Source organism: Peromyscus eremicus, chromosome 23 (genome assembly GCF_949786415.1).
Source record: "Peromyscus eremicus chromosome 23, PerEre_H2_v1, whole genome shotgun sequence".
Taxonomy (NCBI): Eukaryota; Metazoa; Chordata; class Mammalia; order Rodentia; family Cricetidae; genus Peromyscus; species Peromyscus eremicus.
Genome location: NC_081438.1, coordinates 13,266,716 through 13,410,027, shown reverse-complemented (window position 1 = coordinate 13,410,027; position 143,312 = coordinate 13,266,716). Strand labels below are relative to the sequence as shown.

Below are 143,312 nucleotides of genomic sequence, written 5' to 3'. Positions count from 1 at the left end.
AAGCCTAAGCAAACCTTTCCTCTTTCAAACTGCAGCATCTCAAGCATTTTGTTATAGTGACAGAAACCGAATCATCTCCCACCAAAACTTCAGGCTGGAATGTCTACAGTGGCTCTCCTCGTAGGGATGGGGCAACCGGGAAGGGGATAAGAGAGGCCTGTCGGGACAGGTGATGCACATCCTGTGCTTTGGACTGGGCTGGCTATGAGGCGTGCGCATTTTATGGACATTTCAACGGAGCCATAGGACTGTGATTTGAGCCTTTCCTCTCAATAAGGTGAGACAGACAGACAGACAGACAGACAAGGTGAAGACAGGAGACTGGCTACATCATGGCCCCAGCCTCACCCTGATGGATAGGACGAACACACATCACAACTTCTAAAATCAGACAGCCAAGGAAGTTAGGCTGTCAAGAGAGGGCAGTGCCCGGGTTCCTACGGTGACCACGATCTACTCAGAAACCCATTCTGGAGTTTCCCAAGAGCAAAGCAAAAATGGAGAGTGGGAAATACAGTCGTGGGTCTGGCACATCACACACACACCCCCCTCCCAAATCTTCCTGGGTGGGCAGGGCTGCTGGGATCGTCTGTGAGACTGTGCCCCTGGGTGAGGGAAGGGTGTGATTTCTGTTTCTGTTTTGTTTCTTGGCTAGGTATGCCCGGGAAAGAAATGTCTCCTCTGAAGAGCTCCTCCTTGGCACGGAGGCCTGGCAGTCTCGCCCAGCCCTCCTACCCTTTGCCTGGAATGTGAACAAACCAGTTAGAGAAACAAAATCACAACTCAGGGCTTCCTGAGGCCCGGGCATGGAAGCCCGCTGTGGTGGGGCTCACCGTGCATGTCCATCATCCCTGGTGACGAGCTGTCCTCTGGAGTAGTCACCTCTGAACCACACTTCTCATCCTTGCCCTTCTTCTTATTCTTGTTTTTCTAGAGGAGAAACATGGAGCAGAAACCCAGTCAGTCAATCACGTACGTGTATGTGCGTGTGTGCGTGTGTGTATGTGTGCACGCGCAAGTACACAAGAAGCCCCGGGGAGTGGCATGAATATTTAATTCCATCCGTCAGAGGCCCCAAGCCCTGGCAGGTTGTCTTGGCCTGCATTTGAATGAGGCCCACAAGGTGTTCTGCGCCCACCTTGGCATCAGAGCGTCTCACCAAGGGAAGGATTCTGAGACATCGTCTCACGTGTCTGTGGGGCTGTCACCTGCAGGCAGGCCAACACCCTGGCTAGTGAGAACGTCTTCTTCTGGAGGGAGAAACTATGGGCAAGGTCGTGGTGACTGTCATGCTGGCCAGGGCCGGTATGGCCATGGCAAAGACATGCGTCACTCTTGAGCCCCTTAGGGGCTGCCGTTCTCAAAGTGCTGGGAAGGATGGAAAATTCAAAGAGGCAGTGGGGAATGGAGAAGATGCTTTTGGGGTGCTGGGGATCAACCCCAGAGCCTCATACATACCAGATGAGTGCTCTGAGGGTGAGCCACACCCACAGTTCTCAAGGAATCATTTTGGTTCCTATAAGTGATGGTAAAACACTCCTAAAGTAAATCACAGACGGTCTGATGGTTCGATGCAACCATTACAGAGACTAAGGCGGCTCTCTCTGGATTTTAATCAGAAAGATCTGTGAGGCATGAACATGTTAAAATACCTCAATATTCCCAAGACAAAGAGGGGCAGAGCGTGCAGCAGCCAGCACTGGTGGGGTGTGTTGAGGGGACTGCCCCTATGTGCACACTAGTGAGCATGGACACTGTGGAAGGGTAAAAGCAGATGTACTGTTACCTACAGGGAGGTAAACTCAAGAGGGGGTGTGTGTGTATACAGGTGGCAGATTTAGGAAGAGGTAAGCAGCAAAATTAATACTTAAATAGGTCTGGAGAGATGGCCCCGCTGTTAAGGACACTGGCTGCTCCTGCAGAGGACCCAAGTTCAGTTCCCAGCACCCATATAGTGGCTCACAACCGTCTGTAACTCTAGTTCCAGGAGATCCAATGCCCTCTTCTGGTCTCTGAGGGAACTGCATGCATGGGGTGCACATACATGCATGTAGACAAAACATTCATACACGTTAAGAAATAAGCCATTTTCTTTTAAACTAACATTTAAAGAAAATACAAATGAACAGAGGCAGAACATACATATGATTACTGGTGGCATGGGGAGTAACTGCTAACGGGTACTGATGAAAATGGTATAGAATTACTAATTTTTTTTTTTCTCCGAGACAGGGTGTCTCCGTGTAGCTTTGGAGCCTGTCCTGGAACTCACTTTGTAGACCAGGCTGGCCTCAAACTCACAGAAATCCACCTGCCTCTGCCTCCTGAGTACTGGGATTAAAGGCGTGCGCCACCAATGGCCCGCAAGAACTACTGATTTTTACATTATATTTATTTTACTTGTATGTGTGTGCAGGGGGTGGGGTAGGGGAGGTTGCCCAGTGCATAGGCAAAGGTCAGAGGCAACTTTCCAGAATTGGTTCTCTCGTTCTACCATGGGACTTCCAGGGATCGAACTCAGGTTATCAGGTGTGGTGGCAACGGCCTTTACTACTGGGCCATTATAGACACTTCCAATCCCAGCATCGTGTAGTTTGAAGAACACAGAGCACACACACACTAGGCAAACATTCTACCACGGAGCTGCACCCTCCAAACAAAATTCACCCTTTCAAAGAATGTGCTTTGGTCTGCAATCCTAGCATGACTGAGACAGAGGAGAGTGAATTCGAGACCAGTCTGGGCTGTATAGCAAGAACCTGTCTCAGAAAACATAAAATAAAACGAAACAATGACCGCGCACTTCAGAGTTAGCAGGGCCATAGTCATTCAAATTTCTCAGCTAGAATTCTGGAACAGGAGCCCGTGAGCGGGCTCAGCAGGAAAGGCACGTGACTGTCACGCCCGAAGACCTAAGCTGCATCCCTGGAACCCACAGGGTAGAGAGAACAGAGCCCCACAGATTGTCCTCACTTCCACTCACATGCCATGGTACATGTATGCATGACACACACACAAAAAAAACAAATAAGGCCGGGCGGTGGTGGCGCACGCCTTTAATCCCAGCACTCGGGAGGCAGAGCCAGGCGGATCTCTGTGAGTTCGAGGCCAGCCTGGGTTACCAAGTGAGTTCCAGGAAAAGGCGCAAAGCTACACAGAGAAACCCTGTCTCGAAAAACCAAAAGGAAAAAAGAAAGTAACATCCGAATTTTGACAACTGTTCTGCTTATTAGAAAGAACGAAAACTTCAAAAATATTGTTTATTAAAAAAAAAAAGATGGTATAACTGTGTCCTTATTGAGTATTTTCTTTTCTTTTCCTGTTTTTACTTTTTGAGACAGGAGTTCTCTGTTTAGCCCTGGCTGTCCTGGAACTAGCTGTGTAGACCAGTCTGGCCTGGAACTCACAGAGATCCCCCTGCCTCTGCCTTCCAAGTGCCGGGATTAAAATTGTGCGCCACCACTGCCCAGCTCCTAATTGAGAATTTTTTAAAACCATAAAGCTGACCCCCACCCCCACCCCCGAGACCCCATGCAGATTCCTGGCTGTCTGGAGATTCTAACATAGCTGTCTGGGGTAGGGCCCAGGAATCAGCATCCTACCCAGATGCTCAGCCCTGGAGAAAGAGGGATTAGGCAGCACCCGGCTGTCATGGCTCAGAGGTGAAAGGGACTCAGCATTTCTGGAACCCTATGCTAGGCCAGGTATTCTCCAGGGAACACAGTGCACATCCTGGGTACAGAAACCACAAGTCAGGCATGGCTCCTCTACACAGGGAAGAGGGCAGGGGGCCCCACGGTGAGGTGATGCATCCAGCCTCACAGGTAGGCCAGGGCTTGTCTGACTCCGTCGACAGCCAGTGTGCTTTGCCCAGCCGGAGCTGTCCCCTCCTTCCCATACATTACACGTTCCCCTCGATCATACTCCACTTGGCACCTCCCTGATGTCTGCTTCCTGCTAGTCTATAATTACCTTCCCCCAACGAGATCAGAAATTCCTTGAGAGCAGGGACCACGTCTCCTCAGACACAGCCAGCATTTCTACATCACCTAATGATGTGCAAGGCCCAGGCAGGGGCCGGAGCCAGGAACTGCCTCCGAGGACTAGGGACACCCTGCTCTTTGTCCAGTTACAGGTGGACAGGCCAAGCCTTGGTCCCTTATGGTAAGAGGGGTCTTGGTGGTTTCAGAAACCCTGGTCAAAATGAGAAGGATTGCCAGTTACCTAAGTTCCCAGCCTGGTATCAATTGTGTGTGTGTGTGTGTGTGTGTGTGTGTGTGTGTGTGTGTGTGTGTCCATCTGTGTCCGTCCGTTCGTTCCTGTGCCGCCACCCCCACCACCACTGCCTCTCTCCCCAAGAGCTCAAGGAGCAGGTTATTTATTGAAGATGGGTCAGAGAGGCAAGTCCTTTGGAAGGGAAGCTTAGCCTCCGTCTTTACCGAGGAAGCTGCTGCTGCCCCATAACAAAACTTATCAACCATGGCCATGTTGCTCTCAGAAGCAGTTGGGGCCAAGCTCTCGTCCTCCCAGAGGAGGGCACCAAGTATGGGTAACCCAGGCAGGGGCAGGCATGGAAAAGACCAGTAGTACAAAGGCCTTTTGGCGGGAAGTGGGTTGGTTGCTTGTAAACACCCTTCTCCAGGACACAGCATGGCCACCACCATCAGCACCGTCCCATCTGTCTCGCCCGGTGGTCCCTCTAGGAAGTGGTACAGGCATCCCTATACTAAGCTCTCTCCTTCCTGGTCTACCAACGGCCCCAACTATTAGAAGGCTCTCCAGCAACAGAGAACACATACATCTCAAAACCAGAGAGACTTGAGGTGGAGTCTCCACGTTGACATAACTATGACTCTGGGGAAGTGGCTATACCTCTTAGAGATCATGTCTTCCCCTTGTGAAAGGATCTAAAAAGATAGTTAAGTAAGACGATGGTATGAAGCATGAGCGCAGGGCCTGCCAGATGGATGGGTGTTCAGGAACGGGGCCACAGCGAAGGCGGAGGTTTGGTATCCTGGGTACCACACCGCCTGTTTCTACACATAGTGCCCAGGGTTCTAGGGGGAAGTGAGCCCTGTATAAAAGTGTGTCTCCACGGACCGACTGTGGGGCTCTTAATACAGAGGACAACTTTCTAGGGACATTCCCCCTGTCAATGAGGGCCAGATTCTAGGGTAGGACTGTAGGAGGCTGATGACCCAGGCCCAGTGGGCTTTCTAGGCCTAGGCTGGGTTCTGTGCCTTCCAAGTAGTTTGGTTCTAGGTCCCCAGGCCATGGACAGAGCCCATCAGCCTCTCTTCCCTGCACTGTAGAGGCCACCCCAGGTAGGGGATGAAGACATGACAACCCTGTGTACTCACGTCGTCAACCTTCGGCTCCGTCACAGGAACCCACTTGTAGATCCGTAGGGAGGTGTCGCCAACAGTCACCCATTTCTTCTCCCTGCAGGAAATGAGGAAGAGCCCATAACCAGGGGGCTTTGGACAGGACGAGAGGACTGCTTATGGGTGGAGGTGGCAGAGGTCACAGCTACAAAGAGATGTCTGTGTAGCCCAGGGGCTAAGACAGCAAGCTTTGATCACACAGATATGGCTGGAATCCCAGCTCCGTCCTTGATGGCTGGGGCCCATGGGAATGCCCTTGGCTTTATGTAAGCCTCATCCGGCCTACCCTCCTGGAACCGAAAAAGCAAGCAACAGCCCTACCCTCCTGGCCTGCTTCCCTTCACAACAGCACAGGGGCGTAGAAGAGGGTGGGGTGGCCTTGAGAGGTGAGCCGGGCCTTGTGGGGACGGATCCTTTCAGCTGAGGCTCCACATGGACCCCTGATCACCTGGGTTCTAAATTCCCACAGGACAGAACCCAAGTGCCCCGCTGGGAGAGATGGGGATACAGATGAGAAGGAGAAAATGACAGACTGCAGGAAGGGGAAGGAGTGACCGGCTTCATCAGGGATAATAATGGCGCCCTCTCCCAGTCACTACCATCTGCCAGACTATTACTGTTAGACAGTGTCACCTCTTAATATTCAGAGGCCCTGTACCTAGGCGGGGGGTAGGCACAACTTGGGGAGTCACCAGAGGCAGAGGTGGAGTTTAAACCCCAACAGTCTGGGGTCCAGCTTGGCCATCTCAGGGAGGTAGCCTGAAGTTTCACGGAGTTCAGAAAGGAACCCAGCGGATCCGAGGGACCCACAGGGAAACGAGAGATCAGAGGAAGAGGCATGACTGCAGTTCCAACCGTAACAGTCCCGCTGCTACCTAGGCAACGTGAGGACCTTGGCAGAATCTCCACCCCGACTTTACCTGTGGTCCTTCCCCTCACAGGCTACTGGGACACACACACCACTACTGAGGCTCTGGGTAGTGCTGGGGGAGGGGTGCTAACCAAACCCTACACCTCCATCCACAAACTCTGCCCCGTCAGGTCTCCAAGTTCCCGGCTGTCATTGTTCAAGGGGACCATTTCTGGTTGCTCCCACGTGCTAATACTCTGATGTTTACATGGTGTCACCTTCCCACTCGACAGACAGATCGAGGAAGTGAGAGACTTGAGGAGGTGAACTCATAACCCCATAGTGAGAATCCAAACCCTCGGCAGCACCGGATGGACGGACGGACGCACTTTCCAGAGCATCTGCCAGGCCCCGCCCATGCTCCTTTTAGCAGGGGAAGCATGAAGTGGAGACAGAGGTCTACCTCCATCTCTCTCCTGCCTCCTGGAGGCTGAGTGCACAAGCCACAGGTACCACCTTTCACTCTCTACTCAGGAGGTACCTGGAGGGAGAGGGCCATTCCCAGGAACAACCTCACTGACAAGTAGAGATACAAGCCTGATGGCCACTGTGTACTAGAGGCCAAGCTCTACGACCCTTCTCTTCTCTCTCCTTTCTCTGAGATTACTAAAAGGTAGGAACACATCTTACGGATGAGGAAACAAGCGTTCCGGAAACTTTTACCACGGTCGTGGTCGCACAGACAAAACACGGTAAAATAAAGATTGGATATAGGTTTTGATGCCAGAGTCCACCTTCCGCTATTTTCTGCTGCCCATGGACAGGAAAAGTCCATTCTAGAGACCACCTGGGGACAGAAGTTTCTAGAATCAAAAGTCCAAAGTCACTCCATCAGTACTCACAAGCCCTTGACTAGCTTTCTTGGTCTGAGTCTTAGTAAATCAATCAATTCAAAGTCGGAGAGTGTTCATTTAATTTAATTTTTTTTTAAATAATTAATGTGTAACACAAAGGCCATAGTTTGGGTTGGAAAGTATGCCAGAGTTCTGGATCTCTCAAGATGACAGGAACCAGGGTGCATGTCTGAAGTTAGCAGGCATTATAGGCCACCAGCTGCACACTGGTTCCTTCTTCCCGAGCTGATGACCTTCTTCACTGGAGTACCGAGGTCACCCCAGAGAGAAAACAGTTTGTAGACTATTGCTAGGTGTGGAAAGTGAGGGGGCTTTGGGACAGAGGCAAGAGTTATGAACTTGACCTTGGGAGCTGGGCATGATGATGCACAATTTTAGCAACCTTAAATCCCAGCACTTGGGAGGCTGAGGCAAGATGATTGCTAACTCTAGGTCCCAGGTGGCTCTAAGCTACATGGTGAGAGTAATAATAATAATAATAATAATAATAATAATAATAATAACAGGGGCTGGTGAGATGGCTCAGAAGGTCACAGATGAAGGTGCTTGATGATCTGAGTCAGATCTCAGAACCGACATGGTGGAAGGAGATGACCTACTCCCACAAGCTGTCCTCAGACCTCCATAAGAGGTGCATCATAGAATCTGTGAGGGCTCTCTCCTCCCCCTTATATGAGAGCACAGACAGAAATAAGTAAAATATAAAAGAATTAAAAACAAAAAACAAAAACCCAGCACTCTGGAGGCAAGTTCCAGGACAGCCAGGACTACACAGAGAAACCCCATCTCAGGAAAATAAATAAATAAATAACAACAACAAACCAAAAGAAGATGACACTGACCTTGGGATTGACATTTGACCTCTGACCTGGGACTTAGCTCTTGGCCTCCTGGGAAGCGGGACAGAGTCCTCGCAAAGGCGCTGGCTGGCTCGAGGGAGCAGCTGAGATCTCCTTAAGTGCCCCATGCCTGTCAATGGGGGACACACAGCTGGCTGCTCCCATGATGAGGGAACAGGACAGTTCCCATTACCTTACAGCCAGGGCGGCAAACGAATGACCCACAGGCCTGTCTTGTTGGACCTTCCTAGGACTTTTCAAAAGCTGACTCCACTGCCAAAGTAGAAGAAAGAACTAAAGAAAGAGGGAGCCATAAAAACCAGATTTTTGGCCACTCTCAAAACATGATCTGGGGCTCACATGGCCCCTGGAAGCCACAGCTTGCTCCAGATGACACACACTGGCTCCCCTCCCAGCCCCCACCTCTCACCACCTGGAGGCATTCACACGGACCACCAGGCTGCCGCTCAACCTAGTCATGAAACTAACTCCGCACAGAGCCCGAGTCCTCTCGCCTCCATGGCCCCCGAAACCAGCTTCCCTCCCCTGTCTACCAGAATCGTGTTCCTGAGATAAAAGGATGAAAGGAAGCCCCAGATGTGGGAATAAAGCTCCCAAGTTCTTCCCCAGCTCAGGCTCTTATATAAACTACAAGAGTCCATTTTCAGATTCTCAAGGCCAAGGGAAATTTCCAGGGTTCTACTGGATCTAGGTCCAGTGTGCTCCAGGAGTCCCTGCTGACTCCAAAGAGCTCTAAATCCATCCTTTGACATTCACTACAGGGCTAGTCTTCGTCACCTTGGGAGACTTGTCCTCATCCTAATCAGGAGGGTCTGGGTGTCCCTCAGATGGCCCCTCTCTGGGATGGGTGGAAAGCCTCCAACAAACTGCCCACTGTCTTTATGGCAAGTTGCTAAGGGACCCCTTGAACCAAGAGCAGAAAGGCTCTGGACCAACGTCTACTATGCAGCTCTGATGCCCCCTTTGTCTTTTCCACTCATATACGGGGCCTCCTAAGTCTGGCCCAGTTTCCCAAAAAGGGACCAACCATTTTGTTCTCCTACAGCCATCTTCTGGCCCACCTCACACCCCACCAACCTGCTCTGCTGGGACACCAGGCAGAAAGGGGACGAGAAACAGCTTCCAACTGCGGCTAGGGAGGCCATAGCTCACACAGGCTTCCTCTGCAGGGCAAAGGAAGGGAAAGGCTGGCCAAGAGGGTATGAGGAGAAATACCACCCTAGGCTTTCGGACCGAATAGAATGCCAGGCACCTCAGCTCCCCTCTGGGTAAAATACAGAATGACTCGTTGATTTTGATTTTTTCAGATAAATGGATAACTTTCGATATGTGTCGGTATGTGTATTTCATGGAATATACTTAACATAAAGGTGTGAGTGTGTGTGAGTGTGTGTGTGTGTGTGTACAGGCCGAAGACAAAACCCAGAGCCCTGCTCATATTAAGTCCAAATTCTACCACTAAAGCATTAATCTCAGCAGAAAACTGCATTTATGTTTGCTTTTTTTGAGAGAAACTTGAATGTAGCCCAGGCTAGCCTTGAAATCACTAGGTAGCTGAGGCTGGCCTTGAACTCCTGATTCTCCTGCCTCTACCTCACAAGTACTGAGATGATAGGCATGCACCACCATACCCAGGGAGAAAGGTTTATTTTTAAAAATCATTTTGCTATTTATCTGAAATTCAAATTTAGTTGGGTGCTGTGTATTTTCATTTGCTAATTCTGGCAACCCCATGTCTCAGCCAGTGGTGAAATGCATGGTTGGTGGCCACAGTTAATAAACAGCCCCGAAGCCTTCAGGGTGGATTGCAAGACTGTTCTACAGACAGGGAAAGACCAGATTTTCTGCACCTCAAGGAAGCCCCCTCCATTTTTGTTTAAAACGGGGAGTGAAGCAAAACCAAAATTTCTACAGTGTCCACCTCACATAAGGACATTTACAAGGGTTCCTGTGTACTCCGGTGACTCCTCCTGACTGGTCCGTCAGTCCTCAACAGTTCCAGAAGGCGAGGGGGCACTGATTCCCCGGGGTTGCCAGGGTGAGAGAAGTGAGTTTCTTACTCTGCTCAAGGTCACAGCAAGGAACTGAAGTAGAAACTTAACCAGGAGAGGTCTTTGGAGGTCATGATGTGCTTATTTCCCCCAAAAGACATAGGAAAGTAGGCAGCCACATCCCCCACTCCAATCCCAGGCTTGGCAGGCTGTGAACCGGGCGGATGGAAGCCTCCAGGCCTGCTGCTCTGGGGCCCGCAGGGTGGAAAGCCCCATCCCTCCATCTGCCCGCCCTGAGGAGCAGCTGGCAGACTCAGCCGCAGCTGTCACAGTTCCAGGACCAGAAAGGCAGCTTACACCGGGCCCTTTCTACCCTCCAGGCGGGTGACAGACAGAAGGGACTCACGCCCTCACATCAGCTCTTTCTTTGCACCGGGACTGAGGCAGGGGAGGGGGGCCACCCCAGCCTTCCCTGGAGAGTCCCACAGGAGAGAGGGTACCGTGTGTTTTCCTCTGTGTTTTGGCCCGCAGCTGTTTCTGCCATTTTTAAATGGCTCCAGTTGGGCACTGGGCGCCTAGCTCAGCAGGGGAGCTCCCGGCACCCAGGACTTGGATCTCAACTTTGGAAAGCCTCCCCTTCTCACGGTTGTGAAAATTCTTTGTCCCACTGGAGCCAAACCCAGCCCACGGCGGGCATCCGGCCATCCGCAGACAGCCCTTTCCATAGGAGGCCCGGGAGCACGTGGACTTTATTGATTTTTCTCCTTGCCTTTTTTTTGTTGTTGTTTGTTGGGTTTCACTCTGAAAGGACAGCTAACTTGTGACACCACCAGACCTGAGACATGCCCCCGAGTAGTGTTTTTAAAAAAAAAAAAAAAAGACAACCACCACCGAGACGTTACTCAAGAAACGACACCCCCAAAAGAAACAGCCTGCAGTGGGGCCTGGCCAGTTCCTATAAAGGACAGGACCAGCCCGCGGCCGCTGACACTTGGGGACACCCTCGCGGCTGCTCGTCTCCCTCTCGGACCCCGATGCAGCCGTGAGAAAAAAAAAAAAAAAACATAATAAAGTTGAAATCAGGGAGCAGGGAGTTTTCAACAAGTCTGACCCAACCTGGTGGTGGACTACTGGCGCCTCAGGCCTGGCCTCTGGGGCCGCCTCGGAGTCACGATCCCGACGAGGCCCGTGAAAATGTTCCATCCTACTAATGATAACGAGGCCACGCCGGGCACGATCTAATTTGAGCTTGAAAAAAACACGCACGGCCCACACCGAACCTCGCGGTCCCCTCCTCCTCCCCCAGTGCAGAGAACAAAAACAACGGTCGCTCGCTCGCTCCGCAAAACAAACACCAGCTCCAAGCTTGGGAGAAGGCAGACGCGGCCCAGGACTGGGCTTCTGGCAGCCAACCTCGCGTCCCCCGCGAGCTCCCGGCACCCGCGCGGAGCGGGTGGGAGCCATGGGTGGCCCGCTGCCCAGCCGCGCCGCCGCCGCCGCCGCCGCCGCCACCTTCCCAGCGCTCGCCCCCATCTTCCTTCCTCGCCCGGAGCCCTCGCTCCAGGCTGCCCAAAGCGCTAAATTTAAACGGCTCGCGCTCTGCAAACTCCGCAGACTCGAGGGCGCCGAGGCCTGGGAGGCGGGGAGCTGCGGACGGGTCGGGGCGTGGGGTGTGTGTGTGTGTGTGTGTTGCAGAGGGGGGGGGGTGGACACCGGCGCCGCGTCGCCCCGGGAGGAGACCGCGGCCCGCTCCGCGCTGCACAATGGAGCTCGCGCTCTGCCCGCCGCCGCCGGCGGCATCACGGCCCCGGCGCGCGGGAAGCCGCTTTCATGTGACTTGCACAAAAAAACGAAATGGCTTCTGGGGCCGGCTGCGAACCCCCCTCTCCCGAGCTCCGAGCTCCGGGTTGCAGCCGCCTTCGCCGCCGCTGCCACCACCGCCGCCGCCGCCGCCGCCGCGCCAGGTGGGCGACCCCGCGCCAAGCACACCTGGGCAGCGGACGCAGCCCCCGCGGGGCGCAGGTGACCCGGGCCGCGCGTCCTCGCCAACTCCGGGCCCGGGGTCGCTGCGCCCCGCGGCTCTGGGTGCTGGGTCCCGGCTTGCCGGCGGCCGCGACGCGGTGCAGCGAGCCGGGGCGAGCGAGCGAGCGAGCCGGCGCCTCGGCTTACCATTTGCGCACTTTCTCGATAGCCGCCATGACCCTCTTGATATCATCTTTGGCCCGGCTCCTGGTCTCGGCTCGAACCGACCTGCCCGACATGGTTCTGGCGGGGAGGGAGAGAGAGAGAGAGAGGAGAGAGAGAGAGAGAGGCTGGGGGAGCGCGCCCGCCGGGTCCTGCTCGCCACACTCGCCCGCTCTCTCACTCGCGCACAGACACACACTCACACACATACGCGCACACACAAAGCCTGGTGCCGCCGCGCGCCCGGGGCCCAGTGCGCAAGCGCCGGGCGGGCAGCTGCACAGAGCGAGGGGGAGCGGCGCGGCCGCCAGGAGTGCGGCCTCCGGGCGCCGCCGCCCTCCCCCGGGGAGCCTCGGGGACCTCGCCCGGGGGGTGGAGGGGAAACGATCAGGGGTGACCCCGACCTCCCAGCACGCGGGACTGGCCCCGCGCGCCGACTCCCCGACTCGGAGGCCGCAGGTGCGGTGGGGACCCCTCCCCCCCCCCCCCCCCCCGCTCCAAGACACACACCCTGGGGATGGCAGACTGGAGGCCGTGGGTGCTCCTGGCCTTGGGTTGGTGGCCGCGGGCGCGATCGCGCAAGTTTCTTGTCGGGCGCTTGACTTCTCAGAGTTGGAGGCGGCGGTTCCGGACTCGTGATCTTGGAAAGAGTTGAGGCGCCGGGCTCTGGCCAGCTAGCTAGCTGCCTTGTTGAAATGTGCGAGCTAAGACGTCTGCCTCAACCATGCTTAAACTAGAGTGCTCGTTTAAGGTGCCCGAGCCCGGTGGCAATTGGCATTGTCGCAAGGCTTCCTTTCCCTTGGAGATAAGTTGCCCCAGTCACGGATAGACCTCCCCGGGGTATGTCAGAGGACCACAAATTAATCTTAAATGGCTCCTGCTGGGGGAGCAGTGTACTGACCGGGAGCAGTAGGTAAACTGGACTGGTCCAGCCCAGAAAGACTTTTCGAGAGGCTGACCCCCGATCCCAGGACAGAGCTGGGTGGCAGAATCTACCGCGGTCAATCAGGATAGGGACAGGTGGGTTGGCTAAACCCGGCTGGACCAGAGCGAATGCTTGCCCAGGTGGATGCTGGGAAAAGAGATGACCTAATGTGGGCAAGCTAGTGCCTGGAGAGGAACTAGCCCAACACCAGTCATTTCACAGATGGGAAACTGAGTCAAGGAAGTACTTCCAGGTTGCAGCCAGGAATTTCATTGATTGTGTTACCAAGCAAATCCCCTGAAGTTCGGGGGCTTTTTTTTTGGGGGGGGGGGTTGGTGGAGACAGCTAGTGGGGAAATGAGAGTGAGAAATTTGTGGGCTTTTCCCCAGGCGTATCATTTTACACACACGGTCCTGGTGTGAAAAACAAAAATAACAATAGTCGGGCGTGGTGGAGCACTCCTTTAATCCCAGCACTTGGGAGACAGAAGCAGGAAGATCTCTGTGAGTTCAAGGCCAGCCTCCAACTCCAGTAAGGCGTTCCAGCCTCTTCAGGACTATATAGTGAGACCCTGTTTCAAAAACAAAAATCAGGGGCTGGAGAGACGGCGCAGCAGTTAAGAGAACTGACTGTTCTTCCAGAGGACCCAGGTTCAATTCCCAGCACCCAATGTGGCATCTCACAACTGTCTGTAACCCCAAGATCTGACCCCCTCACACAGACATACATGCAGGCAAAACACCAACAACGTACATAAAATAAGAATAAAGAAATTATTTAAAAGAAACAACAACAAAAAAAAAATCAAACACCCAGGTTGTGGTGGTGTACCCCTTTAATCCCAGCACTCAAGACAGAGGCAGGTGAACCTCTGTGAGTTCGAGGCCAGCTAGGTCTACAGACTGAGTTCCAGAACAGAGAAACCCTGTCTCGAAAAACAAAACAAACAAAAAATTAGAACAATTTATGTCAGAGAACCATTCTGAGGGCTGGATTGGAAAATACACCATAAATCAGAAGTCTCATACTTTTGGCCCTCTGTGCCTCACCATCAGATATGTGCCTGGGCCCCAGGGAATTAATTTTTGTTTAGTGCTAGGCATTGCGCTAGACAAGTGCTATACCACAGTTAATATGGGTATAATTTAAAAATAAGATATATTAAAAATTCCACGTATCAGGTCAGCAAGACAGCTTAGTAAATGCACTTGCAGGTAGGTCTGAAGGCAAGAGTTCGATTCCTAGAATCCACGTTGTAGAAAAGAGAGAACTGAGCCAGCGGTGGTGGCGCACACCTTTAATCCCAGCACTCGGGAGGCAGAGGCAGGTGGATCTCTGTGAGTTCGAGGCCAGCCTGGGCTACAAAGTGAGATCCAGGAAAGGCGCAAAGCTACACAGAGAAACCCTGTGTCAAAAAAACAAAAAAATAAAAAAGAAAAAGAAAAAAAAGATAAGAAAAAGAAAAGAACTGACTCCTGAAAATTGTTCTAATTGCCACGTTACACACACACACACACTGAAATGTAAAAAAAATTTTAACTCCAAATACCAATTGATGAGTGGATGTCTTTACACGCAGTGGGGTTATTTACCCATGAATAATAAAAGGAATACAAATGGAAAGCTCTGGGATTGATTGAGAGAGCCTGCCTCAATAAATAAAGTAGCTAGAGGATGATTCCCAGCTTCAGCTTCTGGCCTCCATGCGTGTGCACCCATACCGTGCATGTAAACGTGCACACACAAACACAGATGCTGACCACACAGACTCATAAAAATGGAAAAAAGGAGAAAAGTGGTCATAACGGTCAGTGCGATGTTACCTGAATTGGACTATCATAAAAAGAAATCCAGATTCATTAGAGCCAGCCCAAGTTCTGCAAACTGGGCCCCCAGGTCACGCAGCAGCTGCTGGCGCTGAGCAGTGCTTGCCCTCCAAACGGCTCAGGTGACCATTTGCTCACCCAGCCACCTGACTGACTCACGTCTGTTTGCTGTCTAGACCCTGCAGGTATTTGTGGTTTTGATCCCTGATTAAACCGTAAAGCTTTCTACAAATGTTCTTCTTAAATCTAGTATGTCATTTTTTTTTTTATAGTTTCCTGTCCCTGCGGATATTTTTAAGCTTCTTTCTTTCAACAAAACCTGGTTGTTTTATAGTAAGTGTCTGAGACTCTAATGTTTCCGCTAGGTCTTGCTCATGGTGTTCCAATTCTTTGTTGTATGCCTAGCCCTCTTTGACTAGGTCAGACAATGTTTTATTTCCTCTCCTTCCTTCTCCCTCCCACCCCATAATCCTCCTCTTCCTCCTCCTTCTCCCTACAGGGTCTCATATAGCCCAGGCTAGCCTTGAACTCACTAAGTAGCTGAGGATGGCCCTGAACTCCTGACCCCTGTACCTTTGCCTCCTATGCCCAGTAGGGCTTAGATTTAATTTTTTTGTCTCTTGGCCCACAAAATCATTCACAGTCAAGTTCAAATGTACCAAAGCTACCATGATAGTAGCAAAACTGATGTTTCCTGGGAATTTTTGCTTTTTTTTTTTTTTAATGGAGTGGGCTGGGTGTCTCTACAATTTTGTTCGTATGACTGCAGATCCCAGAAGAGCTGTTGCTGCTGGTGATGCCTAACATACTGCTATCATTGATCTTTTTATACAAACATAAATACATGTGCTTGCACACACACAAATATATATATTGAATTCTTGGAAACTTTTAGCTGTCAGCTTTGGAAAAAAGCATCCCGATTTACCTGTTGAGTTGGCATTACAGACATGAACAGCCATATTGGTGTAGAAACATTAATTTTTTTCCCATTTGCACAGGTAACACGGTATTAAAAATGTAAGGTCTTATCTATGTGGGCTTGATTGCAGAAATGAATAGTTTGTAAACAAAAAAGAAAAATGTAAAGCTAACAGGTGTAACAAGTTCGATTCCCTGCTGGAACAGCATCATCCCAGTCTCGGTCTACCTTGTCTTGGCCTTAAGATGGCTCCAAATACTTTCTTTTTAAATTTTAATTGACTATTTTATTTAGAAGGGGATATACACATACCATGTTGGTTCTCTCCTGCCACTATATGGGTTCTGGGGATCAAACTCAGGTTGCCGGGCTTGTTGACAAGTGGCTTTACTTGCTGAGCCGACTTGCTGACTCTCAAATACTTGCTTAGTTTTTCTTTTTCTTTCTTTTTTGTTTTGTTTTGTTTTTTGAGACAGGGTTTCTCTGTGTAGCTTTGCGCCTTTCCTGGAACTTACTCTGTAGCCCAGGCTGGCCTCGAACTCACAGAGATCCTCCTGGCTCTGCCTCCCAAGTGCTGGAATGAAAGGCGTGCACCACCACTGCCCAGCTTCTTTTTCTTTTTAGAAACAGGGACTTACTCTATAGCTCAGGCTGGCCTCAAACTTGTGATCTTCCTGTCTTAGTCTACTGAGTATTGGGATGACGAATACCGCCGTGGCTGGATCCTCTTCTTGGCACTTTTGAAGCTTTCAATTCAAGGGTCAACCTAACTATGGACCAGAAACTACCAGTCAAATTCTCCACAAACATTAGCCTCCCAGACAGGTTGAGAGCACAAGATGATCTCAGGGTAACAGAAGTTTGTCACCTCTGGTGTCAACTGTCTTCCCAGCTCTGAACCTGTCTTTAAAATGAAGATACACTAACAGTTCTCACCTCACGCGGTTCTTATGAGGAGGAAACAGTTTGGTTTTATTTGTTTGTTTGTTTGGTTGGTTGGTTTTTCGAGACAGGGTTTCTCTGTGAAACAGTCCTGGCTGTCCTGAAATTCACTCTGTAGACCAGGCTGGCCTTGAACTCACAGAGATCCTCCTGGCTCTGCCTCCCGAGTGCTAGGATTAAAGGCGTGTGCCACCACCGCCGGACTAACAGCTTTGTTTTGTGTAAGTGCTTGTGTGTATCAGAAAGCATTTGCTAAATCCGGGGACCCATAAGATCGCTGGCATCATGAAGCCCCACCCAGGAGCCTGAAGGCCAACGCTCCTCTTTCCTGGGTTGCTAAATTCAACTCTCCATGCCTGCTGTTAGGCATACCTCCAGGGTGGAGGCTGGTTCACCACTGCAGGGTGGAGGAGGTTTCCATCTCTGGAACGGAGATGTGTAATTGGGAGGGAACTGCAGGCCTCTCGCTTCTGCTCTTTCTGCAGCTTAGCAACTCACCAGGGTGGCGGTCACAGACAGAGGTGCTCTGTGGTTTGGGGAACAGGACATCAGCCAGGCCCAGAAAATGTGTGTGTGTAGGGATGTGTGAGGTGGCGGGGTGAGCGGGTGAGGAGAAAGTTCCAGCCACATACTGCAATATTGTCCCTTCCTCTGAAACAGGAACAGAAAGGACACACCGCTGATGAAGCTGACCCAGCTGAGACAATCTCTCTTTCACAGAAAACTAACACCTAAGCTCTGTGTATAGGCGCTCTCTCTCTCTCTCTCTCTCTCTCTCTCTCTCTCTCTCTCTCTCTCTCTCTCTCGTTGTTGTTTTGGGTTTTTCTTTTGTTTTGTTTTTCGAGACAGGGTTTCTCTGTGTAGTTTTGGTGCCTGTCCTGGATCTCGCTCTGTAGACCAGGCTGGCCTCGAACTCACAGAAATCTACCTGGCTCTGCCTCCCGAGTGCTGGGATTAAAGGTGTGTGCCGCCACCGCCTGGCTCCCATTAGCACTTACAACTTAATTTAACCAGTTTCTCTTCATCTACCTTTTGCCTCAGGGATTTTTTGCTGTTCTTTCATTCTGTGTGAATTACTTTGTGTCTGTCTGGCTGTCTGGCAGCTGCCTGACCCCGGGCATCTTCTTCACTTTCTCCCTGTTCTCTCCATCCTAGACTCCTCCTCCTACTTATTCTCTCTGCCCACCAGCCCCACCCATCCCTCTCCTGCCTAGCTATTGGCCATTAAGCTTTTTATTAGACCAATCAAGTGCCTTAGGCAGGCAAGGTGAAACAGATGCAACACATCTTCACATAGTTAAACAAATACAGCATAAACAAACATAACACATGGGGTGGTGGCGCACGCCTTTAATCCCAGCACTCGGGAGGCAGAGGCAGACAGATCTCTGTGAGTTTGAGGCCAGCCTGGGCTACAGAGTGAGTTCCAGGACAGGCTCCAAAGATACACAGAGAAACCCTGTCTTGAAAAACAAAACAAACAAACAAACAAACAGACAAAAATGTAACACATCTTTACACAGTTAAAGTAATATTCCACAACAAAGCTGGGCCTGCTTCTACAGGCCTGTAATTCTAGTGCTTGGAATGGAGGTAAAAGGATCAGAAGTTCAAAGTTATCCTTGACTGTATAATGTGTTAGAGGCTAGCCTGGGCTACATGACGTCCTGTCAAAGGCGGCGGGGAGGGAAGAAAGGAAGATTAATGTGTTCAAAGTGAGATAATATCTCCTCTAATATTAAAGTATTAAACTCGGGCAGTCTGGTTATGACCTAGTGACCTGGATTAAAGTTGGAACCCTTCCACAAACAGACGCTGTTGCCAGGCATGGTGAACCTTGAATCCCCATACTCAAGTGGATCTCTATGAGTCTGAGACCAGCCTGGTCTATGTGGTGAGTTTTGTATTGTTTCACAGGATTATAGACTAAACCAAGAGCTTCTCACACACTAGGCAAGTACTCTCCCACTCAGCTATACTAGGATCAGTTCTAAGATCACGAATTTCAAAAACCGCCCAAAATCCTTCTAGCGTCTTGTGTGTGGCTTTCCCAAATCTGAACATCCTCCCTAGTTCTGGGTGGGAGCCCTTGGGTTTGAAGACAGAACCCACCAAAGGGGCCCATCTCCCTGCAGCTGGGATTTCAGTCCTTGGCATGGCACCTAGCCTTGTTCATGAGTTGATGTCTGAAGTCTGGAGAGCAAACCTTTAACACTCAGTCTGTGGGGCACAGTCCAGATTCAAACTGTAGCACGTATGTTTCACAAAAGTAGAATACTACAATGTGTGCCGTGTGTGTGTGTGTGTGTGTGTGTGTGAGAGAGAGAGAGAGAGAGAGAGAGAGAGAGAGAGAGAGAGAGAGAGAGAAAGAGAGAGAGATTTTGCATGTATGTTTCACAAAAGTAGAATACTACAATGTGTGCCGTGTGCGAGTGATTTCAATTAGCATGTGCTCAAGGCTCATCCATGTTGTAGCATGTACGATTTCTTTTTATAGCTGAAATGAAAAGATTGAAAGTACGTCTAAACAATATTGATTATGTAGCTGTGCCCGAGTGTGTCCTCTCATTTGATTATGAATGATGCTGCTGTGAATGTTAGTGTGGGGGTTTTGTGTGGATAACTCCCTTTTGTTTGGCAGTATGCCTAAGAATAGAATGGCTCGGTCAGACGGAGAGTCTATGCTAAATATTTTTCAGGAACTTCCAAACCACGTTCCAAAGCAGGACCTTTTTATATCCCATCAGCAAAGAGTCCAACTTCGCCAGCTCCTTGCCAACACTTGTTATTGGCAGTCTTTTTTTATTTAGCCAACTTGGTTGATGAAGTGGTATTACACTGGGGTTTTGATTTGTCTTGATTTATTTACTTATTTTTGAGACAGGATCTTGTTATTGTAGCCCTGGCTAGCCTCACACTTGAGGCCATTTTGCTGCCTGACTTCTAGGTGCTAGGATTATAGGCATGTACCATGATACCCAGCACTTCTTTTCATTGTTGTTTTAAACATTCTCTCTCTCTCTCTCTCTCTCTCTCTCTCTCTCTCTCTCTCTCTCTCTCTCTCTCTGTGTGTGTGTGTGTGTGTGTGTGTGTGTGTGTGTGTGTACATGTGTCTTGTGCCTTGGCGTATGTGTAGAAGTCAGAAGATGGTGTTCGAGGAGCGTTCTTCACCATGCGGGTCACAGGGCTCCGACTCGGGTCCTCAGCCTTGTCAGCAAGCCCCTTTACCTGCTGAGCCGTCTTGCTGGCCCACACTAGCTTTTGATTTTCACTTTAGAAGATAGAGAGGCAGAAGAGAAAGGCATGTGGGAGACATGGCCTTTGGAGAGCCTGTGGGGACTGGAAGGTGGCGTGCACAGTGGTGGTCCTGCCCATGTTGATCTTGCCTCTCTCCAGATTCTCTCAATTACCTGATGTCCTTCCAATAAAGCCCCTTTCCACTCAAGCTAACCAGAGCCACCTTCTATTACCACAAACTAGAGGTCGTGATCAATACACACTCAGCTGCGCCTTCATCTTATTAAGCCTCATTTATTCTTCCTGAGAACTACTTCCAACAGAATCCTTCGCTTTTCTGAACTACGCAAGAAAATTCTTCGCTTTCCCCTTTCCCGTGTATCCTTCTGCCTCCAAGATACAAATTTGATCCTCCTCTCCCTTCCTTTTTAATCCAACCTAGCCTTTTTGTTTGGTTGGTTTTGGGTTTTTGTTTTTGTTTTTTGTTTTTTTTTTTTCTGGAGCTGAGGACCGAACCCAGGGCTTTGCGCTTGCTAGGCAAGCGCTCTACCACTGAGCTAAATCCCCAACCCCGTTTTGGGTTTTGATTTTGTTTTTCGAGACAGTTTCTCTATGTAGCCCTGGCTGTCCTGGAACTTGCTTCTCTAGACCAGGCTGGAACTCAGAGATCCGCCTGCCTCTGCTTCCCAAGTGCTGGGATAAAAGACGTGTGCCACCACTACCACCTCCACAACCTATACCTCCACTCCCATCCCCCACTCCTGGCTTAGCCTTCTTGATTCAGTACCCCAGACCTGTACTGTAACCCACTGCCTCCTCTGGACTGATCTTCTGCCCTTATCCCCATCCCTGGCACCCTTGGGATCCGTCAGTGGTCTCTTGCTATTCCGACGCGCTCACCGCCTGGGATAGCTTGCTTCATTTCTGTAATTTCTCCTTCTCCTCTGATCCCTTCCTCCTCTGCACTGCCCCTGCCCTGACCCGGGGTCTCTCACAGGCCTTTTCTCTGTCATGTAACCTTCTTAAGGCAAGGACCAGGCTTTCCGACACAATGTAGCACGGAGTAGCATGTATGGCTGACACTGGGCCATTGTTAGCTCGGGCATCTGAGGGTGGCAAACTGCCCTGGTTCTATCCCCAGCATGGTACCCAACACAGAGCAAACAAAACAGAATTAAAAACCAAAAGTTTTCAACTAGGGGTGTGGCTCAGGGGTCTAGCATGTGCTTAGCATGTTCAAGGCCCTAGGCTCAATCCCCAGCATCCCCTTCAATGTTGGTATCCCTGGAAACCTTGAAAGGATGAATAGGCACCCCTCAAGGACTCCAGACCTATGGGACTGAAATACCCTTGGAGTTTTGACGTCAGTTTAGTTTCATGATTAGCTTCAGGGTTGGAACTACTTGCAGCTGTGTGTGTGTGTGTGTGTGTGTGTGTGTGTGTGTACGCACACACACACATATATATAGTTTCTAGATCCTCAGAGAAACACCTTGTCCCACATGAAGACTTTTTGCTTGTGAAGAAATAATGGGACCCGAAAGATGGCTCCAGTGAGTAAAGATGTTCTCTGCCAAACCCGATGACCTGCTTTTGATCCCCAAAACCCACAGGGCGGAAGGTGAGAGCCAAGCTCCTGCAAGCTGACCTCTGACCTCCACACATATACCTTAGCATGCACGTGTCTCTCCTTTCACAAAATGAGAACATAAATGCAGTAAGATTGAGAGAAAGGGGGGGGGGGAGAGAGAGAGAGAGAGAGAGAGAGAGAGAGAGAGAGAGAGAGAGAGAGAAAGCGAGCTTCCACTTATATCGTTGGCTGGTCTCTGTCTCCCTGCCCCTTCCATGTATGAAAACATTCTTGTTCAGACACAGGAGGATCACATGTGAAATGATAAGGCACCAAGGAAGGAACTTGGAGCTCACCATGCCCACAGTATCCTGGGGATACACACACACACACACACATACACACGCACACGCACACGCACACGCGCGCACGCCCTTCCTAAGCTCCCGGCTCTGGGACACACTGGCTGGAACGCTCTGCACCGTTCACCCTGTTTCCCCAGAATACAGTCCTCTCTGATGTCAGTCTCCTGGGGCCCAGGCCTTCCCTCCAGTCTCCCAGCACAGTGGGACTATTTGTTTGGCACATGCCCCTAGGAGGTGAGAGCCACACCTGTCTTATTCACGGAGGACAGGCACTTGTCAGGGGACAGCTAACTCTGGCTTACTAGTCTCTAGTGTGTAGTAAAACTCGCACGGAACCCGGGATTGGGTAAACAAGTGAAGTTCTTTGTTCTTGGCTTGTGAATGAAGACATGAGGGGCTGGTGGTGCTGTTAAGCTGTAAGGAGCCTGCTTAGCATGCGTAAGAGCCCTAGGTTTGGGCTGAGGAGATGGCTCAGTGGTTAAGAGCACTGGCTGCTGCTCATCCAGAAGACCAGGGTTCGATTCCCAGACCCCACATGGTGGCTCACAACCATCTGTAGCTCCAGTTCTAGGCAAATCTGAGCCCCCTTCTCACCACGAAGGGTGGTTCATACACGTTCTGCCCTTGTGGCAATCAATCTCACATGTGGTGCGCTTGTGCCGATATTACCTCAGCCTCCTGACTGCTGGGATTACAGGTGTGTACCCGAATGCCGGTTCCCTGACCCTTTCTTTCTCCTTCGTATTCCTGCAAGCAGAGACAGCAGAGGGTAGTTAAATGACATGAACACAGGGTGGTAACTAGATACCGGTTCCCAAGGCCTCTGTTTACTGCAGTCAGCTGTCTACCGGGACCTGCCGGCCAAACCCTTAGAGACCGTGCTCACCTGCTCACCACGAAAGCACCTGTGACTCCAGGAGCGACAGCCCCAGGATGCAAAGGTCTCCCAGAAAACCTTTTGGTTTGCACCACCTCTCAGCCTGCTCAGGATGGGTTAGGCCAGTCGGAGAACAGGGGTGTCGGGTGTGGTGGGGGGCGGTGGTCTCGGGAATGTTCCCTGGAGGAAGACCCGGGACAGGGCAGCAAAGGCAGGCCGTGATGTAGACCCCGCCTTCTAAAAGGCGGCTTTTGTAGAGGCTGGGGGCGTGGCTCAGCGGCAAAGCATTTGCTTGGCATGGGCAAGACCCCGAGCATAGTTCCCAGCACAGCAAAAATAAAATACCGCACAAAGCTACACAGAGAAACCCTGTCTTGAAAAACAAAAACAAAAAAAATAAAAATAAAAATAAAAATAAAAATAAAATAAAATAAAATAAAATACCGCCCCTGCCCCCATTTTTAAATCATTTTCGATTTAGAGGGATTGGAGGACAGTGTAGAGGGTCCCCACAGACCCTTCACCAGCTTCCCTAACGTGAATGTCTTACAGAGAGGACCATGGTAGGTGAGCAAAAGCCGCGGAATGACCACTGGTTCGGCACTATTAACTAAGCACTGAGCTTCTTTCAGTCACCTGGGTTCTCCAAGCTACGTCAGCAGACAGATCCAGGGGGCCATGCGACATCTGGCCTTTGTCTTTTGTTTGTTACAACCTTAACATCTTTTGTAGGATATGGGCATGTATTGCTTTTATGTTATTATTATTATTATTATTATTATTATTATTATTATTATTTTAAAGACAGGGTCTTGTGTAGCCCAGGCTGGCCTCAAACTCACTATGTAGCCAAGGATGACCTTGGACTCCTGATTCTCCGGCCTCCACCTCCTAAGTGCTATGATTACAGGCCTGCACCACCACACCAGGCTGTCGGGTATTTTGTATAGATTCAGTATCGTTGTGATGATCTCTTAGGCTGAGTGACTTGGCCTATGAAGCAAGGCAGAAGCGGGAAGACTCCAGCCTGTGGGCAAACCAAGGCTACTGTCGGCTCTTGTCCAGTCTGAAAGCTAAGAGATGTTCATTTTCGTTTTCAAAATGGTTGAACAACACTAAGAGAAGAATGCTGTCACATGCGGGGGTCATAGATTCCAAATTCTCGTGACTGTCGCTAAAGCTGGGTTGGTTCCCTGGCACGGGCACTCTTTTCTACAATGTCCACACTTATGCTTGCCCTACAACCTAAGGTCTGGGGAACTGAGGTAGAGACCATGGGCCTGAAGGGATCCCCTTGAAGAATTTGCCAACTCTGATGTGGAGGGTTGGGAGGACCCAACATTCACTTCAAGTCAAAAGCTATTAAAGGGACATGGAAGAACTGGCTGTGGATGGTGGCACATGACTGTCATCCAGCACTTGTGAGTGCTGTGTAGCAATTTTCTCTGACATAAAACCTTCCATCTTAGGCCGGGCGGTGATGGCGCACGCCTTTATTCCCAACACTTGGGAAGCAGAGCCAGGCGGATCCCTGTGAGTTCCAGGACAGCCTGGTCCACAGAGCAAGCTCCAGGATAGGCACCAAAACTACACAGAGAAACCCCGTCTCGAAAAACAAAAACAAAAACAAACAAAAAACCCTTCCATCTTGGAAAGTTCACTAAGACACAGATGTTCCAAGGGGAGGTGAGACTTTCCATCAGTCCTGCAGGGAAGCTCCATAGGCACAGGAAGAAAACAACTCAAAAGTTTTAGCTAGTCCCTGAAACTGAGCAGATTCACTAGGCTCCTCCCTCCCCCAGATTACAGGAACAGTAAGGCCTGCTGAGAGAAAGCTGGCTCAGACAGGCTTAGACCAACTTACATGCCTCAGAGAGACACTGCAGCTTGTTGAGCCGCCCGCAGGCTGTGCAGTGGGCTCCCGGTCCCCAGCTTTGGTGAGCTGTCACCCGTGCTGGGGTGGGCTTTGGTGGTGCAGCTGTCCTTAAGTCATTTCTGTCCCTGTAAGTGACCCCGGGAAAACTCGTCGGCTCTCCACATTGGACTGTGGTGCTCTCCTGACTTTGGTCCCTGTTTGAGTTGAGTAGATGTTTATTCACATCTCCCCAGTAGTGTCACATGACATACAGACAGCAGGACCGGGAGTTCAAGGTCATCCTCAGCTACACAAGTTAGAAGCCATCCTCATCTACACCAACGTCTGCCTAAAAGCATCAATAAATAAGCAGTTGCCAGGCCGTAGTGGCGCACGCCTTTAAATCCCAGCACTCGGGAGGCAGAGCCAGGTGGATCTCTGTGAGTTCGAGGCCAGCCTGGTTTACAGAGTGAGATCCAGGACAGACACCAAAACTACACAGAGAAACCCTGTTTCGGAAAACAAACAAACAAACAAAGCAAACGAACAAGCAGTAAAGCATACTGAGGTTTCTGGTGCACTCAGTCGCTCTACAAATATTGCAGACCCAGGCTCTAACCTAAGAGAGACCCCCTTCGGGGTGGGAATGTTATGATGCTCAAACCGTAGTCCCAGGAGAAGTTAAGTCTGGTCGGGCAACTTCTCAGTTCTCCGGTACAGTCTCTGCCTGCGGTAATAATAGCTGCTGTCGGATTGGGAGCGGTACCCCGTGCCAGGAATGCTTTACTTGTTCCGTCTCTTTCAATCCTCACAACCTCCCTGGAGCTATTCCAGGACAGAACTGAGGTTTAAGGGCTTAACCACACCCGAGGGAGCACCGGTAGCTACAAAGTATCAGAAGCGGAGCTACAAAGTTTCAGAAGCAGACCAGGGACCCAGTCCCTGGGTTTCCAGTGCAAATGCTGCATGCACTAGGCGCTCACAGTTCTCAGAGCTGGCTGGGGATGGGTGGTGGGATGAAGAGGTGGGGTGGGCATTGGGGAGGACGGATGGTTCTGGAAGATCACTCACTACGGGTCTGTGAGTTCACAATCTTATAGTAACATACAGCCTAATAGGCAGAAGCCTCGTCTTTCAAAGGAACATTCCGGTAAGGTTTTCAATGTTCAAATTTCTGTCCTTTTGATCTCAACAGACAAGCTCTATGACCTCTGAGCCTCTCTGCACTGTCCCCATCCCCAGGACCAGCGGGCCAGGGTGATGGTGCTGGCCTGTCCCTTCCTTTACTCAAGTGCCCAGAAGCTGCTGACTGACTTTGCCTCGGTCAAATATACCAAGAGACAACTACATCAAGTCACCTGCCGGAAGTGTCCCAGGTTGAAGGGTCCCCCTGGCACACTGGGAGGGAGAGAGTGGGAAGCTGCAACCAGTTCTGCTGTCCCTGGCTGTTTTGGCCTTCCTGGAGGAATGTCCATAACCAGGACCTTGGCCTTCCTTCTCTATGGCTGGATGAACACAGAGAGATCATCCCAACTTGCCTCTGATGGTGACACTAGCCCGGTAGGTTCAAAGGCACTGACAATTTTGCTCATGACAACCACTGCAATAGATATAGTCAGGAACTGCAAGATTAAAAGGTGCCAGATTGGATAAAGCGAAGTCCTGCCTGGTCTCCAGGCTGACTCAGTTCCAGGTTTTTTGTTGTTGTTGTTTTTAAGAGAACAAGTTATTTGCCAGTTTCCTGTTCCCTAAAATGTCCCCAGGAACTTTTTAACCAGCTTGGTAATATATCTCCTAGGCCCTTAGCCGCTACAAAATCGATTCATAAAGCTTGTGTTTCTTTTCCATGATTTTTTTTTTTTTAAAGAACAAAATATAAACCAGGTTGCAAAGTCCTAGTGACATGCTCCGACAAGCAGGTGCCTGCAGAACCGTGCCTCCTGCCCCCTGCCCCAAGGTCGCCGTGACACAGCATGGTGTGGGGTAGATGGTTCTGTTCCTTATTCCAGACTACTGCAAAGACTCTCACTGAGATAGACGTGCAACGGCACACCCATGAGGAGAAGGGGGGCTTGGTGCCCGCGTGGAGGTGCAAATGCAGCGCTATCTCTCTAGTGCTCTACAGGAAAAGGGCTCTTTAAAGGATCAGAAGTGTTTCCCTAGGGCTGGAGAGATGGCTCAGTGGTTAAGAGCACTATCTGCTCTTCCAGAGGACCCGGGTTCAGTCCCAGCACCCATATGGCAGCTCCCAACTGCCTGTAGCTCCAGTTGTAGGGGGTCTGACAACCTCACATAGACATACATGCAGGAAAAACACTAATGCACATAAAATAAGAATAAGTAATTTTTAAAAATGTTTACCCCACTCCTCAAAAGAGAAATATTTCCTTAATGCTGTCTAAGGAAAAGGCCCTGGTAGGGGTGGGCAGGTACACTGGACTGAATGTGATATGGGGGGGGGGGGGAGATACTGGAGACACTTGCTAGAACTGGACCTTAGAACCGAGGGCAAACTCTAGAAGCAGACCATAGCTCTCCCTTGTTGTGCCAGAGAGCAGGAACAAAACATCACTGTAAACTGAAAGATGTCCCGCAATGTCCCTGGTTTTGTCCGCTGAGCGCACGGCGGCGGTCCAGCGGAGGGTGGGGTGGTGAGGCAGGGCTCGTCAGTTGCATCACGAAGAAGCGGGGCTCTGTGGCTTCTGGCCCAGGTGCAGTTCGGGGAGACTCAGATTGCTTCTCATTTTCTTTGGCAGTTGCCACCAGAGTTCAGCATGGCCAGTGATGCTCGTTAGAACGACCGCACACAACGGCTTGGGTGTTTTGCTGAGAAAGAAAAATAGGCTGGCACTCCCAGGAGCCCAGAACACCCCCCTCCCGGGGCCAGCAGTACAGACAGCACTCCAGAGGAAGGGTATGACTGTGACTTCCATGAAGCATACATGTCATGAGAAGGCCTGCCACTGGCGGAGCGCTGCCCCCACCCCCCATCAGACCTGGGGATCCAGCTGCCAGGCCTGTTCTCTCCTTCACCCACTCTTTTCTTTCACAGACAGTACAATGTCCAACTTTGTAAGATCCATCGCCTAAGAGGAATCTGCTTTTAATGTCTAAAGGCTCTAAAAAGGATGGGGGGGGGCAGGCATGTACAGAACAAAGGAACACCTCCTGGAAAACGCGCACACACATGTGCAAGCACCCACAAAGTCCTTTGGGCTGCCAACATTCTCAGTGACATCACTGATCCAACTGTCCGGAACCGTCAGAAATGGTTAAGCCAAGAATTTCAGTCGCGAATATTTCTGCAGTGATTTCGTCTGGAAGTTCTTCTTCGAGGCAGATTTCTGGATCTAGACAGGCAAGAAGAAGAAAACCAAATGCCTTTCCGGTGATGAAGCCCCTAATAAGAGGGAGTTCTCAAAAACCCAAGGGAATGGCACTGAGCGGAAGTAGCGGGTAGGCTGGAGAGATGGCTCAGTGGTTAAGAGTACTGGCTGCTCTTCCAGAGGACCCGGGCTCGATTCCCAGCATCCACACAGTGGCTCAAGCCCATCTGTAACTTCAGTTCCATGGGATCCCATGCTCTTTCCTGGCCTCCCTGGGCACCAGGCATGCACATGGTACACGGTACACAGACATACACACAGGCAAAACACCCATGCACATAAGGCAAAAAAGCCTCGAAAGAAAAAGGGGGGGAAAGGGTTTGGGGATTTAGCTCAGTGGTAGAGCGCTTGCCTAGCAAGTGCAAGGCCCTGGGTTCGGTCCTCAGCTCTTAAGAAAAAAAAAAGGTGGGGGTAGGCAGTACTTTGTGCTAAGGGTCACCTTTGACCCTTCAAACTAGTTCATTATGGAGTAGAGCCTTGCTAACCAAGGTCCTGGCAAACCTGGTTAGGCCATAAAAGGAAGAGATGGCAGGGAACCAGGCCAGGAATCTTCGCTTCTGTAGTCTCAGGAGCTGGGGGCCTGACCACCAACTACCCTGGGCTTGTGGGTGGAGATTTTCCAGCCCAAGGAGGCCCGGAGGAGCTGTGAGAATCGGCTCCTCCTGAGATTAAACTCACCACGGTCACACCTGTTAGTGACAGCTGGCTGGGAAGAGACAGAGGTGGGACATTCTTGGGGTACAGCAAGAAGAGGAAGAGGAGTTTTTGTTCATTTGGTGCTGGGGATAGAATCCAGGGCTTCTTCGGGCATGTGAGGAAAGTCCTCTACCATAGAACACACCCCAAGGCTGGGATGACCTTGGAGACCTTGAAACTGACGGGGAGATGTCGTGGAGGATAAAGCTCTCACCATACAATTTCAGTCACCCTTACACAGACAGACATGCAGGCAAAATACCAATGCATACAAAATAAAAATAATACCAATTTTTTTTTTTTTTAAAGAAAGAGAAATAGAGCTTTAAAGTCCTGCAGTTTGGAGCGGAGTTTGTACACCTACCCAGATGTCACCTCTCTCCACAGCTACCTCCAGGAGTGGCTTAATGTTCATCCACCAGAGCCAGAAAGATGAACCCATTGTAACAAAGAAAGGAAAAAGGGCCGGGTGGTGGTGACCCCACCTCCTTTAATCTCAGCACTCAGGAGTCAGAGGTACGTGGGTCTCTGTGAGTTCAAGGCCAGCCTGGTCTACATAGTGAGTTTAGGACAGCCAGGGCTTCACAGGGAAACCCTGTCTCAAAACTGCCCCCCCTCCCCCGCAAAAAAAAAAAGAAAGGAAGGGAAGGAGGGAGGGAGGGAGGGAGGGAGGAGGTCAGAAGATGCCACAGGACCGGCAGAGTGGGAAGGAATGCTCCATCTGGCAGACACAGGCACGGCTCACTGGCTCTGTGGTCACCTATTCACGGGATTCCCGGAAGACTGACTCTTGTGGGCAGGGTCTTAAGGACAGTGGCTCGCACCGGTCAGAGGGAACAAATGCACTTAAGTCTGTAACAAATTAGTGAGCCGGGGCCACAAGACCAGACAAAGGCCAGGTACCTTTGACGGAGGTGGATGCAGGCTCCAATTTCCACCCCTCAGGTTTCAGGCCGAACAGCGTGGCAAAGCAGTCATACATCTCCTCCTCTGTCATGTGCTCGCCTGGGCACGGGGGATAAAAGGAGTCTGGTTGACTCTGGGGCTCCGTCTCACACTTCTGTTTTGTTTGTTTGTTTTGAGGCTGGCTCTCCTGTATCACAGCCTGGCCTCAAACTTGGCTGACCTCGAGCTGGGATGACCTTTGAACTCTCCCAAGTGCTGGGATTACAGATTTGGGCCCCCAGGTCTGGCTTGTGCGATACTGGAGATTCAACCGAGGGCTTTGAGCAAGCTAGGCAAACACTGTATAACCGAGCTACGCATCCAGCCCTGCTGGGAACTTTCCATCTTCCTGCCTCTACTTCCCAAGTGCTGGGATTACCGCTGTGTGCCACCCCTCGGGCTAGAGATCTCTCTTTCTAAATTTTACATTTCTTTATTTATTTGCGCATGCGTGCGTGCGTGCGTGCGTGCGTGCGTGTACCGGGCATGGGGTATGCTCGCAGTCAGAGGACGGCTTCTCTCCTGCCACTCTGGGGGTCTTAGAGACTGAACTTTTACCCGCTGAGCCGTCTCACTGGCCCAGAGAACTTCAGGAGACGTACTCTTGCTGTTTCTTTAGCTAGGAAGACAATGTACAGAGTCCTAGTCTGTCACCACACTTCCTTATATGGTACTACAAAGCGGGGGGGGGGGGGGGGGGGGGATGGGATGTTGGGGCTTGAGCAAGGGACCGTGGGGATGAAGGCTGGGCTCGGCTTCATTTCAAGCTCCCTCTTCTCAGAGCCATCTTAATTTAAAAAAAAGCCTAATACTTGTCAGATGTGCAAGACAGGACAAGGTGACCCTCACTGGAGTGTGGTTTGACACCCCAAACCCATCCTGACCTCGTTATAGCCCAAGGAGACGGATAAGCTGGCAAACACCTCCCCATTTTACAAGCCAAGCTGGGTGTGGTGGTCTACACCTCCAACCCCAGAACGAGAGAGTGAGCACGGAGGATGGAGAGCGTGACCACTCAAGGCTAGCCTGGGCTACGAAACAACACCACAGTACGTGGGGCATGTGGGCATGCTGAGACTGGAAGTCTTGGGAAGCTGAGTGTGAAACACACTTTTCTTAAATATATTTTTTTTGCACTTTATTTTGTGGGTGGGGGAGGGGAGAGCATGTGCCATGCCTGTGCTTGGGGGTCAGAGTACAGCTCTTCCCACCATGTGAGTTCTGGGAGTTGAACTCCGGTCACCTGGGCTTGTGGCAAACACCTTGACTCACCGGGTCGTCTTGCTGGCCCGTGAATCACATGTTTCTCATTTCTAGGTCAGGGACCTTCTCATTAACCTACACTTGTCAGATACGCAAGACACGACAAGGTGACCCTGGAGGTTGAAGCCCTGTCATCATGACAGATGGGGATCCCAAAGTATCTGCCTGCCCTAAAGAGGCTTTTTCTGCTGGCAATGGGAAGGACGCTTGCTACCAGATGTCCTTGCTTGGGTGTTACCTTTAGTGAGGAGCAAGTTCAGGAAATCCTCTCTCCGAATAACCATTTTCCCTTCGGAATTTTTGAAACCCAGTATGTTAAAGCTCTCCTGGATGCCAGTCATGGTGTTACCAAAAGGTGGCCTATGATTCAGATAAACTTTGAGGAAATCCGGTAAGTTGATTTTGTCGATGAGGTTCCCAGTGTCCACGTATTCACTAAACTTGATCTCATTAAACATGTCCTCAATCTAGAGAACAGAAAATAAAACAAAGACTATGGTCAACACAAAAGATACTTGAAGCCGGGTGTGGTGGCACACGCCTTTGATCCCAGCACTCGGGAGGCAGAGGCAGGTGGATCTCTGTGAGTTCGAGGCCAGCCTGGTCTACAAAGCGAGTTCCAGGATAGCCAGGGCTGTTACACAGAGAAACCCTACCTCAAAAAACAAAACAAAACAAAAACAAAAAAAGAAAAAGATACTTGATTATGCCACTTGGGAAAACTGAAGAGGAACAAATATTTGTGGGTTGTGTTATGGTCCCCCAGGAAGGATGCTGAAGTACTAACCTTGGGGACCTTATTAGAAATGGGGTCACTGCAAATGTAATTATAAAATGAGGTCATGCTGGAGGAGGGTGGCTTTCAATCCAACGTGTCCATCATTATACCATTTCAGCTTGGAGCTGAACACAGTGTGATAGCGTGCACACCTGTTTCCTCGTGGTCAGGAAACAGAACTCAAGTATCAGAGTGTGGGAGGAGCCCCAAAGGAATCAATCCGACAACCGTCACAGGGGACATATCGCACCGATGACACTGACTTTAGATTCTGACAGAGGATAAAATCTTGTTGTTTTAGCACATCCTAGTCCCTGGACTCGGTCCTTAGCGTCGAAATAAAATAAACTAATAAATAAATAATTTTTTAAGGCTTACTTTAAAAAATCATGTCTATGCATGTGTGTCTATATACACAGATGTGAGAGTCGGTGATTGTGTATGTCAGAAGAGGGTATGGGATCCCTTGGAGCTGGAATCACAAGTAGTTATGAGCAACCTGATGTGTGGGTCCAGGAACCAAACTCTGGTCCTCTGCAAGAACAGCAATCACTCTTAACCTCTGAACCATCTCTCCAGGCCCTAATTCCTTTCGTTTTTTAAGCCACCCAGTCTGTAGTACATTGTCCTGCCCTGATGATGTCACACTGTCCATACCATGTGGACTGTCACAAATACTATTCTATTATGTCACTTTTCACCCTGAGGATCTCACAGTCTATCAAAACCACTTCCTCACCCTGAGACATACGTGTCAGCTTGTTTTAAGGGTAGAATCTAGCCAGGCTTGGTGGTACACACCTGTTTCTTTGTGGTCAGGAAACAAGAGATAGACTACCATAAGTTCGAGACCAATCTGTGCTCACATAGCAAGTTCTAAGTTAGCTAGGGATAGAGAGATGTTGTTTCAATAAACAAACAAACAAACAAAGTACTTCCCAAACCATGAAGATAGAATCTACAAGAATTTAAAAATATGTTTGGATGAGTAAGTACTTCACTGAGAAACTCAAATACGTGACTCATACCCTAGTAAATTTCTTTTTTTTTAAATTAATTTTTAAAGTTAGTATACAGCCGGCTGTGGTAATGCATGCCTTTAATCCCAGCACTCAGGAGGCAGAAACAGAGGCAGGTGGATCTCTGTGATTTCAAGGCCAGCCTGGTCTGCATAGTGAGTTTCAGGCCAGCCAGAGCTACATAGTGAGACCTTGTCTCATAAAAGAGAAAAGAATTCTAAGAAATTCACTAAAACCTACTAGAATCGGTAAAAAGTTTCAGTGATATTTCAGAGTATGATGTCAATATGTAAAACTCAGAGGTGGAGAGATGGCTCAGCAGTTAAGAGCAGTAACTGCTCTTGCAGAGGACTCAGGTTTGGTTCCTGGAACCCACACGACAGATTATAACCATCCGTAACTCCAGTTCTGACGCCCTCTTCTGACCTCAGCAGGTACTGCACGCACATGGTGCACATACATACATGGAGGTAAAACACTCACACATATAAAATAAAAAGTTCAATATATAAAAATCAATTGTATTGTTATACAATGAACACAATGAAGATTAAGAAAATAATTCCATTTCTTTTAAAAAATAGATTTGTGAGTGTGTGTGTGTAGTGTAATATATGGGTACATGTGTGCCATAGGGAACATGTGAAGAACAGAGGATACCATGAGGGTTCAACATTTATCTGCGGAGCCATCTCACCAGCCCAGTAATTTTATTTCTAGTAGCATCAAATTCAATAAATACTTAGGAATAATTTTAACAAAAGAGGCTTAAGCTCTAAAAACTATGAAATAATGTTGACATTAAGAGAAACCTAAATCAGTGGTAACATTTCCTTATCTGGTGCTTGGACGACTCAATAGTGTTAAGATGAGACTGCACTCTAGGCTGATGACCGGTCACTTGCCTAGCATGTCCCAGACCTGGGGGTCCACCCTCAGCACCGCCAGGGAACAACGGGACGGAATCCCGAACCCCAGTTAGCTTTTTTGCTGTTGTGGAGAGTGACAAGCTGATTCTGAAATCAATACTGCAAGAATTGACAAGATAGTGGAAAAAAGCAGAACAGGCAAAACCGTGGGGCGACAACGGACTAAAGCTGAAGGACGCACGCTTCCTGCTTCTCAGTGTCAAGGCTCACTGCCATCCTGCAGCCGTGGACACGGTGTGACCCAGGCCTGGTGGCAGTCAGACACCACACTGGGGTGGGATTAAGAGCATGGAAAGGGGACTGGCAAGATGGCTCAGAGGTTAAGACTGTCCGCTGCTCTCGCAGAGGACCTGAGTTTAGTTCCAGCATCCACACTTGGCGGCTCACAACCCTGTCATTCCAGACCAAGGGGACCCAGTGCCCTCTTCTGGCCTCTGTGAACCCACTCCCCCACACACATATACACAGATACACAAAGTAAAAGTAAGAAAATTTAAAATACTTTTTATTTACATTTTTGTGTGTGTGACACACACACACACACACACACACACACACACACACACACCACGGTGCATATATGGAGGACCCAGGGACAACTTGCTGCCATTAAATTCCCGCTTCTACCATATGGATCCTGGATACTGAACTTGGGTCATCAGGCTTGCGAGTAAGCAGCATCTCTATCCACTGAGCCATCTTGCCAGCCACAGACATTTCGCTATTTTTGTTTCTTTTTTTGTTTGTTTGTTTTGTTTTGTTTTTTTTGAGACAGGTACAGTTTTGGTGCCTGTCCTGGACCTCACTCTATAGACCAGGCTAGTGTCAAACTAACAGAGCCTGGCTCTGCCTCCCGAGTGCTGGGATTAAAGGCGTTCGCCACCACTGCCTGGCCATTTTACTGTTTTTGACCTTAATTTTATTTTTTATTATTCTATTTGAGACATGGTCTCACTGAGTCACCCCGACTTACCCAGAACTCACTCACCCAGATCCACCTGGCCCTGCCTCCAGAGTGCTGGGATTAAAGACATGGGCCACTACGTCTGACTTAATTTTTATTTTTGCTGACCCAGCTTGAGATTCAACTGTCTCAAGCCAGGGACTCATTTTTTATTATTATTATTATTTTTTAAAGCCACCAACCAACTAAAGAAGAAAATCATCAGCATCTCTCTATCCCTTCATGTGCCGTTTTCGTGAGACATCGTGGATTTGTGCAAACACTACCATAACGACCCATTTCTCACTACCTCGCGGCTTATACAGTTTTGTTGGGTGGTGGTGGCACACACCTTTATTTTATTTTATTTTCCAGAACTGAGGACCGAACCCAGGGCCTTGCGCTTGCTAGGCAAGCACTCTACCACTGAGCTGAATCCCCCACCCCCGGTTTTGTTTACTTGAGCACGTGTCTCTAAACCAGGGGTCATTTACTTTCACTTTAAGGATAGTTAGATCGTTTCAAACCTGTTGCTCTCAAGCTGTTCCCTGCACAACTGCAGCCTGCTGGGGCCTCCGTTTTCATCCTTTCCCTTGCAGAATTTTGCTGCTTAGATCTGTGTGTCATGTTGGAGGGAAAAAGGTGTGACCACTTTTCCCTAAGTGTGAAGCAGAACTGCTAGAGGCTGGCAGCCTGAGCTCCCGGGAAACAGCATTATTGGTTGCGAGCAACTGTAACCGAAACTGTGTGCGCGCTGTGTGCGAGGACACCACTCCATAGTTAGCGTTTCCTGGGTTTACAGTTGACACAACCGCACAATCGTACATTAGATTATATATGGATAGTTATGCATATTAAAAACAGCATATTAACATGGCATGCTATATGAATAGTACAAGGCAAAAGATGTGTACTATCTTAAGAGAAACTTTTAATTTTAATCATTTTAAAGGTTTATTTTTAGTGTATGTGTACAAATATTTGCTTGCATTATGTGACAGGCGACTGAGAGAACCAGATGTGGGTGTCAGACCCCCTGAAACTGTAGCTACTGATGGTTGTGAGATGTCATGTGGGTGCTGGAAACTGAGCTTGGGTCCTCCGCAAGAGCGGGAACTCTGTAGCCCAGGCTGGCTCTAAACTCACAGAGATCCACCTGCCTCTGCCTCCCGAATGCTGGGATAAAAGGCGTGTGCCACCACTGCCTGGTGCAGTAACTTTTTTAAAAATTATTTTTATTTTATGTGCATTGGTGTTCTGCCTGCATGAATGTCTGTGTAGGGATTGTCAGATCCTGGAGTTACAGGTATTTGCGAGCCGCCATGTGGGTGCTGAGAATTGAACCAGAGTCCTCTGGAAGGTCAGCCAGTGCTCTTAACCACTGAGCCATCTCTCCAGCCCCAAGGGCAGTAACCCTTAACTGTAAGCTCTTAGCCATTGAGCCATCTCTCCAGTCCCAATTTTACTAATTTTAATAATACTGGGGCTGGAGAGATGGCTCAGTGGCTAAGAGCACTGGCTGATCTTCCAGAGGACTCGGGTTCGATTCCTACCACACACACACGGTGGCTCACAACCCCCTGTCATTCCAGTTTCAGGGGATTCAATGCCCTTTTCCTGTCTCCGTGGGCACCAGACACACAGGAGGTGTACAAATGTACACACATGTGAAACACCCATATACACGAACATCTTTAAATGATAAAATGTAAAAATTTTTAAAATGTTAATACTATTAAGAGATGCACAGGCCACCACTTACTTAGTAGAGAGTAAAGTTAAGTGATAATTTCTTTTTTTTTTTTTTTTTTGGAAGTGATAATTTCAGAGAACGGATCTATCTTTTTAAATTCTAACAGTGCCATTTTCTGTGTGTGGGATCTTGAGTGAGTTACTTAATACTACTTATCTCCAACTTTCTTATCTTGAGAGAGTAGAGCAAAGCATAACACATAAACACTGGGGTGGTTTGTGCTTTGTTTAGTCTGGGTTTTCTTTTTGTGGACTTTTTTTTGAGATAGGGTCTCATGTAGCCTGAGTTAACCTTGATCTTGCTATGCAGCTGAGCATGACCTTGAACCTCTGATCTCACAGGCATGTGCCAGCATGCCTGGTTTATGTGGCACTGGGGGTCGCACCCAGGCCTTCCTGCAAGTGCTGGGTGAGCGCTCTGCCATCTCAGCTATATCCCCAGCCCGCACCGGGTTGTTTTGAAGAATACAAGTGTCTACACAGGGTAGGGACTGAACAGACAATAATTATACTGTGATTATTATATTTTCTACGTGCTTACTAATTAGAATTCATGTAATTACAATATAAATTATAATTCTATGTTAATGACATATGATCAAATTTATAAGTAATAAGTATATAAATTATGATACATATACATTACTGATGGAATATATGATTTAACTCGATTCCTAAGTAGGGGACTATGATAACAAAGGGAATTGATATGCCTGCATTAGTCATACCCAGAGAGTCCCAAGACCTCAGCGAACATCGGCAGCACAAACCATTCAGTAGGTGATTTGTCTCTTTCTCCCTAAGAATCACCGCTTGGGCTGGCGAGAGGGCTCAGAGGGTAAAAAGGGCTTGCCGTACAAGCCTGGCTGCTCGAGTTCAATCCCTGGTGAGAGAGACTGAATCTAGAAAGTCGTCCTCGACCTCCACATGTACACACCAGCACACAAATAATAATAATAATAATAATGATAATAAGTTGGCAGTTTGGCAACCCCATAACTCCTTCCTGAGCCTGTCTGCACAGGTTCTACCACATGTCTAAATGAAGTTTGTGCTTAGGAGAACTGGGGGATGGATGTGACCCACTCAGTGTCTTCTGGATGCTCTGGTGTGCAGGCGACTCTGGAGATTCAGGAGGCCAGGATAACCAACACAGAATGCTCCTCTGTAATCAGCCAGGCCTCCTATGGTACACTCACCCTAGTCCATCATCCGCTGAGGCAGCGGTCCATTCCATCAGCCTGGAGAGTTCTCCTAGTTCTGAGGGCAGTTCTGTGCCCAGAGATCCTGATTTCATTAGTTTTGGGTGCAGAGTCAGCCATATTATTTAAAAGTCACACTATTGGAAGTGTGGCTGAGGTTGTGAGGCCTGGCTTTGAGGCGAGGATTCTCAAACTGCCCAGGCCGAAACAGCCTGGAGGGCTTGTTAACCATGGGGATTCTGACTCAGTAAGCCAGGGGCTGGGGGTGAGAATACGCTGTTTACACATCCTCAGGAGGATCTACGCTTAGAACCCCTGTGCTTGACTGTGGGGGAGGGGGTTCACAAAAGTGACATTCATGCGGAAGAGTCAGCACCCAGCCTGTGGCTTTCCGCAGAGCAAGGACAGGTGGCAGCTGCGGTGTCTAAGCTGGCTGTTTGAGTTTGCATCTGTTCCCCTGGGAAGCTGGAGCAAGCCACTTTCAACTCCACTTCCTCAGCGGCTTGGTGTGGACAGAGCCTGACTTGACAGTCGCTCAGAGAAAACATGAATGAATATGTGAGTGAATGAATGAAGGAGACAGTGACGGGCTATGGAAGAATTCCTCTTAAAAGTCACAAGAGGAGGGCTGGAGAGAAGGCTCAGTTAACAGTGTTTGCTGCTCTTGAAGAGGACCCAAGTTCAGTTTCTAGAACACATGTCTCGAAGCTCACAACTGCCTGTGACTCCAACTACAAAGGTCCTGACACCCCCCCCCCCTTTGGCTTCTGAGGACACCTGCATTCACATGCACACATAGACACATACACACACACACAATCGAAAATAAAAATCAATTGGACCCGGTGGTACACGCCTTTAATCCCAACGCTGGAGAAGGTAGAGACAGGAGGATCTCTGTGAGTTTTGGCCAGCCTGGTCTACAGAGTGAGTTTCTGGATAGCTAGGGATATATATCACAAAAGCCTCATTTGGAGTAACCACCTCCTGCCCTAGCTCACGTGGTTCAGCTTCTAGTACTGACTCAGTGCGGGTTTGAGGTAGATCATTTATTGAATGATTTCTCACCTGACAAATAATTTTTTAAATTTAATTAGTTAATTAATTAATTTATTTATTTTGGTTTTTGGAGACAGGATTTCTCTATGTATCAGCCCTGGCTGTCTTGGATCTCGCTCTGTAGACCAGGCTGGCTTCAAACTCACAGAGATCCGCCTGTCTCTGCCTCCCGAGTGCTGGAGTTAAAGGCGTGCGCCACCACCACCGCCGCCACTGGTGAACAATTTTAAGCATTTACACATGCAGCACGCCGGCCCTTGTTGGTGTTGCTACCACAGGCCCAACCCGGGGGTGGCCCCAGTCCCTCCCGCGGAACGATTTTCCTTCAAGCCGTTATTGAACCCGATGGCCTTTTGGTGTGCAACCCCCCTTGCCAGCCACAGGAAGCCACTGAGGGCTTTTGAATCATGTTTTATAATTAAGTTTTATAAGCTCCTTATTAAATGGAGAGCAACATAATACACTTGAACGGAGGCCATTCCCCTTTTCAGAAGGCGGCTCTGGGTGGCCGGCGTGTTTCCTTCCGTGAGAGTGTCACAGGCTCACAGGGCTGGAGGACTCTCCATACTCCCTACACTCTCTTCCTGTCGCATGCAACTCTCTAGAACATCCTTGACATACGGGAGTCAGCCCTTCACCACAGCTCATCCTGGTTGTCCACACCAGCCTTTTCACACCGACCTGGGGCAGGGGAGGAGGGGGCTCAAGAGGGTGACCCACAGCCAGGCAGACTCTCGGTGCTGCTGTGTCTGGAGACTCCCCTGAGCCCCTCTTCGACTTATGCTTCACTCCGCTCTTAAAATCCCAGAGCGGCCTCCTCTCATCCTGGGGACACATCACCCAAGACCTCAACAGATGCCAAATAGAAGCCACTGAGAGTGTGCTGGGATTAAAGGCGGCGGAGGCGGCGGCGGGGGACGTCTTTATAGCATGCAGGCATATTTGTAAAGATTTTTAAGAGATGCTTTTGCCTGAACGCCAAATCATGGAGCTTTTCCCCCAAAGCCACAAGGATGAGTTGATTAGGCGCCCACCACTCTCAGAAATTCTGATCAGGTCCTGGACACTCTGAAGCAGGCAGATGCATGCTGGTTCCAGTCAAGAAATAACAGGGATAGAAATTCCCCTGACAGACAGATACAAAACTCCTCCTTGACAAGGCAATTCCCCTCCTTAGTACATGCACCAGAGAACTAGAAGGAGATCCACACAGCAGTGCTCATGGTAGCATCCCTCATAACAGCACAATGGTACGAACAACCCAAATGCTCATCAAATCATGACTAGGCAAATAAAATGTGGCAAGTTCACAGGACCGCATAAAATATTATTCAGCAAAAAAAAAAAAAAAAAAAAAAAAGGAATGGAGGGGGATCGGAAGATGGCTCAGCTTTTAGGAGCACTGACTGTTCTTGCAGAGGACCTGGATTCTAGTGCCCATATGGTAGCTCATAATCATTCATAACTACAGCTTCAGTGGATTTAATCTCCTTTTCTGACCTCCATAGGCACCAGGCACGCACATGGCACACATATATACATGCAGGCAAAATACTCATTTGGGTAAATAAAACAAATATTTAAATCCAAAAAATTTTTAAAAAAAACATCATCACCACCACCATCATCACCACCATCATCACCACCATCATCATCATCAAGGGGGCTGAAGAGAAGGCTCAGCAGTTAAAGGTAGTTGCTACTCTTTCAAAGGATATAATGCCTCCTTCTGGCCCCTATAAGCAACTGCACTCATGTGCACAAACCCACATAGAGACACACAAGCACACAAGTAATTAAAAAATAATAGGAAGCCAGGCAGCAGTGGCACATGCTTTTAAGCCCAGCACTTAGGAGGCAGAGGCAGGTAGATCCCAGAGTTTGAGGCCAGCCTGGTCTATAGAGTGAGTTCCAGGACAGCCAGAACTACACAGAGAAAAATCTCTCAAAAAAGCAAAACAAAAAATAAATAATAATAATAATAAGTGGCTGGAGGATTGCTCAGCAGTTAAAAACATTTCTTATTCTTGCAGAAGATCCAGGTTCAGTTCCCAGCACCCACATGGTGGCTCACAACCATCCAAAACTCCAATTTTAGGGGATGTGACACTCTCTTCTTGTCTCTGAGGGCATGCAGGCAAAACATTCTTACACATAAAAATAAGTCAAAAATAAAAATATTAGCCAGGCAGTGGTGGTGCACACCTTTAATCTCAGCACTCTGGAGGGCAGAAGCAGGTGGATTTCTGTGAGTTCGAGGGCAGCCTGGTCTGCAGAGTGAGTTCCAGGACAGCCAGGGCTACATAGTGAGACCCTGTCTCAAACAAACAAAAAAATTAAATTAAAAAAAAACCCCAAGAATGAAGGTCTGAGCATGCTACATGCTGAATGAATCTTGAATGCATCAGGCCGAGTGAACCTAGCCAGGCATATCACATACTGTATGATCTATTTTTATGCAATCAAGAATAGATGAGACCGTGCAGACGGAAGACAGATCGGCAGTTGCCAGGGCTGGGGGAGGAGGGGCAGAAAGGGGCTGATAATGGATGTAGGGTTTCTTTGGGGGGTGATAATATCCCGGGGTTGCGCAGGGTTGATGACTACACCATTCTGTGAAGAACCCAAAAGCCATTAAACTGCACACAGAAAATAGTTGCCTCGTATGCTGTGTGTGACGTTACAGTAAACTTATTTTTTTTTTTAAATGTAGGTCATAGCAAAAGCAAGCAACACAACTGTTCAATTCGAGAACATCGGTATTTTAGAGACTAGATTTTTCCCAACATGGCTGTGCTCCATCCAGTCTTTCATAAAAATCACAAAGCTGGTAAAGATCAATGCACGCTTGTCGTGAAAGCGTCCAACAGTGGGGACATAAGAAAAAGCACACATGCCCTGGGCAGGGTGTAGCTCAGTGGTCAAGGGCTAGCCTAGCACAGAAACAAACAAACAAACAAACCTGGAACTCCAGTGACATGCAGGATTGTCTTCCTTCTTCCTGCCGGGGCTCACGTGTAAACACAGAACGCCAGGTCTGGGCTCAGCCTATGTGGTTCAAACTCTGGCTCTGTTCTCAGAAGCAGAGTGGCAGTGCAAGCTGCCTTCCTGCTCCAAGCCTCACTTTGACCACCTGTGAAATGGGCGGGACAAGTAAGGCAAGGGCCTGCATGCTTCCCGAAGCCAGAGAGGACCAAACCCTTGAAGAGAGGACCATCCTTGAAGGTGCTAGGGGCTCACTGAGTAGCGATAGAGAAGACCCCCATGGGCTTTGCATTTGGTGTGAGTGTGACCACCTGCGTGCTTTATCCAGTGGCTCTCGGGTAATCTGGAATTTATTTATTTAAATGCTCACGTATAAATACTTTTGCCTTGCAGTCTTTCTGCAGGAAGCTCGCTGGGTGACGTCCTGCTCTAGACCTCTCCCAGTCGGCCAGTCAGGCCTCCCCTAGAACAGTGAGCCATCTCTGTTCCCTTTAGGATGAGAATTACCTGATATTTACTTTTCGGCGCAGGACCCAACATACTAAGCGCCTTGGGGGCTTTAATCACAGGAGGCAAAGCTGCGCACATGATCTCTTTCTCAAGTTTCTCCCTCTCCATATGGGTGAGCTCGCACCAATTGGCTGCGATTTCTACCCCAGCTGGGACCAGTTCTAACAGATTAGCACGCGAGGGTTTCAGAGGATCCTGTGTGTTTATCTCCTGGGTTTTTTGTTCTGAATACAAAAGAAATACAGACTATATGCTGGCAGTTTAGGAAAACCGAATAGCATGAAGACATATGTATTATCTCCTCCCCCTCTTCACAACCACTGCTGGGGAGGGGAGAGGATAGCTGTTGAGCAAGCAGGCTTCTCGTGTAGAGACACTTGATGGGCTGACAGTGCGTGCTGGGAGACAGAAGCTGAGAAGAGCCAAGGAGAATGAGGTTGTCGCCAGCGCGTCCCCCCACCCCCCCATGACAGGAGGTAGGAAGAGCGAGGGGTGGTAGACAGTGAGAACCCAGTGGGATGGAGACCGGCCAAAGAGGTTTGAGGTAAATTGTTGTGAAATGAGGTTATAGGTGACCCTTTCTGGCGATTTCAAGGAAGTTCTCTAGAGGGAGTGGGCTTCATGTTTGTGTGCCAAGAGAGGAAGAGACGAGCATCGGGCCTGGAGGGATGTTGAGTGCGGAGACCGGGAGGGCCTGAACCTGCTGGATGAGACTACAGTCTGGTTTCGGTTGATCCCAGAGGCCCCAGCTGACCTCAGACTGTACATTGCAGAAAGTGGGAAGAGTGTATCCCCCCAACTCGCAGCCCCCAGATATGAGTGTCATCATGGGCTTGGAACCTGTTCCTGCAGGTTAGGCATGTAGTCAGATGTTTCTCTCCTGCCCGCCAGTTCCCAAATAACCACATTCCTTATTTATGCTCTGCCACGTGGCGGGACCTTTATAAGCATCTCCTGCTCCCTCTGCATATGGCTGGCGACGCCTGTCCTCACCCTTCTCCTCCCTGCATTCTCAATTTGGCTTTCCCACCTAACTTTACCCTGTTCAGCTACTGGCCAGTCAGCTTCTTTATTAAACCAGCCACAGCGACAAATCTTCACAGTGTACAAAAGGATTACCCCACAGCATAGGTACATGAATATACAAGTAAAAATGATAATTACAATTATTTGGTGGTCCTGGGGATTGAACCCAGGGCCCGCACACATGCTAGGTAAATGTTCTGCCACGGAGGCACCAGAAAGTTCATTTTGAGACAGGATCTCACTAAGTTGCCCAGACAGGCCTTGAACTTGTCATTCTCCTGCCTCAGCCTCCCGAGTAGTTGGGACGACAGGCCTGCTTGCTCTTGCTCTCCCTCAAGACAGAGTTTCAAGATGCATCCCAGACTGGCCTCAGTCTATGGAACTGAGGTCCATACCACATTCCTTCCTTACCCTCCTGCCTCTGCCTCCTGAGTGCTGGGGTTATAGGAAGGCACATGATTTTATGCAGGGCTGGGTACTGAGAACCCAGAGCTTTGTGCATGCCACAAGAACACTAAACTGAGCCCAGCCCAGCCTATCAATTCCCCTCTTCAGTGGCTCCTGAGTATAGACAGGCTTGCCTTATTTTATTGACCCCCTCTCCCTCCCTGGGCATTGTAACTATTCCAATTTTTAAAACTTCACGTATTTTATGTGTATGATGTTTTGCATGCATTAATATCTGTATACCATGTCTGTGCCTAGTGTCCTCAGAGGCCAGAGGCGGGCACTGGACCCCCTGGGACTGGCATTACAGACAGTTGTGAGCCATGTGGGTGCTGGGAATTGAACCTGGGTCCTCTGGAAAAGCAGCCAGTGTTCTTAACTGCTGAGCCATCTCTCCAGGTTGCTTTTTTCAGTGTTTGCTGAAATGACACTCCCTTCCCTGTGTGTATCATTTTATATGAGTGAAACTTTCTCCAGAGGATACCCTTTTTAATTTTTAAAAAATTTATTATTATTATGGATATGTTACCAGCATTTATGTCTATGTACCACATGCATGCCTGGTGCCCATGGAGGCCAGAAGAGGGAGGGCATCAGATCCCCTGGAACTAGAGTTACTAAATGGTTGTGACCCGCCATGTGGCTGCCAGGAACTGAATGTGGGTATTCTGGAAGTGTAGTCAGTGATCTTAACTTTTTTTTTTTTAAAGATTTATTTATTTATTATGTATATACAGGCCACTGAATCATCTCTCCAGCCCGATCTTAACTTTTGTTTTGTTTTGTTTTTTTCTTTTTTTTTTTTCTTTTTTTTTTTTGGTTTTTCGAGACAGGGTTTCTCTGTGTAGCTTTGCGCCTTTTCCTGGAACTCACTTGGTAGCCCAGGCTGGCCTCGAACTCACAGAGATCCACCTGGCTCTGCCTCCCGAGTGCTGGGATTAAAGGCGTGCGCCACCACCGCCCGGCTGTTTTGTTTTTTTCAAGACAGGGTTTCTTTGTGTTGTTTTGGTGCCTGTCATGGATTTCTCTCTGTAGACCAGGCTGGCCTCGAACTCACAGAGATCCACCTGCCTCTGCCTCCCGAGTGCTGGGATTAAGGTGTGCACCACCACCCAGGCCAGGATACATTCTTAAAACAAAATGTGTTGGGGCTGCTGACATGGCCTAGTGGCTAAAGGTGATTGCCACCAAGACTGACAACCTGGGTTCGATTCCTGGGACCCACATGATAGAAGGAGAGAACCAACTCCAGCAAGTTGTCCTTCAGCCTCTACATATACGCCATGGCGTGCATGCGTGTACACACACACACACACACACACACACACACACACACACGTACGTACATACGTACGTACACAATTGAAAAGTCAAGCAATCATTATTTCCTCTCTAAACACTCCTGCACAATGCGGTCGCTCCTGAGTTTGCCCGGCCCGTTAGGGAACTTGGTAATTACTCTGAGATCAAACACTAATGTCAGGGATCCTACTCTTCAGCCTTGCAGCTGAACGAGGCCACTGGGTACCATTGGCTCATTTACACATTCATTCAATTACCATTTGCTGACTGCCTGCTATCGGGACGCTTGCTGGGGGCACATGTGTTTCCACCAGAATTAGCCTTAAATTTATGGAACAAAGAGGGTGCACTGATGCTAAGTCGCTACGAAACCCGGCCCGGATTAAACAGTGCTGGGTAAGCGACATGGAAAGAGAGCCGGGAGCAAGCACCACGCATGGGCTGTCCCCCGAGTCAGAGGGACATTAGAGACAATAGACACCGGCAATAGAAACTGGACACTTAGTTCTGGCTCCTTCTATGACGTTATATGCTTTTCTCCTTGTTCATTTAAAATAGGGTGTGGCGCACACCTCTCGTTTCTACTACTCCAGAGACCGGGGCTGGAGGATTGCCAGCCTAGGCTGCATAGGGATTCAAAACACACAAACAAAAAGAAGGTTTGGAAGAGCCTCTCTAGGCATGCTCTGTGCACACGCACCTTTCTATAGAAGAAAGGGGGACTAGGAACTCTTCAGGGGAAAGGCTGTATTCTTGTGAAATTTGACTTCAGCTTACTGCACTGTCGTCAAATCCAGAGGTGGCTATAATGAGGTACTAAAACTGTGAATACTGCATAGTCTTGGGGTGGGGTGGGGGGCTGGTCTGGCTCTCCACCTGAGTCTTGTGTGTGCCCAAGCTGGCTAGGCCAACTTTTCTATACAACTTCTTAGGAAAGTGGGGTTGGGGGCTGGGGGTGGAGGCACAGTTACGTTTTCACAGGAAGTGTTCCATGAACTTCAGCAGAGCCGGGTTTAGAAATTTAGAAGCCATGAAAAGATTTTTTTTTTAATCTTTTTAAAAATACTTTAAAATCGAGGCTGGAGAGATGGCTCTGTGGTTAAGAGCACTGACTTCTCTTCTAGAGGACCCAGGTTCAATTCCCAGCACCCACATGGCAGTTCACAACTGTCTGTAACTGTAACTTCTGACACCCTCACACAGACATATATGCAGCCAAAACAACAATGCTCATAAAATGAAAACAAATACATTTTTTAAAAAATCTTTAAAATTGCTGTAAATCTGACATGAGAAGAACAGATCAGAAACATCTTGTGCAGCGAGTGCATCAGCTAACAAAGGCTGCAGGCTGGTGTGGGGCACATCTGGATCACAGGAACATCTCCAAAGAGTAAATGCATCTGTGTGCACAGGGCGGGTGGTGCTGGGCCAGAACCTGGGCCTTGGCCAGGCAAGACCCACGCCACTGAGCTACGCCTCCAGCCCAAGTAGATTTTGTCATTTGGGGTTTTTTGAGACAGAGTTTTATGTAGCCCAGGATAGTCTAGAACTAGCTATATAGCTGAGGATAACCTTGAACTTTTGAGGGCTGGAGAGGCAGTTTGGTGTCAGCATGTGCCAAGCCCAAGCCCTGGGTTCTAGCCCCTGCACAGAAAAGGGTGGGAACCTTGACTTCTGGCCTGCAATCCGTTAGCCAGAGGCAGGACTATGAAAAGACACCGGATGCTTTTCAGATACTTACCATGCCCTGTGGACTGAGCTAAACAGCTAGCTACCCACGACATCTTTCCAGTAATCCCAGGATGTGGGTGCCACCATTGTCCCATACAGAGCTGGGGATGGAACCCAGACGCTAGGCAAGAGCTCCACCACCGAGCTACATCCCAGGGCATAGGCAGGATCTCATTTGGAGACCGTTCCACCCTGCTCAAGTCCCCACGTGGGCCGAACCTGTCGCAGACTCTAGGAAGTGTCCATGCTTAGCAGCCTGGGCAGTATGTGCTCCTGGACAGTGATGAGGTCAGGCCCACCATTACCAAGTGATGACCAGGGCTCTGGAAAGGAAGCTCTTCCCAGTATCTGGGTTTGCGGCCTCCTAGGCACAGGCAGGGGTGAGGACAGACCACAGTCCAGGGCATTGGCACAGGCAGAGGTGAGGACAGACCACAGTCCAGGGCAACACAAAAGCAAGAGAGGACCAGAGAGAAGGGCGTTTCAGGGAGCTGCATGTGAGGCTCTGGGTTCGGTTAAGCCGCACACTGCCTCTACTACAGGACGTGGCTTCTCTGAACCAAGACCTGGCATGCCTTAGATACCTGTGACTTACAGCCAGAGAGGGTTCCTGACCAATAACCCTGCAGTGTGTGTCAAGCCCTCATCCTCGACGGTGAGCAGCCCCAGGAAGTGACACTCAGAGCTGGTGTCCGAGGTCAGGGCTCTCCGCACGGCGGCGGCACAGCTGAAAGACCCTGGACAGATGAGACCCTAGCGGCCCCCGTCCTCGCTGGCTACGGTACTCAGCCTGTGGTGAGGCCTAGGAATCCCATCTCGCTTACCTGACAAAGGTTCAAAGTAATTCTGATACGACGGCCAGTTTGGAAGCCAACGTTTAAGAATATTGCTTTGGCCGGGCGGTGGTGGCGCACGCCTTTAATCCTAGCACTCGGGAGGCAGAGCCAGGCGGATCTCTGTGAGTTCGAGGCCAGCCTGAGCTACCAAGTGAGTTCCAGAAAAGGCGCAAAGCTACACAGAGAAACCCTGTCTCGAAAAACCAAAAAAAAAAAAAAAAAAAAAAAAAAAGAATATTGCTTTGTAAGATACAGCTGTAAGAGTGGGTCATGGTGTCATTTGTACCTTTAATCCCAGCACTCCGGAGGCAGAGGCAGGTGGAGCTCTATGAATTTGAAACCAACCTGGTCTACGTAACAAGTTTCAGGCCAAAGTTACATGGGGAGGTCCTAAAAACAAAAAACCAAAACAAGCTGGGCGGTGGTGGCGCGCACCTTTAATCCCAGCACTCGGGAGGCAGAGGCAGGCGGATCTCTGTGAGTTCAAGGCCAGCCTAGGCTACAGAGTGAGTTCCAGGAAAGGTGCCAAAGCTACACAGAGAAACCCTGTCTCGAAAAAAAAAAAAAAAAAAAAAAGAGTAAATAAATAAGTAATTTTTTTTTGTTTTGTTATGGGTTTTTTTTGTTTTTGTTTGTTTTTGGTTTTTTGGTTTTTTGTTTTTTTTTCTGAGACAGGGTTGCCCTGTGTAGTTTTGGTGCCTGTCCTGGATCTCGCTCTGTAGACCAGGCTGGCCTCGAACTCACAGAGATCCACCTGCCTCTGCCTCCCGAGTACTGGGATTAAAGGTGTGTGCCACCACTGCCCAGCTAATAAATAAGTACATTTCTTTTAAAAGAGGGCGAGTGATAGAGAGGACAATACCCCCACACCCCCACATGCATACATCACATATAAACACAAAATAAGTATCTTAAAAAGAACATTTTTTTCTAGAGAATTTCTAACCAAATGGAAAGTGCTTATGACATGTCATACAATATAAGGATACAAGGCAGTCATATACATTCAGTGTAGTCACCATTCACTGCCTAAATGCATAAACACCAGGAAAATAATAGTAAGAGTCAAGTCTGGGTGGTAGGATTATATTATAAGTAATTTTTCTTCATTCTACCTGCATATCTTTCCCAAATTTTCTGCAATGAGACTGTATCACATTTCAACTCAGAAAGGAAATCCTGTAAGTTATATTTAGAAGAGTTCCCGTTAGGAACACACGTGGGCTCCTTGGCCCTGTCCAGAGCTGTTAGTGTCTGGGGATTTCTGCCATGTGGTCAGACTCACGTCTGAGCTGCAGAGTTAGAACCAGCATCCGTCCACGTCCCAAGAACACACACCAGGTTAATGTCAACTATACAGAAGGAGACAAAGTACCAAGCTCTTTCTACACACCTGGTGATGTGCTCCCTGCCTTGGACACATCACCCCCTGAAGCCCAGGGTTCTCATCCTTGCTCAGGGAGGGCAGAGGTAGACCAGCCTCATGTGCCCAGTTCTCCGTCCCCTGACTCTCTGCTTCTTAAATTGTAGGTTTAGGGCTGGAGAGGCTGCTCAATGGTTAGAGCACTGGCTGCTCTTCCAGAGAACCTGAAAGGACCAGGAAGATGCCATAACAGGCTGCTCAGTCTTCTCTCAGAGATCAGGCCTCAATTTCAGTTTCCTGAGACTTGAGCAAGCAGTTTCTGGGAGGGCCACGAACAAAAGACATAGTCCTTGAAGTAGCTCCCTTTCTGCACATACTCTGACCGCTCAAGGTTCAGCCAGTTATTTATTGTCTGGGACCCCTCACCAACTTAGAGCTATGCGCATGAGTCAAGGACAGAGTCTGGGCCACTGAGTCAGCCCCCACAGTCAGTATGTGCTAGGCCAGCCAGTCTCCCTCGCAGCTCAAGGACAAAGCCTGGGGCTTGTCCAGGCCTGCCCAAAAAGGGGTAACTGTAACACCCAACTAACTAGCCAATTAAAAGTTACTGACATGATTGCCACTTGTATAAACCAATCCTGAGTCTGTTCCTATGTAGTCTGTAGCCCCCAAGCCCTCCCTTGCTTTCAAAACCTGCCCCATTGCTACTCGGGGTCTCTCCTGCTCTGCTGCTGCATCAGACAGATGAAGAGACCCAAGTTAACTCGAAATATAAAGACTCTCTGCTTTGCATCAGATTTGGTCTCTTGGTGGTCTTTGGGGGACTCCGGGTACAACAGACCCAGGTTCAGTTCTCAGCAACCACATGGCGGCTCACAGCTGTCTGTAACTCCAGTTCCAGGGGATCCAGCACCCTCTTTTAATCTCCACGGGCACCAGGTACACACATGGTACACAAACATGCGTGCAGGCCAAACACCCATACATATTAAATAAAAATAAATCCATCTTTTAAAAACTATGGGTTGCAACCCCTATATGGGGCCATGCAATGAATTGCTTGGTAGCAGTAAATGGTTTCTGAAGACATAACAACTGAAAATATGCTCAAGGTCAAACCTGTCATCAATCCGAGGGGCTCATGGCAGCACTCATCACCCGGTGCTGCATCAAGCAACCTCTCTGCAGCCTTGGTTCTGAACACACACGTATGTACTTGCCATAAATGCCTTTATGCCGCAAAACACCACTGAGTGCCGACAAGAACCTCGGCTGGGATCCGTGGCTACACACTGAAAACTGCAGTGTCTTTTCTGCAGAAATATGATCGTTTAACTATGGAAAACAAAGACTCCATATTTCCTACCATTGCTGCTCAGCATGTGAGTATCAGAATATATTTGGAATGTACTCCATTAGAAGTTCGATTTTTTTTTTTTTCCCCTAGTCCTGGGGTTCGAACCGAGGGCCTCGGGCATGCTAGGCAAGGGCTCTGTTGAGCTAGATCCTCAACTCAAAATGTTTAAGAATTGCTGTTTGAGTTGCTGACTAAAGTTCCATTTTTTAAAAATCACTGTATAAATTTTGACTTGAGATTAGAATTTCCAACCACTTCTGAAATGGCCCCAAAATACGTCCTGACTTTTTTGGCATCACGCATTTATGTGAAGCAGTATTCTTGAGATTAACAATGACAAAACCAAATCTCAGCCACCTCTGAAAAACACTGAAGGTACTCTACATCCTGCAGCATCAGACATTCAGGAAGATTCTATTCTTTATGTAAAAACAAATGAACATGACCATCTCAATAGTACGAAAATTTGTCTTCAACAAATGGTAAAAACTGTATGGAAGCCACAAAATTCCTTTAAAATAGATTTCTTCATTGTTTATTATCAGCAAAATGTTTGATTTGTGTATCTATTTTATACACCAATATACCCAGGGTTGTGTAAAAAATTCTTGGGCAAAAAAGGTTTTGCAGGCCCCGCGTGGTAGCACACGCCTTTGATCCCAGTACTGGGGAGGCAGAGGCAGGCGGATCTCTGTGAGTTCGAGGCCAGCCTGGTCTACAGAGAGAGTTCCAGGACAGCCAGGGCGACACAGAGATCCTGTCTCAAAGAAAAAAAAAAAGGGGGGGGGTGCAGCAGAGGTTGAGGAGGCCCTGCTGCACCTAATACCCCACATCCACAAGGAATCTGTCTTGGGGAATGAGTGCATGTTAACCTTCAGTCAGTTACTCAGCCCATTTGAAGTCCTCAGAATCTTCTTGCTGATCTATTTACTTCAGAAAAAAAAAAAAAAAAAATGGCATGTTTCCAGGCTGGCCTGCAGTGACTGTTCCCGGAGGCGCTTGATATAAATAGCCCATCCCAGCTCTGATCTTGCGGGGAGCTCTACCTACCTTCTCCTCTGATGGGTAAAAACCAATCGCTCTCATGACAAAGGGGAGCTCCGACAGGCAGATGTGTTCTGACACCTGCCTGGTCTCCATCGTATCGATACCTTGACTGCGGAGCTGAGAATAGTAGAAGTAATCCTCCAGCTCCTGTGTGGGACCAAACAGAAACAGCACACAGAACAGTCAGACACATCCAGGAAGGGGACACTTTCTAGAAAGCGTATTCTAAGCTCGGTGAGGGGGAGGGGGCTTTATGGAAAAGCACATAATGTTTGCTCTACAGCCTTGACTAGATGTCCCCAGGAAGTGTCTGATGACAATTACCCTGTAGAATTTTCCTTCCCTGCCACCAGCCAGCAGACCGTAGAACGGGGTCAAGTCTTCACCCCCAAGAGAAACAGCCGCCTCCAGGGCACTGGAACAATGAGAAACATCACCATTAGGAAGTACTCATGCATGAAGTCATGCAGTCCCACAAACAGTGGCCTTGGCAGGGTCTCTTGTCCCTCAGTGATGAAGCCTGTGACAGAAAATTCAGTTTCAAGCGTGGAACGCAGCCGTACAGGGCACCCACCTTAATTATGGTGATATGCTCATTCTGATGATAGGGCAGGTGCTTGGCAATTTGTCTGCAATCTTTAGGGACCACATCTCTCCTGGGGGCTGGGGGGGGGCCTCCAGTCTGAGACCTCAACCCTCTTGAGCTGAGCACGGCCGACCAGCGCCAAAAGGATGGGGTGTTGTGCAGGTGTACTGCCAGCGCTAATTGCTTCCAGAAAAGCCCGGGAGATCACAGGGACCCATGCCAAGTGGATAAAAATAACCCTCTGCTCTCTAGCATAGGGTCAGATTCTCCAAAAATAGGCCCTTTGAATGGGAAGAAAACCTACTTTTGCATGAGACCAACCGACTTTTCCTCACACAAAAGGCAAATAATCTAAAGTCACTGTAAGAAAAAAAAAAAAAAAGCCACTCACTGGATTTCTGCTAGTTCAGTGAATTAGAACCCACTTCAATGAAGACCTATGGTAAGAACTGAAGGATCCAGAACTGGAATCACAGGGACATGCCTGTGAGCCCCGACTATGCCACTTGTAAGCTGTATGACCTTGAGCTATACCACCTCTGCTCAGTTTCCTCATCTGCAAAATGGGTAGGGTCATACAGGGCTGCCATGAGGATTAAACAAGCAAACACACATGAAGGATTTGCCGCTGGCCCTTTATTTTTCTCGGGTACCAGTCCATCACTTGAACCATCAATAGGCCCCTTGGACGTTTAGTGACCCGTATGTGGGGATAAGAACAGCACTTGTCTCCCAGGATGGCTGTGAGGATGAGGTCGAGAGGACAATGTAAAACACCCAGGAAAGGGTCAAGGCCAGAAGCACAGCTATGTCCACACCAAGGGCTGATGGGCACTGACATGCCCTTACCCCTCTCATAAGAGCCACAGAATGTCTCTGCCCTGCTGCTGGGTCCAGGGGATGGCCTGATGCATTTGTTCCCCACATGAGTCTGGGGTCTTCTCCTGCAGGGCCCAGTCTTCACCCTCCTTCTTGGCTCTGACAGAAAACTGTGAAGGCAGGTGACCAGCTGTTCCTTCTCTGTGGCCCCCAGGCCAAACCTGGCCTCTTCCTGACCCAAAGAGTAACAAAGCCACTTTTAAATATGCTGCCTAGAGCAGGCTATCAGGACCAGAAGTGACATGGGAGCCTGTCACGACCAGGAACCCCTAAGGGTAATGTTGTGGAATATTAGTTTAATATGTGTTACATTTATTTATGCCAAGGGATATTCATTTAATGATGCAAAGATGTGTTGCATTCTTTTATGTTGCATTTGTTTAACTCTGTGAAGCTGTGTTACTTTGCCTACATAAAACATCTGATTGGTCTTATAAAGAGCTGAACGGCCAATAGCTAGGCAGGAGAGATACACAGGCAGGGCTGCCAGGTGGAGAGAATAAAGAGAGAGGAGCAAGAAAGGAAGAAGGAGAGGAGGACATCAGGGGCCAGGGGCCAGCCACACAGCCACACAGCCACACAGCCACACAGCCAGCCACGGTGTAAGAAGGGAAGAAAGGTATCTAGAATAGAGAAAGGTAAAAGCCTAGAGGCAAAAGGTAGATGGGATAATTTAAGAAAAGCTGGCTAGAAATAAGCCGAGCTGAAGTCCCCAGGTATTTGGTTTGGGAGCTGGGTGGCAGGTCCCCTAAGAGTGAGAAAACAACAACCACTCCAGGGGAAGGCGGCACATGCACTGGGCTCCCTAAGACGGCCCAACGTGCTGGGTTCTGCGGTCACCACGGTGCCACACGCGTCCTGCTCCTGCCACCGCCTGCAGACCCTAGAGGGACCAAATTCCTCTGGCCAGAGCAAAGAAAGAGATCCGTTCTCTCTGTGGCAAGAGCTATAACCTGAGGAAGCTGAAGAGGAAGACACTGAGAGCAGAGCTAGGCAGGAAGAAGGCTGAGGGCCACAAGTGGGGGCTATGCTCCAGGTCCTGCTCTGTGGCCAAGCAGCCACATGGGATTCCAGCTGCCTTCCCAAAAGCCTCCTTGTGCCTAAATTGGGGTCTCAATATTCACACTGAAAGAGAGAGGGAGAGGGAGAGGGGAAGAGGGGGAGGGAGAGGGGAAGAGGGGGAGAGAGAGGGAGAGGGAGAGGGAGAGATGGCTCAGAGGTTAAGAGCATTGCTTGTTCTTCCAAAGGTCCTGAGTTCAATTCCCAGCACCCACATGGTGGCTCACAACCATCTGTAATGAGATCTGGCGCCCTCTTCTGGCCTGCAAGCATACATGCAGGCAGAACACTGTATACATAATAAATAAATCTTTGAGAGAGAGATCACTGAGATTTTTATTAGATTTTTATTATTTATTAGATTTTTATTAGACTTATTAGATTTTTATTTTGCGTGTATGAGTGCTTTGCCTGCATGTATGTGTGTGTGCACCACATGCATACTGGTGCCTTAAGGAAGTGGTGAGCCTCTGTGTGGTTCCCGGGAATCAAAGCCCAGTTCTTTGCAAGAACAAGTGCTCTTAACAGCTAAGGCAACTCTCCAGCCCCAGAAAGTGGCATTTATTGAACGTATGTATACTCAGGAATAGCATGGTGCTTCTAGGCAAGGGGCCGGGGCTAGAGACACCGGGCACATCATGATTAGCATCAAGCAAGTGGTGCCTTGGAGATGCTCCCCAAAGGGGCATGAGACAGTACCCCATCCATCGCATGGAAAAGCTGGGGCTCAGAGGAGTTAGAGTGTAGGATTATTTTGTTGTTGTTTATATTTTGTGTTTTATGTACCTCAGGTTAGCCTTGACCTCACTATGTAGCTGAGGATGGCCTTGAACTGCTGACCTCCTGCCGTTACCTCTGAGTACTAGGATTACTGTCACGAGTTCCCATGTCTTACCAAGCCGGGATTTGAATCCAGGTCTCTGCTTTTGTGTGAGCAGGGTGGAGGTGGGAGGTTTTCCAACTCCACTCCACTCTATAGCTCTAGCATCAGTAAATTTAGTACAAAACTTTCTTTTAGAGAGGGTCTTATGTAGCCCAGGCTAACTTTCAACTCAATATAGTCCAGGATGACTTTGATATTCTGATGCTCCTACCTCCACCTCCACCTGCTGGATTAGCGGCGTGTGCCACCATGATGGGTTGTCTTAGGGTTACTATTGCTGTGATGAAACACAGTGACCAAAGCTATTTTGGGGAAGAAAGGGTTTATTTGGCTTAACACTTCCGTATCACTGTTCATCCTCAAAGGAAATCAGGACAGGAATGCAAACAGGGCAGGAACCTGGAGGCAGGAGCTGATGCAGAGGCCACGGACGAATGATGCTTACTGGCCTGCTCTCTCACAGAACCCAGGTCAGCTGGGCAGTGCACGCCTTTAGTCCCAGCATTTGGGAGGCAGAGGCAGGTGGATTCCTGTGAGTTTGAGGCCAGCCTGCTCTATAGAGTGAGTCTAAGGGCAGCCAGGGATACACAGAGAAATACTGTCTTAAAAAAAAAAAAAACAAAGCTGGGCGGTGGTGGCGCACGCCTTTAATCCCAGCACTCGGGAGGCAGAGGCAGGCAGATCTCTGTGAGTTCGAGGCCAGACTGGGCTACCAAGTGAGTTCCAGGAAAAGGCGCAAAGCTACACAGAGAAACCCTGTCTCGAAAAACCAAAAAAAAAAAAAAAAAAAAAAAAAAAAACACCTAAAAAATACCCTAGGACCATCAGCCGAGGGGTAGCCCCACCCACAATGGGCTGGGCCTTTCCCCGTCAATCAAATGCTCTACAGGCTTGTTTACAGCCGATCTTATGGACTCATCTTCTCAATTGAGGTTCCTCCTCTCAGATGACTTTAGCCATTGTCGAGTTGACATAAAACGAACCAGCACACACGTCTATGTGGTATTGGGGATGGGACCCAAAGCTTCATGCATGTTAGTCAAGCACCGAGCTACAGCCTGGGCCCTGGGAGAGAAGTGTATTGTTTACTTGTTTGGGGTTTTTACATTTCTTTCCATTAGTGAAATGCTGAACATATTAAGTCACCAGAAGCAGCAATAAAGTGCTAATTAGTTTATAATGATCCTTTGTCCCCACAACAGATTAAATTGAAATTCTCAGAAGCCTGGATTCTGGCCAAGTATAAGGAGGCTACTGGAGATCCCTATTGGATCCCACAAGGACTGAGGGCAAAAACCAAAATGGGGAGACTTTACCTCTCCCCCCAGCGTGCCACTGGCCCCAAAGATTGCAGGTGGCATGTGGGTGTCACACTGGGCCTGTTGGGTAAGTGCTTCTGGATGGAGAGCTAGCCCCCACCCCCACCCCCCACCCCCACCCCCACCCCCCACCCCCACCCCCTGTTTCCCAGTCCCTCAGGTCCCTGGATCGGCTCACCTGGGCTGGCAGAGGCAAAAGGCAGAGTTGCAACCGCAATCTGAACCAGAAGCCATCACGGCACCCGAACAGATTTTGTCAGTTATTTTCACTCAAGTTCAGAGTAAGAAGGAGAGCGTTAACATCTGCCGTAAAGAGAAGGATGTGCCCTTGGCAGATGGCGGGTGCAGACGTTACGGGGAGCCATGAATCAGGCTGCTCTTTGAGGGAGGAAGGTGCCAGTGCCGTCTGCCCCTGGAGCTTGCGTGGACCCGGTCATGAGAAACATGATCTAGCTGCCCAGCCCTTGGCTCCGCCCTGGTTCAGACCACTGTGTTTAGATGGATGCCCTTCTCAGGAGGAAAGGAAAGGAAGGATGCTATCATTTATAGATTGGCTACTGCATTCACCTATGTCAACCTGTCTGATCCATACCGGGTCCTGTAAAAGTTGTTACTACACAGACAGACTCTAAGGATTAGCGACATTAAGAAAACCACCCAGATTCTGGAGCAGAGACTCCAAGCTATACCGCAACCCTTATCTCTTTGACCTTAAAGGACCTATATGTTCTTACTCTGGTGTACAAGTCTAGCATTTTCCAGCTTCACTTTAGGCAGACCAGGTCTCCTCTCAGGGTAGAGAGGGGCAGAGGAGCCCTACTGGCAACAGATTTTTAATCCACCCTTAGTGTTTCTGTAATGCCCACTCTGGAGGCTCAGCCTTGGTCTCTCCGGCCAGCATGAGTATGCACAGATACTGAGAACTACTTCAGGGAGCCAGCCAGAGGCAGGGACACTCTCAACACCCGAGCTGGAAATTAAGTGCAGGGTCCATGAGTTTGCACAGCAGCCTTTGATCTGCACACGTCACCAGGAAGCATCCTGAGAGCCAGGTACAGTTTGGTCCTAGCACAGCATGGGGCATGTAGCAAGCACTCTGTAACTGTTGTGATTGAAGAAGGGGTCTATAGGCTGGAGCAAGGGCTCAGAGGGTAAAAGCCCTTGTGTAAATGGCTCACAACTCCATGAACTCCAGCTCTAGGAGACCCGATGCCCTCTTCTGGCCTTCTCAAGCACCCACACGCGTAAGTGCATACTAACATGCACACATGTGTGTGCATGCACACGCAAACACACACACAAATATATCTTTTGAAAAGGGATGTCTACACTTCCACATGGGGTCAGGTTCTGTCCCCTCACATACCTTAAGTTGATTTCCCACTGCGCCACGGAGCAGTCTTCGCCTCCTGCTGTGAAGGCATAGCGGCCATCATAGGAAAGGGCCATGCCAGCCACCCCGCTTGGGTGGCAAATGATAGCACACGTTTTGTGTGGGTTGCCGTCAACAGGTAAGATCTGGAGTCCGACCTAGAGAGGCAAGTGTAATTAGATATTCAGACTCGAGGGCCTGACACACCTGAGCTTTACCTCCAGACACTTGTGCCACGCACACACACATCTGGTGCCATCTGTCAGAGTCAAGTTTAACATAGGACGAGGTGTCACTGATTTGTGTATCTTCCATGTAAATTAGATTTTTCCAGGTCAATGAAAAGAAAGAAAAGCGTAACTTGGAAGGCTATGAGTTTTCACTGGGAAACTTTGAGAACTCTCTTCAAAACTGTCTCCTAGGGGCCTGTGAGAGAGCTCACTTGTTGCCAGGCCTGACTGGGTTCTACCCCCAGGACCCACGTGGTGGAAGGAGAGAACTGAACCATGAAAGCTGTCTTTTGACCTCCACATGCATACTGTGGCACATGTTCACGCATGCGTGTACACACACACACACACACACACACACACACACACACATACACACACACACTAAAAAAAAAGAAATGCCTCCCAGAATTCCTTCTCACACACCTGTGGCCATTTTCAGTTTGGCCAGTGACCCATATGGAGGTAATTCTGTGCAGCAGAACTGAGGACCCAGGGGTCATCTTATCATCTACGCGATTATTAAATGTATTTATCTGGGAAAGGACATTTGTGCCACAGTGCCTGTTTGGAAGTCAAAGAACAGCTTTCCCAAGGCAGTCTCTCTTCTCACCGGGTTCCAGGGCTCAAACTCGGGCCCCCAGACCAGGCAGGCGGTAAGCAGCTTTCCTGCCTAGCCGCCTCCCCGGCCCTGGATCTCATGGATGCCTGGATCATCTTGCAGGGGCCGAGAAAGGGAGCCCACCTTATCTTTGTTGATGAATACCAAGTGGCGTTTCTGCAGCTCGAATGTGTTCTTTACGGGGAGCACCTGGGTGTACTCGATGGGAGACCCGTAAGCAGGTCCGAGAAGTGTCTTTCTGTATAGGAAAAAAAAAAGGAAGTAAACTCCATAAACTTCAATGTCTGTTTTAAGACTGGAATTGGCACTATCATACTTGTGTTGTGGTTTAGGGTTTGGGGTTTTTATTTTGTTGTTGTTGATGGTGTTTTTTGTTTTGTTTTGTTTTGAGACTCAGAGTCTTGCTATGTAGTCCAGGCTGGCCGAGAACTCACAATCCTCCTTGCCTCAGCCTCCTGAGTGCTGGGGATTAACAGGCATGCACCACTACACCAGACTTCTTATACATTTGTGACTCTGGATTTCCTCTCTCGTCACTCAGCTAATCCCTACGCAAGAACGTCTCATTCAAGCGCTGCCAGCGGCCGCTGTAAATAAGGAGCCTTGGCTCCCAGCAGCAAATGCTCTAGGGAGCTGAGGGGAATGGACTGTGAAGAAGGCTTCCAGTGACTGTGGTGTGGGCTTTCCTCTTGACACTATGCCCTAGGAAACTGTCTCTGAACCACCGACAAGCCTTTGAGGAAACGGCATGCCTAGGCAGGACGCAAGCAACCACCCAATTCCTCAGGTCAGGCCCACGGACTGGAATGAGACACCACCTTCTTTCGGTCCCAGACATCCCTAAATACAGGGCTATGGGACACACAGGTCTCCAAACCCATCGGTGTATCAAGTCGTAGTAACACTGGTCAGGCTTCTAATTCGACTTTAACATTTCTTATGACATCATTGTGCTCATGTGTGGCAGTGTGTACAACTTATGGGAGGTGGTCCTCGCCTCCCATCCCAGGGATGGAACTCAGGTCCTCAGGCTTGGCAGTATTTATCCACTGATCCGTCTCACTGGCTCCACCTTTTTTTTTTTTTTTTTTAATCTTGGTATTTTGCTCAGGCTGGCTTCAAACCCCCAGGCTCAAGAGCGCCTCCTGCCTCAGCCTCCTCCCTAGCTGGAATTGCAGGTACAAGCCTCTGTACCCAGCTGGATTTCTCTAATTCCAGCTGCATCCCTGAGCAAGGGGCCTGCTCTGAGGTGAGGCCCCTCTGTGGGATGTGAGTGCTGGATAAAGGACAATTGATCCTATCACACCAGCCTCGTGAGAGGTCCTTCTCATGCCAGGCATGAGGCAAGGCAGTCAGGATGCAGAAATGCGCAAGGTCTAGCCCCTGCTACTGAGACAGGACAGGAGACAAAGAGCTGTTTTGAAGTGAGAAGGGAGAGACAGCTGTGAGTCCCAGGGTCTGGAGCAAAGCATTCCTAGGGGGGCAGGCAGCTGTGTGCAGAATGGGGGATCAGAGGCAGGCAGAACAGCTTGGATAGCAGGAGAATGGGCATCAGGAAGGAAAGGGTAAATAAAGGCAGGGACATGGATCTAAGAGGCATAAACAGTGACAGGAAAGGGACAGAGGCAGAGCAAGGGGACACGGGGGTAGGGACAGTTTTCAAGGTGAGCTTTCCCTGGGCCGTGGGAGGCTCAACACTTTGGAACACTACAGAGCCCACCAGGTAGATAACGCATCAGCTAATGCCTTCTCCTGAGGCTCTTCCACATGCTGGCTGGTAAGTGAACAGAGGCAGGGCAACAGAGGTAAGAGCCCAGGAACAAGGTATGAAAAGACTGGGACCTTTGTCCCTGGTTGGGGGAGTCGTGGGGAGTGGGGACTGTGGAAACCCCAATCCTAGGGCCATTCAAGAAATTGTGCACGTCTGTCTACGGCAAACCCTGCACCCTAGTGCTCATGACTGCTACAAAATGGAAACAATGCAAATGACTGTGAGCATCCTCAGACCCACGGGTAGACAGGATAGGGGCATCCTAGGTCGTGACATACACTAGTTCACATCACAAAGTGGGCAAGTCTCAAGAGCGTGTTAAGTGAAGGAAGCCAGACCCAGAAGGCCATGTGCTCTGTGTGACTCCATATATAGGAATATGAACTTATACTCACATGTATAGAAAAGTTCATAAGACAGAAGCAGGCCAGTGGTTTCCAGGGACACGGGGATGCGGGGCTGGAGAGTGTCTACTCATGGGAACCAGAGTTTGCTACTCTGTTTGGCTTTCTCATGTGGTCCAGGCTGGCCTCAGACTCACTATGCAGCTGAGGCTATAGCTTTGAATTTCTGGTCTTTCTGCCTTCTCTCCCAAGTGATGGCACTCCAGGCACGCATGCCTGGCTTATTGGGTACTAAGTCTAGAACCCAGGACTTTGTACATGGTAGGTAAACATTCTACAAACAAGCCAAATTGGCAGCCCAGGAACCAGTTCTCCTTTGGGTGTGACAGATGTTTTCTTGAACTGTACAACTTAGTGAATACAGGGGAAAAAAAAAACGCTCAGAACCATTTCTGGCATAGTGTAAATAACCATTAGCCAGTGACAGGCAACCTGTCTACCAATTTTACAAAATTCTTATCTCTGCATTCTGATGGAAAGACATTTCATATTTGTTGTGAAAAGAAGAGGCTCAAACCTTTAGACATTCATAAAACAGAACGTCCACATTCTATGATGCTGACTCCTGTCCCAAGAAAGGCACGGGTAATCATTTGGTCCATAGGACTCACCAACATTTACATATACATGATTTCATGGGAAGAGAGAATTATACTCTCCGTGCTTATTTGGAAATCTGCTTTATCTCTTACTATATCTTGGAGACATTGCCATGTTACTGCATAAACAGCCATCTCATTATTTTTCCCCATTTGCCAAAAGCGTCATTGTGCTCTGGTATACTGACGAGACATCATTTAACTAAGGCCCTATTAACGGACATTGGAACTGCCTCCATTTCGAAACATATTTCCATACAAGAGATCCTTTTACTTATGTCTTGGCATACGCGCCCGGGCACTTCTGCAGGCTCCGTTCCTGGAAGTCAGAGGGTATAAAACTTAACAGAGGGTGACAAATTGCTTTCCCCAAAGGTTACACCAATTTACACCCCCACCAGTGGTCGGACGAGCAAGCCCACTTCCCCACACCCTTGCCAACGCTCGGCCCCATCAATCACTTTTATCTTCACTAATCCCACTTGTAAAAAATGATGTCTTGCTTTCGTCTGCCTCATCCAGAGAGGCTGCTAAGCATCTACCCCTAAGCTTATTGGCCTTCTTTGAGCTACCTTTCCGTATCCTTTCAAACGTTTTAAAAGGCATTTAAAAATTCTTTTTCGAGTCATCACGAGAAGGCTAAGCTTCCCCAGTTGAACTGTGCTTACCAGACTCACTCTTCCTCTAACTCAAGAGAGATGCCGTACACAAGGGGCTCTTATTTTGGAAGGATAGGAATGTTCTGGAACTGTGGGAGAAGGAAGTGGCTAGGCAGCACTATATACATACAGACTCAAACAGCAGTTAAGTGCTGTGTGAGGGGGACTCCCAACCTTGTTATTTCCTGTACTCGAGTTTACCCGAGAGGTTGAGAGGTGATGGTAATTTTTTTTGTTTTTAATTTCGCTTTTTGTTATTGTGTGTGTATGATGGGGGTGAGCGATGCACACATGCTGTGTGGACAACTTTCAGGGGTCAGTTCTCCTCACTTGGACTCATGTGGCAAGTACTTTTTACCTGAGGAGCCATTTCCTCCAGTCTTATATACTGTTTTCTTCTTCTTCTTCTTTTTTAAATATATTTATCTCTTTTGTTTTGTTTTGTTTTTGTTTTTGTTTTTTGAGACAGGGTTTCTCTGTTGTAGTTTTGGTGCCTGTCCTGGATCTCGCTCTGTAGACCAGGCTGGCCTCGAACTCACAGGGATCTGCCTGCCTCTGTCTCCTGAGTGCTGGGATCAAAGGCATGCACCACCTGGTTCAAGTTCAAGGCCAGCCTGGTCTACAGAGCGAGATCCAGGACAGCCAGAGCTACACAGAGAAACCCTGTCTCAAAACAAAACACAAAAGATGCTTTGAGCTAACTTCAGATGGATGATCAATAGGCAGAAATATGAACACACACCGCACGCACACACCACACACAGACACCACACCACACCACACACACACACACCAACACCATACACATACACATACCACACACACACACATCACACACACACACACCCCACAGACACACACCACACGCACACAGTACCTCTGTCTCTCTTCGCTGATGACTAACAGTCAGCAGGAGCCGCACGTCTAAGGCATGTGCCTCTTCCCCTGAATTCAGTTTCTAGGACTGACTAGGGGTTTCCAGGGATGCTCTTTGCTCAGAAGTGTGTGTGTCCATTAAAGAGGGCGCATGGAGAGCATCCTGAGGCTTTCTACCCATTCTCTCAAGGATTTTGAACATCGTGTCACATTCTATTCCCTGCCATTGTTCCAATCCTGCCTTCTGGAAAAGGACTGGTCTTGGTTAGGGGGGATGGGCAGGAGGAATGGCTCATGCTTGCAGTCCCAGCACTTGAGAGGTGGAGGCAGGGGGATTACTATCAGTTTAAAGCCAGCCTGGGCTACAGAATGAGACACTGTCTCAAAAGAGAAAAACCAAAACCCACAAAGCAAACCAAAGAGGAAGAGAAGTCTGGGGGGTCCTGGGGCTCTGGAAATCTCATCTGAGATCCCTTTAAGGTATGAGCATGTCCGGGCATGCCTGTAATCCCAGTACCTGGGAGACAGATTACATAGCAAGAGCCCTTTTCAGAAACAAAATAAAACCAACCAACCAATTAAAACTCTGCTCTTCCTCCCACAGCCTGGGCACACAGTTGCTGCTGCTGGCTCCCCCATCAAACATTCCTACTGCCTCTGGGTCTTCCAGCCACAGCCATTGGTGGCCAGTCCCGCCACCTAGTCAGTCCTAGGCAGAGAGGCTCGCTCCCCACAGGGTAGAGCTCTCTCTGCAGTCCACAGTAGAGGGCCGAGTCAGAGCAAGAGCCAAGGCTTGAGGCTTGGCTTGCCTGCCTAACGGTTGTCCGGAAATTATGAAGCCTCCCCCAGCCTCAGAGGGACAGTACTTTGCAAGGCTCTGGGAAGCTGAAGACAGTGGTCCTGCTGCAGGGATGACACACAAGGTCAGTGTCCCAGGTGAGGGAAACCTGGGACCCACAGGTCTTGCAGAACCTATGGCCACACCCAACAGAACACCCCTGCAGGGAGGAAGATACCCACACACACACACTCCCCACCCCACTTCTCTCTCTTTGGTTTTTCGAGACAGGGTTTCTCTGTGTAGTTTTGGTGCCTGTCCTGGAACTCACTCTGTAGACCAGGCTGGCCTCGAACTCACAGAGATCCGCCTGCCTCTGCCTCCCGAGTGCTGGATTAAAGGTGTGCACCTCTCACATGTGGCTGTGGGAGCTCTGGTTGCGGTCTGCAACCTCACCTACCTTTCCCTCCTGGTCTCCTGCCTCACGGCTTTAACGCTCTCTGCTCTTGACTCCAGCTTGGCTTCTACCCCCAATCAAGAGTCTAACTCCGGAGCTCTCACATGCAGTGGGATCTCTAACTTGCCATGTCCAAACTTGGATTTTAATGATCTCAAATCTATCCTTCCCTGTCCACACACCCACCCATTCAAGGTCAATTCAACTTTTCTGGCTACTCGGTCTTCAGGTATGTAGGGAAGTCTAGGCTCTCTCTCACTTACCATCTGATCCTTCCCTGCCACCTTCAGGCCACTGTCATCTCCACAGGACAGCCTTTTTTTTTTTTTTTTTTTTTTTTTTTTGGGTTTTTTGAGACAGGGTTTCTCTGTGTAGCTTTGCGCCTTTCTTGGTAGCCCAGGCTGGCCTCGAACTCACAGAGATCCGCCTGGCTCTGCCTCCCGAGTGCTGGGATTAAAGGCGTGCGCCACCACCGCCCAGGACAGCCTCTTACCCTGGCTGCACCCCCCAGTCTGCATCCCACAACCCAGCCCTGAGGTAGAAAGCAGAAGTCAGTCCCTTCCCACCCTCTCCACTCACGCTTCCAATCCCACTCTCCAGCCAAGCCTCTTTCTAAGAACTTTAGACCCCAAACACCTTGCTCTTGCAGATCCTGTCTGTGGGCTTTCCCCCAAATGCCCATGTCCCGATTTACTCCTTCCTCCCGAAGATGCCCCGCCCCCGGTACTCTTGGAAGACAGCAGCCCATCTGCCCCCAGGAACTCCCTCTGGACACCTGTCCCTCCAGTCATTCCGCACGACACTGCCACCCCCACTTCCTCACTCGTGTGGCTTCCCCATCACTGAAGTGTCCGCCCCATGGTGGCACTTTGTACCCACCTTCACCATCCGGGACACTACCTGGCCCATGTTAGGAATGAACAAATGAATGTGATTAGCTGGACTGAAAACTCCTTTGAGAAGCAATGTGAGAAGAATCAGATGTGGCAGCACACATAGGTGATCCCAGGACTCAGGAGGCAGAGGCCAGGACTGCAGAGTGAGACCCTCTCTCCAAATCAAATCAAAACAACCACAACAAAAATCAAACATTTGTCGTGTTTTGTTAAATAGTTGGTTTTGGGTTTGTTTTGTTTTTTTTCTCCTGTATGGAAAAGGATGGCGGGTTTGGGAACACCAGTGACTTTTAGGTTCCAGAGCTGTGTCCTTCAGAGATACATGAGCACCAAGCTCTGGGACCCTTACCTCCCTGGCACCTGGCAGAAAGCAAGGACCCCAGGCTGGCATCCTTCCTCAGGCATGGCCCCGCTGTGTGTTTTTGGGTGAACCTGACTTACGTTTTATCTGTGACTCAGTTTCTCCCTTTGAGAAGGGAAAGGGATGAGCTGTTACCAACTGGGAGCTGAAAAGTGGGGGTAGCCAGCACATTAGTGGGATGCCCTGGCGCTCACCTGCACATTTTCGTGGTGGAATTGAAAAGCTTCACTTTGTAGCAGCTGTTACAGATAAGCAGGAAGAGCTCCTTGGTGAGCGGCGGGTACCAGATCATACAGGTAGGGTAGGTCCCCTGGTCCGTTCGGTGAATGTCCAGGACTTCCAGGTGGTCTTTGTAGCTCTTGATGAGATTGTACTCTATCTGCAGAGGCGCACAGGGGACGCATGAAGACCCAGCTCAGTGGTTCTCAACCTTCTTAACGCTGCGACCCTTTAATACAGTTCCTTGTGTTGTGGTGACACCCCCAACCATAAAATTATTTTCATTGCTACTTCATAACTGTAATTTTCCTACTGTTATGAATTGTAATTAAGTATCTGTGTTTTCTGATAATCTTCGGCAATCCCTTTGAGAGGGCTGTTCAACACCCCCACCCCCAAAGGGGTCACGACCCAGAGGTTGAGAACCACCGGCTCAGCTGGCGGACAAACTTGGCTGAGAAGCTTCAGGCCTTGGCTGGGTCCCTAAGTTCCCTGACTCTACACCTGGGTGCCACCTTCACGAAGGACTCCCAGGAAGCAGGATGGTGGGCTCAGCGCCCTAAACCCTCACACCCGTGGATGTAACCAGCACTCTTCCATGGCCTCTGCCTCCAGGTTCCTGCCCCCGCTTCCTTGAACGACTGTGAGGAAAAAGGCAAGTAAACTCTTTTCTCTCCCCAAGTCAGTTTTGCTCAGTGTTTTCTCACAGCAATGGAAAGCAAATTCGGCTGCCTCACTGCGTCTGCCCCGTCCTGCTGTTTTCTCAGGTAAGTCACAGTCTTACCCTGACCTCTGGATGCCGAGGAGGTATCGCCAAGTGTCAGCTTTCCCAGTGGTCTCTGGGAGGTGAAGGCAGCCGCATCATCTGTCCTGTGTGGGACACACCCTCCCTGCTGCCCACCTGCCCGAAATCCCCACCTCGGGACATGAGCCGCGTGAGCCGTCACCTCAGAGATGGTAGTGTGGAGAGCTTGGGAGACTCCCCCATACATACTTCACCATACAGTTAGTTTCTGGACACGTTACAGGTGGAGTGCGGGGCGTTTACCCACCAACCCCACAGCTCCCCAGAGTTTTCTTGAGTGCGAGCAGCAAGAAATATTAGATAGAAGGATTTAGATTGCGGAGATAAACAGATAGAAAATAAAGGATAGCCTTGAGAGGGCCTGGAACCTATTCCAACGGCCCCCGACTGTCTCTGCCTCAGGGTATTTATAGAAAAGCCAAGGAGTGGAGCAAAAGACTCCCCCCAGCACAGCCAAGTGCAGACCATCTCAGACACCTGCACTCAGGCCCGTGGTCCTAATCATCCTCTATGAGGACCTGCTGGGTAAAGCCACGAGGAACCTGAAAACGGGCTCCCACAGTGGAGTTTGCACAAAATGTCAGGGATGAAATGGGCAGGACGGAGGTGGGGTGGGGTGAGGTGCGGTGGGGTGGAGTGAGGGGTACGGCGCTGGGGATGAGCAGACCGAACGGAACAGCTCACCAGGAACCTGTCTTTCCCGAGGCTCAGCAGCCTGGGTTCATTGCTGTCCAGGTGAACACCAAACAGGAGGCTTTGGATGCTGTTATGATGAGAGCGGAGTCTCGCCAAGTATTCCCAGACCCTCTGTCCGTCTATGACCACCACCTTATACACGGCCACGGTGAAACTGACATCCTAAAGGAGCAAGAGCGGAAGCTGTCCCTCAACAGCTTTAGGATCTGGGAAGCGCCAGCATGGTTTTCAGACCCGTCGGCCTTCAGAACATCTTATCCAAATAAATCTTAGCACAGCAGAACAAGGAGGAAGCGTGGTGCCCATTCTGCAGACTGGGAGACTGAGGTTACTGGGGAGGAAGGACAATGCGAGGCCAGTCTCACTCCTTCCTCCCATGCTCTTACACAGTGCCCCAGGGAAAGCCAAGGGCTGAGGCTTTTGCCTTTGTCCCCCCTACTTTTCTCTACTACAGAAAGTAAAAAAGGTCCGGTATAGGTACAGGTACAGAGGGGCGGAGAGCAGCCGACAGGAAGGTCTGATGTCCATGCTGGGTGCCAGGATAGCTCTGATCCTTACCGGTGCTGCGTGTACAAGCCAGGCTGGAAGTGATGGGATGCCAGAGGGAAGTGGCCCCCCATGAGGACCTTCCTCCTCCCCCTCCTCCTCCTCCTCCTCCTCCCCCTCCTCCCCCTCCTCCTCCTCCCCCTCCTCCCCCTCCTCCTCACCACCACCACCACCACACCACCCTGCCACACCTGACAGAAAGGCAGACCAGGGGACAGCCAGAACCACTTTCCTGAGATCCCAAGCCCTAGTCACAGAGGGAAGGAACAGAGTCTGAAACCCTGAGGAAGGACATTGAGATCAATGAGGAGGCCGCCTTGTCAAAATGAGTGAGGAGGAAGGATGGGATACAGAGAGATGGGGGTCCAGAAACATGACAGCCAGCCCTTGGGTCTCGGGGTCCAGAAACACGACAGCCAGCCCTTGGGTCTCGGGGTCCCAGAAACACAAGAGCCAGCTCCTGGGTCTCGGGGTCCCAGAAACACAAGAGCCAGCTCCGGGGTCTGCAGAATCCAAGTCTGGAAGTTCTGAGGCCTTGCTCCTGTCTGCCTGAGGAAGCCCTTGTACCTCACCAACCCCCTCCCCTCCCCTCTGTACCGCAACCTGACTGGGATGTGATCCCATCCATATCCCCCCCCCCCCACTTTCCTCATACTCCTCGCCTCTTTGTTCGGAAAGAGCCCTGAGCAGAGGGAAGGACTCACAGCCGTCGCCAAGTAGTTGGAGTCGTGGGAGAAGCTGACGTGAGACACACTTGTTCTGGAATATTTGAAGGGCTCTGGAATTTCATTTTCTAAAGACATCGCGTCCAGAATATAAACTGTCCCCTCGGTGAATCCAGCTCCAAGCAGGGCTCCTGAAAAGACAAGTCAGAGGACAAGGATAGAAATGAGGACTTCCTTGGGGGCTGGAGAGAAGGCTCAATGGCTAAGAACACTGGCTGCTCTCGCAGAGGACCCGGGGTTCAATTCCCAGCACCCACATGCCAGATCACCACTGTCTGTGATTCCAGTTGCAGGGACCTGACGCCCATGGCCAAACATCAATGTACATAAAATTAAAAAATAAATAAGTTAAAAAAAAAAAGGACCTCCTTCATTCCAGGGGTGAGTCTGTGGCAGGCTTTGCTCAACAGCAATAAGCAAAAGAAAAAAAAAAGCCATAGAGAAAATGGGAAGAGAGACATTTGGGAAGGTCGCTACGGTATAGGTGTGTGCAAGGCGGGGGAGCGGGACAACCGGCTGGTGACAGCCCAGGGCAGGGCCCCTGTGGGTATCTTGGCCCCTGTTGACAGTGAGAGTACCTTCGGGGTTGTAGGTCAGACTCTGGACTCCAAGCCCCTTCTCGAAGGCCCTGCTGAACAGATACATCTTCTTCTCGTAGTCCCACACCTTGATCATCCCACAGACACTTCCAACCGCGATGAGGGGTTGGTACGGGTGGCAGGAGATAGCATAGACGGCATCCCTGGGCTCCACAAAGAGCTTCTCGAGTTTGGTGCCATCTGCCGTCATGTGGTACACCGTGGCGTCAAATGTTCCGATAATAAAATTCCTGTTTGCCGGAGAGAGACCCGACAGGATCAGTGTTTGCAGGGAATGGCCACACCAGCCATTCTGCTTCTAATTGCCCATGAACCGCCTTTGTCGTCTATAATTTGGTGACATTATTAACCCAACAGCTCCAAAAATATACCGCCAACATCCAACAGCCTCCATTAGCAAGTGAAAAAAGCCCACTTTTCCTCATGTAAATTGAGTCATTAAGTATGCAGATGGACAGTCAGTTGTACAATTAGCTAATCTGCACATGCAAATATTCATTTGTGTATGCAAATATGGAGTTGGGTGCACACATACAGATGTGCCTGTAAAGACTGCAAGGGTAATTAAGCAGACTCGCAGATAATTCGGTCCTGAAATGTTATGGCTACTGATTACCCAATGCCTTTAACCTCGGTGGCTAGGACAAGCTCAGCTCCAAGAAATGAGGTCACTCCACGGCCAAGGACCCCAGGCACAGTGGAGATAAGAACTGGGGGATAAAGGCCACCCAGCTTCCAGTTACTCAGGCAGCTAAGTAGTTAAAACCTTTAACTAAAAAAAAAAAAAAAAAAAAAAAAAAATCTCCAGGGCAACACAGAGAAATCCTGTCTTGAAACAAAACAAAACACACAAGTCAAGTGGTAGTGTCACAGTAGGGAGGCAGATGCAGGGGGATCTCTGTGAGTTCCAGGCTAGCCTGGTCTACAGTGTGTGTTCCGGGATAGTCCAGGCTACACAGTTAAACCCTATCTCGAAAAACCAAACCAAAAACAACCTAATACTGACTGCAACCAGCCAAGGAGAGCCACCTGTAAAACTAGGAAGGTGAACTCTCTCAACTCTATGTCCTAGGAACAAGAGGAACATTCACTGCACTGCGGTGCAAGCTGAAAGGGACCATCAGTCATTTCGGGGCCGTCCAAGTGACGACATTCATTAACGACTCACCGGACGACGAAAAGGTCACCTTTCAAAGTGCAGTCTATGGGGAGGTTGGATTTCTCGGTAGGCGGACTTGCTGGGGCCTTTGAAAAGGACAGCGTCCTTATGGCACCTAGTTTGAAGTTACTGTACCAGTTGACGACAGACAGGGTGTGGTCGTAGAACTTGATGTTGCCCTTAATGTCACCTGTGACAATGTAGCTGGAAGAGAGAAAAACACACCAGACTGTGAAACAGCACTAATGGCAGGTGCCGTTTATTGAACATCTGATTGTGTCAGGCTCTGGACCCCAGGTGTCGCCATGTTCAACAGTGGCCAACGAGGCTGCTTCTCCTGTCCCCCATTTCACATCGACATCTCCACGGCTAGAGAGTTCAAAGCCTAGTGTCGCCAGATCCGGTGGACAGACTGCACAGTCGGTCCTATTAATCTGAATCTCCGGTAAATGATGACGAATCATTTGTTATAAGTAGATAGCAAATACCACTTATACCTGGCTGGGCTCTGTGGTTAGAGTACACGGGAGCCCGGTGTGCCTGACGTAAATGGCTTGTTCTCTCACTCTCCTGGCTCCAAGGTCGGCTCCTTGCCACAGTGGGGGACAGTGATTTACAGTCACTACCACATGACCACAGATGACAATGGAGAGCGATCCAGCAGCCCGCCCTCATCACACAGGCTGGGCAGTGGGACAGCAGAACCATCATAAAGCTGCACCCGGTCATCACAAGCAAAGGCTGTGATAAAATGGCTTTTATTTCTAGTGCTCCAATCCATCCCTAGAGAGCTTTTTTTTTTTTTTTTAAGGCTTTTTAAAAAATTCTAATCACAGGGAGGAGGAAGAGTGATTTTTCTCAGATGTTATGCAGCGTGATTAAATGAGGCTTCTGATTAATAAGCCAGGCAGGTGGGCAGAGTAATTGGCTAGGACCGCGTATACTGCCCTCTGCTGGGCAGAAGCGGCAAAACTCACCCCGTGTTGGTGGAACCCTTCCCCTCCTAGTGTTCCTCAATACGGGAGAGGGGGGACCCAGGCCTGGTCTTCAAAGGCTCTAGCCCCCAGCTAACATGTCTTCTCACACCTCTGAGATGGTGACTGCATACCTCTTTGCACAGGCACGCCAGGATGCCAGGACTGCCCAAGCGCCCCTGCACCACTTATGAAACGTTAATGGGCGCAGTGAAGACGGATTGTACAGTGGCTCCAGCCACAGCGCAGGTTCGTGTCGTTAAGACGTTACATGCACTAACAGGTATAATATGTTAGTGCATGTAACAAGCAAGAACCTATTCCTGCTGGGCAGCGGTGGCGCACGCCTTTAATCCCAGAACTCAGGAGGCAGAGACAGGCTGAACTTCCGGGAACTTTCCTAACACATTAATGACGGCTGCTTTTTACCTAGGGCTCCCCAGTGTGCCAAGCAGGGTACCTGAAATCCTCATAAAAATGCCCCGGGGGATGAGCGCACGTGAGCAAGTGTACAGGTCAAAGGGCACTTTGAAAGTCAGTCCTCACCTTCCCCCCCTCTTTCACGGGTTCCAGGGACCGCACTCAAACCGCCAGATTTTCGTGACAAGTGCTTTTACGCAAACCCAAGAACTGCAATTTTACCACGATATGCAAGCTCCCGGGGTGAACACACGGAATATTAGCACTTGGGAGGCTGAGCCGGGAAGACCACAAGTTTATGGCCAGGCTGGGCTCCGGAGTGAGACCTTGTCTCAAACAGCCAAACACAAAAACATAGTTGATCTTTACATAATGTGTAGACATTATTTTGCAATCAAAATGATAAAGCTGCCGAGCAGCGGTGGTGCACGCCTTTCATCCCAGCACTCGGGAGGCAGAGCCAGGCGGATCTCTGTGAGTTCGAGGCCAGCCTGGTCTACAGAGCGAGATCCAGGCCAGGCATCAAAGCTACACAGAGAAACCCTGTCTTGAAAAACAAACAAACAAAAAATGATAATGCTATCTGAGTCCTCTTTTTTTTTTTTTTTTTGGTTTTTCGAGACAGGGTTTCTCTGTGTAGCTTTGCACCTTTCCTGGAACTCACTTGGTAGCCCAGGCTGGCCTCGAACTCACAGAGATCCGCCTGGCTCTGCCTCCCGAGTGCTGGGATTAAAGGCGTGCGCCACCACCGCCCGGCCTGAGTCCTCTTTTTAAAAATTATTTGTTGTTTTTTTTTTAAATCTTTATGTGCATGGGTATCTTGCCTACATGTATGTATGTGTGCCACATGCATGCTTGGTGTCCTTAGGGGTCAGAAGAGGGTGTTGGATCTCCTGGCAATGGAGTTATGGATGGTTGTGAGCCACCATGTGGGTGCTGAGAACCAAACTCAGGTCCTCTGCAGGAGCAGCAAGCGCTCTTAATGGCTGAGCCATCTCTCCAGCCCCTTGCGGTATTTTCTTAAATTTAAAGTATGAGATGGGTTTCATTAGCACAGAAGAAAAGGAGTGACTTTTTGTGTCACTAACACAGAAGAATTTTTAAACACAGTGTGTACCCATGAGCTTTTAAAAATCAAGTTCGGGGTCAGGCAGGGTGGTGCACGCCTTTAATTCCAGCACTTCAGAGGGATGAGGCAAAAAAAAGGCATATCTCTGTGAGTTCCAGAACAGCCTTCTACACAGTGAACTCCAAGCTAGCCAGAGCTACTCAATGAGACCCATCAAAATAATAATAATAATAATAATAATAATAATAATAATAATAATAATAATAATAAAACCTGTTAGTGCATGTAACAAGCAAGAACCTATTCCTGCTGGGCAGTGGTGGCATTTACCTTTAATCCCAGCATTCTGGAGGCAGAGGCAGGTAGATCTCTGGGAGTTTAAGGCCAGCCTGGTCTACAGAGTGAGTTCCAGGACAGCCAGGACTACACAGAGAAACCCTGTCTTGAAAACCCAAACCAAAAAGAACCCTTTCCTATCCTGAACCTCAAAGTGCTCAGTTCTCCTGCTGAGAGGCAGCTAATGTCCCTAAGTTAGCTATGGCTGTCCCCAGAAACACTCTGAGTATTTGTGACTAGCTATACAAAAGGGTCTAATAGAAAACTCAGGCATATGGAGAGAGCTGGAAGAATAGTCTTCCCCAGGGACGAACCCCTCAACTAGCCATCCAATACCAAATGCTCAGCCCTGAAATCATAACACATACAGGCAACATTATATAGACTGTGTGGGTTGCATCTACTAATTTAGGAATATATATAAATATATATATTATAATATGCAACAACAATTTTTTTTGGGGGGGGGGTTCCAAGACAGGGTTTCTCTGTGTAGCTTTGCGCCTTTCCTGGAACTCACTCTGTAGCCCAGGCTGGCCTCAAACTCACAGAGATCCGCCTGCCTCTGCCTCCCGAGTGCTGGGATTAAAGGCATGCGCCACCACCGCCCGGCTGTAACAACAATTTTTAAAAAGAGGCTATGAACTGGGGAAAGGGTAAGGGGGTACCTGGGAGGGGTTAGAGGGAAAGAGGATGTGATTGTATTTTATTTATTTATTTAATTAATTTTTAGATAAAACAGAGGTCTACAATACATGTGTCATCACCCCAGGCTCTCCTCTAATCAGGCTCCTTACTTGTCTACGGTGGTGAGGACAGTGATGCCTTCCTTCTGTAAATGGACCAGTTTACAAGGCTTGATGAAAGGAAGGGCCGGCACGGAGGAGGACGATGGCGGGTAGTGGACGTCCCAGACAACCAGCTTCCCTTCCTTCGTGGCTGACAGTATTTGCGATAACTTCAAGTGAAAGATGGACTGGCTAAATTTTCCCACGAGTTTGTTGAATGTCTGGGTTTCAAAGACAGGTTATAAGTTACAGCCAGCGGGCGGGGCGGGGGGAGCACCAAAACATGTATCGGTGTGGAGTTTTATAATGCTAGGATGAAATACAGTTAGATAAAAAAGAAGGGGAAAAAAAGGAATGACTGAAAACCCACGGGGGGATCGCAGGTTATGTGCTGTGCTCAGTTAGTTACACTGTTTAACCAAACCAATGAGTGGTTAATTACTGCTGATACCCATCCAGCGTCTCCCATGGAGGTTGTTAAATGCATAGTCTGTCATGAGCAGAGGCATGCTCTGGGTGAAAAATACAAAGCAATTACCCTGATGTCCTTTGCTAGTAAGGTATTGTCTCATCAGAAGAAATTATTTCATCCCTTCACATAAGAATACTTTGGTAAGGCCTCTTAGTCAGGGTATGCTTTGAGAAATAAATAAGGCATTTAGCCGTCTTTCTTACACAAGGTTTCAGAGGGGAAATATGGAAAGAGGGCTGGAGAGACGGCTCAGAGAGTAAGAGCATGTACTGCTCTTCCAGAGGACCTGAGTTCAGTTCTCAACACCCATGTTGGGCAGCTCACAACTATCTAGGAGTCCAGCTCCAGGGAATCTGATATCTCAGCCTCCAAAGACACCAACACTCACAGGCACATAACGCCCCCACCCACATACACTTAATTTTTTTTGGGGAGGGGGTTCCCAGACAGGGTTTCTCTGTGTAGCTTTGCACCTTTCCTGGAATTCTCTTCGGAGACCACGCTGGCCTCGAACTCACAGAGATCCGCCTGCCTCTGCCTCCCGAGTGCTGGGATTAAAAGCGTGCACCACCACCGCCCGGCACACTTAATTTTAAAATAAAATCTCTTAAAAAATATATAGAGAGAAACAAATGAGCTATGATGAAACCCTTCAGTGAAAAGGAAGAAGGAAGGAAGGAAGGAAGGAAGGAAGGAAGGAAGGGAACGCAGCAATCTATCACATAACACAGCCTATCTGCTGCCCATTGCCCTCTACAAAGAGATCCTAGTTTTGTGTCTTAGTTGGAGTTTCTATTGCTTCGATGAAACACCGTGACCAAAGCAACTCAGGGAGGAAAGGGTTTATTTGGCTTACATTTCCATATCATAGTCCATCATTGAAGGAGGTCAGGACAGGAACTGAAACAGGGCAGGAACCTGGAGGCAGGAGCTGATGCAGAGGCCATGGAGGGGTGCTGCTCACTGGCCTGCTCCTCATGGCTTGCTCAGTCTGCTTTCTTACAGAACCCAGGACCACCAGCCCAGGGGTGGTACCACCCACAATGGCTGGGCCCTCCCCCATCAACCACTAATTAAGAAAATGCCTTATAGCTGGATTTTATGGAGGCATTTTTCTCAATCAAGGTTCTCTTCCTCTAGATACATGGTAACCAAGCACTGTACCAACTGAGCTACATCCTCAGCCCTCAGTGTTGCTGGGATTTTCTTTTTCTGGTTTAGTTTTGTTTGAGACACTGTACAGTCCTGGCTGGCTTGGAACTCACTCTGTAGACAAGGCTGGCCTTGAACACAAAGATCCATCTGCCTCTGCCTCCCAAGTGCTGTGATTGAAGGTGTGTGCCATCACACCTGGCCCTCGATGTTATATCTAAAAATATCTTTGAAGGAGGAGCCTACATGAACAAGGTTATGCACTCATCAACTGAAAACATGGCACCAGCTTACAGAAACCAACTTCTATATTCCCTCAGGAGCAATGATTCACTATTTTCTAATTTGTTATTCTCTGAGACTTCATAAGATCACCAGGAGTCATAACCATTGACCATACTTCCTATGTTTTAATTCCTGAGAACACAGTCTGCAGACCGACACAATTATCTTTCCTAGGAGTGTTCATTCGTTTGGTTGGTTGGTTGGTTGGTTTGTAGTCCTGGGATTCGAACCCAGGATCAACCATCTTTCCTTGTGCCCATTCATCTCATCGTTATTCTCCCCTTTGGCAAACCTTCTGTCATACCTCTTTTTTTTCTTCCAGAGCTAAGAACCGAACCCAGGGCCTTGCGCTTACTAGGCAAACACTCTACCACTGAGCTAAATCCCCAACCCCCATATCTAACTCTTATTCTTCGTCAATATACACATGCACGTGACAAAATCTGTCCATTCTCTGGTTACCTCCTCACACCAATAACGACTTTTCCCATCACATTTGATTTTATTTTTACAATACTTCCATTATTTTTAACAAGATGATTCCTTATGGATAAAGGATCCAAGCAAAAATGTTCAAATTCTTTCCCTCCAGCTTCACATTAAGGCACAGCCCCGCCCACTGAGTCTGCACATCTGTATTTACCCTTCACAATGTCTGCCATGCAAATACGACAAGAATACTCACTTTCTCTGTTAAAACCGGGGCACTGTGAGCCAGGATACCCTTCTCTTCAAACTGAAAAGCACAGAAAAAGACGTTACTATTTAAAGACTAAGCTGCCAAAACAGGGACCCCGCGCTAGCTAGACCAGACCGAATGTGCCCAGATGGGGCCGGAGGGCTGCAGTTCCTATAGGAAGAAAGCCTGTTGCCTGGGGAATGTCTAAAAACATTGGAAAAAAAACGCAAATCTATTTAAAAACCAGGCGTGATTGTGCCTCGGTATGGCGGTTAATGCAAGTCTGAGCTCTACACTAATGAGGCTTTAAAATGAAGATAAACACCCGGAGCAGTAAATACCGCTGACAGACAGCTTTTCAACAAGTCTTTGGTTTTGCTTCGCCTTTAAAAAAAAAAAAATTTAAAGCAAGTGCATCTTGTTAGGTGTTCACGTCAGTGCCATGTATGATATTCACAATGCTGCATAGGGACCGTGCCTGTCATCCTAGGGAGACCTGCGGTCACTCCCTTCCTGCTCTGCTCAGCCTCTGACCGCCATGAATCTACTCCCTGTCTCTACGGACTTCCCTAGTCCAACGTTCCATATAAATGGAATCATACACTCCATAGCCGAATTGTGTGGCTTCTTCTTTATCTTTATTTTTCCCTTCTTCTCTTTTTTTCAGACCATGCTGGCCTCGAACTCACAGAGATGCTCTTGCCTCTGTTGCCTTAGTACTGGGATTAAAGATGTGCACCACCACACGCCGAGCATTTTGGTCACTGTTACTAGTGCTGCTGCAGGGACAAGTTAGGCAGAACTATTTGTATGAGCAGCTGCTTACAGTTCTGTAAGGCCAGCACCTCGGAACTCGGAGTCACAGTTCCTCTGTGGTCAGCTGGGGCTGTTTGGGTGTTTCTTTAATCTCATTAAATGAATGAATGAATGAATGAATGAATGAATGACATAAAAAGGTGGGGCACATGTTGTGGTACCTAGGGGAAGTAGATAGAGAAGTTGGGGGTTCCTGAAGGGAATGGGAAAGAAGAGTTGGGAATCCTGAGGGCAGGTAGAGGGGGAATTGGGGCGCATATGGTCAAGATGCATTGTTTACATGTATGAAATTGTCAATTTATTTAATGAACTATTTTTTACTTTCAAAAATTCCTTTCTGAGCCAGGCGGTGGTGGCACACGCCTTTAATCCTGGTACTTGGGAGACAGAGGCAGGTGGATCTCTGTGAGTTCCAGGCCAGCCTGGGCTACAGAGCAAGTTCCAGGACAGGCACCAAAGCTACACACAGAAACTCTGTCAAAAAAAAAAAAAAAAAAAGAAAGAAAGAAAAAAAAAAAAAAGAAAAAGAAACAAACAAAACAAACCTCTATCTTTTAGACCTATTAAATATGGTCAAATAAATATTTGCCTCATTACCTTAAAAATGTAAATGAAGTTTAATTATCTGCTTCTAATTTAATATGCTAATTTCCAATGAGACTAAGAGAAATGCCATAATTAAATCAAAATGTTTAAATACATGCTCACTTTTTCCAAAATAGATGCACTATTACTATACGATGGAACATTTGTATTCAAAAACTAAACCTACGTTTTCGTCCACAGTTGGAAACGGCTCTGCCTCTACTTACCCAGGAGTAAAAGATGGCCTGCGTCTTGCTGTTGCTCACCAGTTCTTTGTTGTTCCTGGGGTTGAAGGTGAGGTAGTTCTGCAGCAGAAGGCATGAACATGTGTTACATGAAAACGAGCCTGCAGCCGGGCGGTGGTGGCGCACGCCTTTGATCCCAGCACTCGGGGAGGCAGAGCCAGGCAGATCTCTGTGAGTTCGAGGCCAGCCTGGGCTACAGAGTGAGATCCAGGACAGACACCAAAACTACACAGAGAAACCCTGTCTTGGAAAACCAAAAAGAAAAAAAAAAAAAGAAAATGAACCTGCCTCTCGCTGCTTCAGCTGAGCGTTGCAATGAAATGATAATTTTCATTCAAATAAATAACTGAGTAGGGATAGACGTAACAATGCAAGACGTCAAACCTGGGAAGCCAAAGGAGCATTTAAATCCTGGCTGTGAAGAAAGTAGGGTAAGATGTGTTCCTTTTACAAGTTTTATCTACTATAAGTCATCACGTATAACAAGCCAAGAATAAACTACAGTCACCATTTAGTTATTCATTTATTCTTTTCTTTCCCCTTGGTGGGCAATGAACCCAGGCGTCACACATGCACTCTCCCCTTCATCCGCAGCTTCTACCCCATCACTAACAATCTTTAGTCTGCGTTCTTGGAGACAAAGGCTGACGCATGCACACTTGGGAGACTGACAGGGCCACAAGGGATCTTGGAACGGCCGTGAGGGCTGAGAAGGGAATTCCTGCCAAGACAGTATGGCGTGAGCTGTTGGCGCCCTTCCCAAAAATCAACTCTGCAGAAACTGAAGTGAGGGGAAACCGTTAGATGCAGGAACCAAACAATAACAACAGCTATGGAGACAGAAACGCCCCCCCCCCCCAAGGGCTGGAAGGTGGGAGCCTGTGTAGGGAGAGGGGACTGCAGTCTGGGGTAGTGGTGGCCTGGCACAAGATGAGGCAGGGCAAGCTGTTTCTGCCCCCACTCCCGCCCCACCCCCTGCCCCCTTGCCACAGCAATGGAAACGTGAACCACCAATGTCTGTGTTAGACTCACAGGCCAGCACACGGGCCTGGGGGTGATGTGGACTGGTGAAGTGCTTGGCCAGACCTCCCCAGGGCTGGAAACCAGCTTTTCAACAGCGCACTTTCTGGTCAAAGTGTCTTTTCTGTCAAGGAAGTTCTCTACTGAACTGCAAGGAATTTCGATACTTTTGTGTCTTTTTTCTTTTTCTTTTCCCCTGAGACAGGGGCTCACTCTGTAGACCAGGCTGGCCTGAAACTCACAGAGATCCACCTGCCTCTGCCTCCTATGTGCCAGGATTAAAGGTTACACGGTTGGCCTTCATTTAGGGGAAATAAGCCTTCAAGAATAAAAAAAAAATAAATAGTTAGGATTCGGTACATGCGCAGCTTGGGTCTAACTAACGGCTTACATCATCAGCAGGCGCTGACACAATCCCCACCTTAAAAAAGCCTGGTCTCCTTCCCCACACCCATTTTCCCTCCTAATAAAGCTCAAAAATCTAACATTGGGTTCTGCCGTGGCCCGTGACTTTTCCGCCGACCAACCAGCGCCGTATACCCATCATAAATAAATAATGAGAAATGAAGCTTGTCTCATAAAAGCATCTGCTCTTATTAGTCACTAGGAGGGAATAACCTAAATGCCCATGAACAGAGGATAAACAAGCAGTTGACACACCCAGGCACCACCAGCCAAAACTGAGAAGTTAAAAAAAGAAATCTGTGACAGGTGTCAGGAAGTAAGCTGAGTGAAAGAAATGAGGCTGGAAAGATAGCGCAGCGGGTAAACATGTCTGGTGCTCGCCATGCAAGCTTGACAGCCCGAGTTCGATCCCCGAAACCCACGTACACGTGGAATGAGCATACTGGCTCCACAGAGTTGTCTTCTGATTTCTAGGCACACAACCTCCCCCAAACACATGTGCACACAATGATAATTATTATGAAATTAAACATTAAGAAGTCAAAACTTTCCGGGGTGGGAGGCAGTCTAAAAAAAAATTTTTTTTTATATATTATGCATTGCGTGTGTGAGTGCGGGCCCTCACATGGAGGACAGAGGAACTGTATGGCTCACTCTGCCGTGAGATGCAGGGGTCCAACTCAGATCATCAGGCTTGTGTGCTAACCGCTTTTACCTACTGAGCCACGTACCAGCTCCCTTCCAGAAGTTTTATGTGAAGAGCAGTGTGCTGGTTTGAAAGAAAATGGTCCCCAAAGGGTGTGGCACTATTAGGAGGCGTGGCCTTGTTGGAGGAAGTGTGTCACTGTGGGGGCGGGATTTGAAGTCTCCTGCTCAAGCTTCCCTTAGTGTGACTGACAGTCAACTTCCTGCTGCCTTCTGATCAAGATGTATGCGTACCCCCCAACCCCTGTTATGATGATAATGGACCGAACCTCTGAAACTGTAAACTGCCGCCTCAATGGAATGTTTTCTTTGTAGGAGTTAGTGGCCATGGTCATGGTGTCTCTTCACAGCAAAAAAAACCCCAAAAAACAAAAACAGACAAACAAAAAAATAAACCCTAACTAAGAAAAGAGCAAAGGGCAAAAGCTAGGAGGAGATTTGGAGCCCACAGGAACTAAGTGATGTGATCTGCTCTGTGCTGGTTCAGGGTTAAAGAGGCTGAGTGGAGGGCCACAGGGGGCGGGGTGGGGGGGTAGGGGGATAGCTGGAGGAGTCCAAGGGGTCTAGTGAGCTAGCCCTCCACGGAGCAGTTAGAGGGAGAAAGAAACACTGTGGGGGTGGAGGCAGATGCAGGCTCTGGAGTGGGAACAGGCTAGTGTTTGCCCCTCATGGCTCTAACCTCTCTAAATTTTTTTTTTAAAGATTTATTTATTGGATTATTATTGTGTATACAGTATTCTGTCTGCATGTATGTCTTCAAACCAGCAGAGGGCACCAGATCTCATTAGAGATGGTTGTGGGCCACCATGTGGGTGCTGGGGATTGAACTCAGGAAGAGCACCCAGTGCTCTTAACCTCTGAGCCACCTCTCCAGCCCGGCCCTAACCTCTCAGTGGCATATGAGGAATGCTGTCAGCCGTCAGCCACAGGAACAGCTGTGGGGAAGGTGGAAGGGACTCCACTAACAGGACACCTCTGCGGTGGAATGCATCGAATACTGTTGCCACCCAGCCACATGTGGCTGGGTAGAACTTAAAATGTGGCTAGGAGAGCTGGAGAAGCAAACTTGTCATTTTGTTTCGCCGTCATCCATTGAAACCTAAATAGTGCGTCTGGCAAAGTTGCAGGACACAAAGCTAAGGAGGCGGAATCCAGCTGTGTTTCTATACAGCTGCTGTGAACAACCTGAAAAGGGGAATTAGGGAAGCGATTCCACTTTCAAAAGCACCAGAAAGGGAAAAAAATATGCAGGGGTAAATTTAACTCAGGAGGCAAAACGATTTGTACGTTCAAAATTACAAAGCCCTGCCCAAAAAAAGAACCGAAGACCGCATACACAAACCGAGGGACACCTGGTGCTCTGGGATTGGAAAACAATATAATTAAGATGACAATATTTCACAAAGGGATCTACAGACTCAGTGGGAGAAAGCCCCCAAAGCCAACTGTGGCGTTACACACCTGTAATCCTCACACTTGGGAGGCCAAGACCTGAAACCAAGGCTACCTGGGTTCAAGGCTACCTGGGTTCAAGGCTACCTGGGTTCAAGGCTACCTGGCTGCACATCCAGGACTCGTCTCAAAACTGCCAAGTCTGGGACTGGTGTCCTGGTTTGTGATACAACATTGACCAAAAGCAATTGGGAGAGGAAAGGGTCTGATGGAGGGGAGCCAGGGCGCGGACACAAGGCAGGAACCAAACAGACTACAATCTTCATGGATTGCATAGCTTTCTTTCTTTCTTTCTTTCTTTCTTTCTTTCTTTCTTTCTTTCTTTCTTTCTTTCTTTTTGTTGTTTATTTGTTTGTTTGTTTTTGTTTTGTTTTTCAAGACAGGCGGAGATGGGGGAATCCCCAAATAGCTGGCTAGCAAGAGTAATCAGATCAGTTGGCTCTGGGTTTGATTCCGAGACCTTGCCCCAGTAAGTGGGAGAGCAATGGAGGACAATTTCAGACATAAACCCTTGCGGCCCCCACATGCATACACACGCACACTTCACACACACACACACACACACACACACACACACTCACGCCTAAATAGCCACATATGGCTGGCTGCTGGGTCAGTGCAAATTCTGAGTGATTGACAGGATGGTGGAGGTGGGGCAGCTGGACATCTGACTGCATCAGGATCTGAGTTTTGCTGAGTTAGTCAGTTGACACTCTGAGTTTCAGGTCCCGTGACCCAGGTACCACAGGGCCAGCTATAGACCAGTCCTCTATATACACACCGGAGGAAGGAAGAAAACATGAGAAGCAGCGTTGTGGGACACAGAGAGGCCTCACGGTAGCACTCGGGCTGTCCTAGCCAAGCCTTCTTACGCAAGCTGACACCGATGTATCAGTACACCTCACCAACTCACCGCAAGGTTAGAAGCAGCCGAGCGCCTGCTTCTGGAGTAAGGAAGGCTGTTGTCGGGGTGGCTTTAGATAGATTACTTAATAATTAATAGTGGCAGTCCACAGACGTTAATAACTCTGTACCTGCATGTTTGTGTAGATTATGGGAGATAACGTAAGTAAAGAATTGGGCAGGATCTAGGACGTAGCAAGTGTGTCAAACACATTAGCTGTTATTAGGAAGGATAAAACGAGGCCTGGGCTAGGAAAGTATTGTCCAAAGGTCCCGCTACACCATGACAAAACCCCACCAACACAAAGAGACCCAACAAGGCAGCCTCAGCGTAAGCACAGGCTAGCACTCCCAGGCTCAAACACGACGCACCTGGAAACCATACTCTTTGGGAAGATCGAGAGTGCATGCAGGCTTCTCCACTGCCAAAGTCCACTTCCAGATGCACACTTTCTGCAAGAGAAAGCATAGTGAGGGACAGAAGAGGCCCCTGAGGGTGCAAGGAGAAGCCTACGGATATGGGAACCCTGTGGCCTCAGGTAACTGAGCAAAAGACTCAGTCGAGCCCTAGGCACGGGCCCCGCAACTCTGCACTGTGAAGTCTAGAACACACACACACAGGCACACACACACACACACACACACACACACACATGCACACACCATGTGGTCTGTACGGAGGTGGCTGCAAAGACGTCTGGCATGTTGGCGAGCTCAGAGAGGTCTCCTAAAGGACTCTTTACCTGGATTTCGGCATCTGAGATGGTAGCCAGAAGCTTGGCGTCACGGGTGATGGCTATTGATCTTATGCCATTACCTTCTGGACAGCTGTCAAATATGGTGTGCACAGGGATTCTGAAAAACAGGACAGAGAGGGATGGCCTTGCCGAGGGATGCCTGGCTTCCCAGTGAGGCTGTGACAGGGCTGAACGCCAAACCTTCCAAAAACATAACAAAGTATGATTGATGTCTATGCAAAGGAATATTCATGTCTAATTAACATTAGTGTATAAATAATTTATTCTTTTTATTATATATGTTTTTGAAAGATTCATTTATTATGTATACAGTGTTCTGCCTACATGTACATCTGCAGGCCAGAAGAGGGCACCAGATCTCATTGCAGATGGTTGTGAGCCACCATGCGGTTGCTGAGAATTGAACTCAGGACCTCTGGAAGAGCAATCAATGCTCTTAACCTCTGAAGCATCTCTCCAGCCCGTTTTTTGTATTTTTTTGAGACAGCGTTTCTCTGTGTAGCCCTCGCTGTCCTGGAACACCCCTGTAGACTGGAGTGCCACTACTGCCTGGCAATTTATTCTTTTTTAAATATTTATTTTATTTTAAAATGATGTATATGTGTGCACAGATACATGCATGTAAATGGCCTGTGGAGGCCAGAAGAGGGCATTTGATCCCATGAATCTGGAGTTACAAACGGTGAACTGCCAGACATGGATGCTAAGAACTGAATTCAGCAAGAGCAGCCAGCCTCGTAACGAACGGCTAAGCCATGTCACCAGCTGTCACCCCTACCCACCCACCCCTTTTTTTTGACATGATCTTGCTCTATAGCCCAGGTTGGCCTCCACATTATGATCCTCCTGAGTGCCGGGGTTACAGCTATGAACTAGTAGGCACAGCTGAATTAATTCATTTTTATTCATTAATAATACATGAGCAAACAGTCATTATTATTCATTCTTCCACAAAGAGGAAAGACGCGCTGATACATGCCACGACTCAGACACACCCCGAGAACGTGACGCTAATGAAGGAAGCCAGACATAAAAGCTCACACACGCCAGCCCACAGATAGGAAATGTACCGACTCTGTGAGCAGAAAACAGACTGGGGGGCGTGGAGGGACATGGGGAGTCAACGCTCCCAGGGGACGATTAAACTGTTTTGTAACAAGGTAAAGGTGATGCTTGCGTAACACTGTGACCAGATGCCCACCCTCACTGCAAACGTTCATGTGTCCGGTTTTCCGTTATTTGAACGGTATCTCAATAACAACAGCAGGTCTAACTCAGAGCAGTAGGGTGAGTGTGCTGGGTACTGTCTTCAGGAGCACTCGGTCCCTCGTTCACTTCTTCCTGGTGCTGATTCTATCCAGGGCACTTTTGCCAGACATGAAGGATGCTGTAAGGCTTTGAACCGGCCATGTCCACAAAGGCCTGGCTATCAGCTGATAGACTGTGGGGAAGTGACTGAATCCTGAAGGCTTTATACTCATCAATGGATTAATTCCTGGATCAATTCATAGTAGGATGGCATTACTGGGTGACAGTAGAAACTAGAATGTGGGGCTGGGGGGATGGCTCAGTGGTTAGAGCACTTGCCTTGCAAGCAAAACCAGAGTTGGGGTCCCCAGAAGGTGCATATAAATGCTGGGTGGGTGCAGTGGCCCACTTGTTAATCTGGTGCTTGGGAGGCCGAGACAGGGATCCCCAGAGCAAGCTGGTTAGCTAGACTAGCCAGATCGGTAATAGAAGATGGCACCCCAAAGTCACACTCTGGCCACTAACACTAACATATGCACCCCCCCAACACACACACACACACACACACACACACACACACACACACACAGGGGTGAAGGAGACTAGAAAGTGGGGCCTTACGGAAATAGTCACTGGGGTCATGTCCCGGGAAGAGAGCTTGCCCCAGGCCCTTCCTGTGTGCTTCCTGGCTAGTGTGAGGTGAGCTGCTTTGCTCCCGTGCACCCACTATGACTTCCCGGCCACCGGGCTCTGCCTCCCAAGAGACTCGGGGCAAAGGGTGCTTACCACCAAACCTGATGACCCCAGTTTGACCCCAGGGACCTGCATGGTGGAAGGAGGGAACCGGCTCCCACAAGTTGTCCTCTGACCTCCATACTTGAGTCACCACATGCCTGTGCCTCCCAAATAAATGGATGTGATAAAAAAAAAAAAAAAATGATGTTTTAAAAAGCAATTGCTGGCTGGGCGGTGGTGGCGCACGCCTTTAATCCCAGCACTCGGGAGGCAGAGCCAGGCGGATCTCTGTGAGTTCGAGGCCAGCCTGGTCTACAGAGTGAGCTCCAGGACAGGCTCCAAAACTACACAGAGAAACCCTGTCTGGAAAAAACCAAAAAAAAAAAAAAAAAAAAAAAAAGCAATTGCTGGTAGAGAGGGAATTAAAACATTCTTCTTCACTTACAAGTATATCTGTGTACCACATGTGAACCTGACAGCCACCAAGGCCAGAAGAGGGCATTGGGTCCCCTACAACTGTAATTACAGACGATTGTGAGTCACCATGAGGGTTCTGGGAATCAACCTGAGTCCTCTAGAAGAAAAGGGCTCTTAACCACTGAGCCATCTCTCCAGACCACAATTAAAACATTTGTTTAATGAGGTTTGAGCCGCATAAGTGGCCAAAACATGTGAAAAAAAATAATGTGCTGCATAGTAGTGGCTCACGCCTTTAATCCCAGCACTCAGGAGGCAAAGCCAGGCGGATCTCTGTGAGTTCAAGGCCAGCCTGGTCTACAGAGCAAGATCCAGGAAAGGCACCAAAACTACACAGAGAAACCCTGTCTCGAAAAAATAAATAAATAAAAATAAAATAATAATAATAATAATAATCCAAGTGCAAACAGGCAAACACAGTCTGCTTCCTTGTGTGGACACGCACACTCCTTCAGACACGTAAAACCTGGAACAGATTCCCAACCTACTTCGTGGTTCTGGTTTGGAGCCTGGGTTTGAGTAAGGAGACATTTTCGTGTTTTCACTTACACACTCCTACTCTGTGTCCATGCTGAGACTCACAACAGGGCAGTTCATTCAGAGTCTTGACACATGCCGAATTCAAGTAGGTGACGTGTAAACTGTAATGGGAACTAATGAATGCAAGAAAGGGCAGGAGCAAGTATGTGGGGGTGGGAGAGGTCACTGACTTAAACTGGGAGGGGGGACCGGGTGACAGTGAGATTGTGGGCTGTGTGGCGCCCCACACTTTCTTACTACAGAGCCCCTGTGACAGCCGCTATGAACAGTCCTCTGTGTGCTCCAGCTGAAGGACACTGGCTCTCTGTCATCTGGGAAGTGTCAGCTAACTACAATGCAGCCCCAGACGTTCCCGTGGCAGCCCTCACATCGTTGGGGATGGGATCACAGAGCTCATGGTGGGAGAAAGGACCTCAGCCCTGGAGAGTCATGGAACACCCGACTTGACCCTGAGAGAACCCTGACCCACGCAAGAGGATGTCCACAGAAGTCTCCCAACAGAAGGTCCTGTCAGCCATGTCTCTTCTTGGAAGCCTCTGTGGACAGTCGCCTTCGTGGCTAGACCCAATGGGAACAGTGTGGACCCATCACTGCTTTCTTCTTTATGACATGGGCTCCCAGCTAGACTCAGAGGTTTTTTTTGTTTTGTTTTTTGAGACAGTCTCACTATTGTAGCCCAGCTTGGCGCTGTGGAATAATCCCTTTGTACACTGTGAAGATTTGTCACTCAGATTGGTTTGACAAAAAGCTGAACAGCCAATAGCTAGGCAGGATTTTGGGGGCAGAGAGAATGCAGGGAAGAAGAAGGGTGGAGTCCCCAGGCAGCCGCAGAGGAAGCAGGAGATGAACATGCTGTACTGAGAAAAGGTACTGCCACATGGTAGAGCAGAGATAAGAAATATGGGTTAATTTAAGATGTAGGAGTTAGTATCAAGCCTGAGCTATCAACTGAGCATTTATAATTAGTAATAAGTCTCTGTGTGGTTATTTGGGAGCCTGCTGGCTGGACAGAGAAAGTCCACTTACAGCTTGGTGCCTGGTTTGAGTTTTATGATATCCGATCTGATAACTTACGGCCCATAAAAGATTATTCAGAGGCTGTTTCTCGTCTGAGAATTTAATATTCTCTTTATTAAAGTGACAAGTTAAAGAAAAACACTATTTTTCCTTAAGGTTTTTGTTCAATTGAAAAGTCTTACTCAGGACTGGGGATGTAATTTGGTGAGGGAGTGCCCACAGAGCCTGTGTATGACCCCAGGCTCAATACTGCGGCCTCGACCACAGCAAAAGATTAGCTGGGTGTGGCGGCCAACATCTGTCAGCCCAGTAGCTGGAGGCTGAGACAGAAGGATCCTGAGTGTCAGGCCAGTCTGGGCTACACAGTGAATTCCAGGTCACCTTAGATTATCTAGGAGGTTACTGTCTCAAAACAAATCCTACTCACTTTATGAATGTAGCATATTTTTCAGTCACCTTTGTGCAGCTTTGATTAATGTATAACTACACAAATTTGGCCATTAATCTTAAAAAAGTTTTAGGCTGGGTGTGGAAATATAATATATTCAGTTTTATGGTTAAGTTTTTTTGTAGTCTAATTACGAAACAAATTTCTCACCTATACTGAAGTAATTCCTATAAGTCTAATAAATTTATCCACAAATATGGCAAACCTTAAGTTTTTGTAAGTATTTCTAACACTGTTTATAAAGCTAAAATGATTTCTATTTAAAATTGGAAGTCTAAATCAGCCACACATTTTCAATTAGAATCACAAATCTAATCTGCTAGAGACTCCGATACATCAAATTCTCTAAAACTTTATGCAGTCCTAAAATTATGAACAAGTTTTTTGGGTCATATGTATGTAAATACCACAGAGCTGAGTGATTTGATTGGAAATCTCTCCAGGGCTGAGGTCCTTTCTCCCACCGTGAACTCCAAGCTTCCATTCCCAACGATGTGAGGGCTGCCATGGGAACGTCTGGGGCTGCATTTTAGTTAGCTGACACTTCCCAGATGACAGAGAGCCAGTGTCCTTCAGCTGGAGCCCAGACTTTGTCCCAGCCAGTGACGTTACTGTGGCACACAGAGGGACTGTTCATAGTGGCTGTCACAGGGGCTCTGTAGCAAGAAAATGTGGGGCGCCACACAGCCCACAGGGACCTCAAGCATACAGGTGGGGACAGTTCCCTGTCTGAGGAAAGCGCCTTTGTGGCTCTGGTGTGGGGTATGTGTTCTCTGCAAGCCAGGGTCAAGAGAGCTACACCATCAGATTTATTCTTGGGAAATGACTGTACAAAATACCATGCAGAAAAGCCACACGATGAAGGCCCTCTGTGTGTGTTTAAATCAGTAGCAGATGTTCCAGAAGGAAGCGCACCAGACTGATTATCACGGGAAAAAGCGCTGTAACCGGCGATGATGGGCAGCGCAGACTTCAACTTTCAGCTAAAATAATTCACTTAGGTTTTCAGAAAAATTGTGACGAATGTCTTCAGCGACGAGTCACGCCTCATTCCTGTTGCGCTGAGGGTCAACGGAATTTGAAAGACAGTGCAGGGCTGGCGAGGCGGCTCGGCAGTTAAAAGCACTGGCTGCTCTTGCAGAAGAGCTGGGTTTGGTTCCCAGCACCCACACGGCAGCTCGCAATCATCTGTAACTCCATTTCTGGGGGATCTGACGCCCTCTTACGATTTCCCACACCCATAAGATAAAATTAAATACTTAATTATTTGTGTGTTTGTGGGTGGCTGTTTCACCTGCATATATGTCTATGTACTATATGTATGCAGTGCCCCCAGAGACCAGAAAAGGGCCTAGGATTCCCTGGGATTGGAATTACAGATGGCTGTGAGCTGTCATGTGGCAGACGAGAATTGAACTTGGGTCGTCTAGAAGAGCAGTCCGTGATCCTAGTCACTGAGCCATTGCTCAAGTCTCTAAATAAATAGTTGTTTGTTTTTTTTTTTAAACCAAAAAAGACTGGAATGCTGTAACAGGGTGAGCTTTTTTATTTTTAATTTTTAATTTTTATTTTTTTGGTTTTTCGAGACAGTGTTTCTCTGTGTAGCTTTGCACCTTTCCTGGAACTCACTCTGTAGCCCAGGCTGGCCTTGAACTCACAGAGATCTGTCTGGCTCTGCCTCCCGAGTGCTGGGATTAAAGGCGTGTGCCACCACCACCCGGCTCAGGGTGAGCTTTAAAGGTGTTACGCTCCATGAGAGAGGCACAAAGTCCACATGCTTTGTGACTCCGTTCCCAGGAAATGTCTGGAGTAGACACATCCATGGAGGAGAAGGTGTGTCAGAGGAGCTGGGGGAGAGAGGATGGGAGCAGCTCAGAACGCGACTGCTGTTGCAGTGACGGCAACATCTGGAAGCAGCTCACTGTGGTGTGACGAATGCCCCTGGATTATACATTAGAAATGGCTGCCGGATGTGGTGGTGCACACTTAGAACCCCAGTGCTCAGGAGGATCGTGAGTTCAAGGACAGACTGGATCTATAGCAAAATCCGGTCTCAAAACAACCCAAAAATAAATAATAAACATAACTCGGGCTGGTGTGATGGCTCAGTGGGAACAAGCACCTGCTGGCAAGATTGATTGCCTCAGTTCAACACCCAGAACCCACACAGAAGGAGAGAACCATCTTCCACTAGTATCTATGATCTCCACACATGTGCTGTGGCGTGTGGGGACACACACACACACACACACACACACACACACACACACACACAAATGTAAAAAAGTAAATAAAACGGTTAACATGGTGGCACACGCCTTTAATCCCAGCACTCGGGAGGCAGAGCTAGGTGGATCTCTGTGAGTTCGAGGCTAGCCTGGTCTACAGAGTGAGATCCAGGACAGGCTCCAAAGCTACACAGAGAAACTCTGTCTCAAAACCTGGCCCCCCCTTAAAAAAAAGAAAGAAAGAAAGAGAGTCTTTGGGGAAGATGAGCTGGCTCAGTGAGTGACAGTGCCCACCATCAAGTCTGACTACATGAGTGCGATCCCCGGGACCCACAGGGTATTAGAAGAGAACACTCTGCAAGCTTTCCTCTAACCTTCCCTTGAAGGCCATGGCATGTACACGGACACAGACACAGACACAGACACACACACAGACACACACACACACACACACACAGATTAAAAATATAATTTTAAAAAGAAAGGAAGAAATTGAGTCTTTGCAGGTGCAGTTGGCCAAGGTGACGTCATACTGGATTAGGAAGGCTCTAGGGCCCATGTCCTATAGAAGAGGACACACAGAGATGGGGGCAAATGCCAGAGAAGATGGAGGCAGAGACCAGATGCCAAAGGACACCCAGGACTGCCAGCAGCCAGCAGAAGTGAAGGGAGCATCCTGGGACAGTGTCACCCTCAGGGCCCCGAAGGAATAGACCTGCTGACATCTTAGTTTAATACCTCTAGATCTGTAAGAGAGTAAACTACTATTTAAACACACACACACACACACACACACACACACACAGAGTAAGTAGTTAAAGATAAAACTATACACACACATACACAGAGAGACAGAGAATGGTGGACTGTGAAAGACAGGACTGGTTATAGGTAAAGGCTGCAGAGGACCCTGTTAAAAGAAAAAAGAACTTCAATGAAAATCTGATGTAGACGTAAGGTTCTCGACTGTGACAGATTTGGCATCCAGTGTATGCTCTACCCTTTCATGAGCTGGGTTACTGTGACCCTCCCTCAGTCCAGTCTACTCTGGGCCACCAACAAACCAATGGCAACAATATTATTTAGCCCTTTCTCGGTCACAGTGGCAGATGATCCTCTGCAAGAATTAGAATGAGGAACATTCGACCACACGGAGCCTACCCTGTGAAGGAGTCCCATATAATTATGAGGCAGTCTGGTCCTTTGTCTGCTGTGGCAATCCATCGCCTGTCTTCGCTGACACAGAGGCAGGAGATGATGTTAGGGTGGCCCTATGGGAATGCAGAAGACATGCTTAGAAACAGTAAGGATGGGGCCTGGTGTGGCCCTCAAGGAGGGCTGAGTCCAGATAGCCCTGAGCTCTTTCCAAAGCTTGCCTGCCTGGAAAGTGGCTTCTATGGGGCCTCCTAGAGGTTTCTCTACCTCTTGTTGGGGTTGGGGGTGGGTTCCCAGGCTTTCTCTTCCTCCACAAGACTAAAGGAGCTATACTCACCAAAGGAATGGGTCCTCCCTAGGGATGGAGGTAAGTGGCCAACTCAATCAGGACCTCTGAACTCCCTGCTGGCCTCGTCCTCCACAAACACAGCTCACCTTGGATCACCGAGCAGCTCTGCAGGTCATTGGTCTCTGATCCAGTCTTAACACCCTAGTCATTTCCCCCACACAACAAAGGAAACTTCCAGAAGCATACTCAAAGATAACAGCATTCTTTTCTTTTTTTTCCCCCAAGACAGATTGTAGATGGAGTTTTCCTGTCCCAACCTCCTGTTCCCAAATAACTGTCAGCTGCTTCCCAAATAACTGACTCAGAGACTTAATATAAATTATAAATGCTCTGTGAATAGCTCAGGCTTATTACTACCTAACTCTTACATATAAATTAACCCATATTTCTTATCTATGCTTTGCCACATGGCTCATGTCTTGTTACCTCATTTTCTACTTATCCTGCTTCTTTGGGATATCCTTCTGGCTCCTCTCTCCTTCTCCCATCATTTTGCTAGTTTGGTTGTCCCGCCTATAATTCCTGCCTGGCTACCAGCCAATCAGCTTTTTATTAAACCAATCAGAGTGACAAATCTTCAGTGTACAAAAGGATCATTCAACAGCAACAGAGTTTCACTGTGTAGCCCTGGCTGTCCTGGAACTTGCTCTGTAGACCAGGCTGGCCTCTAACTCACAGAGATCCCCCTGCCTCTGCCTCCCGAGTGTTAGGATTAAAGACGTGTGCCACCACCACCTGGCTTGATGACAACACTCTTATAGGACATGGTCCCATTTTTCTTCCTCTCCCTCCTGACTTCCCCTGCCATCTAATCTGTACCAGTCACACTGACCTCTTCCCTGGCACACACAAGGCCTTAGTCCTGAACCTGCTTCTGTCTGGAAGGTTCTTCCCCAGACTGTCCTGTTGGCTCACTTTTCTCATTTTTCAGGTCTCAGCAGAAACAGGATTTTCTCAGGTCCTGCTAGCCAACCTGAGGTCTCTTGCATCATGACTTCCTGAGCACACCTTCCCATCTTCTCTGAATGCTTACTCTGTGCTTATCTGTTTATGCTCCCTACTTCAATGCCTGTTGATATCACAGACTGGGAAATCCATGAGGATGGGGCTAGGTCAGTTTTGTTCATGGTCACAGACAAATAATCTGAAACCCAGCAGCAGTTAGGATGTTAGGTTGTAAACAAATAGCCAAGGTCAGTTCTGGTGGTACACGGGCATGGCTAGGCTTCCCTATGTGGTTCCTGTACTTGGTGATACATGCTTAATCCAGCTTCAATGGGACTTGCTCGATGTTTTTATCAGAAAGGAAATTCCTTTGGTTGCATCCCCAGTATCACACGGAGTACTTCCTAGGTGCTTGGGAAATACTCTGAGATCCTTCTGATCTTAGCATTGACTACAAAAGGTCACACATTTATGAAAAGTGTCACATATTAACTAATAACCAAGTCAACAGTAGAGCAGTAGACGCTCAGACAGGACATTTAGGGTAATGATGACATTGAAAGGGGTCAAGCTATCAGGGATGGAGGAAGTGAGCAGTGTGAGGGACGTAGAGGACGCCCAGGGAGGGGTGGAATAAGAAACACTGTGGAAACGGGGAAGGATAGGAGCCACTCCTGGCTCCTGAGTACTTCTGAGTCCCGAGACCTAGAGCCACTGCATACTAATGCAGTTTGGGCTAGTCACTGTGACACTCTGAGCTTGTTTTCCCTTCTGTCACACGGCCCTCCTGACATCTACCTTCCAGCATGGAGAACCCGAGTCTAAGTGGCTGTGGGTCTGTATCCCCAGTGGATAGCTGCCCTTCGTGACTTACCAGACTTCTGTGGGGATGTAATCTGTGCTGCCATGGTTTTTGTTTGTTCTTTCACTTTGTTTTGTTTTGCTTTGTTTTTTGCAGAAATGTACAAAATCCAGATGTTTCCAATTCTTGAAATGTTAGAATTAACGACTAGTATCAACGACTGTTAGCCACTAGGTACTGATTAGACTCATGGACAGTGGGCAGTAGCACGTACTTTTTAAATATTCTTTTAACTTATTGCATTTATTTGTGTATCCCCATATACATGCATGCATGCGTATGTGTGTGCACGCACGCGCGTGCGTGCGTGTAGGCGTGTGCATGTGTGTGTGTGTGTGTGTGTGTAGGGGTGTGTGTGTGTGTGTGTGTGTGTGTGTGTGTGTGTGTGTGTAGGGGTGTGGGTGTGCATGCACACACACTTGCCATCGTGCACATGTGGAGGCCAGAGGACAGCCTATGAGAGTTGTTTCTCTTCTTCCACCACGTGGGTCTTGGGGACCAAACTCACGTCATCAGGCTCGGTGCTGGCAGGCTGAGCCACCTCCCCTGTCATAACGTGTGTCTCAAAAGCAGCGGTTCTCAACCTGTGGGTGGTGACCCTTTGGTAAACCTCTATCTCCAAAAACATTTATACTACAATTCATAACAGGAACAAAATTACAGTTATAAAGTAGCAACAAAAAATAATTTTATGGTTGGGGAGCCACCAAAACATGAGGAACTGTATTAAAGGGTCACAGTGTTAGGAAGGTTGAGAACCACTGCTCTAAAGGGAGAATTTGCTGGAAACAGGAAAGGCCGGAAGGTATGACAGTGAGGTACTGAAGTCGGCCTGGGACCCAAGGCAAAGTTCTGTGTCTGTTACAGGTATCTTCTTCCAGCCCGGCCTGGTGGCACACGCCTGTCACCCCTACCACTTCAGAGGCTGAAGCAGGAAGTTTGAGAGCCTAGAGCCAGGCTGGGCTCCATGTCTGAGTCCCTGCCTCAAAAAACAAAACAGAACAAAACAAAGACATCTTTTTGTTCACAGGGAGACAAAGCCAGCCCGCATACCTACCTGAAGGTGGTACTGTGTGTTCTTGAAGACGTTGTAAATGATGGCCGTGTGTGCACAGACGTAGAGGATGACTCTCTGGTTATCCCGGATGTAGTAGACGGGGAGGAAACTGTTCCATCCAAAGGACCAGGTCATGGTCTGGAGGACAAAAAAGAACACAGGGGGTGGGGGTGGGGACTTAGCTCAGTGGTAGAGTGCTTGCCTAGCAAGCACAAGGCCCTGGGTTCGGTCCTCGGCTGGGGGGGCGGTGGTGAACACAGGGAGCCTCAAGCATGCTGAGCCCAGAGCCGTGGCTCCTGCGTGCCCCACCCTGCCCGCCTCCGGAAGAGAATGACTCTGATAATCCACGGAAAAAAGAAACCTCTTTTTATTTGTTCGAGACAGGGTCACAGGTAAACCAGGCAGACCTTAAACTCACTACATAGGTAAAGGGGCCTTTTACTCCCCATCCTCACGACCGTCCTACTTTTTCTAAAAAAAAAAATCAAAGAATGGAGGGAGGGAGGGAGGGAGGGAGGGAGGGAGGGAGGGAGGGAGGGAGACGGAAGAGAGAGAGGGTCTTTAACATCATATAAAATACGTTTTTCTGGGCTGGAGAGATGGCTCAGCAGTTAAGAGCACTGGCTGTTCTTCCAGAGGGCCTGGGTTTAATTCCCAGCACCCACATGGCAGCTCACAACTGTCTGTAACTCCAGCTACAGGGGATCCAACACCCTTATACAGACATACATGCAGACAAGACACCAATGCCCATAAAATAAAAATAAATCTTTTTTTTGTTGTTGTTGTTTGTTTTTGTTTTTTTTCCGAGACAGGGTTTCTCTGTGTAGCTTTGTGCCTTTCCTGGAACTCGCTTTAGAGACCAGACTGGCCTCGAACTCACAGAGATCCACCTGCCTCTGCCTCCTGAGTGCTGGGATCAAAGGCGTGCGCCACCACCGCCCAACAATAAATCTTAAAAAAAATAAAATAAATTAAAAACAAACAAATAAACAACAACAAAAAAAACCCACCACTTTTTCTGTTCTTTACTCCCCAGACCTGAAGCCCCACTTGTTACTAACACAGAGTAAGTACTTAATGTCATGAATTCCATTACTTCCTGAAAACATAGGATGGAAAAGGTGTAATTTAGCAGGTTTATAAGAAAGGGAAGCATCAGGGCGGTGGTGGCACACCCTTTTTTTTTTATTTTTTTTTTTTAAAGATTTATTTATTACATATACAGCATATATGACTGCAGGCCAGAAGAGGGCACCAGATCTCATTACAGATGGTTGTGAGCCACCATGTGGTTGCTGGGAATTGAACTCAGGACCTCTGGAAGAGCAGTCAGTGCTCTTAACCTCTGAGCCATCTCTCCAGCCCGGCACACACTTTTAATCCCAGCACTTGGGAGGCAGAGGCTGGCGATGTCTGTGAGTTCAAGGCCAGCCTGGTCTATAAAGTAAGTTCCAGGACAGCCAGAGCTGTAACACAAAGAAACCCTTTCTTGAAAAATCAAAAAGAAAAAAGAAAGGGAAGCATTCAGCCTGAATAACTGGTTCTTCTGCCTTGTTTTGTGTTTGTGTTGTTGCTGCTGCTGCTGCTCTCCATAGCTCAGTGGTAGAATTCTTGCTTAGCACGGGCAAGGCCCTGAGTTCAATACCAGCACCACATACAGACACTAGGTAAGTAAATCTACCCTTCTGGGAGCAATGCCAAAAGAAGAATTTTATGAAATGAGAAACCAAGGCATTCTGGAAAGGGCCAAACAACACTGAAAATGATCAGTGGCTGCCAGGGTTCTGGAGGAGGAGTGGACAGGAGGTATGCAGGGAGTGAGACTGAAATGGTGGACATGCGGGGTTACACACCCATCAAAGCCCACGGAATGTGTGGCACGCCTGGCTGCTAATGCCATCTGCTAATATGAACGTTAACACTGGCGTATCGGTGCTGGCAAATGTGCCATGCTGACGTGAGCTGGCAATGAAAGGGGAATCTGGAGGAGGTGGCACTGAAGAGGCCTGACATTAGTGCAGCCATTGCAGGCAGCAGACTAACAATGCTTGGACTAGGCCTCATCATTACAATAACCAGGAAAAGCCACGAACTGTACCCTGCAGGGGACCAATCAGAACTGAGACAAACAAGTACTAGCTGCTCCAGAACATTAAGGACAGCTTACATCACTTGTATATAAGTTGCCAATCCCTGTTTGACAAGACTTTCTGTGCCTCACTCCTGCCCAATCAGGAGTCCAACCCCCATCTGAATCCAGAATTCCCCTACCTACCCCCCCCTCATCCTTTACTCCTTAAAAACCCTGCCTGAACTGAACTCAAAGCACTCCCTGATCCAACCGCTGTTGAATGGGATAGAGAGCCCAAGCTTGAGCTTGCAATAAAGGCTCTTTGCTTTTGCATGTGGACTCGGACTCCTGGTGGTCTCTTGGGGGCTCATGATGTGGGCATAACAGGCACCAAGGGATACGTGGAAACTCTATGTACTTACTGTCCACTCAAATTTCCCCTGAGCCTGACGCTGTGCTCTCTCCCACACAAAACCTAATCAATTAAAAGCGGCATCAAAAGTGGGTGGTTGAACGACAAACAGCTGAAGATCAATGAATCATCCTGTCACATGGCAACAGCTGCCTTTCTCCTCTTGGAACAAAACTTAGGAAGTTGAACCGTGGGACTGGGTATTTCTTCCCAAGACAGACACGGCCTGTAACGCGCGGTGACTTTTCTCTCACACAGCGTTCGCTCCCCACACTTCTTGTTCCCATCTGCCTGCTCCCTGGAACTTGTGTTTCTGTTTAGATCTCGGATTGCGTGGGCGTGAGTGGTAGAATTGTGGAGTTATAACCGTCTCAAGCTGCACCTTCTAGGAACAGAATTACTTAATATTTGCCTTGGTTCTAAAAAAGCTTATGTATGCAAATCAAACTGTTCTTTTGGAGACTTGCTAATCCTAAAAGGATCATCATGTTCATCCTGAAGTTTCATTTTGTCGTTTTAAAATTAGTCATGAGAAAGGAAAGGCTTCAGCTGGGTGTGGTGGTGTATGCCTATAATGCCAGCACTTCAGAGGTGGATTAGCCTTGGCTACACAGTGCATTTAAAACTAGCCTGGGATATACAAGTAAACAAAACAAGGGGCTATAAAGAGGGTTCATTGGGGCTGGTCACAGTGACATACACTTTTAGTCCCAGCACTCAGGGAGGCAGAGGCAGGAGGATCTCTGCGAGTTCGAGGCCAGCCTGGTCTACAGAGTGAGTTCCAGGACAGGATCCAAAGCAACACAGAGAAACCCTGTCTCAAAAAACACAAAAACAAAATAATAGAAAAAAAATAGTCCCCATAGGTTCATATATTTTTGAACTTAGTCGCCAGTTGACAGACTGTTTAGGAAGGATTATTAGGTATGGCCTCACTGGAGGAGGTGTGTCACTGAGGGTGGGCTTTGAGGTTTTAAAAGCTCACTCCAGGTCCAGCCTCTCTCTTTCTGCCAGCTACCTGCAGATGGATCAGGATATAAGCTCTTAGCTCCAGCACCAGGCTGGTCCCCCTGCCTACTTGCCTGTCTACCACACTCTCTGCCATGATGGTCACAGACTAACTCTCTGAAACTGTAAGCAAGGCCCCAGTAAAATGCTTTATTTTATAACAGTTGCCGTGGTCATGGTGTCTCCTCACGGCAACAGAACACTGATTAAGAAACCTCAGCAAAGGGGTGTGGAGGCAGGAGGATCCCAGGGGCTTGCTGGCCAGCCAGTCTAAAAGAAATGATGAGCTTCAGGCTAAGCGAGAGGCTCTCAGAAAAATTAAGTGGCACATGGGCAAGATTGGCTCAGTGAGTCAAGGTGCTTGCCGCCAAACTTGAGGATATCTGTGCAGTGCCTAGACCCCCAAGACGGGAAGGGGAAACTGACCTCTGCAAGATGCTCTCTGGCTTTCCCGTGTGTACTGGAGGCTGTGCATGCCCCCTCACAAATAAATACACTATAAATTCTTTCCTTCTATTTTTTTTATATAAATTCTTTCTTAAATAACAATAAATAAGATAGAGAGTGGTGGAGAAAACCAGTGGCTATTGGCAAGGTTGTACATGTCTATAATCCTAGAACTCGGGGCTGAGGTAAGAGAGTTGTAAGTTCAAGGCTAGCCTGGGCTACATAGCAAAACCTTGTCTCAAGGCAGAACAGAAAAACCAAAATCTAACGTGAGCTGTGTGGGAAAGGCTCACTCTGTGTCGGGACTAAGTTCTTTACATAGATAGAGTCAATCTTCTGCAGGCATGGATCCTCAGGGAAAGAAAGGGGGCAGGATAAAGGGGGGGAAAAAGCAAAAAGCAAGAATGAATCCTAGCAAAACGATTTCCACAAAGCGGCAGATGGGGAAAACAGTGGGGGAGGGACCTCCTCCTTCTCCGGCGCTGGGCAAAGGACAATATTTTTGTGCCTCGCAGATGGCGCCTCCCTGGGACGCATGTCAGCCACAGCGGCGAGGACAGATTCCTCGGGAAGGCCAGAGATGTGTGGCTTTCTGATGAGGGTCTGGGGACCTCTCAAAGCTCTCCCCCTAGCGGAGGCAGAAAAGTAGACAACGGAGGAGGAACAGTGGTACTGTCAGAGAAGGAAGAAGGTAAAGAGAGGAAGATGAGAGAGAGAGAGAGAGAGAGAGAGAGAGAGAAAGAGAGAGAGAGAGAGAGAGAGAGAGAGAGCGAGCAGAGGGAGGAAGGAGAGAAACCGGGTGGGAAAGGAAGAGAGGGAAAGACGATGGCGTCTCCCTCTCCAAGTCGCCAAGGCAACAGTCAAACTATGCCGGGAATTTCCGGCCTGCTGAGCAGTGCTATTAAAGCCAGATGTCCTTCCAGTTCCAGGTCTAACACATGGGTGTCCCCCCAACCCCCCAACTCTTGACAGAACTTTAAAAAGACATAGCTTGTCTGGAAAGTGTTTAAAAGGTTTTTGGTTTTGTTTGTTTGTTTGTTTGTTTTCTGAGTCGGAGAGTTGCCAATTGAAAGGACAGAGTTTACTCCTCAGAACCCCTCTAAATAACAAAAACCGGCTAGGCATGACAGAAGTGAGTTGCTGGTAACCCCAGTGCTGAGGAGGGCAGAGATGGGGTATCTTAGGGGGCTTGGGGGTGGATGTCACTGGCCAGGCAGCCCAGACTGCTTTACAATACAAATTCCAAGCGAACGGGAAACCTTCTGGAAAAAAAAAAAAGCCTACCAGTGATGGTAGCGCATGCCTTTAATTCCAGCACTCATGAGGCAGAGGCAGGCCAGTCTCTGAGTTCGAGGCCAGCCTGGCCTATAGAGTAAATTCCAGAACAGCCAGGGCTACACAGAGAAACCCTGTTTCGAAAAAACAAACAAAAAAACAAAAGTAATAATAATAACAGTGAACAGAGGCTGAAGAAGACATCCAAGGTTATCCTCTGGCCTCCATATCTATGTGGGTGCACACACATAACACACATACACACACAAGCACATACACACTGGGACTTCCCAGACATGCACATGTCCTCTCTCACAGAACTGTCCAAACCCAGGAATGGCACACTGTGGGGGACACTTACCAAAGGATACACCTTGGAGACCTCTTCCTTCTGGAACAAGGTGTCTTCTGTGGAGGTGGACACCATGGACGCCTTGGAACTCCCTTTGAACTGGGATGATATCTGTCCTTCTTCTTCCGAGAGGAAGTAGGACAGCTTTCCAGAGGTTCTTGACTCTCTGTCTCTCCGACCTGGGGCTGAAACTTCTGCCTCCTTGTTAGCCTCCTCTTTAACTTCCTGCAGTAACTTCCACCTGAGAGACTCCATCTCGGTCTCCTCAGGCCTGACGGCAGGTGCCTCGGTAATTTCAACCTTTGGACCGACCTCTCTGAAGATCTCGCTTACTTCGGGACTTTGGGAGTGTGTGGTCGACTCGTTACTCTCTGAGGTTTCAGTCTTTAAACAGAAACCAAAAGAGGGGTTGGGGATTTAGCTCAGTGGCAGAGCACTGAGTGGGTTCTGGGTTCGGTACTCAACTCCGACAAAAAAAAAAAAAAAAAAAAGAAAGAAACCAAAGATTCTGACACTGAATGTAGTACCCAGGCTACATTTTCCCGTTTTCCCATGGTGATCTTGTTCTATTCCCAGTCAGCCAGTGTCATAACAGGTGGTTCAAAAGGAAGCCTGGGACATTCTTTTAGGTCTGTCTATCTATCTATCTATCTATCTATCTATCTATCTATCTATGTATCTATCTATCTACCTACCTACCTACCTATCTATCTATCATCTATCTATCTACCTATCTATCTATCTATCATCTATCTATCTATCTATCTATCTATCTACCTACCTACCTATCTATCTATCATCTATCTATCTATCTATCTATCTATCTATCTACCTACCTACCTATCTATCTATCATCTATCTATCTATCTATCTATCTATCTATCTATCTATCTATTTATTATATATACAGTATTCTGTCTGCATGGATGCCCTAAGAGGGCACCAGATCTCATTACAGATGGTTGTGAGCCACCATGTGGTTGCTGGGAATTGAACTCAGGACTTCTGAAAGAGCAGCCCGTGCTCTTAACTGCTGAGCCTCTCTCTAGCCCTGTGCCAGGGACATTTTGTATTAAAGAAACGAATCACGACTGTGTTCAGATTAATTCTTGGCCTCTCAGCAAGACCACACAGCAATACCACACAGTAGAGCCTTCTAAGCACCACTGGGGGGGGGGGGGGGGGTCCACCTTTGGACCAGCACTGAGTTCTTTCTTGGGGAGCAGGCTGTGGGAAATCCATACCACTATTGTGTCATAGGAACTTGGTCCCAAGACAAGTGTGTCTCATCTTCAGCTAATCCATTGGCCCTTTCCCAGGCAGGTACACACTTCATGGAAGCTTGCATTGACCAGCCTCCAAACTGGATTAAACAACTCTCCTTGGCATCTCACAATTACTGTACAGAGCATATGGTTTTCTTTTTTTTTTTTTTTTTTTTTTTTTGTGTGTGTGTGTGTGTGTGTGTGTGTGTGTTTTATACAGGGACTCAAGGAGCCCAGAAGAGGGCATCGGATTCGCTGGAGCTGGAGTTATAGTTATATGGATGCTGGGAACCCAACTCAAGCCTTGAGCAAAAACAGCAAGGGCTCTTAACTGGCCGAGTCATCTCTCCAGCCTCAGGATCGTGTCTCACTTGGGTTTTGCACCCCATAGCCCGACTGCCATACCCCCAGCATGCCACTAACATGACTGAACGATCGGGTGGACCAGTCAGTTTGGACTCACCAGTGAAGACGCGGATGTGGAGGACTCAGAGCTGATGATAATGTCATCCAAGTTGAGCGGCTTTTTAGACTTCTTTGCCACGTGTTTTATGCCAGGACCTCCCTTTTTCTCTTTCTCCTCCTCTTCCTTTCCCTCCTGCCTCTCCCCCTCACGCTCCTCCTCTTCCTTCTCCTTGTCCTCTTCCTCACCTTTTTCTTCTTCACCTCTCTCCTTTTCCTCTCCTCTCTCTTCCTCTTCTGCTCTCTTTCCCTCTTCCGCTCTCTCTTCCTCTTCCCCACCTCTCTCTTCCTCCCCTCTCTTTTCCTCTTCCTCCCCTCTCTTTTCCTCTTCCTCCCCTCTCACTTCCTCTTCCTCCCCTCTCTTTCCTTCTTCTATGTGCCCCTCCTCCTCCTGAGGCCCCTCCCATGACACTGTGTCTTCGGTTAGACTCTGCTGCAGATTTTCTTCTTCAGAACTTGGATTGTATTCCTCTTCTTGTTCGGTGTCTACACGTTCTCCTGTTTCCTCTGGGGGATTTTCTTCTGTATCTGACATCCTGTAGCTTCCTCTAGAAAAACATAATTGACACAGACTCAGCAGACCCTCTGCCTCCTGCTTCAGCTGCCTGATGTGTTAACATCTTGAAATGCACAGAAGCAGCTCCGGCTCCTTCCTGTGGGAGTGAAAGGGATGCCATCTTCTTGGGAAAGCCTAGCTCAAATCTTAAAAATCTTTAGAATATCGACTTCCAGGCCTCCCATCTTTCTAGGAATGATCTTAGCGCCTTCTAACTCTGTAAATAATTCATATTCCCACAGGCAGCACAATGCATAAGGCAGACATTAGCAAAGACGTCAGTGACAGGCTGGGCTGGTGACTGAAGTGTGGGCTTTACAGTCAAAGGTTCCCTTCACTCCCACGTCCACCAACCAGCCTTGTTCTGTGACATTTTCCTTCCGAGGTCAAATTTGCTCACAGGCAAAACTAAAACCGAGAATCCTAAATTCTAGCATGATTTAAAGACTGGGGTAACACATGTCAAGTGTTCAGTACAGATACAGACCGGAGCTTGCAGAAGGGGGTGGCGGGAGGTATTATGGAGATAAAAGCAGCTCTGATTTTGCAAAGAACTTGAAAGTTTAGAAAGTGCTCTGGGGGGGTAGATGAGACACCAAGTCTTACAACCTGAGGTAGACCCCCAGGACTCACATGGTAGAAGGAGGAAACCAACTTCCAAAGGTTGTCATGTGATCTCAACACATACAACATAGTATGTGTCCCCCCCAATAAACAAACAAACAAATAAATAAATAAATAAAATTAAAAATTTAGTTCTGGGCTGGAGAGATGGGTCAGTGGTTAAAAGCACAGACTGCTCTTCCAGAGAACCCAGGTTTGATTCCTAGTTCCAACACATCTGTAACTGGAGTTCCAGGGGAATCTATTGCCCTCTTCTGGACTCCACAGGCGCTTCACATGTGGTGTGCAGACATGCATGCAGACCACACAGACACACAGACACATAAAAATAATTTTTAAAAAATTTTAATTAATGCCGGGCGATGGTGGTGCACGCCTTTAATCCCAGCACTCGGGAGGCAGAGGCAGGCTGATCTCTGTGAGTTCGAGGCCAGCCTGGTCCACAGAGTGAGATCCAGGACAGGCACCAAAGCTACACAGAGAAACCCTGTCACGAAAACAACAACAACAAAAAATTTAAATTAATTCCTCTGATAAATTCTCTCATTTTCCCCTACAACAAACAAGAATTTAGGAGGAGCAGGGCTGGGCTCATACCTGTACCTGTAGCTCTACATTCAGGAGGTTGAGGCAGGAGGATCATTGTGAGTTCTAGTCCAGCCCAATCTTTCTTTAAAAAAAAAAAAGTTTGTGGCTCTGAGAGGCGTGACTTAGAGTTAGAATTTACTTCTGTTTGAAAAAGCGCTGCTATGATCTCCGATGTCTACTTTGCCAGCGCTTTAGCCGGGACAACTTCTATGCCCAGGCAACGCAGGGGCAGGGGCAGCCCCTAGGTCCAGGCCCCGCCACTTGCTCTTTCTGGGGTGCTCCACGTCCCACAACCTCGCCCTGCCGGGCGGGACCCCCGCCTGGGCCATACCCTACACTTTGCACTCACAGGGGCGCGCCCTCTTCGTTCCTCCAAAGCCTTGGGTCGTCCTGCCTCCGGGACTCCGCAGCGGCCAGCGGCGTCTTCTGTCCGCGCTCCCTAGTGACGGTTGCTAACCAAGCTCCGTCTCTATGGCAACACCTACGAGCGCCAGGCCGGAAAGGGAGGGAGCAGGATGGTGGTCACAGGCCCAGCTGGACTAGCCTGCGCCCCTTGCTGGCGGAGCGGCTCACCCTCTTACTCTTTCCTGAGCGACCCTTGGAAAGAGCGTCCCCCAAATGAAACGAAGTAGTGTTTGCAGTTGTTTTCTCCAAATTGGGGCATTTTGGCTGGTAGAGGAAACGGGGGGGGGGGGGGGCATGCTGGGGAAACTAAGAAAAACAAACAAAATGACAACCCTGAAGTGTCAGGAAGTTCTTTCCTAGGTCATAAAAGCAGTCAAAAGAAATTAATTAATTAAAAAAAAAAAAAAGATGGAGCAGCCTCCTGGCCAGGTGTGATGTAACACACCTTCGAACCCGGAACTAGGGAGATGAAGACAGAAGGATCAGTTCAAAGTCAGCCTGGGCTACATGAGACTTGACTGGGGTAAAGGACAGTCGTGAGTGGAGATGCCTGTACGCTGTACATCCACAGCGCGGTGGGGCCCTCACTGCCTGCTGTAGCCGGAAGCTCCTTTAGGTGACCCCAGAAGGCTCACTGGTTCACCAGGTTCATCTGAGTGGACTGCTCCTTCATGTTCATGCCGCTTCAGGAAGCCATGCAACAAGAGCTCTGGGGGCTGGAGAGATGACTCAGTGGTTAAGAGCACTGACTGCTCTTCCAGAGGACCCGGGTTCAATTCCCAGCACCCACAGGTCAACTTACAACTGTCTGTAATTCCAGTTCCAGGGGATCCAACACCCATGGCAAAATACCAATGTACATAACATTTAAAAAGATTCTCTCAGCACTAAACCCAATTTCCTGTAGATGTACACACCCACACACACACACACCCACGCACGCACGCGTGCCCACCTTCTCACCAGGGCACAGTATGCAGAGTTTAGCTAACTGGGACTGGAGTTATGTGGAGTGCACGACCTTGGTTATCACACAGTTTCTACAAACCCACCTTGATTAAATCCTTCAGGGTCATTCATGCCAATGTGACTCCCAGAAGAGCCCAAAGGTGGCTGTCCTGCAGGAAACTGGCCAATGGGCCTGGTTCAGAGCACCCTGCTGCCGCCACTTCAGAATATGAACGACTCTCCCAACAAGTGCACCACCATGCCCCAGCCTGGTGATCATATGCAGATCTCAAAAAGGATGGAACTGAATGGTACAAGCTGTGTTTATTATAGTGTGGGACTTATCACGAGGCTGGAAACTACTTGGAATTGTAGCCTACAATCCAAACATTAAACACTGGTAAACACAGCACGTCTGGCTGCAGGAGAGGAATACATGAGGCTGGCTGGCTGGAGCAGTTTGGGGAGGCTTTCAAATTGAGTGTCAGGACTCGAGGCAGGAGGCACATGCCAATCCTGACGGCCGTCAGAGAAAGTTGTCTGCCTCCATCCTGAGCAATCCAATCCAAGGGCACGAGCTTCCTCTCGGAGCGTGCCAGACATCCAAAACAGAAACTGGTACCAACTGGGGGAGTAACTGGGGCACACGGAGAAAGGAAGAAAAATAGAGTCACTAAGAATCACCCACACCCATTTTACCATCTCAAAAGACAGAAAGTAAAAGGAAGCGGTGTCTGTAAACGTGTTCATCTTGGCAAACCTCTAGCATACCTAAATTCCCAGGGTACGGTCAGGACTCAATTAAGCCCAATCAGGAGCTACCTGCAAGGTCTTTTATTACAGGGAGCTTATTCTCCAGCAGGTTAACCTGTGAGGCCTCCTGACCTTTGCTAATCTCTTCATGGAACTATGGTGGATACACAGAGCCAACTTCGGAGGATGCACAGAACTCTAGTGCTTTCTACCCAGGGCAGTACTGCTTCAAGCAGAGTTCCCACGGTGAACACCTGCCCAGAGTGTAAGCTCCAGGCTTCAGTTTCCAGCACGAGAATCAACTTGACTTTAGCCCAGGAACCGGTTTGCTTTGCCCAACTTTCTTTTTACTTTTTTTTTAAAGATTTATTTATTATGTATATAGTGTTCTGCCTGCATGCCAGAAGAGGGCACCAGATCTCATTACAGAAGGTTGTGAGCCATCATGTGGTTGCTAGGAACTGAACCCAGGTCCTCTGGAAGCGCACTCAGTGCTCTTAACCGCTGAGCCATCTCTCCAGGCCCCCAACTTTCTTTCCAGCTCCTTCTGAGCTTGGTTTGAAGATGGCAGGAAATTCAGGTGGGATGGTACAATGGTCACAATTACCACTACAAAACCAGGTTTTTTTGAAAAGAGAAAATCCATATGAAGAGCCAGGTTTGGTGGCATACACCATAATGCCAGCCCTTAGGAGACTGAGGCAGGAAGATCCCAAGTTTAAGGCCAGTCTGAACTCACAAAGAGACCCTGTCTCCAAACCCCACCCCCTACAAGAGGAAATGCCTAGGCAGGTGATATTGCATTTGGAAGCTGGAGGCTGAAGGACCCCACATTCAAGATCATCCTCCGCTCCATGGCAAATCTGAGGCTGGGCTGGGCTATGGGAGACCCTGGGGCACTCAAGTCCCTATGGCTGTTCGAGGTGAGGACCCTGGTAGGTGGACCACACTCATCCAGTGGAAGACCCCACATCCGTAAGTATATGGGGAGCATGAACTGCAATCAGTACGTTATTTATTTTTAAAAAGGGACATGAGGCTGGGAAGTGGATATGAGGAGAGATCTGGGAGGAACTGAAGGGACAAAGCAGGAGAGAAATATACTGTATGCATGTATGAAGGTCTCAAAACCTTCAGTAAAAATCATATATGTATAATAAATACCCCTCAGGGTCTAGCCAGGCATGGTGGTGCACGCCTCTAATCCCAACACTCAGGATGCAGAGGCAGGAGGATCTCTGTCAACTCAAGGCCAGACTGGGCTACACAGGAGAGCCAGAGCTACAGAGGGAGACTCTGTCTCAAAAAGAAAAAAGAACATGAAGTCAGATCATTACCTGCTAGAATCATTCCAACTCAACGTAGAAAATTCCCAGATAGGGCTACGGCCTAATTTGCACAAGACTTAGCTAGGCACAAATCACGTTTTTAATAATGCCTCAATGCAGAGAGTAACCAGGTGGCCAGAGCATTTCCTCCACCTCCATGTTCACGCTTCGCCCGCTCTCTTCCAGATCCTTACACCTCAGAGACTGAAGAGAATGAGGAAATCCCTACCAGGCCCAAGGGCAGGGCCTGGCTGAAGGCAGCTTTCTTGCAGGTCCCTGGGAACAGTCATCTCTGGAGAGGAATAATGTTGCAGCTGTGAAAGGAAACAGAGACAGGGTTCAAGCCTGACGGCTCCATCCTGGGAAACCGGCGGTGAAGCGGGGCTTTGCGTCAACACTTTTCTCTTTTTTAAAAATTGTATTTGTCTTTTTTTTTTTTTTAATCATTTATTTATTTTATGTGCATTGGTGTTTTTGCCTGCATGTATGTCTGTGTGAGAGTGTCAGGTCCCCTGGAACTGGAGTTACAGACAGCTGTGAACTGCCGTGCGGGTGCTGGGAACTGAACCTGGGTCTTCTGGAAGAGCAGCCAGTGCTCTTAACTGCTGAGCCATCTCTCCAGCCCCCAACTGTATTTTTCAATGTATTCGTTGTGTACAGAAGAGAGTTTGTAAGTGTGTGTGCCATGAACACCTTGCAGGAATCAGTTCTCTCCTGCTACCATGTGGATACTGGGGACCAAACTCAGGTCACAGGTTTGGCAGGAAGCCCCCTTCCCTGCTGAGCCATCTCACCAGCCCTTTCCTTCTCTTTAAGGCGATGCTCAGGTAAGGAACGCAGCAGAGACTCAGATGACCTGAGGACTCGCTGCCTCTTGCCTGCAGCCTCCTCTGAGAACACCCCATGGGTACTGTGCTGGCCCAGAACAAAGCAGAGGCATTACCCCAGCAGCCTCCTCTGAGAACACCCCATGGGTACTGTGCTGGCCCAGAACAAAGCAGAGGCATTACCCCAGCAGTCCTTTTCCTGCCCAGCGCCTCGGAGTCAGTCTGAGATGCTGTTTCTCTCCTCTGCGGATCACCGTCACATTCAGGGGCTTCTGAAAGGCAAAGAAGGTCACTCTGGCCTCAGCTTCCTTAACACTCAAAATGGACTCAAGCAGAACGCTGAGAAGCCACTTCCTGACGGTGAAATTATAGGGTGCTGGGCTCCTCGCCGGACAGGCTCCCGAAGCAGGTATTAAGGAAGGAGTTGTGTATAACTTCAAGGTGGTGGGAGACAAAATTCAGTGGTAGGAAGCACAGCGATTTGAGTAAGAATGTCCCCCACAGGTTTATGTATTTAACCACCTGGTCACTATTTAGGACCCTATTCGGACACCGCCCCAGATACTGGAAACCGACCCCCAAACCTGCTAACTAGCACCCGTGACATCTCTAAGACAAACCCTGCCCAGCTTGGGAGGCAGAGCAGCTCCCTCTGCTCCGCAGGAGAAGGCGGCGATTGTCATTATGAGGCACTCCAAGGCTGGCCTTGAGTGGCCTGACACCTGGTCACCTCCCTGTTCCACAACCTCCCAGCTCCACCTCCTGCCCTTCTCTAGTCTCCTGGTTCTGAGCTCCACCCACCATCCTCTGGCGGCCTTGCTTCTCCCGCTCCAACGGCCTTCGAACCAGCCTGAAGGCTCTCCTCTGGTGGCCATGCCACTTGATCAACTTCTATGCACACCAAGGCTCAGTCCTGAGGAGCCTTCTCCTTCAACCCCGAACGAAATCAGGACCCCACTGCTCTCCTCCAGGCCTCCTGCGCTTCCCTTTGTAACACTTGTCAGGGTGTGAAATTGCATGCCTGGGATTATTGAATTAATGTCGGCCCCGCAATGAGCTCTCATTGTGTCTGGACCCAGCCCCCAGTCCAGAAGTGAGCACACACAGGGGAGGGACCGAGGGAGGGAGAGACACAGGGCTTTGATTTTTAAACATCTCTGCACTGTGGGATTTTGTTCCTAAGATAAACAGGCATTCTAGTTATTACTGAGACACAATTTGCATATAATAAAGTACACGCTCAGTGGGTTTTCTGTACTCAGAGAGTTATGAGCCGGCACCACTAACTACAGAACGTCTGAATCACCCACAAGACCGTCAGCAGTCAGTCCCCATCCTCGTCCCTCCATCCCCGGCAACCACCAACTCCTCCCTGTCTGTGATTCACTGACTGCTTTTTAGACAGTTACTGAGTGGAATCATATGGCCTTGTGCTAGGTCTCTTTCACTTTGAACCGTGTTTTCAATATCTATGTTGTAACGAAGAACTTACGACATTCCTATGGCTGAACTAAACATGCATTGTTTTTATAATAAAATGATGCATGTATATATAGTTATACTTAAAAAACAAACGGTTGTGGCGGTGGTGGTGTACACCTTTAATATCAGCACTCATAAGGCAGAGACAGGCAGATCTCTATGAATTTGAGGCCAGCCTGGTCTACATAGTGAGCTCCAGGACAGTCAGGGCTACACAGGGAAACCCTGTCTCAAAACAACAACACTCCCTCAAAAAAACCAAACCAAACCAAAAACAGTGTTGAAGATCAAATCCAGGACCTGGAGCCTGAAAAGTGATCTACCACTGAGCAACACACCCCTAGTCCAAGACAGTAAGTTTTTTCAATCAAGGTTTCTTTTCCTTTGAAAATATATGCTTTTGATCTAAACACTGTACTTCTGGAAGGAGATCTGATGAAACAGTCTGAGCTACAAGAGTGTAATCTTCATAAAACTGTAAACTACAAAAACGTTAACAGCACAGCCAAAGAGAACCGAGACTCTGACTGGTTCAGGGCTCTGAGGGTTGGAGCTGGCACCAAGCATGTGACCTCAGACTACCCCTGCAGCTTGGCTTTTATACATTTGACATGTTGGGATTCTCCAAAATATTCTTTTGAAAGAAAGCTTCTAGAAGGAGGATTTATAGTCCTGACAGTGAAGCTGAGACCTGGGGCTGGAAGGATGGTTGGCTCAGCAGTTAAGAGCACTGGCTGCTCTTGCAGAGGACCTGGGTTCGAGTCTTAGGGTCCACATGATGGCTCAGAACTGTCTTGTAACTCCAGTCCCAGGGTGCTGCAAGCCACAGGAAAATATAATGGAATCCAGCTACTACCACAAAGGATACTACTTGGAAAGGTCAAGGAGTTTCCCGAAGGTCAAGCCGTGGTTTAAGAAGTCTTGGTGATATTTTAGCTTTTGTATTAGCTATTATTATATTTATATTATATATATTATTATGTGTAATATATATAATATAATACATTATAATATTATAGTATTATATATTAGCTGATTCCTGCAATGATTTTCTTGTATACTATGTGTGCTTCCAAGAACTCATAACAGTGTATTTTATCTGAAATACCTATCAAGCATCCAAGGCCAAACAATCTCCTGAATTAAGTCAAATTAAGCTCGGACCCTCCTTTCTTATACAGCCTTAGTGCTATTTATACTAACATTATAGACTCCTAACATTTCCGTAACCACCTCTAGGAATGTAGTGTGAGCACGTAAATTCCCTTTTTCTGATATATTAACCGATTTTAGCTCTCAGTTGACCTCCTCCTTTACTGCTCCCCTTTTGGGTTGTAAAAGAAAGCCTGATGGTCACTGCCGGAGAAAAACTCTTGTCTGCCTTTATGACCCTGTAGGAATTCAAGCCTGGTGACCTTGCTTTGGCTAGAGCACTGCTATTACATGGGTATATAACTGTAAACCTCAGAGGCTGAGGAGTATTTTGACTGGAGAACTAGATGGAGAACTAGAAGAATGAGATGGAAGATGAGGAAGAGCCTGACAGGGAAGAACAAGATGACAAAGACCAAGACGAGTAACACCAAGATGGGGCAGAACTAAGAACTAAGACGAGAGAATCAAAATAGAACTTAGAGGGGACAGCAGATAAATGTAGAGAGAAATCAGGCAAGACAGGAGCTAGGCATGAGAGCAGAACTGAAGCTGTGTAGAAAGGATTTTATCCCAGAGGAATAAAGCAGACAGACTAAGAGCTCGGTGTGCTTAGACTCTTTTCCCAAAAATAATTTGTGCTGTTTGGAGTTTCTCTTCTGGCCTCCTGGGAAGAAGATTATTAAAGCTGGACCTTAATAATTTTCGAGACCAGGAGATCTGATGCCCTCTTCTGACCTCAGTGGGTACCAGGCATGCCTATGGTATGCATATATAAATGTAGGCAAAACACATATAAAATATTAAGTAAGCCGGGCGGTGGTGGCGCACGCCTTTAATCCCAGCACTCGGGAGGCAGAGCCAGGCAGATCTCTGTGAGTTCGAGGCCAGCCTGGGCTACCGAGTGAGTTCCAGAAAAGGCGCAAAGCTACACAGAGAAACCCTGTCTCGAAAAAACCAAAAAAAAAATTAAGTAAATCTTAAAAAAGAAGCTGAGACATTTATCTAGAAAAATGCAGATTAAAACCAATCTGTCAATCATCACCCAAACTCGAGACCACCCTAAGTGTCCCTCATTCCTAAGTGGATAAAGTGTGTAACACACATGAATGCACACACCACCCAAGATCTACCAACCTGTTCTGGACAGTGCACAGAGCCACGCTCAAAAGGCAGTACCGAGGCCGGGTATAATGGTGGGTGTGGTGGTGCACACCTTCAATCCCAGCACTTGGAAGACAGAGGCAGGAGGATTTCTATGAGTTCAAGGGCAGGCTGCCTGACTACATGGCAAGTTTGAGGCCAACAAGGGATATGTAGTGAGACCTTTTGGGGGTTGGGGGGAGCCGCACTACGGTTATACTTCTGTAACGTTCTGGAAAATATAAACTTTTGACAGAGCGCTGATCAGTGATGGAGTGAAGGACTAGTTACCAGGGAAACTGAGTCACCTGGGGTCCAGGGCTCTGTGTGTTTACTGTGGTGGTAGTGATGTGACTATACAGAGCGATCAACGCTGAACGTGTTGGTCTTGCTCTAGGAAACTACACTCTAGAGACAGCCAAGAGCAAACACTCTCTGTTAGGAGACGCACAGGCTTCCTGGAAGGTCCCGAGCTAGAAAATGGCCAGGAAGATAACCTAGAGACTTTGGCCTTGTTTTGTGCTTTGGTTCTGTTTCCCAGACATATACACATCCTCTTCCAGAATCTAACAAGACATGTTTACAAGCACATCTGTAGCCGGGCATGGTGGCGCAAGCCTTTGATCCCGGTACTCCGGAAGCAGAGGCAGGTGGATCTCTGTGAGTTGGAGGCCAGCCTGGTCTACAGAGCGAGATCCAGGAAAGGCGCAAAACTAACACAGAGAAACCCTGTCTCGAAAAACGGAAAAAAAAAAAAAAAATCATTTTCTGGTTGGGCGTCACACAATACGAGGAACTCTATTGAAGGGTCGCAGCGTTAGGACAGTTGAGAGCTACTGCTCTAGACACAGAAGCAGAGTCGGTGGTTGTAGCCTGCGAACTTTCCAAATGGTTTTTGCACTCGCTATAGCAAGGTGTTAAGGCTCAGAACAAATAGACCATCACACATACGAAGATATCTGACAGTAACAGGGTGACAGTGTGAAGTAACAATAGCAAATGCTACTGGGTCAGCCACTATGCACTTGGGGGAAAAGTGGACTGGGGATGGGCCACACTAATTACAACATAAATTCCAGAAGAAGCCTATGTCCCGGAGAAGTAAGAACATATGTCCACGGGCTGGAGAGCTGGCTCAGGACTCCATAAAACCAGGCACAGTGGAGCACAGCTGGGAGGTGGAGGCAGTGGAGGGGATACAGTCAGAAGGTTCGAGATCATCCCAGGCTACGCAGTGAGTTCCAGGCCAGCCCGGGATACACAGGGACTGTCTCACATAAAAACAGCCTTCGGTGGCACTCTCAGAGCCTGTGACCTTTCTTCACGGTCCCCACCTAGAAAAGCATGCACACGCACACACGGTCATGCTGGTGTGAAGCTGGAAACCTCACAGTCTGGAGAAGGCAGTGTGAACAAGTGGGCCCATGAGCAGCTGCAGGGGAATGGAGCCTGTGGCAGAGTGAAGAGACCTCCCGGAAGAGTGACTGCAAACAGGCACTGGATACACAGGAGGAGGGATTTAGACCAGGTGACCGGGAAAGGCACACCAAGGACTCAGCTGTGTAAAGACAGTATGGGAAATGGAAGGAAAAGCATCCCAGGCAGGGGATGCAACGAGACTACTCTTCGGGAACTACACTGTCAGCAGCAAAGAACCCACCAACATCTTCTGGACCAAAATATCACAGACAGATGCCCAGTGCTATGGGCTGAATGTTTGCTTCCCTCCAGAAAGTTCTTAGGCCGGAAGCCTAACCCCCGGTGTGATGGTGTAGGAGACTGGGCTTTAGAGGGTGTCACTTAGGGGGTGGAGCCCCGGTCATGGAATTAGTGGTCCATCACCTGAGCAAGCTGTGCCGTCTACGGACTAGGAAACATCCCCACTAGAACCCCTCAGTCTGCAGGTCCCTCCTCTTGGATTTCCATCCCACCCCTAACTGTGAGCCACATGCCTCTGCAGTTTGTGAGGCACCCAGATGCCAGGGCACCCTCACTCACCCCCTCGCTATGCTGCACCACGTTGCCGACGTTCTGCAGCGACTGGAAGTTTTGGGTGTTCACAGAGCCGAACTCCACAATTTCATCATCCACTTGCAGGCCCTAAAGACAGGAGAAAATTAGAAACCGTCAAAGAGGTGGAATGCGTTTCTGGTCATTTTTACTGCTCAGTATACAACTCAGTGGCAAGGTCAAAAGCTCATTTTCTACAAGGGAAGAATGGCCAACTCAGAGCAAAAAGTTCAAAGATTTCGACTCCTCATACACGAAAGGTCAGTGGGTCAGTGGACCACCTCATCCTGGAGGTTCCCTCTAGGGCAGACCTAGCAAATGGTGTCCAGATGTGCCCAACAGAAGCTTTGAGGACAGAGAAAAAAGCTGCCTTCTGGAGTTTCTGAGCAGGGTTCAAGGGCAAGAAGAAGCAGGCAAACGCAGGCCTACTTTTTTGGACAAGACAAGCATTTGCCCTCGAAGACCCTCAACAGCAGTCACGAGCACGAGGCCAGCGAACCAGCATGGCCCTTTTACTTCAGATCCCAAGATTATAGACATCCACTTACTCATCCTTTCACAAACACCCGCCACAGGCTGGCTGCATTAGGTGCTCGATGCTGCAGACCCAGCTGTGACCAGACTAGAGCTGACTACAGTCTGCAGTCTTGTGACTTATTTTGCTTTTTAAATTGTTTACAGCACTAGGAATCCAACCTTGGCAAGAGCTCTACCCAAGAGCTACATCCTCGGTCTTTCTTCACTTTGAATTTCAAACAGGATTCTGCTAAGTTGCCCAAACTTGTGACGGTCCTGCCTTAGCTGCCTGAGTAGCTGGGATTATGAACCCATACCCAGCAGTCTTGTGACTTTTTAAGTTCTATTATTATTATTATTATTATTATTATTATTATTATTATTAAATGAGTATGGGTGTTTTGCCTGCTTGTAAGTCTGTGTGCCACTTGTGTGCCAGGTGCCCATGGAGGCCAGAAGAGGGCATTGGATCCCCTGGAGCTAGAGCGACAGATGGTTGTGAACCTCCATGTGGGACTGGCAATCGAACCTGGTCCCTTGGAAGAACAGTCAGTGTTCGTAACCACTGAACCATCCCTCCAGGCCCCAGTCTTGGGGTTTAATGGCCATAAGATGACTTGTAGGATCTGGATTCGGAATCCAGTTCTGCTTCCCAGGAGCTATGCATCCTGGTTCAGGTAGCTTCACGTTTGTGTGGCTTCTCCTCATGGCTCAAATTGGGAGAAGAGCAGTACTACCCTGGAGGATGGCTGCAGTATTCCATGTAAACGCAAGCCCCCACACAAACTTCTACATGAACAGTCACAGAAGCATATTAACAGCCCCAACGCAGAAGTGATCCGAACATACCCTAACTGACACACAAAGCACATTACCACACAATGGGATATTATCTGAAGCCCACATACATGACTAAGCCCTGAATAAACCCTGAAAACAGGACTGAGTGAAAGAAAGCGAACACGGAGACTATCATGTGGCTGCCTTCCCATGAAATGTACAGAACAGGCAGATCTGTGCAGACAGACCGGCGGTTGCCAAGTCCCGAGGGGCTTGTCTGGACCACAGGGCTTCCTTTTAGGATCTGTGGAAATATTCGGAAGCTGGCTGCAGTGCTGGACGCACAGCTCTGACTACTCTGCATCCTGTGGAGAGTATGAAGTCCGTCTCAGTAACGCTGCTGAGATGTCTGCTCAGAATCTATCCAGAAAGACAGAATGCATCTCAAGCTCTTCTCATCCTTTTTTTCTTCAGTGTTCAGGGAAAAGGGTTCCGAGAAGAGTGTCTCCTTCTGCACTGTGTCCCACAACAGGTCTCTCCCTGAGTCCCGTGGACTGACCCTATGTACACCAAGCTCTGGCCAGCAAGTGTTAAAGGAATTCAGAGCCAGAGAACGAGAGGATGGGTTTGGCTTCTGGCGAGGATCCACAGCCCAGGGCTACCTAACTCACAGCATTCCTGGGAGTGGGTTTAGGGGAGCAGGCAGGATTACCGCAATACTGGCCGGGGAACCGGGGCTGATACTGTTCACTTTGGCGAAGGCCTGGGGAAGGACGGGACTGTTGGAGCCCAGACTGCGGCTCATGGCCTCTTCTCGGGCTTCAGCCATGTCCCGGGCCTGCTTCTCCTTGTCCCGAGCGTGTAGCTGGTGCAGGGCCTCCTCCACCTGCTTCATCACTGCCTTGTGATCGTTCTGTAGACCTGGGAAGAGAACGGCATGTCAGAGGCAAGGAAAAACAGCTCAGGATACGGGGCAGATGAGATGAGACACCCGGATTTGCTTACTGTGATGCTCTACCTTGTCAACTTCATGAGACTGAGAATCGTCCAAGATAAGCCTCTGGAGCTGTCTCTAAGGGCATGTCCAGAGAAGTTTAACTGAGGAAGGACAGTCCACCCTGAATGTGGACAGCACGTCCCACGAGACAGGGGCTCGGACAGAGGACCAGCATCCAACGCTCAGCCTCCTGATGCGGGCACATCATCCCTGGGTGCCTTCTCCACCAGGATGGACTACAGCCTCAGACTGGGACCAGAACAAACTCATCCTTTTAAGTTTTTATCAGCTACTTTGTCACAGCAACCAAAAGAGTAACAACGGATGAGTTTACCGAGTGCTTATTAGACACTAGACACAAAGCCAGAGCCCATGGACGCACAGGGACAGACAAACCCACGAACCAGACACAGGGCCGGCCTCACGAGCGAGCTGTCCAGTGAGGAAGGCGAGGACATCAAGCAGGCCCCTCAAAAGCAGCACAGCCCTGCTGAGACCTAGAAATCTGGTACGTCCAGCCGCAACCATGCCAGACCTCATGTACAAACAGCGACAATTGCAGGAGTGAGGTGGCCGGGCAGGATGCAGCATCTGCAATCCCAACACCTGGGGACAGAGGCAGGAGGATCAGGAGGCCAGTATAGGGTGCCTGACACCCCATCTCCAGGAAAACAAAACAAACAAAAAACAGTGAGGCAGAATGGCTGCTGGAAGGATTTCACGGGGGCTGGGGGTGTAGCTCTGTTGGTAAAGTGTTTGTGAGTGCCCATGAGACCCTGGGGTTCGAGCCCCAGCACTGCATAACCCAGGCATGGTGGGGCATGCCTGTAATCCCAGCACTCAGGAACTCAGGAGGTGGAAGCCGAAGGATCACAAGTTCAAGGCCATGCTCAGCTAAATATTGAGGTTAAGGCTAGCCTTGGGTACATACAAGCCTGTCTCAAATAAACAAACAAAACAATTCTTTTTCTCTTAAATTCTTTTTTTTACGATGTATTCATGTACTTTATGTCTATGGGTGCTTTGTCTGTATGTACATTTGCACATCAGAAGAGGGCATCACATCCCATGCGACCACAGTTACAGATGGTTACAACCTACCATGTGGGTGCTGGGGATTGAACTCTGGACCTCTGGAAGAGCACCTAGTACTCTTAACCACTGAGCCATCCCTTCAGCCCCTTCTCTTAAATTCTTGTACAAAAAAAAAAAAAAAAAAAAAAAGCCACAAGACCCTTGTAACTCACGTGTGGGGACGCTCAGTGGGGTCGGGCAACTACTACGGGCTCCTGCTTGACACACAAATCCAGTGCTGCCAAACCTTTGATTTTTCTAGAAAGGCTGAAAACTGAGGGCTTGGGGTGGCGGTGGCCTCTAATTTTTCAGTGCTAAAAGCGAACTCATAATATTGAATGAGGGGCTGGAGAGATGGACCAGCAGCTAAGAGTACCAGCTGCCCTTCCAAAGGACCCGGTCCAATCCCAGCACCCACACAGATGCTCATAACCTTCTGTAACTCTAGTCCCAGGGGATCTAACGCCCTCTTCTGGCCTTTGCAGGCACCTGGAACACACACCGTATGCAGGTAAAACACCTATGCACAAAAATTAAAATTAAAATTAAATGATGAACCACCATGCCAGGCCATCAGGTCCTGTCTGGAGGCCAGTCCTGCATGTAGCTGGCATTTAATATCCTTTTTAAACCTAAAAAATGATTCCCCTACTTCTCTGGATTCCACTCCTTATTTCTTTCTTTTTTTTTTTTTTTTTTTTTGGTTTTTCGAGACAGGGTTTCTCTGTGTAACTTTGCACCTTTTCCTGGAACTCACTCGGTAGCCCAGGCTGGCCTCGAACTCACAGAGATCCGCCTGGCTCTGCCTCCCAAGTGCTGGGATTAAAGGCGTGAGCCACCACCGCCCGGCTTCCACTCCTTATTTCAATCCACGTTACTCAAGTAATTCATCGGTAGTCTCAAAGACAGCCTGGTTCTGTCACTCCATTTGCCAACCCGCACCTGGCACCCATGGGCCACAGACTCTCCAACTGTGCCAGAGCTTTTGACTGGGGGCTGTTGGGTCCTCTCACCTGGTTTGACATTCCTGTCACTATGGAGCAAAGATGAGGCCCTCGGGTGTTACAGGACTCGGGTACTCAGCCCACAGAGGCAGAGGTCAGAGGTGAGAAAAAACAAAAACTAGACACCAGATCAGGAAGGTTTAAGCAAAGTCAATGTCATATGTGGTCACTATGACTAGAAAAGCCACCCGATTGGCAAAGCCCACGTGGAGCCCCAGAACCTCCAGGAATGTCTGCACAGTCCACATTCACCACACAGCCGAGGGGAGAGGAGGGATGACTTGGCTCCTAATACATTTCAATTCCACATCGGAATTCAAAACGTTTGGGTCGCCTGGGTAAATGCTTCTGCAGCAATTATTTCAAAACCAAATTTAGTTGTCATAAATGTACCCTGCTAACACTTGCTGCTTCCTGGAGGACACCATGGACAAAGCAGATGAGACCTCTCTGCATTATTTCCCCAATTTCAATGTAAGCCCAGGACCGTTCCTTAAGAAAAGTCCCTGTTTAAGAATACAATAAACTTGTGGGAATACTTTTTTCAAAAGAATGCTAATAAGGGGGAATTGTTCAACCATATTAACACATAATGAAGTCACTCCGATGATATAAAATTAACACAGAGAGAAAAATAGTGTACAAAGTCCAGAAATAGGCTACGCTTAACTGAAAACCTATGCTGGAATTGGCATGTAGCTTAGTGATACAGTAAGTACTCAAGCATGAGACTCTAGGTCCCATCCCCAGCACACACACACACACACACACACATGCTGATGCATTTCAAATTAATGGGAAAAGAATGGTGTTGAAACACGACATTAATCATTTGAATAAAAACCAGCATCCCTCAGACATCCCCAAGGTCCCGCTAATACTGTGGAAGTGAGTGGGCCACATCCCTGGGGGCTTAGGGGTTTAGAGTAAAACCTAGACTTGGCCTCACACCTGCCTGTCTTGGCATGGTTTTCCTGTTCTCAGCATCTCCTCAGCTGTTTTCATGCAAAGCTGGAACTTTTTAAGACCAGGATATGCAGGGTAAAGAGGATGCTCTGTCATCCCACTGTGGCTTTAAGGGACCTTACATCTTACTCTGCATCCTATTTTTGAGAAGCAGGCCTCATTACCAAAACACTCAGCAGAAGAAGCCAGAGGGGCGCATTCAATGGAAATCATTAAGTGCAAATGGTGGGTGATTAATCGCCCAGTGTAACTAGGATGGAGGGCTGGTTATCTACCAGTGCCAGGTAAAAGATGCTCACATCCTCACCCCGGAAGCTGGTGCTCACGTGACCTCATGAAACAAAGCAGAGTGTGCAGCTCAGGTGTAATTAAGGATCTTGAGAGGAGGGAGGAGCCTGGATTTTCTGGGAGGCCCTGATATCATCAAAGGGTCTTAACAAGTTAAAGGGGGAGGTGGGAGGACCAGGGAAAAAGAGGTGATAACAGAACCAAAGTCTAGAAAGATGGGATCACTACTTCTAAAGACAGCCGATGGCCAGGAGCCAGGAGACACAGGTGGCCTCAGGAAAGACAAAGAATACACCCTCCCCCCAGCCGAGGGGGAGCCAGGCCCTGCTGACACCTTGGTTTTGTCAGTGAGACCATCTGGACTTCTCACCTCAGAACAGTCAGAGATAACACAGTCTGCAGCGACATTGTCGCGGCAGAAGCACAAACCTACTGTCCTCTCCAGGCTCTGCTAGTTCCTTCACTGAAACAAACGAACACCCACAAGACTCACTTAGGACAGTGACAGGCCTGCAGCAGACAGGCCTGCCCAGCTTTCCCGGCAGGCAGTGGGGCCGTGAAAGGACAATGTTCACTGGCACCGCGAGCTGAGGGTAGGGTGCCAAGGCCTTTTCTCCTGTCACCTGCCTCCTGACTGGAACCCAGCCCGTGGGCCCTGAAGACAGACAGAGGCAGAGCCTGGTTTCTGCTGACCCTTGTACTGCACGCCTCAAGGGTCCCCGCTGAGCGCCAGTCCAGGGCTTTCCTGTTTGAATGGAGGCAGTCAGGTCACTACCCTGAGACCTGACTCTACTTCATAGATTTGATGGGTAAGCTGGTAAGCGGTACTGGTACAGGCTTCTACTGTTAATTCAGTAAAGTTCCCAAAATGAAACAAAGTTTTCGTTCCTTGCTTTTTACTTCCTTATACAGCCCAGACTGGCTCAAACGCCTGGTCATTATAGTTGGGCACCACCATGCCCAGCTGGAAAGCAAGGGTTTTGTTTTTTTTTGTATTTTTGAGTTTGTTTGGGTTTTTTGGTTTGTTTGTTTTTTTAGACAGGGTCTCTCTACAGGTGGTTGTCGTGGAACTCGCTCTGTAGACCAGGCTGGCCTCAAATTCACAGAGATGCATCCACCTGCTTCTGCCTCCCGAGTGCTGGGATTAAAGGCATGTGCCACCCCACCTGACTATCAAACAAAGTACTTCAAATAGAAAAAGAAACCCCTCACCATGGAACTCTTTAGTCTCCTCTAGTCCCTTGGCTGTCAGTCCCACAGAGGTGACAAGATATTCTGTCAAAGCAGAAAAGCTTTGTAATGCTCAACACTAATCATCCCCCTGTGTCTTCAGCATCCCCACCGCAGGCTAAGCCAGAGCCCCAGCGAGGGTCACTCACAGATGATGTTGTGCCTTGCTGTTCGGACCTGGTACAGGTCCACATCTGCCCGGGGATAGCCCTCGCAGTCCACCAGAGGTTCATTCATCCCGATTCCTTTTTGCTGGAAGAAAGACACGTGGTTAAAAAGATCTCACGGATAAGGACACCATGACGCAATTCCCTAGACCCTTGTCCTTCTAACTCACAGCAAAAGTGATAGTAAGGGCCACACAGTGATCTCTTTAGCACACACCAGGCTCTTTAACTGTGTCCTTACAGCTACCTTCCCCAGCCGGTACTAATGAAAACAATGAGGCCAGAAAGATGGGTCGGGGAATAAAGACGCCTGCCAGCAAGATTAAAGACCTGAGTTCAATTCCTGGGATCCACATAAAGGTAGACGAGGAACACAAATTCCACAAAGTTGTCCTCCGACCTCCATACACACTCTGGGCACCAACACACCCCCTCCCCACACTGTACACACATTAATAAAATGAAGTCTTAAAAAAAAAATGCGAGCAATGCATGAGATTAGTGCACACAAAGGTGTCAGGGCTGGACTGTAGCTCAGTGGTAGAGCACTTAATTAGTATATGCAAGACCATGAATTTGATTCTCTGCAGCATTAAAAAAACTTTAATACTAGGGATATAGGATGCAGCTCAGTTGGTACAGTGCTTGCCTAGTGTGCATTAAACCTTGGACTCCATCCCCAGCACGGCATTAGCCAGGTGTGGTGGTGAATGATGTGGAGGCAGGAGGATCAGAAGTTCGAGGTCATCCTTGGTTACACAGTAAGTTCAATAACAGCCTGGGATACATGAGATCTTGTCTCCAAAACCAATTAATTACAGTAACAACACATCACTCAAAGAGCCTTCAGAGGTTCCCCCTCAGTCCCATCCCTGACCTGACCCCTCCAACCCCTCCTTCCCAGCTGACACCTGGCTGAAGCCTTGAAGCTGGGGGAGTAAACTCCAAAGACAGCCAGCTGTGGCCAGGTTTTGACTCTTCAAAAAAAAAAAAGATGTAAGAGGCCTACCAAGATTCTTTTCATCACTCACTGGATGGTACTGGCTGCCTCCAGGGAAAGAGACTAAGTGGCTGGGAATTAGGGAAAGGGGAGAGCTTTTGCATTTGATATCCATTAGCAGGTTCTGAATCTGAACTTTGGGAATTTAGTCCCTGTTCAAAACAATACACTCATTTTAACACTTTATCTTTAGCCTATGTTTACCCAGGCTGTTCTCAATTCCCTGGAATTAACTAAGTCTCGTGCCTCAGCCTCCTGAGTCAATGGAACGTACCTCTGCTCTAGGGCCTGTTTTATCAAGTGTTTACCTGAAGCAGACTCTCACACTGCAGCTCAGTTTGAATTCATACTCACAGCAATCCTCCTGCTTCCAGCCTACCAAGTACTGGGATTACAGGCCTAAACCACCACACCTGAAGTTTTTTCTGATGCTTCCCTACATAAATCAGGGGACAATGCATGAAAGCAATGGAATGTTTGGTACTGGGGTGGGCAGGAGCTGCCCAGCGGCCTAGACTTTGATCTCAATCCCAATTCTGCCATACACAAGCTGACAACAATCTAAGACACATTCCAAACCTCAGTGCCCTTGGCCGCACAATGGGAACACAACACACACCTACTGAAAGACAAATACATAGACTTGAATAAACACTTTGTAGAGAGCCAGACACAGAATGGTGGGCTGAAGAGTGGCCCCCAGATATGTCCACTTCCTACTCCCCAGAACCTCTAACTGTGACTTTGTGAGGAAGGATGGGATCAAGTCAAGGATCTCAAGGTAAGCTGAGAGAGGAGGACTGTGCCAGTTCTCTTCAGTTCTCCAGTAGTCAAGGAGAACACTCCCATTTGGGGCTAGTCGTGACAACGAGCTTAGGTTCCAGGCTAATCTGGGACCCTCCATTTAAAACAGTGGAAATGCAGCAGAATTCATACACAGATAACGGAGCCACTCAAAGTATACGATTCAGTGGCTTGTAATATGTCCAAGAGTTAATCACCCATCACCACAATCAGTTTTAGTACATTTGCATCAACACCCCCTAAGAAAAAAAACCTTTGAAAGCCCACTCAACAGTCCCAGCATTCAGGAGGTTGAGGTAGGAGCGTATGGAAATCAAAACCAGACTGACTGCATCCCAAGACCTTGTCTCAAAAGAGAAAGACATTTTTTTCTTAAAGACACAGGAGGGGGCATGCAGAGAGAGCCTGACCAACCTACCCAGGACCCATGAGTAAACACTCGCAGCCTTCCACTCCCCAAACCTTTGGCAGTCATTGAACAACTGGACAGGGCCACCTATCCTGGAGGTGCTCCGAAACGCTGAGAAAATGCCTGAGTGTCAGGATCAACATCGGGAGAAAAGGTTTATTTGGGTTCACGGTTTTGAAGTTTCAGTACAGAACTGGACAGACAGATTGGTTGTATGTATGTATGTGTGCAGGTATGTTATGTATGTTTGTATGTATGTATGTATGCAGGTATGTATGTATGTTTGTATGTATGTATGTATGCAGGTTTGTATGTATGTATGTATGTATGTATGTATGTATGTATGCAGGTATGTATGTATTTTTGGAGACTTTGTCTTTAGCTTTGTAGAGAGGCAGAACATCCACATGGAAGCATATGGTAGAGGAAGCCACTTCCATCATGATCCTGGGAGCAAGAAAAAAAAAAAAAAGGAAAGGCCTGTGGCTCCACTACCTCTGCACTCCTCCAATCACTTATAGTAACTACCCCAGCAAGGACATACCTCCAGTGACCTATAGTAACTACCCCAGCAAGAGCACACCTCCAGTGACCAACAGGAACTACCCCAGCAAGGGCACACCTCCAGTGACCTATAGTAACTACCCCAGCAAGGGCATATACCTCCAATGACCAACAGGAACTACCCCAGCCAGGGCATATACTTCCAGTGACCTATAGCAACTACCCCAGCAAGGGCACACCTCCCTGCTCCATCTCTTAAAGATTCCACCATGAGCCGGGCGGTGGTGGCGCATGCCTTTAATCCCAGCACTCGGGAGGCAGAGCCAGGCGGATCTCTGTGAGTTTGAGGCCAGCCTGGGCTACCAAGTGAGTTCCAGGAAAGGCGCAAATCTACACAGAGAAACCCTGTCTCGAAAAAAAAACAAAAAACAAACAAACAAACAAAAAAAAAGATTCCACCATGGCCCAAGACCATCACCCTGAAACTTCTAGCTTTCAGGTCTTCAGGGGAGACTTTAGAGACTCATATTAGAACAGGACATTTCATACACATGACCATGAAACACCAGGTACACTGACACACAATTACAATGCTAACATTTGGCAGGCCAAGAAAACAAAAACAAAAACAAGCTAGGTATAATGGTGTTCATCTATAATCTCAGCACTCAGGAGGCTGAAGCGGAAGGATTGCCAAGAGTTCAAGGCTAGCCTGGGCTATATAGTAAGTACAGGGAGCTAGCCAGAAGTTGTAGCAAGATAAGAGAGAGACAGAGAACGCATACAATACATGGTGTGTTGTAACTTCCTTATCACAATGTTTTCAAGGCTTATTTACATTATAGAATGAATTACTACTAATTATAATATGATTAATTCACTATTCCTTTTTTTTTTTTTTTTTTTTGGTTTTTCGAGACAGGGTTTCTCTGTGTAGATTTGCGTCTTTCCTGGAACTCACTTGGTAGTCCAGGCTGGCCTCGAACTCACAGAGATCTGCCTGCCTCTGCCTCCCAAGTGCTGGGATTAAAGGCGTGTACCACGACCGCCCGGCTCACTATTCCTTTTATTATCCAATAAAATTCACTATTCCTTTTATTATTTCAAATAATATCCCACTGTATGGTTAGACTATATTCTATCTGTTACCTGAAGAATATTTGTGTTGTTTCTACTTCTTGGATATTTTAAACAATGTGTACAAATTTAGGGATGAATATGTATTTGCTATCGTAATTATCACATGGGAGGAATGGATTTTCTGGGTTATGTAACTGTTTAATTTTTTTTTTTTTTTTTTGAGAAACTGCTAAACAGTTTTGGACAGCAGTTAAGTTACACCATCTTACAGTTGTATGAAGTTTCCAATTTCCCTGTATTCTCCCTAAGATATTACCTACATTTTCATTATACCCTTCCTAGTGAGTATAAAGTAGTATCTCACTATGATGTTAATTACCATTCCCTAACAGCTATGACTGTTCAGCATGTTTAGTTTTAAGACTTATTTTGTGTACGTGTTTTGCCTCCATGTATATATGCGAACCATGTGCATGAAGTGCCCACAATAGTTGGAAGAGGCATCTGTGTAGATCAGACTGGCCCTGAACATGGGGTAATCTCCCTGCCTCTGCCTCCTAAGTGCTGAGATTGCAAGTATACATCACCACACCTGGTTAAATGGTAAATAGGAGGCCAATACCAAAAGAATAACAATACGCGAGATGTTTAATTCTACTTGACCAACCCTGAGGTCTGAACCCCACTTGTGACTTTAAGCAAGTGACTTCTTTCATTCACTCATACACACACACACACACACACACACGTTTTTAAAAAGAGATTTGTGTTTGTTAATGTGTCTGTTTAAATGTATCCACAAGGATATGGAGTTACAGGTGTTTGAGATTCATGTGGATTGTTATACAGTAGGTGCTGGATCCGAACTCCAGGCCTCCTGATTGTACAGCCAGTGCTTAACCACTGAGCTGTCTCTCCAGCCCCTGCCTTGGCCTCTTTCAGCTTCAGGGGCACAGACCAGCTTGACAGGGCAGCTGTGACAGTTTCCTGACACAGCACACATACAAGCCAGCACCTGGTAAAATGGTACCTGGTATGTGGCACTGTCGTGGAATACTAGTTTAAGATGTGTTTACATTTCTTTATGCTGTGGAGTATTTGTTTAATGATGCAAAGATGTGCTGCGTTCTTTTATGTTGCATTTGTTTAACTCTGTGGAGCTGTGTTACTGTGCCTGTCTAAAACACCTGATGGTCTAATAAAGAGCTGAACAGCCAATAGCAAGGCAGGAGAGAGGATAGGCAGGGCTGGCAGACAGAATAAACAGGAGAAATCTGGGAGGAGGAAGACAGAGCAAGAGGAGGAGGAGGAGGACATCAGGGGCCAGCTACATAGCAAGCCACAGAGTAAGAGTAAGATTTACAGAAGTAAGAGCATGGGAAAAGCCCAGAGGCAAAAGGTAGATAGGATAATTTCAGAAAAATTGACAAGAAACAAGCCAAGCTAAGGCTGGGCATTTATAATTAAGAATAAGCCTCCGTGTGTGATTTATTTGGGAGATGGGTGGCGCCCCCCCCCCAAAAAAAAAGAGTAAAAACAACCAACAACAGACTTGGCGGTTTAAAAAAAAAAAAGTCTGCTTTGGAGGCAGACAGATGACAGAATCTGACCCACCAGTGCCACTTCTTAATTTGGCAAGCATTTGCTCCACTCTGGGCCTCAGTTTCCCCCTTTTACAGTAAGGATAATGTCCTTTACCTGTCACTTAAAACAGTCTTTAGCAGCGCAGCTGGGAGTTTTCTTGAAATGCAGTGTCTGTTCCCCACCCCAATGAGAATCTGCATCTTATTTTATTTTTAGACAGAGTCTAATATAGCCCAGGCTGGCCTCGAGCTAACTACGTAGCCAAGAATAATCCTGAACTCCAGATCTTCCTGCCTCCACCTTCCAAGTGCCCGGGATTACAAGTGAGGGTGCCTCTCCTGCCTACACCCTGCATTTTAATTCTCACCGATGACGTTTATTAAGTCCTAATGAAAAGCGGGGTGGCAAGGGACGCCAAACCCGGTAACGCTGCCTACAGAGGGTGACCGTGGTGATGACCACTATGCCTCAGCAAATATTCTATCTTTGTGACCAAGGCAGCTTAACTAACGCTTCAGGCCTGTCACTCCTGCACTTGGAAAGCTGAAGCAAGATCGCGAGTTCGAGGCCAGCTTGGGCTGCATTTAAAAAAACTAAAACCCACAAAGTTAATGCGTCAAAAAATGAAGATAAATCCCACGTCAAGGGGTTGTAGCGAATGGAAAGCGCTTAGTTAGTGCTTGGCAGGAACCCCTGGGCCTCGCATCCGCAGGCCTCCCGGTCCGCTCCGCCCGGAGCCCCGGCCACACTCACGCTCTCCAGGACGTCGTAATTAGCTTTAATCTGCGCCTCGATCTCCTCCTTGCGTCGCATCAGCTCCTGGATGTCGCTGACCGCGGCCGCACGGGCCTCGGAGGACTCTGCCCTGTGCCGGGCTTCCTCACCAGACATCGCGGAGCACAACCTGCAGCGCCGGACGCCGGGTTTCCCGGTTACGGACGCCGGCAGAGACGGCGGCTACGGGTCCCTCCGAGGGCCAAAATACCCCGCCGACGCGGGCGCACCGGGGAACAGCACGGGGTGTAGCTTCAAAGCAGGGTTAGGTCACCGGAAGCCCCAGCTAGGTAGACCACGTGGTTTTCCGATGACTAGGCGTCTCTTGTTCTCTCTCTATATCTCTCCTTCTGTCTCCTTCCTTCCTTCCTTCCTTCCTTCCTTCCTTTCTTGTCTTTTCTTTTCCTTCCTTTCTCTTTCCTTCCTTTCTTTCGTTTTTTTTCGAGACATGGATTCTCTGTAGCCCTGGCTATCCTGGAACTCACTCTGTAGACCAGGCTGGCCTCGAACTCAGAGATTCCCCCTACCTCTGCCTCCCGAGTGCTAGGAGCCACCATGTCCGGTTCACACTTTTATTTTTCATTCACTCAGCCTCTCCTAGGCATCAGCTGTATGAATGTGAGAGGATTCTGTCCTGCTGTCCAATTCAGTTCTTCACATCTACGAAGCCCTGGAGCATTTAAAAAAAAAGGCTTTTAAGCGTTTTGGGTTTTTCAGATAAGGTCACCTGTATTTCAGGTTAACCTCAAACTCATATAGATGAAGATGATTTTGGAACCTTTTTCAAATTTTTTTAGAATATTCTACAATTTCATACCTGTATACAGTAATGTGCCCTGGTCACATCCACCATCAACAGCCCTTCCCATCCCACCAGGGTTCCACCTCCCACAACACTTCCTCTTCACACCTTCAAGCCTTCATTTTTTTTTTTTTTTTTTTTTTTTAAATAACCTACTGAGTCCAATGGCCCGTAGTTGTAATTTTTCTTTGGGTCCCCAACCAGCTCCCCCCCCCCAAAAAAAAAACAGAGACGTTTATTAATTATGAATGCTTCGCCTTAGCTTAGGCTTGTCTCGCTAGCTCTTACAACTTAACCTGTTTCCATTCATCTGCATTTTGCCTCGGGGCTTTTTACCTTTCATTCTGTATGTTGTAGGTGGAGTTTTCCTGTCCTGGGAGATGCTTCCAAATTACCACGCAGAGACTTATATTAATTTGAAATGCTCGGCCAATAGCTCAGGCTTATTACTAACTAGCTCTTATATTTTAAGTTAACCCATATTCCTTATTTATGCTCTGCCACATGGTGGTACCTTTACTAGCATGGCATGTTCATCTCCTGTTCCCTCTGCATCTGGATAGCGACTCCTGACTCCTCCCTTCCTCACCCCATCATTCTCATTTTGGCTCTCCTGCCTAACTTTATCCCGTTCAGCTATTGGCCAGTCTGATCTTGCCTCTTCTCCCTCCACAGGCAGGGATTACAGACATATACCACCAGGCATGGTTTATGTAATACTGGGGAGTCAAACCCAGGGTTTCGTGGATGCTAGGGAGCACTCTATCACCTGAGCTGTATCCCCAGCCACATTTGGGTTTCTTATCCCTCATGGCACAATCACTACAAACCTAATTCAAAGCTGGACTATTGCCACTGACTGTAGCCTCTGTGAGCTTAAATAATTTCACCCTCTGACCTCTTACCTCATCGTGTGACACTAACAGCAATATGTCTCTTAAGGGTGTCCAAATTCTTACTGAATTTCACTTCTGCCATATGGTGCTGGAGTGGCGAAGAATAAGAAGCCGTGTCAAGGCCTCTATAAATGTAGGTAAAAACAGAAATGGGGTGGTAGTGGAGAGTTGGGTCAGAGGTTAAGAGCACTTATGGCTCTGCAGAGGGCCTGGGAATAGTTCCTAGCACTCACATGGAAGCTCACTACTGTCTGTCACTCTAGTTCCCAGTGATCCAATGCCCTGGTCTGGGCTCCGTGACCATCAGGCACATACATGGTACACATACACGTATGCAGGCAAAACCCTTGCACACGTTCTTAGTCAGGGCTACTATTGCTGTGATAAAACAACATGACCAAAGCATAGATAGATAGATAGATAGATAGATAGATAGATAGATAGATAGATAGAAGATAGATAATTGATAGACAGAAGATAGGTAGATAGATAGATAGATAGATAGATAGATAGATAGATAGATAGATAGATAGAACAAAAAGCAGTTGCATACTTTGGGGTCTGGAGAGAAGGCTCAGCAGTTAACGCTGGCTGCTCTTCCATAGGACCCAGCTTTGTATCCCAGCACCCACAGGGTGGCTCACAAACCTTCTATAACTCCAGTACCAGAGGATCTGACTCCCTCTTCTGCCCCCCAAGGCCACCAAGCACACATGTGGTATTACATACATACACGGAGGCAAAATACTGGTATACATAAAAGTAAATAAAATTCCTCTTTTCAAGTAGCAACTTTAAAAGATGCTATTTGGTGGCCAGGTGGTGGTGGTATTCATCTTTATTCACAGCACTTGAGAGGCATAGGTAGGCAGCTAGATCTCTATAAGTTCGAGGCAAGTCTGGTCTACAGAGTGAGTTCCAGGACAGCCAAGGCTAAACAGAGAAACCCTGTCTTGAAAAACAAAACATGAATAAATAAATAAAGAAACAAACAAACAAACAAGAGATGCTTTTGGAGCCAAGTAAGGTGATACATATATGTTATATATAATTATATTATATGCTATATTATTACATATAATATATATTATATATTGCTATATAGTGTATATGTCACAGTATGTCAATGTGATATATTGTTACAATTACATAAGACAATTTCCTTACTGAAAGGCAATAAATGCCCTAGTATTGAAGGGATCATGATTTCTGCAACCACCTTGCAAGTGGTGTGGAGTTTTAAAAGCTACAGGGTGGTATGAGGAAGCAAATGTAACAATATGTAAGTCAGGAGAAAGGTATGTGGATGTCTATGGAAACTGTCTGGCAAGTCTTCTGAGCTTTGAAATGTATCCAAAGAACAAGGTCAAGGAGAAGAGTCCCACCAGAGCTGCCTAAAACCAAGGCTGTTGTTTAAGTGACTGTGTTAGGCTGTTACATCGGTGTGGTTGTGATCAAGAAACCTGTTAATGTCCCATCCCTTCTGGGTAGCTCTCAAACCCATCATAGCCTTCATTTCTAGTCCTGTCTGCAATCCCCCCTCATCTTCCCTGATTGCAGCCTATTGGCTGACTTCTATTCATTCCCTGCCGCAGCCTGAGTAACCTTTCTAAAGGGCATCGTTGTCATGTGCTGCTTAAAAGCTCTCAAGGACTTTCTAGTGCTCTTCTTGTGGCCTTTCTGGCCTTTCTGGTCTCTGTTTACCTTCAGACTCTCAACCTCCCTCCTTCCTCCTGATACTCACACTACATGGATTCTAGTGCTACCGAGCATCTAGCAGTCTCTAGCATTCAGGGTCTTAATGCCTGCTCATCCCTTTCTCAGAACAGCATCTCAGGCCCAGATGATCCCTCTCCTCCCAGACTCTCTGTGCCCAGATCCCAACGCTTGGCTGTTCTCTGCCCTGTCCGCTTGGTGCGGTATGTAAATGTTTGCCCCAAATGTACATGTTTGGCCCGGATTCTCAGAAACTGTGGACAGAGCCTTGTTTACATTTAGATGTTCGTTGGGATAGCAGCATATGAGAGGTGGAGGGACCAATCTTTGTTCCTTCACCAGGCTGTTGGGGATACAGCCTGCAGTGGCCACACACAGCCCAACAAAACTTGTGTCTTAGGACGCTGCCAGGATCTGGAAGAGCCTGAATTGCTTGTCTCCTCTATGCAACATGTCTTTATCATGTTCCCTCAGAACCAGAGAGGCCAGGAGATAGGGAACCGGAGACAGAGCCAGCGACAGAGACCCACCCTATCGGGATCTGTGGGTCAGAAGTGGCAGTCTGGTGTTATTTCTGTCTTTCACCTCAGCCCTGGTCCAAGAGTCCATCTTCTCTTTTTTTGGACTTTCTTTCTTTCTTTCTCTCTCTCTCTCTCTCTCTCTCTTTCTTTCTTTTTTCTCCCTTTCTTCCTTTTTTTATTTGTTTTTTGTTTTTCAAGACAGGTTCTCTGTATAGCCCTTCCTGTCCTAGAACTCCCTCTAAAGACCAGAGATCCACCTGCCTCTGGCTCCCGAGTGCTGGGATTAAAGGTGAGCTCCACCACCAACTGGATTATCTGAGCTTCTTAACAATAAAAAAGTGAGATTTCAAGAGCCCAAAGGGTGGCAGATTTGTGCCAGTTGGTGCCCAAAGAGTTTTAAGAAATTAGAATAAATAAATAAATAAATTTAAAAAAAAAAAAAAGCCGGGCGGTGGTGGTGCACGCCTTTAATCCCAGCACTCGGGAGGCAGAGCCAGGCGGATCTCTGTGAGTTCGAGGCCAGCCTGGGCTACCAAGTGAGTTCCAGGAGAGGCGCAAAGCTACACAGAGAAACCCTGTCTCGAAAACCCCCCCCCCCAAAAAAAAAAAAAGGGACTAAGGAGAAGACTCAGTGAGTAAAGTTCTTGACACACGAGTCTGAGGGCCTGAGCTTGGAGCCCAGGGCCCACGAAGAGCCAAGTGTGGAACATGTACTCATAACCTCAGTGCTGGGAAGACAGAGGCCTGTAGAGCCCCTGAACTTGGTGTCCCGCCAGTCTAACAAAAATCGATGTCCCCCACGCTCGGCGAGGAGATCCTGTCTCAAACAAATATGGTGGAGAGTGATGGAGAAAGACAATGGGCATTGACCTTTGGCCTACACAGACACACAGACACTCAGACACACACACACACACACACACACACACACACACACACACACACACACGAAAAATGGAGAGAAAAGACATGAAAAGAGCCAGGAATGGTTCCTCCTATAATCTCAGGACTTTGGAAGTAGAGGCAGGAGGGCTAGGTGCTTAAGGTAATCCTTGACTACACAGTGAGTATGGGACCAGCCTGGGCTACATGAGTATCTAGAGTATCTATCTCAAAAAACAAAGAAGTATATATAAAAAATATATCAAGAAAAGTATAAAGTCTCTCTCTCTCTCTCTCTATATATATATATATATATATATATATATATATATATATATATATGGATATATTTTTAAAAGACTTTAGACAAGGTCAAAATGTCTTTCATTGTTTATGGATAAAGAATGATAAAAGGCCGGGCGGTGGTGACGCACGCCTTTAATCCCAGCACTCGGGAGGCAGAGCCAGGCGGATCTCTGTGAGTTCGAGGCCAGCCTGGGCTACCAAGTGAGTCCCAGGAAAGGCGCAAAGCTACACAGAGAAACCCTGTCTCGAAAAACCAAAAAAAAAAAAAAAAAAAAAAAAAGAATGATAAAAGATTACCAGTTTTTCAAACTTCCTTTTTCCCGTTTGTTACTCTTAATTATATATATTTCTTTCATCTCCTAAGTTAACTCTTATTTCTGTTATAAACAAACTTCATCTCTCAAAAAAAGAATATCAATTCCTCTGTCATGACAGTTTGTCCAGAACAGACACATGTACAGCCACACGCACCAGAGACCGTGAAGGAGGAAGGGAGGGGAGAGGCCCACATTTCCAAGCTGGTTAAGCAGGTATGTTCAGTTTGGGACAATTCAGGGTCACATGCTGATATGCGCTTTTCCATGTCTAGTCAAACTTCAATAGAAAACACTATCCTGTTTCCCAGTATTTAAAAATGTGCAGGCTGGGCACGATGCCTTTAATCCCAGCACTCTGAAGGCAGAGGCAGGAGGATCTCTGTGAGTTCAAGGCCAGCCTGGTCTATAGAGTGAGTTTCCAGACAGCCAGGGCTACATAGTGAGACCCTGTCTCTAAATAAATAAAGTAAGAGCTTCAGTGGCATCCGGTATACTCACAGTGTAGTGCAACCACCACCTCTCTCTAATTCCAGAACATTTCTTCCCATCATCCCTGAAGGAGACACTGTACTCCTGGATAAGCTCCTCTCCTTAACACTTGGCCTAGGCTTCAGCGAACTGAGTCAGTGGATTTGTCTATCCTAGATAGTTTTTTGTTTTAAAATGGAGTGCATTAGCTACTTGTCTTATTGACACGGCACCATTCCTGACAGAAGCAGCGAAGCTGTAATCCACGCTGTCTGCCGTCAAGAAGCAGAGGGTGATGAACGCCGCCGCTCAACTTGCCTTCTCAGCCCGAGGAATGGTGCTGCCCACCTTCAGGGTAGGTCTTCCCACCTCAGCTAACGGAATCTAGGTAATCCCTCGAAGATACACCAGAGGCCAGTATAGTCTAGACAATTCCCCACAGGCATGCCTGAGGCTTGTCTCCTAGGTGACTGTAGACCCTGTCTTATTGACAGCAGTATTGACGACTCCATGGCATTTTGCCAACACTGCAACTTGTTTTAGCTTAGACAAGAGTTTATGCGGCCCAGGGTGGCCTTGAACTCAAGATACTTCTTCCCCAAGCTTTGCAAATTTCTGGGATTACGGGCAACTGCTACCGTACCTGGATACAATAATAACTTTTTATCAACAGAGCTCCCAGGACCATTCGGATCCCTAACCTCTCTTTGATCTCTGGAGCCAACCTTGGTCCATGTCCCCACAGTCTCGATCTGTTATCGTCTTTGTTGGCAGCATGTGGGGAGCAGCTAATGCTTCACAGCCCCAAATGGCTCTGCCCTCTATGTCACCCACGTGGCTCCTAAGGCATTGGAGTTCAAGTGCAGGTTTACTGGCCTTCACACCCCTCTCTGTATAAAAAGCCCAAGGCAACAAGACCGTCAGAAAGAGGAGAAAATAGTAGAGGGTGTACTGGTTTTATGTCAACTCGACACAGGCTAGAGTCATCAGGGAAGAAGGACCTCGTTAGAGACAAAGCCTCTAAGCTTTAAGCTCTAAGCCATAAGATCCAGCTGTAGGACATTTTCATAAATTAATGATTGATGGGGGAGGGCCCAGCCCATGGTGGGTGGTGCCACCCCAGGGCTGGTGGTCCTGGGTTCTATAAGAAAGCAGGCTGAGCAAGCCATGAGGAGCAAGCCAGTCAGCAGCCCTCCTCCATGGCCTCTGCATCAGCTCCTGCCTCCAGGATCCTGCCCTGTTGGAGTTCCGGCCCTCACTGCCTTCAAAGATGCAGTGTTGCCAAGTGTAAGCCCAATAAACCCTCCCCTCCCCAAGCTGCTTTGGTCATGTGGTTTCGTCACAGCAACGGAACCCCTAACTAGGACAGAGGGTGAGGAGAGATGAGGCCCATCTCTCCCCGTTGGTATAAACCTCTCGGCTGCTGTGAGCCTCTGTTTCCTCATCTGTCAAACGCTCTAAGACCTACCTGGGGACAGGTATATAACTCAGTTGGTGGAGGTGCTTGCTGCCTTTGTGCATGAAGTCCCGAGTTCGGTCTCCGGCACAGAATAAACTGGGCATGATTGGCACAACCTGTAACCCTGACACTTGACGGGTGGGAGAGGGGAACATCAGAAGTCCCGGGCTAGTCTCAGCTACATAGTGAGTCTGAGGCCAGCCTGGGCTACACGTGCTCCTGTCTCAGAATGATAATCCAAGGCTATGAGGCTGAATGTAAATCATTAGACACTCTTATCACTCCTGGCCCTGTAGGTGACAGGGACTTCTAACAGCTCTCTTTAAATAGTCAAAAAGGTTAAGGGAGGTTATGTGGTGTTTTAAAGTTAACTCAGCAAATCAGAGACCAACAGTGAACTCCCCCATCGCCCTTGACAGAGTCAAGAGTCAGCATTCCAAATGGAACCATACGAGTTTTTTTTGTTTTTTTGTTTTCAAGCCTGGGGACACTGGATGGCAGGCAGGGACACGGGTTTAGCCTGGAGGGGATCAATGTTTGGCCCTGAGTAACTTCACCCTCAGCTTACGCAAGCCGTGGAGCTGCTGATGTCAGAGTAGTTTGGTTCACGTGGAGAGAAGCTTCCTTTGATGTGCCCCAGGCTGGATCAGCTTCTCAGCCAGTTTTCCTACACCTGGTCCCTAGGCACAGAGCTCCTCATCCCTGAAACCAAAGCAGAGAGACAACCGATATTGCCTCCTCGGAGTTCGCTGTTGATTCCTAAGCGAGTTTGTGCATCGATTTCTCAGGTCTTCTCACTTCAACTACTTGAATCCCCACAACTGTTCAAAGAGAGGGAGTTTAATGCTACGTTGGAGTGAATCCCACCATGGCCCTGAACAAAATGGAAAGTCAGCATTTCAAATGGAACCATAGGAGACTGTTGTGAGCCTGGGGACCTTGGAGGTCGAGGACAAGAGGGCAAGAGGGGCCCAGCAAGGTGGCTCAGTGGGCTGAGGTACTGTCGACAGGCTGTTCAATCCCCGAGCCCACAGGATGGAAGGAAGGAAGCCAGTCCTATGGGCTGTCTTCTGACATCGTCCGTGTGTGCACTGTGACACACGCATGCACACGCACACATGCACACACACACTGTAAAGAATAGAGATTGAGCCGGGCAGTGGTGGCGCACGCCTTTGATCCCAGCACTCGGGAGGCAGAGGCAGGCGGATCTCTGTGAGTTCGAGGCCAGCCTGGTCTACAGAGCGAGCTCCACTTGGTATGATTGTCATTATGCCTTCTGTACCTGCGTGTCCTTGCACACATCCTTCCCCATCCCAAGTCCAGTGAGTGACTTCCCCCTGGCAGCTGGAAATGGGCCAGAGCGAGTGATTACTACCCAGAAATCAGCGTCACAAACCGAGGCTGGGTCACCATCTTCTTCGTTGTTTAGGCAAGAGTTAGCAAGGGATGTCAGCGGTTCAAATCTGGACCGCTATTTTTGTTTTGTAGTTTTGGATTCGTGTGCTTTTTCATTTTTGTTTGGCTTTTTCTCTTTGAATCAGGAGCTTGCTTTCAAGCCCGGGCTAGTCTTGAATCTGTGATGTTTCTGGCTCAGCACCACCAGCACCTTGACATTCTGAAGATGGGAACTAGTTTCGTTGAGAGGGCTGGAATGCCCCCACTGAGTGTGGCGTGGATCTGAGTCCTGGCTCAGAGTGTTATTTTGGTTTTGTTTTTAACTTTTTAAAAACTATGGTGTAAGCCAGGCAGCGGTGGCACACGCCTTTAATCCCAGTACTCGGGAGGCAGAACCAGGCAGATCTCTGTGAGTTCTAGGCCAGCCTGGGCTACAAAGCGAGATCCAGCACAGGCACCAAAACTACACAGAGAAACCCTACGGTGTGTGTGTGTGTGTCTGTGTGTGCGCGTGCATTCAAACACCACGGCATGCATGTGGAGACCATGTAGGTCTTCAGGCTTGACAAAAAGCACCTCTACCTGCTGAACCATGTTGCCGTCCCCTTCCCTCCCCCCCCCCCCCCCCGAGATCTTTTGTCTATTTGGAATGGGATCTCACTAGGCCATCCAGACTCCCCTGTAGCCTCCTTAAGCCAGCTTTCTGAGTAACTACCATAGGGACAAACTGCCACATATGACTGGACTCAGCATTTTCTAACGACCATGGACAGGTCATTTGAGCATGTGCTGCTCTTCCAGAGGACACAAGGGGCACAGTGTTCAGCCGTGGCAGGCACACCAAGCAAGGAGAGCTGGGAGGTTGTGCGAGCCTGGTATAGGAAGGAAGGGGACGATAGTGAGCTGGGTCTCCCATTCCAGAGGCGGAGACACAGCTTGAAGTGCAAGTTAGTTTTAGGGATCCACACTGGTGAAATTAAATGGGTGTGTCGGGGAGACTGGATAGAGAAGTCAATGGTAGAGATTCAAAGGGGCCTTAGACATTTCTCCCCAGCTCTGGGAACAGACTTACCTACCGTACTGGGGTGAGTGACGTGACCCAAGTTTATTGCCCCACCGCTCAATACCCACATGTGAGCTGCTCTGGGAAGAAAGGGACCTGGAACAGTCTACAGGTTGAGGTAGACCTGATAGGAAATGACAGCTGGCTTATCTCTCCACAGAGGGGCAGGAAATCCTTCCCTGAGGAAGAGTGAGAGCCCTGTCTATCCCAAGGTGTGCCGTCCGCTCGCTTTGAGAACACTAAGTTGGAAACGCGGCGTGGCCTGGCAGTAAACATCGGCGATCCAGGCACTGCAGGGGAGTGGCAGGTGGATTGGAAGTTCAAGGTCCTCTACCACTACATGACAAGTTCAAGGGCAGCCTGCGATCTATAAAACCCTCTCTCAGCCGGGCGGTGGTGGCGCACGTCTTTAATCCCAGCACTCGGGAGGCAGAGCCAGGCGGATCTCTGTGAGTTCGAGGCCAGCCTGGGCTACCAAGTGAGTTCCAGGAAAGGCGCAAAGCTACACAGAGAAACCCTGTCTCGAAAAACCAAAAAAAAAAAACCAAAAAAAAAAAAAAAAAAACCCTCTCTCAAAAACGAAACAAAACACTCTTAACTTGGGCCAGGAAGTTTACAACTGCAGCTCCAGGCCCCTGCTGTGATAGGACCATAAGCTTTTGAGGCTAGCCTGTGGTACATAGTGACCCCTTGGGTGAAAAACAAAACAAAACAAAAACTAGAAACCTGGAAACTTAAGTTTGATCCCCAGAACCTATGATGGAAGGCCAACCTCTGAAAGTTGTCCTCTGACCTCCACACACACACTGTGGCCCATGTGTGCACATGTCCCAACCCCCCCCCACACACACAGAGTAAAACATTTTTAGATGGGGGTGGGGGGCAGGGCGGTGACTGAGTAAAGCGCTTTCGGAACAAGCGTGAGGACCAGACTTCAGATCTCTAAAACCCACACAAAGCCAGATTCAGGGGCTGGACGTGGTATCGCCCTGAGGAAAAATATATTTTTTAAAAAAAAATTATTTATTTATTTGTATTTTATGTGTGTTGGTGTTTTGCCTGAATGTATGTCTGTGTGAGGGTGTCAGATCCTCTGAAACAGGAGTTAGACAGTTGTGAGCTGCCATGTGGTTGCTGGGAATTGAACCTGGGTCCTCTGGAAGAGCAGCCAGTGCTCTTAACCGCTGAGCCATCTCTCCAGCCCCGGAGGAAAAATATCTTATAAAATCTTATTAACATGAACTTCCAGGCCAAGTGCTGTGGGAGGCAGAGGCTGGTGGATCTCTGTGAGTTCCAGGACGGCCAGACCTGTGTAGAGAGACCATACCTCAAATAAATAAATAATAAAGCCAGATCTAGTCGCACGCATCTATAATCCCAACTCTCCTACCAGAAATTCCAAGGTGGAAACAGAATGCCTGGAAGTTCATGGTCCAGCTAGCCTGGTGTATACAGTGGCTTACAGGAGACCCTGTCTCAATCAAGGCAGAGGGGAGAAAGGACACCAGAGCTCTTCCCTAACCTCCATACACATGCCATGGCATGAGTGTACCCCCAAAAATGTACACACACATCGTTTTTTTTTAATACAGAAAAAAATAAGTAAAAATGCTAATGATATTAACGCTAACACGTGAATATTAACAAAACCTGATAAATTCTGTTGGTTTTATCATTATGTGCCAGCAAACTTAAGCAAGCAACGTTGTTAATAAGATTTTATAAGATATTTTTCCTCAGGGCTGGAGGGATGGCTCAGTGCTTAAGAACACTTGCTGATCTTTCGGAGGACCAGAGCTGTTCCCAGCATTCACGTCAGGTGACAAAACTGCCTTTAACTCCAGTTCCTGAAGATCTGAAGCCTTCTTTCAGCCTCCAAGAGTGCCACACACAAGCACACACACACACACACACACACACACATACATACATAAATAATCTGAGTGGTTGTGGTACATGCCTTTAATCCTAGTGCTCAGGAGGCAGAGGCAGGTAGATCTCCAAGTTTGAGGCCAGCCTAGTCTACAGAGCTAGTTCCAGGACAGCTAGGTCTGTTACACAGAGAAACCCTGTCTTGAAAACAAAACAAAATTTTTAAAAAATAAATAAAATAAATCTAAAGGAAAAAAAAATTTGTCCTTGTTAAGTGAAGACTCCCTTGCCAACCCTAGGAAGATGAAGAAACACTTCATGATGTTGCTGTTCTCCTTGTGTTTGTCAGGGCTGTGTTGGGAATACCAGAAACCCTGCTCAAACTCCAGCCAATGGGAGGACACTGGGTTCAGGGAGAAGCAGACATGGAGCAAGATCCTAAGACCCTGGAACTCTTCCAGCCCCTCCTCGAAACTCTGCTTTCTATGTGTGGATCTTCCCTTTTGGATTTGCTCACCAGAGCACCATTTGATATGCACAGCGGACCCAGAATTCAGACAGCAACAGGCTTCCTCCAGCTCAGGGCAAATCCTCATCCATCCTCGATCCAGTCACAAGGATTCCCATAGGCCGGTTCTATCCCACGTGACCCACCATAGGCCAGAGCGGGTAAAGGGGCAATTTTACAAAGGAAGAGTGAGAAACTGTTTCAGAAACGGGCTGCAGGGCCGTGGATGATACAGCCAGGAGATTCCTTAGTGTCTCCAGCCACGCAGAGGAAAACCTTCAAGCCCGCTGGATTTCAGGGCTCCCTGCCTTAAAAGTTAGGGATACTGAGACTTAGAGAGAGGCTGAGAACAGCTCATGGTGACGGTCCCCAGTGCCTAGAGCCCCTGTATTCCATGTCACCAATGGCTCCAGAGAGCCTCTGGACTCTCTAGGTGTTCAATGATGCCTGGAGACACAGTTGCCTATCACCCCAAAGATCAGGCTAAAGCACTATGCTTCAAAAGATAAAAAGCAGTTCCACCCCAATGGCCCTGCCCAGCTGTGCCAGCACTGATAACGGATGAGATGAGTACCCTGGCACATGTCACCTTCTCTGTCTCCAGCTGTGACCTTAGCCCTTGCTTGGGAGGGCTATATGGCCGTCTGGGGAGAAAGACATTCTACATATGGTATCGCACCTCTGAGGCCTCACTATTTCTGTCTGCCACCACCTCCCTTTTGTTCCGTAAAATTTTATTTATTTATTTTTTTATTTTTTGGTGTTTTCGAGACAGGGTTTCTCTGTGTGGTTTTGGTGCCTGTCCTGGATCTCGCTCTGTAGACCAGGCTGGCCTCGAACTCAGAGATTCGCCTGTGCTGGGATTAAAGGCGTGCGCCACCACCGCCCGGCCAACCATGGGAAGTCTTATAAAGGAAAATATTCCATTTTGGGGTTGGCTTACAGTTCAGAGGTTCGGAGGGTGTCAGGTCCCCAGGAACTGGAATGAGAGACAGTTATGAGCTGAAAAGTAGATAGTAGGAACCAAACCCGGGTCCTCTGCAAGAGTAGCCCGCGCTCTTAACCGCTGAGCCATCTCTCCAGTCCCAATCTCTTTGTACTTAAAAACAACAACAAAACCAGTCTGCACACAACCAACCTAGAAAAACCACCAAATACATTACACTGAATGAAAAAGATTTATAAGCCTACATACTATGCTATTTATCCACATGCTATTCTGGAAAGGGCAAGAGTAGATGGTCCATTGCATGCTCATTAATTCATTCCTTCTCTCTCTCTCTCTCTCTCTCTCTCTCTCTCTCTCTCTCTCTCTCTCCCTCCCTCCCTCCCTGCTCCCTATCTTCCTCTCCCTTCCACTCTCTTCCTTTCTTACTGGTACCAGGGGTGGAGCCCATTCTCTACCACTGAGCTGCACCCCCAGCTTCATACGGTATAAACCAAACTGTTTGGGCACAGTCCACCACTTTTGTCATTTCTGAGGAAGAAGGGAACTTTCCTGGAGCTCAGGATCCTGAAGACCAGCCGAGGCCCCCCTTCTATCCTAGGACTGCTGTGGAAGCTCTTTCTGTACTCTGGGGTGTAATGCAGAATGAATCATAGAAGCCTGTCTGTCTGTCTGTCTGTCTGGTTGGTTGGTTGTTTTGAGAAAGAGTTTTCATGTAGCCTAGGCTAGCCTTGAACTCCCACTTCTATCCCTAAGTACTAAGATAGATGGCATGAGCCACACCACCACCTTTAAAAGCCTATTAATATAAAAGCTGTGTGATGGTGGAGCACACCTTTAGTCCCAGCACTTGAGAGGCAGAGGCAGGTGGATCTCTGTGAATTCAAAGCCAGCCTGGTCTACAGAGCTAGTTCCAGGACAGCCAAAACTACACAAAGAAACCCTGTCTTGCTGGGCGGCAGTGGCGCATGCCTTTAATCCCAGCACTGGGGAGGCAGAACGAGGTGGACCTCTGTGAGTTCAAGGCCAGCCTGGTCTAGCAAGATCCAGGACAGGCACTCAAACTACACAGAAAAACCCTGTCTCGAAACACCCCCCCCAAAAAAAAAACCAAACAAACAAACAAAAAAAAAAAAAAAGAAAGAACAAAAGAAAGAAGCCTTGTCTCAATATATATATATAGTTTCTTGGACAATGCTTCTGAAATCTGTCCCTTAGCACAGGGTGGCTTCAAGAGCAGCAATGGTCACATCCAACCACCACTAATCTGATATCCAACAGAGCCCAGCTAGATAGCATGAGAGAGGGACAAGGAGGGTCGAGAGGCTAAGACCTGAGAGTTCCCTCCCTAGGCTCTGCCCAAAGATGGACGAGCACCTGGTAGCATATCTAGAATGTGACTGAGAGCCATGGCGTTTCTGGAAGTCAAAGCCGGAGGGGAGGGGAAGTACAGGTACCGCCTGTGCCCAGCTGAGCCAGACACCTGCCACTCCAGCCTCCTGAACCCCAAGGCTGCTCATGACGTGCTTGCCGGATTCAGGAAAGGCTGGCTTTATGCCTAGGATAGAAGCCAGGCCAGGTTCCAGCAGCAGGGGGTTGAGTTGGTCACAGCAAACAAAGGACAAGATGTTCCTGCTGGCCAGGGCAGCGTCGTAGTGGATGGCCTTCTCCCCAAGTGGAACCTGGTCTGGGTGAGGGGAGGAGAGAGTCACCCAGGACAGGTAGGAATAAGGGAGCGAGACCACCTACACCTACCCTGCCTCCATAACTGCCCCCAAATACAGAGGCTTAACAATGGAAAAATGATATCTGGAGGGGTAGATAGGATTCAACTTCAGAATCAAATAGGCTAGGATTTGGTTCTCTGTTCCCACCAGCTCAGCAACCTCTGAGATGTGTTTACTCCATTTCCACATCTCTGTGTGTGTGTGTGTCTGTGTGTGTCTGTGTGTGTCTGTCTGTCTGTCTGTGTCTGTGTGTGTGGTATGATGGTGTGTAATGAGCGTGTACATGTGGTGGTCAGAGGACAATCACGGGTGTTGTTCCTCAGGGACTGGTCACCCTGTTCCTGCTTTTGGAGTTGGAGTCTCTGATTGTCCTGGAACTGGTCATGTTGATTGACTAGGCTGGTTGCCCAGGGAGCCCTAGGGTTTCTCCTGTCTCCAGCTTCCCAGTGCTGAGCTTAGAAGGGTACACAGCCGGGCGGTGGTGGTGCACGCCTTTAATCCCAGCACTTGGGAGGCAGAGGCAGGCGGATCTCTGTGAGTTCGAGGCCAGCCTGGTCTACAGAGCGAGATCCAGGAAAAGGCGCAAAGCTACACAGAGAAACCCCGTCTCGAAAAAAACCAAAAAAATAAAAAATAAAAATAAAAATAAAAATAAAGTAGAGCCATACCACACTCCAGGTCCCATTCCAAAGTCTACATGTCATCCCATCGATTTCCTCCCATATTATCTATCACCACACACCCACACACCCCAAACCCTTTTCTGCAACAACGATCTCATTGTATACCCCTGGCTCGGCTGGCCAAGCACTCACTATGTAGACCAGGCTGGATTTGAACTGTGGGAATCCTCGTGCCTGACCTGGAGAACTCGAATTGTAGACACGTGTCCCCACACCTGGCTATTGTTCCCATTTTACAGATAAAGAAACGGAGGCTCCCAGGCCCTGGTGACTTTCCACGATGCAAACCCCCTACACCCATGCCTCTAATGACCACAGAACACAGCCCTCTGCCCTCAATAGAATCCATGTGTTTGCTTGGCAAACCGGGTTTCAACCAAGCCCCAACAGCCTGGCTGATTCCCCCTGAATCAGATATCCCCTGCACTAAGCTGGCCTTGCTTTTGCAGCTTTCCATCTTGATGGCAAAGATCACAGTCCTACCCTGGGTCCTAGAGAGAACGTGCCCTTGGCTTCTCGCCCTGGCTATGCTCTACGGGCCAGTGGACCACAGCCCTCTGAGGATGGCACCGCTGCCCTGTCCCTGTGAAGCCAGAACTGACTCAGAGGTTCCCAAGCCTAGGCACTCTCAGGGTGAACTCAGCTCCCCACCCCCGGGAAGGCCAGGCCAGGGGCGGGCCCTGCCTTTGCCCCATGGTAAATACACTGTCCAAAACCTCCCCAGGCCAGGGGCGGGCCCTGCCTTTGCCGGGTGGTAAATACACTGTCCAGCACCTCCCCAGGCTTCTCGTCCCAGTCATTCTGACCACGAGAACTGTGACCACTATCAACCATGGTAAGTCAGTCTGGTCCATGGGAGTAGCCACGAGTGCTGACCCATGGTGACTCCTGAAGTGTCAAAACCTCACGTTGTGTTTTTCCTTTCCTCCCTAGACATCCTACACCAACAAGGGACCTAAGGTAAGCTGGCGGAGAAATGTGGGGCCCTTGGGCTGGGAGGGGAACAAGGTTTGTCAAAGAGGAAGAATGCCAGAGGGTGTGATGTCCACCCGCACGCTCAAGTTCATCCCCATCCCCTCCCACTGACTCAATGTCGGCTTCCTGAGGAGCTCCCTTCCTAAATGCCTGCCAGTCTCTAAAACCTGTTCAAATTCTGTCTGCAGTCTACCTTACACCCATGCTGTTCCCACACCAGCTTATTTCCTTCTCTGAACCCTAGGCAGGCCTCCTGTGGGGGGTTCCCAGTTCTAAACCCTCCAGGAGCTCCGATCCTCTAGCAAGAAATGTCTTTGGGGGCTAGACAAAGATGGAGGTGGTGGGTGGCAGTCTCCTAGGTTTGGGGGTCGGGGCGGGAGAGCGGTGGCAAGGGAACCCTGCATCCGGAGAGTCAACCTCCTCCCTCTTCCCTCCCGTAGCCTGAGAGAGGCCGGTTCCTCCATTTCCACTCCGTGACCTTCTGGGTTGGCAACGCCAAGCAGGTAGAAACGCTGGAGGGGGCAGAGGACAGGCCGGAAGGCCTCCTTAAGGGGGCCTGGCCCCAGCTGGAAATGGGAT

General features: G+C 48.5%; 3 protein-coding genes across 4 annotated transcripts in view; all 3 read right to left on the bottom strand.

Annotated features, from left to right (window-relative positions):
* The window catches only part of Bcl7a (BAF chromatin remodeling complex subunit BCL7A), a 33,989-nt gene extending 21,595 nt beyond the window's left edge, over positions 1-12,394 (bottom strand). Inside the window, exons 1-3 of the mRNA XM_059249311.1 lie at positions 12,169-12,394; positions 5,361-5,442; positions 834-930 (exon numbers count right to left, since the gene is read on the bottom strand). Of these exons, the coding sequence (XP_059105294.1) occupies positions 834-930; positions 5,361-5,442; positions 12,169-12,392 (403 nt within the window). The 5' untranslated portion in view covers positions 12,393-12,394. The remainder of the gene's footprint in view (positions 1-833; positions 931-5,360; positions 5,443-12,168) is intronic.
* A 15,444-nt stretch (positions 12,395-27,838) lies between these two features.
* On the bottom strand, positions 27,839-103,450 carry Cfap251 (cilia and flagella associated protein 251). 2 transcript variants are annotated; one of them, XM_059249006.1, is made up of 23 exons: positions 103,319-103,416; positions 102,979-103,051; positions 101,203-101,749; positions 99,484-99,858; positions 93,907-94,044; positions 90,700-90,809; positions 82,831-82,942; positions 82,460-82,540; positions 77,585-77,662; positions 75,963-76,013; positions 73,378-73,589; positions 69,791-69,985; positions 68,602-68,852; positions 68,003-68,154; positions 66,741-66,914; positions 65,227-65,411; positions 58,355-58,469; positions 57,374-57,537; positions 51,606-51,696; positions 51,285-51,428; positions 31,231-31,459; positions 29,688-29,789; positions 27,839-28,052 (listed from the first exon to the last, which is right to left on the bottom strand). In XM_059249006.1, exons 3-23 carry the CDS (start codon positions 101,734-101,736, stop codon positions 27,940-27,942), a joined length of 3,606 nt encoding a protein of 1,201 aa, XP_059104989.1. In that variant the 5' UTR covers positions 101,737-101,749; positions 102,979-103,051; positions 103,319-103,416; the 3' UTR covers positions 27,839-27,939. The 2 variants fall into 2 exon arrangements, with proteins under 2 accessions (XP_059104989.1, XP_059104988.1); XM_059249005.1 differs by lacking the exon at positions 102,979-103,051 and having other exon boundaries at positions 103,319-103,450.
* A 3,030-nt stretch (positions 103,451-106,480) lies between these two features.
* Psmd9 (proteasome 26S subunit, non-ATPase 9) lies at positions 106,481-126,384 on the bottom strand. Its single transcript, XM_059249241.1, has 6 exons — positions 126,174-126,384; positions 120,022-120,124; positions 115,026-115,234; positions 113,006-113,107; positions 107,414-107,502; positions 106,481-106,717 (listed from the first exon to the last, which is right to left on the bottom strand). The coding sequence occupies exons 1-6, from the start codon at positions 126,309-126,311 to the stop codon at positions 106,690-106,692; spliced, it is 669 nt and encodes a 222-aa protein (XP_059105224.1). The 5' UTR covers positions 126,312-126,384; the 3' UTR covers positions 106,481-106,689.
* Positions 126,385-143,312: the final 16,928 nt, after the last annotated feature.

Excerpts from the sequence above, each read along its gene's own strand:
- Cfap251 (XM_059249005.1), bottom strand. The coding sequence starts at position 101,736 with ATGTCAGATACAGAAGAAAATCCCCCAGAGGAAACAGGAGAACGTGTA. Across the intron at positions 82,541-82,830 it reads TCTCAGATGCCGAAATCCAG|AAAGTGTGCATCTGGAAGTG; the intron begins GTAAAGAGTCCT and ends TTTCTCTTGCAG. Across the intron at positions 51,429-51,605 it reads GGGAAGGAAAATTCTACAGG|GAGCTGGAGGATTACTTCTA; the intron begins GTAATTGTCATC and ends GGTCCCACACAG.
- Psmd9 (XM_059249241.1), bottom strand. The coding sequence starts at position 126,311 with ATGTCTGGTGAGGAAGCCCGGCACAGGGCAGAGTCCTCCGAGGCCCGT. Across the intron at positions 113,108-115,025 it reads GTTCCCCGGCCAGTATTGCG|GGCCTGCAAGTGGATGATGA; the intron begins GTAATCCTGCCT and ends TCCTGTCTTTAG. Across the intron at positions 107,503-113,005 it reads TGGTGCAGCATAGCGAGGGG|AAGCCCCTGAATGTGACGGT; the intron begins GTGAGTGAGGGT and ends TTTGCCTTTCAG.